Source organism: Rosa chinensis, chromosome 7 (assembly GCF_002994745.2).
Source record: "Rosa chinensis cultivar Old Blush chromosome 7, RchiOBHm-V2, whole genome shotgun sequence".
Lineage (NCBI taxonomy): Eukaryota > Viridiplantae > Streptophyta > Magnoliopsida > Rosales > Rosaceae > Rosa > Rosa chinensis.
In genome coordinates, this window is record NC_037094.1 from 50,176,566 (window position 1) to 50,298,461 (window position 121,896).

The 121,896-nt window shown below is 37.8% G+C and overlaps 7 protein-coding genes and 3 long non-coding RNA genes across 25 annotated transcripts; 4 read left to right on the top strand and 6 right to left on the bottom strand.

Annotated features, from left to right (window-relative positions):
- Window positions 1-16,779: 16,779 nt before the first annotated feature.
- Window positions 16,780-20,146, bottom strand: LOC112180670. 11 transcript variants are annotated; one of them, XR_005803631.1, is made up of 6 exons: window positions 19,246-20,146; window positions 19,032-19,140; window positions 18,850-18,900; window positions 18,711-18,770; window positions 17,162-17,203; window positions 16,780-17,059 (listed from the first exon to the last, which is right to left on the bottom strand). XR_005803631.1 is itself a non-coding variant. In XM_040511622.1 (5 exons), the coding sequence occupies exons 1-4, from the start codon at window positions 19,901-19,903 to the stop codon at window positions 17,194-17,196; spliced, it is 837 nt and encodes a 278-aa protein (XP_040367556.1). In that variant the 5' UTR covers window positions 19,904-20,146; the 3' UTR covers window positions 16,780-17,059; window positions 17,162-17,193. The 11 variants fall into 11 exon arrangements, 6 of the variants coding, with proteins under 6 accessions (XP_040367556.1, XP_040367560.1, XP_040367555.1 ...); XM_040511622.1 differs by lacking the exon at window positions 18,850-18,900; XR_005803628.1 differs by having other exon boundaries at window positions 16,783-17,059; window positions 18,711-18,900.
- A 9,842-nt stretch (window positions 20,147-29,988) lies between these two features.
- On the bottom strand, window positions 29,989-35,283 carry LOC112177123 (receptor protein-tyrosine kinase CEPR2). The gene is made up of 3 exons (XM_024315336.2): window positions 34,776-35,283; window positions 31,315-34,001; window positions 29,989-30,579 (listed from the first exon to the last, which is right to left on the bottom strand). Exons 2-3 carry the CDS (start codon window positions 33,875-33,877, stop codon window positions 30,191-30,193), a joined length of 2,952 nt encoding a protein of 983 aa, XP_024171104.1. The 5' UTR covers window positions 33,878-34,001; window positions 34,776-35,283; the 3' UTR covers window positions 29,989-30,190.
- Window positions 35,284-44,451: 9,168 nt separating this feature from the next.
- LOC112176442 (ethylene receptor) lies at window positions 44,452-52,353 on the bottom strand. 6 transcript variants are annotated; one of them, XM_040510655.1, is made up of 9 exons: window positions 52,167-52,351; window positions 51,825-51,939; window positions 51,541-51,600; window positions 49,510-50,447; window positions 47,296-47,664; window positions 46,931-47,197; window positions 46,720-46,847; window positions 46,187-46,384; window positions 44,452-45,159 (listed from the first exon to the last, which is right to left on the bottom strand). In XM_040510655.1, exons 4-9 carry the CDS (start codon window positions 50,413-50,415, stop codon window positions 44,802-44,804), a joined length of 2,226 nt encoding a protein of 741 aa, XP_040366589.1. In that variant the 5' UTR covers window positions 50,416-50,447; window positions 51,541-51,600; window positions 51,825-51,939; window positions 52,167-52,351; the 3' UTR covers window positions 44,452-44,801. The 6 variants fall into 6 exon arrangements, with proteins under 6 accessions (XP_040366589.1, XP_040366590.1, XP_024170133.1 ...); XM_040510656.1 differs by having other exon boundaries at window positions 51,536-51,600; XM_024314365.2 differs by lacking the exon at window positions 51,825-51,939 and having other exon boundaries at window positions 51,536-51,600.
- A 13,106-nt stretch (window positions 52,354-65,459) lies between these two features.
- LOC121050345 lies at window positions 65,460-65,947 on the bottom strand. Its single transcript, XR_005802717.1, has 3 exons — window positions 65,827-65,947; window positions 65,626-65,726; window positions 65,460-65,503 (listed from the first exon to the last, which is right to left on the bottom strand). It is a non-coding gene; the product is annotated as an uncharacterized LOC121050345 (long non-coding RNA).
- Window positions 65,948-69,540: 3,593 nt separating this feature from the next.
- LOC112179846 lies at window positions 69,541-70,696 on the top strand. Its single transcript, XR_005802670.1, has 3 exons — window positions 69,541-69,629; window positions 69,824-69,877; window positions 70,685-70,696. It is a non-coding gene; the product is annotated as an uncharacterized LOC112179846 (long non-coding RNA).
- Window positions 70,697-75,293: 4,597 nt separating this feature from the next.
- LOC121050343 lies at window positions 75,294-76,263 on the top strand. The gene is made up of 2 exons (XR_005802712.1): window positions 75,294-75,324; window positions 76,019-76,263. It is a non-coding gene; the product is annotated as an uncharacterized LOC121050343 (long non-coding RNA).
- Window positions 76,264-78,139: 1,876 nt separating this feature from the next.
- Window positions 78,140-86,983, top strand: LOC112178092 (cation/H(+) antiporter 15). The gene is made up of 4 exons (XM_024316301.2): window positions 78,140-78,510; window positions 78,638-79,666; window positions 80,354-81,562; window positions 86,690-86,983. The coding sequence occupies exons 1-4, from the start codon at window positions 78,250-78,252 to the stop codon at window positions 86,981-86,983; spliced, it is 2,793 nt and encodes a 930-aa protein (XP_024172069.2). The 5' UTR covers window positions 78,140-78,249.
- Window positions 86,984-101,093: 14,110 nt separating this feature from the next.
- LOC112180867 (allene oxide cyclase 4, chloroplastic) lies at window positions 101,094-103,268 on the top strand. The gene is made up of 3 exons (XM_024319433.2): window positions 101,094-101,398; window positions 101,493-101,614; window positions 102,650-103,268. The coding sequence occupies exons 1-3, from the start codon at window positions 101,176-101,178 to the stop codon at window positions 103,052-103,054; spliced, it is 750 nt and encodes a 249-aa protein (XP_024175201.1). The 5' UTR covers window positions 101,094-101,175; the 3' UTR covers window positions 103,055-103,268.
- Window positions 103,269-106,655: 3,387 nt separating this feature from the next.
- LOC112178093 (protein STABILIZED1) lies at window positions 106,656-110,140 on the bottom strand. The gene is made up of 2 exons (XM_024316302.2): window positions 106,929-110,140; window positions 106,656-106,767 (listed from the first exon to the last, which is right to left on the bottom strand). The coding sequence occupies exon 1, from the start codon at window positions 109,904-109,906 to the stop codon at window positions 106,952-106,954; it is 2,955 nt and encodes a 984-aa protein (XP_024172070.1). The 5' UTR covers window positions 109,907-110,140; the 3' UTR covers window positions 106,656-106,767; window positions 106,929-106,951.
- Window positions 110,141-111,157: 1,017 nt separating this feature from the next.
- LOC112178094 (DNA mismatch repair protein MLH1-like) lies at window positions 111,158-121,646 on the bottom strand. The gene is given in 17 exon segments (XM_040510274.1): window positions 111,158-111,432; window positions 111,880-112,046; window positions 113,118-113,286; window positions 113,792-113,953; window positions 114,377-114,542; window positions 115,410-115,518; window positions 115,642-115,736; window positions 116,836-116,971; window positions 117,109-117,178; window positions 117,877-117,975; window positions 118,658-118,806; window positions 120,160-120,370; window positions 120,514-120,648; window positions 120,854-120,926; window positions 121,074-121,246; window positions 121,335-121,468; window positions 121,471-121,646. Coding segments are annotated over 17 exon segments (2,190 nt in total). The 5' UTR covers window positions 121,568-121,646; the 3' UTR covers window positions 111,158-111,387.
- Between the last annotated feature and the right edge of the window lie 250 nt (window positions 121,647-121,896).

Here is a 121,896-nt window from a genome sequence, read left to right on the forward strand (position 1 = left end):
TTTATTGACCTGGCACGAGCACGGCCTAGCACGATATGGGCTCGGGCAATGGGCCGAACCGGGCTTAATGTTTAATTAAATGGGCCGGCACGAGCCTGGCACGATAATAAATGGGCCGGCCCAAGCACGACTAGGCCTGCTTAAAATGGGCCGGGTCGGCCTGTTTGCCACCTCTAGTCACTAATCATATAACTGTCAAAGTCACTGATGATCTATAAGAAGAAATCTCGTAAGTATACAACACTTAAAAATGTTTCTTTATTGTTGTACTGTTTAAATTCATTGACTTGAATCTTTTTATGGCTAACAGATTGGATTGTGAAATTTTATAGATGTTTTTTTTGAAAGGGGGGTGGATTCCAAAGAAACTCAGCAAGAAGGATATTTTGCAATATAGAGCTCATATAATCAAGACATTTGCGGAACATAAGCATAGTTGGATCTCTACTAATTCAAAGTTTTAGAAAATCTTTTAGGGCTTAGATTGGCCAATTGTAAACTCTAGCGTACTAAATCAATTAGCTTTTTGTATCTTTTTATGATGTCACTGTTATGTACGTATAGCTTTCCTTAATAAAACATTATATTTATAGATCTTTTACAGCACATTCAAATTTTAGGCATCTTTCGAATTCACCAAATCAATATCACTGACCATGTCCAATATTAATCACAAGTCAGTAGATAAGTCACTGTTAACCTCAAATCACTGATCATGTTACTGTTATACACATTTCATTGACCATGTTACTGGCCAAATCACTGTTAACCTCAAATCACTGACCATATCATTATTTTACACATTTCATTGACCAAGTTACTGGCCAAGTCACATTGAATGTCACTGATCAAGTCACTAGCCAGCCCAGGCTTCTAGTTAGTGAGGTCACTGACCATTTTACTGATCATGTAACAGTGAATGTCACTGATAGACAAGTCACTGTTAAACTCAAGTCACTTGCCAAGTCACTGTTAACCTCAAGATACTGGCCATATCACTGTTAACCTCAAGTCACTAGCCATGTCACTGTTAACCTCAAGTCACTGGCCATGTCACTGTTAAGTCACTAGCCATGTTACAGTCTTGAGGTTACTGCCCAAGTCATTGTTAACCTGAAGTCACTGGCCATGTCACAGTTACGAACATGTCACTGTTAATCATTGGTCAAATCACTGTTAACCTGAAGTCACTGGCCCTGTCACTGGCCAGTGAAGTCATTGGTCAAGCCAAGTCCCTAGTTAATGAGGTCACTAGCCAAGCCATTGTTAATCTCAAGTCATTGGCCATGTCACTGTCCGTTGAAGTCGTTGACTATGTTACTGGCCAAGTTGCAGTCACTTACTATGTCGCTATAAATCCTTGGCCAAGTCACTAACCATGTCATTGCAAATACCTGACAAAGTCACTGTTAACCTCCGACAAATTCACTGACCATGTTACTAGCCAAGTTGCATGTCACTTACCATATCATTGTTATACATGTCATCAATCATGTCACTATCAATCCCTGACCAAGTCACTATCAATTCTTGACCAAGTTATTGGCCATGCCACGAGCTATATCACTGGCAAGTTATTGCATGTTAACCCCATGTCACCAATAAAGTCACTAACCATGCCACTAGCCAAGTTGTATGTCACTTACCATGTCATTGTTATACACATTACTGATTATGTCACCATCAATCTCTGACCAAGTTACTGGTCATGTCACAAGCTATATCGCTGGAGAAGTTATTGTTTCTCTCAAGTCATCGACAATGTGGATCATGTCACTAGCCAAGTTGCATGTCACTTACCATGTCATTGTCATACACGTCCTAACCATGATACTGTCAATTCCTGGCCAAGTCGCTGTCAATTTGAAATTATAAATCGAATATGATATAATTATTTCTACATTTGATTATAAAACAAAACAATTCAATTCCAATTTTTAATTTGACTGAAGATTTAAAGCTTTTTTGAGTGGAGGTGATACATGACTGTCTTTAAAATTTAGTTTGATACTGTAACATGGCCAGTGACATAGCCTACTTATGTAACTGACCATGTAACTGACCGTGTAACTGATCATGTAACTGGCCATGTAACTGATCATGTAACTGACCATGTAACTGAACATATAACATGTAACTGACTATGTAACTGATCATGTCACTGACAATCCATTTTATGTAACTGACCATGTCACTAGTCAAGTTGTATGTCAGTTACCATGTCATTGTTATACATGTCCATGACTATGTCACTGCCAATTCCTGGCTAAGTCACTGTCAATCCCTGACCAAGTTACTGGTCATATCATAGGCTCTGTCACTGGCGAAGTTATTGTTTAACCTTGCCACTGGCTATGTCCAATATTAATCAAGTCACTGACCATGTTACTAGCCATGTCATATTGCATGTCATTGGATAAGTCATTGGCCATGTTGACAAATCTCTCGCCATGTCACTGAAATTGGCAAGTTACTTGCAAAGTCACTGACCATGTCATATTGCATGTCACTGACTAAGTCACTGAAAAAAAACAAAATCCATCCTGATCAGTTTTTGGTTCACAAAAACAAAAATCATATATCTTAAACTTGATGTTAATGCATCAAATCAAAAGGCTGCTTTATCTGCCAAAGACAAGATTTTTATATTCGTTTTTCTATTGAGACCTCCATATTTGCTCATCTCTTTACACCTCCTATGTACTTTTGAAAAAGTAAAATTTGCTAAGTAAACCTCTTTCAAATACCTAACTTAACCTTACTCATTAAAGAAAATTTTTGGGAGCATTAAAGATGAGTTAGTACTCCCATAATTATTTATTTACCACAAAATAAACTTGACATTGTTCAAAAAAAAAATCTGAGATAATTATTGAAAGAGATAGTATAACTAATTAACATAAATTTATCAGGGGTTTTCAAGCCTACTATTTCATGCTTAATTATGGATTTTCATAGCTTAATTTTTATGGTTTATGGTTGCATGCTGGAATTTAGATAGGTTGCAATATAAAATTTGTTCATGCTCTTCTTTTATTATTTATTTTTGTCTTATATGCCGTTTCACAAACTTATTTGGTTAGTTTACATGAGGGCTCTCTATCCCCCGTTTCATGATCCTCAAGAGAAAGACCTTTGTATCATACTTTTATTTTTATATAATTTTCCAAGTAATTTTGAATGCATTTGCTCTTGATTTTTTCTTTTTTTAAAAGCTTTTATAAACAAAGAAAATGAGAAATATGAAATGAAAACTAAAATGGAAATGAATAATTAAAATACAGTATTTAAATGTGTTTCCATTATTATAAATCTTTGCAGAGAAAAAAAAAATTTCCTTATTAGTTTGCTGTCTTAAACAGTCATTTTGTATAATGATACATAAGTCATTGAATAATAAAAAATTGAGAGAGGTCTAGTGAGTAGATTAAGAGGTCCCAATAGAAACTCTCTGCCTCTTTTTATATTATATTTTATTTTTTATAACGTTATTGTGTATAATAAATATATGCAACACCACCTCAAAATAATCTTCAATCCGTGGGATATATGTATGAACACAATAATTAAGAGGTTTGTAATACACAAGCACCTAAATATGAAGATCTATAGATCTTTATAACGTCAATACTAAGGACAAATATGGGGGAAAACACTTTTGAATACCCTGTATTTGGAAACTTCAACCTCATTCTGAAACAAAATCAATAGGTTGTCCCCCATGCAAGATGCATGAGCCTTACAGAACTTTGGTATCAAAATGTGATGATGTTATTCGTGAACCAGGCAAGTAGGTCGGATTAAGAAGAGTCTTGATATAAAAGCTCATGAACCTCTTGGAAAAAGCTGTTAATCCCTTCATCATTACGGGAGTCATAAAGCAGCATAAGTCGTGTATGTCTCACCTGTTCCAAATAGACCATAAATGATAAATATGCTTATTTCCAACTTCATTCCAACTAGACTACACCAATCTTAATCTCAGCACCTAGAAATGCTCAAAACTGAATGGGAAGTAAAGAATGATACAAAAATCCATAGAAGAAGGCTTTTACATTTCAATTTACAAGATCGTTTCCAAGAGGCATCATTTTTAGTTCTAAATGTACAAGCATATGCAAGAGGGGAAACTGATTGAGCTTGTTGTCAATCAATTAAATTCTGCATAGGCCTTTTTATTCTTTTTTTTTCCAACCAAAACTGTGGTTTCTTCTAGCTTTGTCTTTTTTTTGTAAACAAGCCTTCAACCAACTCCTTCAACAATCATGATGGTGTAATAACTATTCAAAGAACAAAAAATGAATACATTAAACAACTGGAAGCATGTTCAGCTCTGACAACCACCATCTAATTAACTCTATTGAATAACATAAGCCCAAAAAGTGATAGGTAGATATTCAAGAGGACTGCAGCAGTTAAAAGCTAAAAGACAAGTGATACTAGGCAATACATAAAACTGTATGTGGGTTAAAGGCAAAGATCATTCCTTTAACCCACCAGAATCTAGTATAATAATAATTCTGTCACGATCTGATAAAATTTTAGAATAATTTGAGCACAAAATTACAGACAGGGCCAAAACTGAGAGAGAATGGCGTACCTTCATAGGCATGTGAGCCTAGAGTTTTCGTTCGAGTAATCAAAATGGTTTACTCACATGTAAGTTTTCAAATTTGTTGATGAAATCATCATAATAGCTTGAGAATTCTTCCTGTACATGCACAATAGGTAAAATTAGAAGACGCAGAAGAATCAGCTCTAGCATAATACAGCCCCTAGAACCGTTTTGTTTTAACATCAAACAAAAGCTTTACTCATAACAACTCAGATAATTTTGAATAACACAATTCTAACAAGTTCAAGAAGTTCAACTTGCTTTAAAATGGAAGGAAATATATGCAATGCCCACCTTATTCATCCCATCTTGTTTCTCTATCCCTATCACATCAAAATTGAGTTGCCCGAGCAATATTGCTTTAACCTAAGCAATCAGGAATTATATACTAAACAGTAAAATTGACAACTCAACCACACATGTTCTTCCACTTCAATTTACTTCGAGTACTAAAATATCGTATCCGAGGTGCAATCATCTTTCAATTTTCAGTGAGTAGAATACACTAAACATCAATTTCTCAAACAATTTTATGAAATGCACAATTACGAAGAAGCATGATAATCGAATTGATTCAAACAGCAGAGGCCAACCTTCTTTACACCCAATCTCTTCAACTTGGGAACCTCTTTAAGCAATCGAGCCTTGGTCCGGCGAATCTTGGCATTCAAAGCAACTATAGATGCCGTGCTTTTCTCTTTTGAAGCAAGCCCTACTTTCTGCAGATCAAAATTACTTAAAATTCAGTCTCAATTTGAAAAATATGACCAAATCATAACTAAAATTCGAGTCAATTTCAAAGAGATTCGAAATTCTGAACGCTTAAAGAGATTTCATCACTCCGAAACACACAGTTTGAATCTGAAACACACAGTTTGAATTTGAAGGCATCGTCGCCGGAGACATTAGAGTCCTTCCATTCTCCGGATGGCGACATGTTTCGGAGGATCACGGCCAAAGAAACCGATCAAAATTGTTTGAGATCTCGAGAGTGAGAGAGAAAAGGACCGTGAATTTTTTTCTCGAAGGAACTTTATCTCCGACCTCTGGTTCATCCTGAGGAAAGTCAAAAGTAAAGTAGATAATGCAGTGAGATTAATAGAGAGGAAAGAGGGGGAAGGATGAGGAGGAATTAGATACGAAGATTCTCTCTCCAAACATGTATTTGAGGGCAGAATTGAAATAATAAAAAATTAAAAACTGACATTTTTTAACATCGCTTCATTATTCATAAGGACTAAATTAATATTTCTAACAATTCATTATGGATCTTTTTATCAAGTGGGAAACTATGTAACATTTTTATTATTTCACACTCTACTATGACCTTTTCCATCATTACCCTAAACAATAATTTACTTATCTGCAGATAACTTCCCACTTACCCACTATGTGCATTTCATCTAAGACAAAACTTCCCGCTATCCGTATTAACTCCCCACTTATTTTGAAAAAAGATTTTCCATAACTATTTAATCTATACAATTATTAAGAGAAGAAAGCTTGCTCTTCATAACTGATTTTTTTTACCAATTTACCTTTCATATATTAAAAAACATTGAATCAAAAATAATCAATATGGATAATAAAGTCAATTTATAAAATTAAAATAAAAACAAAATTAAAATAAAAGTAGTAGAAACTCCCCACTACTTTTAACTACCTCCCCACACACTCTTGAAAAAAAAAAAAAAAAAACCTCCCCATGCTAGTTAATAATTATTCACACCCATATCGGGTGTGTTTTGTTCTAATATTAATTATGAAACCACTCAAGAAATTAGATAAAGTTTACTTCCTTTTCCACGTGGATATTATTTCTTTTTAAGAAAATAATTATTCACCATTCTAAAAATAAAAAAGGAAAATTATAATAATTATTTTCAAAAATGTGGCCGTTGCAATTAAGCATAGGAAGTGCAGGAAAACGCGGTTAGGCTGAGCGTGTGAATCCGCCGAGGATTAGGATAAATAATCCAAATTGCCTACAATTAGAAACTCTATTCCATCTTCTTCTACCCCTTTCAATTTGCAAACCCTAACCCCAAAACCAATTTGTCTCAATAGTTGTTGGTGAATACCCAATTCTGATTTTTCTTCAATCTTCGATACCCACTTGTAATCTTGACTAAAGATTCAATCTTTGGGGATCAATTTTTTCCCTGAGAAAAGAAGACGAATAAAGGAATTAGGGTTTAGGAGTTAGAGGAGGAGGAAGACGGTGATCAAGATTAAAGATTTGAGGAAAAATGAGACCAGGCTTTGTGGGTCTTTCTCGAAAATGGTTGATGATGTGAAAGCCATGGCCACCGACCCATCTGAGCAACAAGTGCTTCTGACCCAGATGGTTTTGAAGGAGTTGATGATGAATAGGAACAAACCAGAAGCAGCATTCTCACTTGGTTTTCCCAAAAATAAAAGATCTGGATCTAGAGGGATGCAAAAGCAGAATCAGAACCAGAGGATCATCATCAAATTCAAACGCTGCGTCTCTGCCGCAACAGGTACTGCTTCTTATTCTTGCTTTGTTTCCCCTGATTCTGGTATTGTTGTAAACCCAGACCCACTTCATGATGATCAGAAACAGGATTTGAAATTGAAATTGAAATTTTGAAGAGCAAGAAGAGGTGCTACTCTGAAATCAAACAAGCAGGCGATGAAGGTTTCAAAGAAATAAACTCGAAAAGGATGAGAAAGGGAAAGAATGATAAGGGGGTATTACCACGTGTGCAATCGATGACTGCGGATTTGCAGAAGGAGCATTCCGACAAATAGTAATCCCTGGCAGTAGTCCCAAACGTTGCTTGTGTTGCAATAAAGCAGAAAAACCTTCTGCTCCAATCAAGAAGAGGTAGGGTGAAAGGGGGTCTCCCTGCCTCAATCCTCTGGAAGGAATCACCAATCCTCTAGGTTTACCTCTGACTAGAAAAGAGTATCTGACAGAACTCACACACTGCATGACAATTTCAATCCAATTCTGATCAAATCCAAATCTCAGCATTACCTTACATAATCACCTTCATGAATTCTATTGAAAAGTCAATCCAATCTAATTTGAGAAACATCCTTATTTTACTCACCGAGACACCATGTTCTTTTAGAAACATGAACATACCAAATTACAGCAAATTATATTAATCAGTACTACTTAGCAATGAGTATTTGTCAAATCTCAATTGTGCTATGGTATAAATTAAACCCACATTCCTTCTTTCCTCTGATCGAAAGACACAACCAAGCATTGTTATCCAAAATGTAGCATTTTCAATGCAACCAGATGAGTATTGTAAACAATTAGTAGAACAGCATGCCAGCTAGACAAAAATAACGAATACTTGGACTACAAAACTAGAGGTTGAGTAGCAAAATCATAATAAAAGTTGAAAACAAGCCATCAACACCTGAGTATATTAACTGGTCTATATGTGTTGGCGGCATACAGAGGAAGAAAAATGAAAAGTAAAGCATTTAAAAGATCAGATAAGCCTAGTATAGAACTAGAACGAGCACATGTAAGCTAAGCTAACATGTAAACAAAAGGAGTAGGATGCAGCACAAACTGCATATATATGATTTTTTGCAAATACTATTTTGGGGATACGATATTTGAGAGAGAATTGCAGTGTGTTCTCATTGATAATAGGGGCCTCTTTATATAGAGGATTACAATGCATAGAATCTGAATTGTACAAGGAAAGGTAATCATACAATGAATTGATATCTCTAAGATATTCTCCGAGATTCTCTCTAATTATAACCCTGTTACCACTAGGTCAAGTAACTTAGAGTTTGGGCCAGACACTCAAATAGGGATTTACTTGAACACTCCCCCTTGTGTCGCCCAAACGCGGTGCTTCTCTCATTGCCTCGCTAAAAACCTTGCCGAGTAACAAAAACCCAGTGGGACAGAAATAACCTTGGTCGAAGGGGAAAAAGCACACAACACACCCTTCACATTTCGAGACCATACATATAGACACCTCCCCCTAATGTCTGCATCTCCCCCTGATGACTACGGTCATTAGAGTTCGGATAACTTCTGCAAACGATGCTACCAACATATTTCTCGAAAGTGGAATTTAGGCAATGACTTAGTGAGCAAGTCTGCCATACTGTCCTCAGATTGAACCTAGTTCACTTTGATCTTGAGGAGAGTCTGTTGTTGCTGATTATGCTTGGTGTTGTCGCTTTTGATGTAGGCTTACTTCATTTGTTCAAAACGAAAAAACATTATCCTAAAATGCACGGAGGCTCATCTGTGGTAGACTTCAAACCATAATTGTTCGAATATGCGTAATTATGGATCCAATCCATAAACATTCACGAACCATTTCGTGAAGAGTAATAATATCTACATTGTTCGAAGACACAGTGACTAGGGTCTGTTCTGTAGACCTCCAAGATATCATGGTCTTTACCCATGGTGAACACTTAACCAGTTTGGAAATGACCTTTGTATGGGTTAGAGAGATACCCAATATCAGCAAAACCTTCCAAAACACATGTCGTTTTGGGATGGGGATAGTGGATGCAGGCCAGTGTTTGCGGTGTTCTTGTTGTGTGATGGGTCCAAATCCATAATCTCTATATAGGGATAGATCATGCCCATATCATTCGTACATCTCTAGTATCGAAAGATATCTTTTACACCAATCCAATGGGGTCACGTTGGCACAGAGCTATACCTTAGCTAACAAGTCCATTACAAATGAGATGTCCGGTCTTGTGCATTGAGCTAAGTACAATAATGCGCCTATTGTACTCAAGTAAGACACTCCTGCCTCTAGCACATCTTCGTCATCATCCTTTGGATGAAGAGGATCCTTTTCAGGATCAAGACTACAAACGATCATGGGGGTGCTTGAAGGCTTGACCTAGTTAAAATGCCTAAGAATCTATCAACACGATGCTCAAGTTTCAAACCGAGACATAATCGTGTTCTCCCAAAATCCTTCATCTCAAACTCGGATTTCAAGTGTTCAGTGGTTTCCCTTAACCCTTTAAGGGCTTCTAATGAAGATCATGTCCAACATGAACCGCGATAGAATCCGAAATTTGTTATGGAAACGTGCGGGCATATCCCTTCCCAATCAAGTAGTCACTTTAGTGAGCGTTTCAACCTTATTGCAAACGTGCTCCATGGTCTAGAGCCACTTGACTTGGGTAAATGAAGTTCACCATGAACCTTCATATATATTATGTATCCCATAGAGATACGTAGTGACCACATTCGTAAGTTGCATGTTCAGTTATTCAAAAACTACCAAACTGACAGGGTAGTGGAGTGCAATGACATCCATTACGAGAGAATGTGTCTCATCGTAGTCGATTCCAAGGCGTTTTGTGAGAAGCCTTGTGCCATAAGGCGAGATTGCCATATCTTTTTCTCATCACGCTTTCTAACGAAGACCCATTAGTCAATAGGTTTTATGTTAGGAGGTGTTGGCATCACTGGCTCAAAAACCTTCCTCTTGGTTAGAGAATCCGACTTAACCTGGATCGCATCATTCCATTTAGGCCAAATTTCTCTACGTTGGCATTCATTCATCAACGGAGCGTGGTTCGATATCATCAGACTCAACAACTCATGCGCAACGACATCATCAATTATGATGGAGTTTCTATCCCACGTCTCATGTACACAAGTGTAATTTTAGTAGAGCTCTATATTCTCAAGAATAGGTTCTGACGTTGAGACGTCCCCCAATGATAACCCTAACCTGGAAGATTCTCATGAGAAGGATTTTGAGTGTCGATGCTCAAAGGATTGGGTTGTACCAAAGCATCCTACGAACCCACGGGTCTCCCACGCATCCTAGCTGGGGCCATGGCCTGTAAAGCCATAATGCTACTCTCTTTGGTGTTGGCGCCATGCCTACCTTCGTGTAGGGTGGCGCTACGTCCTCTCGTAGGGACGTACTTCCTTGTAGGCATGTTTGCAGTATATTTGTGTGATCTCGTCACTTTAACAGGGATCGAGATGAGACATAGTGGGGACAGACCACAACAATTCTTGTCGTTCTTGCTGAACATCCGTGTTCTTATCTCCCCCTAACGACGAGAAGACTGTCATCCAAGTGACAACCCATAAATCTAGCGGTAATGAGATCGCCTTGCAAGGGCATTAAGTGGCAGACGATTGTTGGAGTCTTAAATCCAACGTGGTTACCCATTCGTCTATAAGGACCCATTATAGAGCATTGTGGCAGCGCAATTGGCACATAAAGGATCACTCAAATTTGCGTAAGTACGATACTTGTACCCAGTCACTAGTTGTAACGCAGAGGTACATTGAGTGGCACTGGGTCGTAGACAAATCAGCATAGTTGCATGCGATATTGCATCACCCCAAGTGGATATAAGGAAATTAGTGTGCATTACCAATGTCCAGACTACCATCGTAGTTGTTTCCGCGAGACCAATTGGGTTGGTTCATGAGAATATAATGTCCAACATTAGTCCCAATGCAATAACCATCGAAAGTCTTCGATGTAAACTCTCTGGCATTGTCAAGTCCAATTGACGGAAGAGGATGATTTGGGGAGTGAGCCTGTTGTCATATGATACGTGTTAGGAGTGTAGCATAAGCAACATTACAAGTGGACAATGGCACAACACGTGGACAGCGTGTTTGCGTGTCAACCAACATCATGAGATATTCAAACGTCCGCAAGTTGGTTAAATCAGTCCATAGAATCCCCATGGGTTTTATGTAAGAACAGAATGAGTATTTTCATATCCTTTGCATAGGACGGTCTCAGTCCTAACTTCTCTAAGGAACGGGCTTTGTAAAGCGAGTGAGAGGCCTTAGAATCAACCAATGAGGATTTTGGTTGGGACTAAGAGTCTGAAACGCTATTTGAAGCAAAGTTGGTGATTGCAACATCACCTGGGGCATCATCGCTATGATGGACGCCATCCATGGCATCATGGATAGGGACTGTGCCAGCCCTAAGCTGCTGGTGGACGGCGGCGGTGGTCACACTTAGTCCAAGAATCAACCTTTGACTCATGCTTCATTTCGCTCGAGAGAATGGATGTCCGTGTGAAGTCTTTTGTAGATGGATCATCATATCATGACTAGGATGATCTATCCTGTCGTGACAAAGCCAATATGTGTCAAAATCCAAGAGATCTTCTCTCATAACTTTATTGGATTTAATAGCTTGAATAATGACATAGAGTCCACTAGAGAGACACATAAACTTCTCTAAGATGCGCCTTTATTCGCAATCGTTAGAGGCATTGCAAAAGAACTCATTTTCGTTCTCTACATGCATTTTCGCATGTAATTTGTTGGCTATTCATAGGTGTGATTCGCCCTAGAAGCGTAGAGAGTTTCTGTGACAGTAATCAAGGTGCCATTTGGCAAGTGGAACTTGGGCTATTCCATGTCCTTGAATTAATACTGATGACCCAGCCATCGTAGTCACAAAGTAATATGCTCAGAATCAAAATTGAGTCATAATGAAAAGAACTCGAAATTTTATTCATAAGCCAATGGAGTCACATCATTGTCTCTTTGACTAAAGAAAATCTAATCCAAAATGCTAGCTAATGCAAAACAATGGTAGTCGTCTAACTTCTTTTGGTAATTCCAAAATGAATGTGACCAGGTGAGTAAAGAGATGTCGGTGGAGCAAGGCTCGCTTAAGTACCACTAATCTCATAACCTTCCTAGACATCACACTTACTTTGGGGTGAGCCTATTTTGAAGAAAGATTAAACCATTGCCATCTACTACAAAAATATAGCAATTGCCTATGACATCTCTTGGAAAATAAAAAGACTTAAACAAAATTGGCAATCTATTGATCCCAGCCAGATTTGTAGTCTTCAACCCTTTACTCTAGATCATCTTCTTGATCTTCTTGTTTCACATAGTGAGCTTCTCTTGCTTCACAATACGCTTTGTAGGCGGTGACAATTTCTTCACGAGCTCTACAAATGTGTGCCCAATGATCAGACACTCCACATTGAGAACATACATCTCTTTGCTCAAACTCCATTGACTGAGGCGCTTTAACAGCTTCATTTAGATGGCTCTTAGTGTTGGTGGCGCCACCAACATGGCTAGAGGCGTTGCCTCCCTCTCTCTTTCCACGTTGACCTCTTCGATTCCGTGTTCGCCTATTTTGGCGATTACCTTCCCAAATAGAGCGATTACATGGACCAAAATGTCCAAAAGTATCCCTAAGATTAGGTTTCTCTCTTGGCGCCCTCTCTTAGGGGCGCGACTATAATTGGATCCCGGAATATTCTCTATTTCCATGGATCTCGAATTATAGTTCTTCACAAGGATGTTGTCATGCTTTTCAGCGACATTCATAGCTCCAATGAGCTCATGAAACCTTGTGATCCGTCCTGCAGTAACATCAATTCGATAGTTCTTAGCAACCATCAATGCAGAGACGGGGAAGGTAGAGAGAGTCTTCTCAATCAACATCGCATTTGTGATCTCTTTACCACAAAATTCCATTCAGGATTTAATGAGAAGTGCTTTCGAGCTGTAGCCAAGAACTTACTTGAAATCACAGAAGTGGAGGCTATGCCATCTCACTTCTAGGTCAGGAAGCAGGGAGTCACGGACGTTGCCAAATCATTCATCGAGTGAGACCCACAGCCTTCTGGGGTCTTCTTCATTCATACACTCGTACTGGAGCGGATCATCCATATCACGAGTCATTAGGATGATGGCTTTTGCCTTATTTGCCTTTAAGGCTGCTCTATTGGCTTCCAAAGCTTAAGCTTGCTCAACAGTTAGCACGTCCTGGCTAGGCTCGAGAATGGTATCTAGGATTCCATCAGCCTGGAGATGCTGGCGGACATCACGAACCCACCTATGATATCCAGAGCCAGTTCTTCCCAATGGAGCAAAGTCCAATTTATTCAGGTTACTCATCCTGAAAGAGAACAAGAAATTAAGGTTAGTTTCGGAGCCTAAAAGGCTACCACGAAAACATATAAAATTTCTGAGCGTAATTGCTCCCAAGAAATTGGGAATTTCTGAGCGTAATTGCTTCCAAGAAATTCAATTCCAAGAGGTATTGGATTAGATCGAAACAATGACGTAGGTGGTCCATCATAAATTCTCTACAAACTCTAAGTTTGGAGATCTCAACAAGCTCCAAGCTTGGAGTGAGCACGAACCCCCACAGTTCGGCTTAATTAGGTTTCCCCTATGATGAAGAAAGGGGGGTAGAAGAAGAGAGTTTGCAAGTCCCCGAGAAAAAGAAGAGAAATTGAATTAAAAAAACTCTATAAAAAAAACTGGAACGTTTAGTAAAAAAAATACCTCGAAATAGCTCGCCGGGAAATTTGACCTGAAAAAGTGGTCGGAAAAAGTCGCCAAAAAATGGCAGGAAAGTGGTTAGAAAGTTACCGGAAAAGTCGTTGACCGGAAGTTGACCGACTTTGACCAGAGGGTGACGTGGCACTGATGCTGACGTGACAATGGGTCCTGCTACTGACATGGCCGCGGGTCCTAGGGCTGATGTCAGCGGGCTTCTCGGCTTGGGTCAGTGGGCTTCTGGGCCTGTTCCTTTCTTCTTCTTTTCTTCTATTCTTCTTTTTTCTTTTTTGCGGGTTCAAGGTGCAGCCAGAACTTTTGGCTGGTTCGGGGACAAGGTGGCCGGTTCAGGGAAAATTGTTTCTGGTTCCCGGATGTTGGGATCGAGACGCTACTTCTATAAAAATTGGGTAGCAATTGGAAGTCTGTAAGGTGGTGAACCGGTGAGATATTTGCTGAGGGTGGTTTGGAGATTCCGGTGGCCGTTTCAGTAGGTTTCCGGCCGGTTCTTGAAGTGGTGCCACCGGTTCTGGATTCCTGGGAAGGAGGGCTTCAAGATGTGTGTCGGGGGCCGAAAGGGTTTCAAGGTTTTGTATTCGGATTCAAGGTTTTTAGCTTCTTGAATCAGGGTATGGCTATTTGTTTCAAGGTTAGGGCTTCATGCTGATAACGTATTTTAGGGAAACGATATTTGAGAGAGAATTGATGTGTGTTCTCATTGATAACAGGGGCCTCTTTATATAGAGGATTACAATGCATAGAATCTAAATTGTACAAGGAAAGGTAATCATACAATGAATGGATATCTCTAAGATATTCTCCAAGATTCTCTCGAATTATAACCCTATTACCACTAGGTCAAGTAACATAGAGTTTGGGCCAGACACACAAATAAGGATTTACTTGAACAAATACAAAAATATTCAATATTAAACGAAACCATATTGGAAAAGTGAATGTTGGTTCATCGAATTACTATCTAACAGAACGTACAAGATGAAGACAATGGAGTAGACAAACTCTTATGTACATATCATCATTGATAATGCTGAAGCTAGCAAAAAAGACGGACATAATAGACTTGACTTAATTGTAAATCAAAGACTCAATACCAGCTTAACAAGGGAAAGCAAAGTTATTCATAATGATCTTGATCTTGATAGTTCCAGAACAGTTAACACTGGAAAACTAGACTTTTGTATCATCTTCTGTGTACATGAGCTATTGGTTCTATTAAGAAACCAGAATCTTGCCAAGGTGCTGTATACAAAATGAAACTACCACTTTATCATTCATGCATATTTTCCAAAAACTTCAATATGATTTATAGAGCTACTTCCATACTCATATAGGGTCTTAAAGGGTCTTGTTAGATATCTATAAATTGGGGCATAGGTTGTAGAAGTAGATCAAGTCTTTGAAGCATTAAACAGAGAGAGCAAGTGAGGTCTTAAGAGTTGGTGAGAACTTCTTGTGAGAGATTCTTGTATTCTTGTTCGTGTATTCTTCTTCTTCTATAGTGAAACCCAAGCCGCCAGGGGACGTAGGCAAAGTTCTTTGCTGAACCTCGTTAACAAGTTCGTGTTTGTTTTCTCGCTCATTTATCTATATTGTTTTGCACTTGTCTGCTTCCGCAAGAGGAATTTTAGGTCAAATTCCTAACAGTAACTAGAAAAAAGTCTTAATTATGGTAAATAAGATCCTCGCTAGAGTAAAGTAGGTTTTCATTCGAGTAATTAAGTCTTAAAAGTGATAATTGCAATAGGTTCTCATTTGAGTAATTAAGTCTAAAAATTGGTAATTGTATGTATTGTCATATGTTAACATATTGTAAAATTTTCAAAGTATACTAGCTTGACTTGAACTCAAATTAGTCTATTTCTATATCGAATTAATTTACTTTGATGTATCGGTACATTAATTTACCGTAGACGACCCTAAGACAAATATTAAAAAATAAAAAATAAAAAAAAAACTACATTTATATAAATAAGAGGGAAGGTTGTGGTTAGGTTTTTTTTTTTTTTTCCTGTCGTGGTGGAGGGGAGGGGACCAGACTAATTTCATGCATAAGTAGACTACCCTGACTTGATCTTAAATTAGTTTACTTAATGTATCGGTACATTAATTTCTCGGTAGACAAACCCTAAGATAAAAATCAAAGAAACAACACACACACACACAACTATATATATATATATATATATATATATATATATATATATATATATATATATATAAGGCCCTTCCACAAAGGATCTTTTTTTGACCATTTTTAGGGATCACTTATTAGACCCACATTTTGGCATATCTACTGTTCAATTTTTAGGTCCTAATGCATAGATCACCTCTGCAAATTTTCAGTCAAATTGATGATTATTAAGGTATTAAACTATATTAAATCAATAGACGAACCGAATCTGTCCAACCTAAACCGTTCATATTTATAATTGTAAATCACAGTTATTTGGCTGAAAATTTGCAGAGGTGATCTATTCATATAGACCTAGAAACTGAACGGTTAATATGTAGATATGTAATCGAAAAGTGAGTCTAATAAGCGATCCCTTAAAATGACAAAAAAAAAAAAAAATCCCTCACTAGACGGGCCTATATATATATATAACCAAGACCAAGTCCAAGTCCTCAAAAACTCACTTCCGAGGTCAACTCTTATAATGTTAATTAGGAGTAAGATCGTTAAGACATGTTCTGAGTACAATTGCGGTTACATGGAGACTTTAGCCTGTGTGTGATGATGTAATTTTATTCCATATGTCGTTGTTGCATACATGTACCTATTGCTTTGTAGTAGCTAGAAATTATATAACCGATCAATTTCAGGATTTCAGGTGATCTATAAATCGTAGGTCATCAAGCAATTTAATATAACAACAATATCGCCAGAAATTAGATTTACAAATGTTTACTAGTACAAAGTATAAACCCCCAGCGAAAAATAGTCAAGTTTACTCATTTATATATGGCCGGGATAAAACAAGATATGCAATAAAAAACTCAAGAAGATGGACTGTTGGAGAAGTACAAGTACTTTATTCAGATATTACTCGAGTTGAAAGTTACAAAGAGGATAGTTTCACTTTTTCAAACAGATCATCCAAGCCTCACTAAAGCACGAGCATAAGTTCAGAAACCTGCAGCAAGAACCAAAACAATAACCAAAAGGTAAGGGACCAAGTGTGTATATATATAGGCCTTTTGCTCTCCTGCCATATGGTAGATCTTTAAGTACTCACCACCAGGGAACCAATGTCAAACTTTTATACAGTTAACATGACCTGGAAATTTGCAGAAGAAGCAAAAACATTAATAGCACATGATATGTATGTGCATTAGAACATCTAACACATAATTGAAAGATAGACTGGTGGAAAGCATGCGTTTGCATGTCCTAGAAACGGAAAAACAAATTCCAGCTCATTTTTGGAAAGTAAGCAGATGACCTATAAAAATTCATTTTGTCATACTTGGTGAGAGTTGGGAAAAAGGTAAATTTGATAATAAACCCACATTCCTTCCTCTCTTCAGCTCATCCAATTTAATTTGATCCCTAACTATCAGAATATTCAACAGACTGACCATCAACTAAGCCAACATATTCCTTATTAACAGGCCAATATGTGTTGTCGGCATACAGAGGAAGAAAAACGAAAAGTAAAGCATTTAAAAGATCAGATAAGCCTAGTATAGAACTAGAACGAGCACATGTAAGCTAACATATTGGTAAACAAAGGAGTAGGATGCAGCACAAACTGCATATATATGATTTTTTGCAAATACAAAAATATTCAATATTAAACGAAACCATATTGGAAAAGTGAATGTCGGTTCATCGAATTACTATCTAACAGAACGTACAAGATGAAGACAATGGAGTAGACAACTCTTATGTACATATCATCATTGATAATGCTGAAGCTAGCTAACAAGACGGACATAATAGACTTGACTTAATTGTAAATCAAAGACTCAATACCAGCTTAACAAGGGAAAGCAAAGTTATTCATAATGATCTTGATCTTGATAGTTCCAGGACAGTTAACACTGGAAAACTAGACTTTTGTATCATCTTCTGTGTACATGAGCTATTGGTTCTATTAAGAAACCAGAATCTTGCCAAGGTGCTGCATACAAAATGAAACTACCACTTTATCATTCATGCATATTTTCCAAAAACTTCAATATCATTTATAGAGCTACTTCCATACGCACAATTCGACAGGGAGGAGAATAGCTGATATCGTCATCTGTTCGGTGAGGAATTTTGCATCCCTACTTCTAGGAAGTTTTATGCAGTAAAGAAGATTTGGAACCCAAATGTGAGAGTACTCATCTTCATGAAAATAAATGGAAATAATTCATAAACCAACCTGATTTGAAAAACATAGCTCAAATTGCATACTAAGACATCAAATCATTTCAAAACAAGGACAGATGCAGCTCAAACTAAAGCACATTCCATTAATCAGCACCAAAATTAATGAGCCATATCTCAAATTGCTGCGGTGAATTAAACCAACATTCCTTCAGTTCTCCGGACAAAAGAAACAAAGATGTTGAAACTAGACATCCTTCATCCTAAACATAGCCTAGTGCAAGTAATTCAACCTATAGTACACAAGCAGACTGCCATGCCAGTTGGGTAAAAATCAGAAGCATCTTTACTCATAAGCTAATTCTTATATATGAGTTGCCACCATTAAGAAGAGACTGAACAAAGATAAATGATTAAAAGCATTAATAAGCCCAGTCTAAAACTAAAAGAGCACATGTAAGCTAACATACCAGGTAAACATAAGAAGAAATTGGATGCATCCCCCAAACTCAAAGAGCATACTGAATGATCTGAGAGAAAGAGAATGAAGATATGCGATATCTGAGCTTTGGGGAAATAGAGAAAGTATTAAAATTACAAAAACCATACCGGAAAAATGAAAGTTGTTCACTGAATTACTGTTGAACATAAACTGCAAGACTGAGAAAATGGAGTAGAGTAGAGAGTTAATGAACAAGAAATTTTAAGACTTGATAACTATGTACATATATATTGATCAAAGACTACACAAGTTGATTCAAGTGTAAATCAAAAACTCAAAGAACACTCACAGAAAGCAGATTAACAAGGACAAAGCAAAGCTGGTCATACTGATCTTGATCTCATTCCTCTTCCCTGCTATTGCTATTGCTCTTGCACTTGGCTTTGGGTGTTCTGATCCTGAATGACAAGAGATGCATTAAATCTTAAGGCTGGAATTAAATCCTTCACCAAAACATTATTCCATTATTCTATCAACATTGTTCCAATTTGAACCACCCATACCACGAATACGATCCTGCAACTCTTCCTTTGGAAAATACTCAGTCATCGATTGCGCACTTGGTAACACCCTCTTATCATTCTTTCCCTTTCTCAGCCTCTTCGAGTTTATGTCTTCGAAACCTGCATCGCCTGCTTGTTCGATTTCAGAGTAGCACCTCTTCTTGCTCTTCAATTTCAATTTCAATTTCAAATCCTGTTTCTGATCATCATGAAGTGGGTCTGGGTTTACAACAATACCAGAATCAGGGGAAACAGAGCAAGAATAAGAAGCAATACCTGTAGTGGCAGAGACGCAGCGTTTGAATTTGATGATGATCCTCTGCTTCTGATTCTGATTCTGCTTTTGCATCCCCCTAGATCCAGATCTCTTCTTTTTGGGAAAACCAAGTGAGAATGCTTCTGGTTTGTTCCTATTCATCATCAACTCCTTCAAAACCATCCCTCTAGATTCAGATCTCTTCTTTTTGGGAAAACCAAGTGAGAATGCTGCTTCTGGTTTGTTCCTATTCATCATCAACTCCTTCAAAACCATCTGGGTCAGAAGCACTTGTTGCTCAGATGGGTCGGTGGCCATGGCTTTCACATCATCAACCATTTTCAAGAAAGACCCACAAAGCCAGGTCTCATTTTTCCTCAAATCTTCAATTGTGATCACCATCTTCCTCCTCCTCTAACTCCTAAACCCTAATTCCTTTATTCGTCTTCTTTTCTCAGAGAAAAAATTGATCCCCAAAGATCGAATCTTTAGTCAAGATTACAAGTGGGTATCGGAGATTGAACAAAAATCGGAATTGGGTATTCGCCAACAACTATAAGGACAAATTGATTTTGGGGTTAGGGTTTGCAAATTGCAAGGGGTAGAAGGAGATGGAGTAGAGTTTCTAATTGTAGGAAATTTGGATTATTTATCCTAATCCTCGGCGGATTCACACGCTTAGCCTAACCGCGTTTTCCTTCACTTCCTAGGCTTAATTGCAACGGCTACATTTTTTAAAATAATTATTATTATTTTCCTTTCTTTTTTTCTTTTAGAATGGTGAATAATTATTTTCTTAAAAATAAATAATATCCACATGACAACAGGGCCTTGTGCCTTCTAAATTGATTCGTCCCTTCGACCAAAAAATAATAATAATAATATCCACATGGAAAAGGAAGTAAACTTTTTCTAATTTCTTGAGTGGTTTCATAATTAACATTAGAACAAAACACACCCGATATGGGTGTGGATAATTATTAACTAGCATGGGGAGGTTTTTTTTTTTTTTTTCAAGAGTGTGTGAGGAGGTAGTTAAAAGTAGTGGGGAGTTTCTACTACTTTTATTTTAATTTTGTTTTTATTTTAATTTTATAAATTGACTTTATTATCTTTATTGATTATTTCTGATTCAAAGTTTTTTAATATATGAAAGGTAAATTGGTAAAAAAAAAATCAGTTATGAAGAGCAAGTTTTCTTCTCTTAATAATTGTATAGATTAAATAGTTATGGAAAAACTTTTTTCAAAATAAGTGGGGAGTTAATACAAATAGCGGGAAGTTTTGTCTTAGATGAAATGCGTATAATGGGTAAGTGGGAAGTTATCTGCAGATAAGCAAATTATTGTTTAGGGTAATGATGGAAAAGGTCATATTAGATTGTGAAATAATAAAAAGGTCACCTAGTTTCCCACTTGATAAAAAGATCTATAATGAATTGTTAGTAATATTAATTTAGTCCTTATGAATAATAAAGTGATGTTAAAAAATGTCAGTTTTTAATTTTTTTTTTTTTTATTTCGATTCTGCCCTCAAATACATTTTTGGAGAGAGAATCTTCATATCTAATTCCTCCTCATCCTTCCCCTCTTTCCTCTCTGTTTATCTCACTGCATTATCTACTTCACTTTTGACTTTCCTCAGGTTGAACCAGAGGTCGGGGATAAAATTCATCCGAGAAAAAAATTCACGGTCTTTTTCTCTCTCACTCTCGAGATCTGAAACAATTTTGATCGGTTTCTTTGGCCGTGATCCGCCGAAACATGTCGCCGTCGGCCAGAATGGAAGGACTCTAACTTCTCTAGAGACGATGCCTTCGCTGAGATCTGCAACAAGTACGACCGATACTATGTCGACAAGTAGGACTCTAACATTTCAGGCGACGATGCCTTCACTCGTCTCTAATTTGCCGTCGAGTCTGACATTGAAGCTACTCTTTAAGTTCAGTCTCTTTCTCAGTTTCTTTCATATTCAAACTGTGTGTTTCGGAGCGATGAAATCTCTTTAAGAGTTTAGAATTTCGAATCTCTTTGAAATTGACTAGAAGTTTAGTTATGATTTGGTCATATTTTTCAAATTGAGACTGAATTTTGGGTAATTTGGGTCTGCAGAAAGTAGGGCTTGCTTCAAAAGAGAAAAGCACGGCATCTGCAGTTGCTTTGAATGCCAAGATTCGCCGAACCAAGGCTCGATTGCTTAAAGAGGTTCCCAAGTTGAAGAGATTGGGTGTAAAGAAGGTTGGCCTCTGCTGTTTGAATCAATTCGATTATCGTACTTCTTCATAATTGTGCATTTCATAAAATTGTTTGAGAAATTGATGTTTAGTGTATTCTACTCACTGAAAATTGAAAGATGATTGGGCCTCGGATACGGTATTTTAGTACTCGAAGTAAATTGAAGTGGAAGAACATGTGTAGTTGAGTTGTCAATTTTACTATTTAGTATAGAATTCCTGATTGCTTAAGTTAAAGCAATATTGCTCGGGCAAATCTATTTTGATGTGATAGGGATAGAGAAACAAGATGGGATGAATAAGGTGGGCATTGCATATATTTCCTTCCATTTTAAAGCAAGTTGAACTTCTTGAACTTGTTAGAATTGTGTTATTCAAAATTATCTGAGTTGTTATGAGTAAAGCTTTTGTTTGATGTTAAAACAAAACAGTTCTAGGGGCTGTATTATGCTAGAGCTGATTCTTCTACCTCTTCTAATTTTACCTATTGTGTGCAGGAAGAATTCTCAAGCTATTAAGATGATTTCATCGACAAATTTGAAAACTTACATGTGAGTAAACCATTTTGATTACTCGAACGAAAACTCTAGGCTCACATGCCTATGAAGGTACGCCATTCTCTCTCAGTTTTGGCCCTGTCTGTAATTTTGTGCTCAAATTATTCTAAAATTTTATCAGATCGTGACAGAATTATTATACTAGATTCTGGGTGGGTTAAAGACATGATCTTTGACTTTAACCCACATACAGTTTTATGTATTGCCTAGTATCACTTGTCTTTTAACTTTTAACTGCTGCAATCCTCTTGAATATCTACCTATTACTTTCTGGGCTTATGTTATTCAATAGAGTTAATTAGATGGTGGTTGTCAGAGCTGAACATGCTTCCAGTTGTTTAGTGTATTCATTTTTTGTTCTTTGAATAGTTATTACACCATCATGATTGTCAAATGAGTTGGTTGAAGGCTTGTTTACAAAAAAAAGACAAAGCTAGAAGAAACCACAGTTTTGGTTGGAAAAAAAAAAAAAGGCCTATGTAGAATTGAATTGATTGACAACAAGCTCAATCAGTTTCCCCTCTTGCATATGCTTTTACATTTAGAACTAAAAATGATGCCTCTTGGAAACGATCTTGTAAATTGAAATGTAAAAGCCTTCTTCTATGGATTTTTGTATCATTCTTTACTTCCCACTCAGTTTTGAGCATTTCTAGGTGCTGAGATTAAGATTGGTGTAGTCTAGTTGGAATGAAGTTGGAAGCAAGCATATTTATCATTTATGGTTTATTTGGAACAGGTGAGACGTACACGACTTATGCTGCTTTATGACTCCCGTAATGATGAAGGGATTAACAGCTTTTTGCAAGAGGTTCATGAACTTTTATATCAAGACTCTTCTTAATCCTACCTACTTGCCTGGTTCACGAATAACATCATCACATTTTGATACCAAAGTTTTGTAAGGCTCATGCATCTTGTATGGGGGACAACCTGTTGATTTTGTTTCAAAATGAGGTTGAAGTTTCCAAATACAGGGTATTCAAAAGTGTTTTCCCCCATATTTGTCCTTAGTATTTTTCCTTAGTATTGACGTTATAAAGATCTATAGATCTCCATATTTAGGTGCTTGTGTATTACAAACTTCTTAATTATTGTGTTCATGCATATATCCCACAGATTGAAGATTATTTTGAGGTGGTGCTGCATATATTTGTTAAACACAATAATGTTATAAAAAATAAAATAAAATATAAAAATCTTGTCTTTGGCAGATAAAGCAGCCTTTTGATTTGATGCATTAACATCAAGTTTAAGATATATGATTTTTGTTTTTGTGAACCAAAAACTGATCAGGATGGATTTTGTTTTTGTCAGTGACATGCAATATGACATGGTCAGTGACTTTGCAAGTAACTTGCCAATTTCAATGACATGGCCAGTGATTTGTCTACATGGCCATTGACTTATCCAATGACATGCAATATGACATGGCTAGTGACATGCCAATTTTAGTGACATGGTCAGTGACTTGATCAATATTAGACATAGCCAGTGGCAAGGTTAAACAATAACTTCGCCAGTGACAGAGCCTATGATATGACCAGTAACTTGGTCAGGGATTGACAGTGACTTAGCCAGGAATTGATAGTGACATAGTCATGGACGTGTATAACAATGACATTGTAAGTGATATACAACTTGGCTAGTAACATGGTCAGTTACATAAAAAAGATTGTCAGTGACATGGTCAGTTACATGTTATAAGTTCAGTTACAGGGTCAGTTACATGATCAGTTACACGGCCAGTTACATGATCAGTTACATAAGTAGGCTATGTCACTGGTCATGTTACAGTATCAAACTAAATTTTAAAGACAGTCATGTATCATCTCCACTAAAAAAAGCTTTAAATCTTCAGTCAAATTAAAAATTGGAATCGAATTGTTTTGTTTTATAATCAAATGCAGAAATAATTATATCATATTCAACTTATAAGTTCAAATTGACAGCGACTTGGCCAGGAATTGACAGTATCATAGTCAAGACGTGTATAACAATGACATGGTAAGTGACATGCAACTTGGCTAGTGACATGATCCACTTTGTCAATGACTTGAGAGTAACAATAACTTCTCCAGTGACATAGCTTGTGACATGACCAGTGACTTAGTCAGGATTTGACAATGACAAAGTCATAGACATGTATAACAATGACATGGTAACTAACATATAACTTGGCTAGTGACATGGTTAGTTACATCGTCAGTTACATGTTATATGTTCAGTTACATGGTCAGTTACATGATCAATTACAGGGTCAGTTACATGATCAGTTACACGGCCAGTTACATGATCAGTTACAGAAGTAGGCTATGTCACTGGCCATGTTACAGTATCAAACTAAATTTTAAAGACAGTCATGTATCATCTCCACTAAAAAAAGCTTTAAATCTTCAGTCAAATTAAAAATTGGAATCGAATTGTTTTGTTTTATAATCAAATGTAGAAATAATTATATCATATTCAACTTATAATTTCAAATTGACAGCGACTTGGCCAGGAATTGACAGTATCATAGTCAGGACGTGTATAACAATGACATGGTAAGTGACATGCAACTTGGCTAGTGACATGATCCACTTTGTCAATGACTTGAGAGTAACAATAACTTCTCCAGTGACATAGCTTGTGACATGACCAGTGACTTAGTCAGGAATTGACAGTGACAAAGTCATGGACGTGTATAACAATGACATGGTAACTGACATATAACTTGGCTAGTGACATGGTCAGTTACATCGTCAGTTACATGTTATATGTTCAGTTACATGGTCAGTTACATGATCAGTTATATGGCCAGTTACATGATCAGTTACACGGTCAGTTACATAAGTAGGCTATGTCACTGGCCATGTTACAGTATCAAACTAAATTTTAAAGACAGTCATGTATCATCTCCACTCAAAAAAGCTTTAAATCTTCAGTCAAATTAAAAATTGGAATCGAATTGTTTTGTTTTATAATCAAATGCAGAAATAATTACATCATATTCGACTTATAATTGACAGCGACTTGGCCAGGAATTGATAGGATCATGGTCAGGACGTGTATAACAATGACATGGTAAGTGACATGATCCACTTTGTCGACGACTTGAGAGTAACAATAACTTCTCTAGTGACATAGCTTGTGACATGACCAGTAACTTGGTCAGAGATTGATAGTGACATAATCAGTGACGTGTATAACAATGACATGGTAAGTGACATACAACTTGGCTAGTGGCATGGTCAGTGACTTTATCAGTGACTTGAAGTTAACATGCAATAACTTGGCCAGTGACATAGCTAGTGGCATGGCTAGTAACTTGGTCAAGAATTGACAGTGACTTGGTCAGGGATTGATAGTGACATGATCGGTGACATGTATAACAATGACATGGTAAGTGACATGCAACTTGCCTAGTAACATGGTCAGTGACTTTGTCGGAGTTTAACAGTGACTTTGTCAGGTATTTGCCGTGACTTGGCCAAGGATTGATAGCGACATAGCAAGTGACTGCAACTTGGCCAGTAACATGGTCAGTGACATGGCCAATGACTTGAGATTAACAATGACTTGGCATGTGACCTCATTAACTAGGGACTTGGCTCGACCAATGACTTCACTGGTCAGTGACATGGCCAGTGACTTCAGGTTAATAGTGATTTGACCAATGATTAACAGTGACATGTTCGTGACTGTGACATGGCCAGTGACTTGAGGTTAACAGTGACATGGCCAGTATCTTGAGGTTAACAGTAACTTGTCTATCAGTGACATTGACTGTTACATGATCAGTGACCTCACTAACTAGAAGCCTGGGCTGGCTAGTGACTTGATCAGTGACATTCAATGTGACTTGGCCAGTAACTTGGTCAATGAAATGTGTATAATAGTGACATGGTCAGTGATTTGAGGTTAACAGTGATTTGGCCAGTAACATGGTCAATGAAATGTGTATAACAGTAACATGATCAGTGATTTGAGGTTAACAGTGACTTATCTACTGACTTGTGATTAATATTGGACATGGTCAGTGATATTGATTTGGTGAATTCGAAAGATGCCTAAAATTTGAATGTGCTGTAAAAGATCTATAAATATAATGTTTTATTAAGGAAAGCTATACGTACATAACAGTGACATCATAAAAAGATACAAAAAGCTAATTGATTTAGTACGCTAGAGTTTACAATTGGCCAATCTAAGCCCTAAATAATTTTCTAAAACTTTGAATTAGTAGAGATCCAACTATGCTTATGTTCCGCAAATGTCTTGATTATATGAGCTCTATATTGCAAAATATCCTTCTTGCTGAGTTTCTTTGGAATCCGCCCCCCTTTCAAAAAAAACATCTATAAAATTTCACAATCCAATCTATTAGCCATAAAAAAATTCAAGTCAATGAATTTAAACAGTACAACAATAAAGTGACAGTTTAAAGTGTTGTATACTTACGAGATTTCTTCTTGTAGATCATCAGTGAGTTTGACAGTTATATGATCAGCAACATGGCCAGTGAGATTTCTTCTTGTAATAGTTACTTGGCCAGTGACTTGGATATAATAGTGATTTGAAAATTTCAAAATATGTCAGTGACATACAATGTGATTTAGCCAGTGACTTGTGTATCACAGTGACATGGTCAGTAATATGCAATGTGACAAAGCCAATGACATAGATATAACAGTGACTTGGCAGGTGACATGTGATTGACAGTGACTTTGTTACTGACTTGTAATTAACATTGGATATGATCAGTAACTGGCCAGTGACTTGACCAATGACAATAAATTTGACACTTAGTTCTACGATTAGCATGTGCCACAAATAAGAACAACAAATTTTAGAGAGGGTTCTATTAGACAATCACACAGTAACCCACGAGACTCATTATCAACTTAGATATTACAACCTGATCATGGTTGAGTTCAACTTAAAACCGCTGCAGTTCACAGAAAATGTAGGTCTATAATTTCCACACCCAAGAATTTACCTCTAAATGCATTTAGAAACCACTGAAGAAAATAAAGAAAAACTTACCATGATGACCGAAAGCTAGATGCAACTGTACCTTTAAAATGAAACATTCAGCATAAAATCTATTCAGAGCTACCTGGAGTTTGAAAAGCTCGTGCAGCGTCAAATTCCTTATGTAGATGCTCGTAAATTGTCATTGTGAGAATCCCTGTTAAATCAATACAGTCCACTGGATGCATAATTGTATATGTATATATAGACGTTGGTAATACAAGATAATTTATTAAAGCCATTGACTTCTTCCACTACTGCACAACATTTTTCTCCCATTTCAATGAATGCATCCTCTTGAAAATGATGCACATAACTTCTTAATAACCTTGAGGTCAAGAAGTACAACTTCTGATTTCCGAGGTCTTCAATTTGAATTCTTTTTGCAACCAGCATTAGTGTACTGCCAAGTAATGACAGCTCAAAAAAAAATGACATTGATTGACTAATTGTAAATCATGCTAGAGTTACGGTACAAACTCATATTTCTTCCTTCACTTATGTTACAATATTCAACAAAGTTTCCAACTGATGCCCATGAAAAGAAATCAAGCCTCAAAGCAATAAAGTGATATCATAATAACAAACCTAATTGATCATAATAACAGCATTTTCACACTGCATATCTCTACAAATCAAAGGACTAGTGCTCATCAATTACATACAGCCAAACTGTCCTAGATTCCTATAAAATTTGCGGCGGTGTGTATATATATATTGAAATCACTAATCATGCTATGCATATGAACTATTATCAAGAAATTTATTCAACAATTCATCGAGAACCGAATGTCCTAAAATCTAAGAAAATCAATCCTAATCAATTTTTCATGATCAAACAACAAAATTCTTATAAAATTACATGAGACCCTAAGCGAATTAAAGAGTATATATCAACGGCAGCGATAAACGAGAAACTAGCAGTAATAGGATTAAAGTAGTAATACGGACTAGGATGATATCAAAACGGGTGGCCTGGTCAACCTTGACGAAGTCAGCATCCTAGTTGTTGAGGTCGTCATTGCGGGAGGAGGAGGAGAGGTCAACTAGAAGAGGAAAGTGGAACCAGAAGCAAGTCTTGCTTGGTAATTTCTGCCTCCTTCAGTTTTTGAGCCACAACCTGTAATCAAAATTAAATCAGATATAGAAAATCAAAGATACAATCAAAATGAGAGTATCATATCCTCAAAGTAGCATTACTACAAATGAGACATAATGCACTGCACCTCCAAAATTGAAAAAAAAATTGTAAATACAGGTGAAATGAGGAAGCTAAAAGATCAAATGTAAACCAAAAATGTTCACCACAGCTTTCACATGCACAAAAATATTATAGAGTATGAAGTTCCAAAAACTTCTTGGTTGCAAATAAACACTTACTCAAGAGCTTTCCCTGTCCGTGTACCATTGTGGAAACTACTCCATTGTTAACTTTTAGGACAACTGTTGTCAAGTCAATATTCGCATGGCAAGAAGATCCATGGCACATTTATTAAACATTGAATAAGTAGTTGCAGGATAGCATATGCTTTGAGTATGGGGCATGGAAAAGAACTGCATATCACCACATTACTCAGATAATGCACTTCCTATCTGATCATTGATAAACTAAGTAGTTCCACATGCACAAATGATGCTAAAGATTCTTATAATCACCACAATGAATAACAAATTAACGGAACATCAAAACTATCCAAGTATCCATCTTATCATTTCCATTAAGAAGAAAATTAGTGATCAGAAATTCACACAGACCGAAAATCGATTTTTGCATCACAACTAAATTGTAAAAGAATCCTGACAAACTAACACCAAAGTAAATAAAAAGAAAAAGGCAACTTCATCCTTTCAAAACGAAAAAACTAACTCTTTCGAAACCTCGAAATGATCCATACGATCATCTCTATTAGCACGAAGATTAGTTATGCAAGTTTGCTATTGAAAACGGCAAAGTGCAACTTCAAAACTAAAGAATCGGAATGCCCAAAAACTAACACGATTAAACCAGTTTCCGGCAACAATTACAGTTCAAATTTTACTTCAACAATAAAACCTAGGCTTACCTTGATGGTGAGGTCGAGAGGGAGAGCCCAGGAGATGGAGTTGTTCTTGGAGGCTCTTCGTCTCGCCTAGCTCTTATCGGCCTCGAGGAGCACCAATCCCAACTGCAGGGCGCAATCGATGAGCATGATCTGATCGGCGTCGGAGTCACGGGAGTCGAGGATCCACTCTAAGGAGAGATCGATGGTGAAGAGCGGCGAGTCGGAGAAGTCGAGAAAGGTCTCAAGGAGTCGCGGTCAAGGAGGTTGGGATGGTAAGGGTTTGTGGAGAGAGAGAGAGAGAGAGAGAGAGAGAGAGAGATTTTGGTAAAGGGTTGAATCTGAACGGAAGGGAGGGAGCGAGAACCAACAGCGGCAGTTTTTGTAATTAAGTTTAACTCTAGTGGTAGGTTGTTAATAAGTGACCTTAATTATTAGGAAGACATTTGTGGTATCTGGATTATCATAAAGTACTTTAAAATGACCACTTTTATCATTGTCCCTTATTGTTTTCTTTTTTTTTTTCAATTTTGATTTTGTTATTTACATCCTTATCCCTTAGTTATTAAGTATAATTTCAAATTAATATATGATGTAAGGATCTATATGTAATTTCATATGTATTTTGGCTAACAAAGCCTCTTTTCTTAATAATTGTATAGATTTAGACCTCCTAAAATTTTTGCTATAAGACAATATTTGGCAAATAAGGGGCAAGAGTGGCAGTTTAAGTGCCAAATATTTAAACAGTTGCGGTTGATGGCACACTTAATGAGCTTCGATTATCTACTTCATCAAACATTCATAAAGATTATAGCATTTGTATAATCCTTGAAATCAGCTACTACTGGGAGAGAAGCAGACTGGAGGAATCCTTGCCTTCTTTGTCAGAATTGTTGCTTGGAGACGTGAAAGTACTAGGATCAGCATCAATAAGCATCTTGATCACCTCTCGCATTGTAGGCCGCAGGGATGGAAGCTTGGTAGTACAAAGAATAGCTACCTTCAAAACCTTGATCATGTCATCCTGGATATTTTCATCTGCCACTTTATCATCAAGAACCTTCAGAACGTTTTCACGGTCGTTCAGATTGGCGGAAACCCAGTATACAATGTCTTTTCCTTCCCCGTAGTCATCTTCAATTGGTCTTCTACCAGTAACTAGCTCAAGTAGAACCACACCGAAACTATATACATCGCACTTTTCAGTGACTTTAGCAGTATATGCTAGCTCTGCAAAGGAAAATAGCCCACCCATTAAGAATTATTGAACACATGTCTGAAACTGATGTTTCAAGTCCAGGCTATAGAGTACAAGTAGATTTTCAAACACATGAAGACTCTGCGGAACATTACATATATTAGAATAAAGCCAGCCTAGCTCTAAACAACAATGACACAAATTGAAGGCTCACGCCTGATTAAAGACCGTTACAAACCCACTAAGAAGATCATGAAATTGCATAGCTGTCCTACTGTTTCTGGCAGCGAGCCCAATTAATGTTGAGCTAACAATATATATGATAAAGTTAATCCGATACCTAGTTAATCCAAATTTGAACTCTACAGAAAAGTACACAAAGTTCATATTACTGTGTGATAAAGCTTCACTTGATAAAAGAATTCTCCAGGCAATACTAAATTGTGCAAGACATGGAATATACTAATCCAGCAAAGAGGCTGAAAGTGAATTGGTTCATAAGTTTTATTTCAAAGCACAAAAGTGACGTAACCTCAAGAGAATGGTATGTTAAAATGATATATACTGATATTGTTAGCAGATCAAAAATCTAGAGATGCAAAAGAATGTCAAAAGCAATTGCTTTGAACATATATGGTTGAAATAAGAAACAGTGTTAACTGACATCACAAATTGCTGACTGTGGTCTGCTAGATAGTTTCAAGCAAAAAGTAATATATAGTAGTGACAATAATAAAATGAATATGCTTTATAGTTTTGAAACTCACCAGGAGCAATATACCCATGTGTCCCAGCAAAGGAGCTGCACTCTGAACCCTTGGGAGTGTTTTGTACAATTTTTGCAACCCCAAAATCAGCAACTTTTGCCTCGTAATCATCATCAAGCAGAATGTTGGTTGCTTTTATATCTCTATGAATTATAGGTGGGGAACAATCATGGTGTAGATAAGAAATCCCCCTAGCTGCTCCCAAAGCAATCCTATACCTCTGGTACCAATCCAATTCCGGCTGCCCACCTTTAAGCTGTCTGTGAAGCGCTTGAAACAAATTTCCATTTTCCATGTACTCAAACACCAGAAGATTAGATCCTCCCTTCACTAAACAAGCATAAAGCTTCAATATATTTCTATGCCTGATCTTTCCCAAAATATCCATCTCTGCAGTCAAAAGCTTCAAGCCATCGCCTTTCCATAGTTGTTTTACAGCTACTGTACCACCATTCTTCTTCAGATCAAGGCGGTAAACTTTCCCAGTGCTGCCACTACCAACCAAATTTTCTTCTTCTAAATCACAGATTTCATCTTCATCTATTTCCAGTTGGTGAAAAGATGCAAGTTTCCATTTCGGATCTATTTCCTTCCCCTCTTCCAAACTGTTTTCTCTGTCAACCTCAGAAAGCTTGAAGTTCTTATAACTGACAAGCACCAATCCAGCTAAAACAACAACCAAGGCAGATGCTATGATAGAGAACAAAACCAATTTATTCTGAAGCACCCTTTTCTGACCATGCTTTTCAGAACATGTATTCATACCAGAATTTGAATGTGTTTTTGAATATTGATCGATGCAGAGTTCTTTGTTTCCACGAAAGGCTTTGTCTCCACCAGTGGTCAGAAGATCAGATGGTACTCTTCCAGATAATAGATTTTCAGACAAATCTATGAAACTTAGCTTCAATTTCTCTAAATTTTCTGGAACCTCACCTGAGAGTTTATTCCGAGAGAGATTTAGAGAGTTCAAAGAGCTCATGAGTGAAAGCGTAGGTGGGATACTTCCAGTTAAGGAATTCCCAGCAAGACTCATGTCCGCCAACCTAACACAGTTTCCCAGTTCTGAAGGTATTGAGCCTGACAAAGAATTTTCTTCAACATGGAAAGATGATAACTGCTTCAAGGCACCAATTTCGGAAGGTATTTCACCTGAGAAGTTATTATGATTCAAATAGAGCCTGTCCAACTTTGTTAGCTTCCCAATTTCTGGTGGAAGATAACCTGAGAAATTGTTGTTCTGCAACATCAACAGATTCAAGCTGATAGAAAACCCAATGCTGGGGGAAATCACTCCACGAAAGTTATTGTCACTAAAATCAATGATTATCGCTTTAGGAAGTGACCAAAACTCAGCTGGAATCTCCCCATACAAATGGTTCTTATTTACTCTAAACCTCTCTAGAGATTTACAGTCAGCATAAGAACCTGGAAACTCCCCATAAAAATTGTTATCCAAAGCGAGCAAGAATTGCAGCTTCCTCTTTTCACAAAGAAACCTTGGGAAAGCACCAGAAAACTGATTCTCAGATATGTCAATGCTCTCCAAAAGTGAGAATTTCCCTAGATTTGCTGGAAACTCCCCAGAAAATCTGTTTCCATATATTGACAAAGCAGTAAGATGCTGCATATCTCCAAACCCAGCAGGGAATTCCCCCGAAAAATTGTTTTCATACAACTGAAAAACCACTAAATTCTTGAGATTTCCAAACTCAGAAGGCAACTTCCCATCAAATCTGTTTGTTGAAATATCAAATTCCCTCAGAAGGGTGAGATTAGCAACCTCGGGTGGGATTTCTCCTCCCAAACCGTTTGCAAACAGCTCAATCTTAAATAGGTTTTGTAGCTTGGAAATCGACTTAGAGAGTTTCCCAGAAAGCTTGTTTCTTGACATATCAAATGTTCCCAATGCCTTCATTTCGTAAATAGATTCCGGAATCTCTCCCATCAAGCTGCAATTTGTCAGATACAGCCATGTCAAGTTCTTCAAGTTTCCAAGACTCCCAGGAACTTCGCTTGCATCAAACAGATTCTGCCCAAGGCCCAGATATTGTAAACCTGTGAGATTTCCCACCCAAGACGGGAACTCTGAAGATAACCTGTTGGCAGAAAGATCAAGTCTCTCCAAGTTTCTAAGGGTGGAAAGGTCCGGGATTTTCCCAACCAATTGATTCTCAGACAGATTCAATGTTTTAAGATTGGCACAATGAGTCAGTTGGGCAGGAACCTCTCCTGTAATGAGGTTGGCAGACAGTACAAGCGTGGTGAGGCTCTCAAGGACGCCAATGGAGGGCGAAATCTCACCTGAGAGTGACTTGTTGTGAAGAGATATTTCAGTGACTTTCCCCGAATCGCAAGTAATCCCGGAGAACTCACAGGGGGATGAAGACTCCGACTCTTTCCACGAATCAAGAAAACTCAAAGGGTCCTTGAGCTGCCTTTTGAACTCAAGGAGGGCTTCAGTTTCGTCCGTTAGAGGCATACATGGCGGGAAAAGCAAAGAAATGAACAATGTGGTAAAGACCGGTAGCAAGTGCAAGGAGGGAACTGGTATTTTGGCCATTGTCGGAAAAGCACAGGGCAAAAAGGTCAGTGGAAGAAACAGAGAATCTTTGAGGATATCTAGCTTAGCAGATCAATAACAACCACCCCATTATTGCTCATTTGGACTTGAAGACCATTCCATCCTGGAAACAGCTCAGAAGAAAACGCCCATAAATCATTTTCCATGACTCTCTATATATCTTTACATTCATAGCACAAATACTATAATATGTACAATAAGATTTTCTAATAATGTCATATGAATAAACTAGTATAAGGTTTTCAGTTGGAATAATTGATAATACTAGTTAATATGTGGGTGAGAGACTGAGAGAGATGGAGACACAGAGAAGAAGCAATACTAAGATGACGTTAAAACGTCAATTTTGTCTGTAGCTGTGGCTTATTAACAATTTGTAATCCCTGTTAATTTTTTTATCAAGGTTGACGTACATGGAAGAGAAGAAAATTATACTTTCAAGTCACTCATTGAGTCATTATGATGTTTTGCATTTGGGGCTTATATTTTATATTGCAATCTAAGCAAAGAAAATTCTGGAAGCGCAACTAATCAAATGACAAATGACCAGAACGAAAGTTTCAATTTTACAGTTAATGATACTGATGAAGTTGCAATTAGTAACAACTTTAGCACCAGATCATGACCAGAAAGACCATATCTGACTAAGAAAACGGAATTTATAATAAATAAAAAATTAAAAAAAATAAAAACAGAGTAACTTAATCTGGTATGCCAAATATAAAGTATCAAATTCCAACCATGATATGAGATTTCTAGTTTTTCTTTCATTCCAATTGTTATAATATCAAGCATGAAGCAAGTGAAGAACTAAAGAACAGAGTTGAGAATGAAGAAAATCAACAGAAATAGTAGAGCTTGATAAGTAATGGAGTACCTGAGAACAGAGAGATGTTGCATCAAACCATGAAGAGCCCAAAATCAACTTTTTACTTTCAAATTTGAGCAGAAGTGAACTGCTATCTAAAGAAGAAGAAGAAGAAGAAGACGAGCTTGGAATTGGACTGACTGGTGTGAACTGTCAAGAATATTAAAGTCTTTGGAGTCTGAACAGAGAAGATTCAGGGGGAAGAAATGGGGAATGTCGGAAAGTAATTAAAAACTTTCCCTTGAAAAACACACAATAAATGGATTTCCCAACACCAACTTTCCTTGTTTAGGCTATTCAACAGTCCCTGACACTCTCTCTCCCCAAAGACACATGTTTTTTGAGGTGCCCAGCTAAAACAGTAAGAGCTTCAGACTAGCAAAGACATAAAGAACACCCAAAATGAGAAAAGAGAAGGGAAAGAGAGGTAATAAAAATGAGAGAGAGAAGGAGCAGAGAGCAGGAGAGATTCTTTATTACTGTGTTTATGTGTGGAAGCTGGGAGGCAGAGACAAAAAAATGCTTATGAGTAAGGACTCGGACTATAGTGGGGCACCTCGAAAACTGAGAAATTATTGTTATATGATGATGGGGTGGGTGACGAAACATGATGCGTACTATGTGGTCAAGCCTCAAGAAAGGGAAAGATATTTAGTGGAAATATGGCTGGAGTCTTGAGTCTTAATATAATTCCTGCTTTGATTTTACTCTTAATTTCTGGTGATTTTGAAATCGAGACAAAAGTTTAGTGGAAGAAACAAATGCAGTACGGTTGTGAAAGGATGGGGTTGCTATCAAACACAGCAAAAAAGCAAACTTCTCAATTAAACGGACGCAACGTGATTAGGATAGGAAACCACTACGAGCACTCGAGACAAGTGCGCGATCAACATATTTGTCTAACCGCCCAATTATGATTAATATATATCATGAATACAGTCACAACCATAATCATTAAAATGAGAAACTTTTAATTAATAGCTGTGAGATCTACATTTCTATTATAATTCGGTAAATCAACCGTTACATGTTTAGATATTCGTGAGTATATCATTTTTATAAATTTTCAATCAAATAAAAAATCATTAAGACATTCACAATCGTTATTTATTATTTATGAAAATGAAACGTTCAGGTTTGACAGATTTGGTTCGTCTATTAATTTGATCTAATTTAATACCTTAAAAATTAGTAATTTGGAAGAAAATTTTCAAAAGTGATCAACGCATGCTTATCTAAATTCGCTGAAATATAATCGAAAAATGTATTTCACAACTGTTGATTAAGTAGTCCTCATTTTATATGTTCGCATTAAAGCTTCTCTCATCATATCATATAAATTTAAAAGATAAAAGTCTTATTATTTTTTGCGAATAAGTGTTGATATGAATTTTTATGGTCTAAACTATGACTCGTCAAATGTATGCCCCTACTCGTTCCAAGACTTTCTTCCCAATCAAACTCTCTAGTTTTTATAGTTCTCTATATAACAATACATAAAAGTTACTTATTATATTGCTACTTGGTAAATAAAATAACACGAAAAATATGATCCCATAACCGAAACTATCATTTTTGCTTCTTCTTTTAAACCAAAAACGACAATGTTATTGATATCCAAATTATATGATACATTTGTTTAAGGAAAAGAGAATTGTAGACATGAAGGATTGTTGGTGCACTTTCGATCCTAGAGCAGGATTACAATCGAGCTTCAATCCTAGATGTGTGCAGGTGCTGCGCCGGTAGGCAAATGTAGATGGCGCAAGGGCGCTGTGCTCGGCGGAGGTAGGTGTGCAACGAACGGGGATTTTGGCTTTTTAAAGCTAGGGTTAGGGCTTGTGCTAATAACGTATGTGTTTAAAGAAAAGTGAATTGTAGAGACAATTGGGAGAATAGTTGTTTCTTTCATTGATAATAGGAGCCCCTATATATAGGGAGTAAAATACATAATCTTTGAGTACAATCCTATTCTGATTAGAACTAGGAATCTAGAACAATCTCCTCCTATTACAACAACATAAAGTAATTCTAGTTTGGTAAGGCACACACAATCCTGATATCCTTCAACAACATTATTATTATTATTATTTTGTGAGAAGGGTTTGGAACCCAGCCTAATTGGAAGACTCACGCCGATTCCATTTAGTATATTAAAATTTTGCATCGGGGGGGGGGGGGGGGAGTGGGGGTCATAAGAATTGAACCACAAGGTACAGAAGAACAATGATAATAATCCTCATAAATAACATCCTAAATAATAGCAGGAGCCTCATCTAATTAAATATCATTAATGAAAAACAAACTAGCAAGGTGTGCAAGTCTATTTGCAACACCATTTGCTTCACGGTGGATGTCAAATTCTAACTAATTGGAAAGCATTTAAATAATCTCTACAATCATCTAAAACCTGAGTAACCACTGAGAAATTATTCTCCCCACTTTGGAGCGCCGCAATCAATTGGGTAAGGTCACTTTCAATATCAATTTCAGACCAACCTTAGTGAATACAAAGAAGAATATCAACTCTACACACCTCCACTTCCATATTTAGAGCCGAGTATGTGTGTGCAAAGGTATGATACATTATAATGAAACTAAAATTGCATCAATAAGTATCCATTTTGACAAGATAAAAAAGGTAATTAAAACAATACATCTCATGACCACTAAGAAAAAATCTCAACAAGCAATTAACCAACCTAGCACAATTCAATTAGCAACTTAACTCGCAATTGAGCGTTTAAAACCATATAGAAAAGCTTGTTAGAGTCTTTATAGGCATTATCACCTTACCAATTAAGTCCAAAAAAATTGTCAAATAGGGAAACCTCCCTTTCTTACTTTGTCTATGTTAACACAATACACCATATAGTTAGGGCTTGATAAGAGCATGGTGACTAGTTTTGGTGCTTTATCATCAAACACCGTAATATGTTTTGTTTGTCATGGCAAATTTGAGTGACATCTCGCGTTGCTCTTTTCTTTTGTGGTTGTTGGTATGATTCCTACACACAAAAATAATTGGTCAATTTGGATTATTGGTGATCATATCGAAGACTAGGATGACTGGTTCGAACAACAAAGATTGCTTGACACCTAGTCTGTTAGGGCTTGGGAGGTATACTTTCAAATTCCAAAGCGAGATTTAGGAGCTATTGTGGTTGGATAGATTTCTCAGTGGGATTTGACAAGGTTCAGCTCATCATAATTTCAACCGATTCCATAGTCCAAGAGGTCATTTCTTTTTGTTTTCTAGATGGTGGCAAGATGTATTTGACTATGTGATCGAACGGCAAAACCCTTGTTCTCCTTGTTTGGCGTGGGGTTTCGCTTCTTAATGCATAGAAAGACATCTTGATCATTTGTTGATGTCGTTCGGAGGCATATGAGGGCTTGAATAGGTTGTGTCCATTATTATGCTAACTAGAAGGGACATGGAGTTGGTTTTGCACTACTCTAAATGATGTTTGCAAAGAAGATTGAGGTATTGTTTAGTTGCGGGCGACAAAATGTTGATGTTTGCAGTTTCATGGTTTGCGGTTAACCTTGTTTTCGAATGAACTATGATCAACATTAAATGATAGACAAGATGGTGGGGCCAATGCATGGATTAAATTGAATACTATTGGTCATGCTACCTTGGTCTTGTTTTGATGAATTTAATTCTCAATTGATCGCATGTAAGTCGTTATCGAGCTGTTTTTAGGATTCAAAGGTTTTTTGAGCTTGTTGCTAATTACAGTCAAAGCTACATATATCGTGATACTCTATATAGAAGTAACCTATTATATATAGTTTCCAACTTAGGCCAATTAAATTATAATTTTTTTAGGTTGCCTTTTGTAAAAAAAGTAATAATTGTCGATAAGACCAACAATATATAATTTCACAATTAAACTTAAGATGAAATAAAACATTTCTCAAAAATTGTCTGGGGGTAATGATTTATTCTTCATGTTTGTAGCCACGTCTTTGAGCTTGTAAGTACGTAATTACTCATCAATATGGATACATTGTTGTTCAAATCAAAACCTTATCCTTGCGTGTTTATTGCTTCTTGGAAAGAAAATTGGTATTTTATACTATTAATGTGGTACATACTATCCAAACCACTTTTGTCAAGTATATTTAGACATTTTTTTAACTACACCTTTGGTAAAAAATAACCTCCTTACTGTAATAGAATTTGACCTCACCAAACCTTGAACTTCATTTTCTCCGCATTATTGTTCCATTAAAACATGTAGCTAGAAACCCTGGCGTCATGGCCTGTGTACAATTATCGAATCATCATGTGAGTATGTTTGTAGCTTTGAGCTTCTCCATGTTGCTAGGAGCTCAAAGCCGCCAACATAATCACATGATGACTCAATAACTATATATAAATCATGGCATTAGGGCTTTTTAGATACCTATTCTCATGGAAGGATAATATGAAGAAAATGATGTTCAAAATTGCAATAGTCAATGAAAACAGTTTTAGGGACAACAATTGTTGCTACCCTACAATACTCTTGAACATTTACAACTTTCAAAAAATTGTCTAAAATGTAGGCAATAATGCAATATATATAAGTGCTATTTTGAGGTGACTCGCTTAGCTTTGTAATATGAAAAATGGTTGTTTGGACTCATAATAACAACCGTATCACATACTCTATGCCGCTCATATTATGTGGTGGACCCAAAGGGATAATATTATCAAACAAAAGTAATAATTCATTCTACAACAATGTTGTATGCAAAAATTGAATTATGTAGCAAACAAGAAAACAATATGCAATTTATATAGAGGAAAACAACAATCAATTAAGAGAAATTTTATTAACACGTGTCTATTTACTTAATACACACACCCAAATTTTTTTTGTCTAACATTTTCCTTAAACTTCCTTTTATACCCTTTATCTTTTATAAAATCAATAATATAAAAATAAACAACCAACTTCAATTCTCTCATCAAGGCCTAGGACTTTGTCCCAGCCATACCTTGCAGTTCATCAAATTCTCTCCATAACTTTTTTTTTTTTTCAAATTTATATTATGGCTATGTCATTATAACCCTGAGGACTCTACCTGGTTTCCCAAGTGAGTTCAAATTCTTTAGGCTAGGACACTCATTTCCATATGTTGATCTTTCATGCATACTAATGCAAGTAACCATTTTTGGACTTCTTGCTATGTTTTGCAAAATTTCTTAAATTTCTATTCGCAAATTCGATTTATTCATCGGTAAATCTTCTTCAATTAACATATATAGCATTAAATTCTTGGATTTCTCAATCTCGTGTTGGCAAATGGGTTAGAAGCAACATCTTGGAGACAAAGTGCCTAACTATTGGTTTCATGGCAGTATTTACTTCAGCAAGAAGAATTAACTTGTTACTAATGAATTGATGAGATTGATGTTGAAGAAGAGTAATGTTTGACTTCTCAATTTGCTTCTCGTCTTGTCTCTACAATTTGTTTTCGTTAAGATTCTTGATATTATTGTTGTGATTTGTGAGGGTATAAAAAAATTGAAAAAAATGTTCAAAAACAAGGAGTGTGTATTAAGTGAAGAGGAATGTGTGAATATAATTATTATAATAAACAAATACATCTGAAACTAAACTTGAGAACTTGATATAATACAAGATTGCTTCATAAAATACATTACGCATATTTGTGGAGTGGAAAATTTAACTGGTGGGCTATTGGATGTTACACAATTCTAATTTAACAATTGACTAATGGAATCAAATCTCAGTTGAAATTGAGAACTCCTCCTACAGTCCTACCTAATGGAGATCAAGGCCAACTAAGATTGTCAAAACATGGATCATATTAGCAAATTTCTCTCAAGCAAGAAATATAAACCCGAGTCATAGATTCAAAATCAAGCAAGACTTGTGACAAATATCCATTTATGGAGCGAACCAACAAACTAGATTTAGACTCAAACCTAGAACTATACTAGATCCGATCCAGATCTAGATCATAGATGAGAATCTAGGGAACAAATCCCAGTGAGATCTAGGAGTCCCAAATCTCATGCATGGGTTGAGAAGCAAGAGTAGCGACCTGCCTCTCCTCTGGTGACACACACAAAACCACACCGATCACAATCTCCAACACACAAAACCTAAGGATTGTTTCCCACAACCAACCAGAAAAATTAATCTCTAATAACTAAGAAAATGATAAAACGACTAATAAGTACAGTAATTATTTAAACAAAATACAGAAATTTTTTTTTTTGAATGATAATTCACACGATCAAAAAAAAAAAAACTAATATCGTGGAGGTCATGAGTTATAATTTTATTGGCATATGAAAATCGGTAGGGTAAGAATGCAAATACTAATAATAATAATAATAATAATAATAATAATAATAATAATAATAATAATAATAACAACAATATTGTACATGTGGTATGAGCAAATAGAAGGGTTTTATAAGTGAGCGAACCCTAGCACTCGAGACCTAGCGACGGTGGCAGACTTGGGCGGCGGCAGTCTCCCCCTTCCTCGGGTAGAGTAGGCCCATTTGGTCTTTGGGTGTTCACGGCCGGTGTTGCTGAAAACTTGGATTGGATCCGAGGGTTTTTTCCTGGGGGTGTTGGCGGCGGGATTTAGAGGCTCTTCAATCTCCATTATCTGTATTTGCCAGCCAGTTCGATAGCTGATCGGTGTAGGGAGCAGAGTCAATCTGCAACTAGGTGATACAAATTGAGGTTGTGTGTGCCCGGAGGATTTGTTGCTGGCTTGGAAGGGCGGCAGCGGCACTTGACTCGCGCCAAAGTAGCAAGCATAGTTTTCGGAGGTCTTTGCTTGAGATGGTGATGCAAGGTGGAAAAGCCGGCCGCCGGAGCTATTCAGACGGTGCACTGCTAGAGGACAGGACATCGATGGCTGCAAAGGAGCAGCGAGCAATGATGCTCGTCCTCTGTTGGCTTGGGTTTAGGCATGGGCTCAACCTTGGGCTGATGGGGAAGGGGACTCTTTCTGCTAGGCAAGTATTGATTTGGGTTTGGGCTCAGGTCAGGCAATCTAGGCCCTAATGTATTAAGGTATGAGTCTGAGGTTGGATTAACTTCTATGAGTCTTCTATAACATTTCTAGTGTCTTGCTTATACCACAATAGAGTGATTGGCAAATAGGGGCTAGTTGAATAATTTCTTTTCAGTAAGAGGCGAGATTTTTTTATTCTTGTATATGCTTGCTTAAATGTGAGCATCCCAGTGATCTCTAATGGTTTGCTTTAGCTTAGGTAGGTTGCTCCAGCTTTTGCAGGCCGGATTTCTTATGTAAGTTTGTTTTTTTTTTTTTTTTTTTTTGAAAGGGGTTCGTGCGGCTGCCCTCAAGCCTTGATTAATGAAATTGCAGAATACAAGGGGGGGACATAAAGCTTGAACCCCAGATTACAATAAGCATAAAGAGAGTATCCTGAAATAATACCGGGATTCTCCTCAAAATCTATGTATTCTAACAAGCACCAATTAGCAAACAGTGCACGAACGGCTACTCCATTTGCATTAACATAGCGGTGACATATCGGAAAGATAATTCTATAACGAAGAAGCATCATGACAAATAGCACAGCTTTCCCACTATGTTGCCGCACTGAAATAAATCCGGCGACACTCAATTTCATCCTGCCACTAGGGGATTGCGTCCATTTGACTAAGCAAAAAGTCCGCTGCCTCGCTAGGCCAGACAAGACACACTGAGTGTGCATACTGGGACAAAGCCTACTTCACCCTACCAAAAAGTGGTAGGGAATTATTACTGGCATAGTGCCAATTTTAAGTAAATATAGATAAAAATAAAAACAAATAGAAAGGATAAACGGGTCAAGGGTCAAAGCCCCAACCCAAAGTCCATCATGCCCAAATCAATGAAGCCGAGTGCAGAAATCAGAGCGCTACCATCCGATCAGCGCCTCCCATGGTGTCCCACCACCGCTACCTACCGCGAACCATCTGGCCTCGCCGCCCCTCCTCAGATCGGAGACATACCGGGTGATACCGCCCAAACCAAATAGGGTCTAATTGATCCGACCTGAACCCAGTGGTTCTCAAAGATGCAATCATCCAGCCACCTCCAAAAGGCGATCTCCGAACACATGACAATACCTTGAAGCATCCACCAGGATGACGACGCTCCTCCCTAAGGCAAGGCGACTCTAGCCCCGCCTTCTAGTCATGAACTCGTCGCAGTCCTTCGCCGTCATGTCCTCCAAGAGCCAGGGACAGCAACACCCTCATCCTACACCCTACACTCTGACTGGGCCTATTACCATCAGACACAAGGTCCCTTCTTGCCTGTCTGACGCCGCCGCTGCGAGGGCGTGCCGTCGGACCAGGCATGTAATCGTGCCGGATGACCAGATGCAGCTCTTGATTTTTGAGAGAAGAGTTTTAGGGTTTTTTATGGACTTGATGTTTTTAACGACCTCTAATTTCGGTAGACTACAGTCTTTTTACTGTTGATCTAATGAATTCAACCTCTATTTAAAAAAAAAAAAAATAGAAGGGTTTAATATTATAAACCCAATTATATGTTCCTTCTAAAGCAAAATTGTGCAGCAAAAAAAACAAAAGAATATATAATTATGCTTTTGAAATAAATTAATGTTCAGGCACGTAGAAGGTCTATAAATTGCTTAGATATCTTCAAGATAATCAATCCAAAATCACATTGTGCTTTCAATTCTATAAACATGTAATCATTCTACAAAATAAGAAGCCCTCATTTCGCTTTCACAAGACCCGACGACTTTGTCATATACCTCAACATAGAATCCCTACCTCCTACACCTCAGAAAGAATTGCAATCTGTTTTCCTTTTTCCCAGAATGAGGATGAGATTTTTTTGCGGAAAGAAAATTCGAATATAATCCTAATCATGCACTTATTCTTGAAGAGAATTAGTCAATGAGAAGTCACATAAATATTTATTGTGGACAAGGACCAACGTTGATGCGATATTGCTCGATAGCAAAACCATATACACACATACCTTCAAGTTTTGGGTCGCAACTTAATTCAGTCGGGGCAGCTTTTAGTTCAAAAGACAGTGCCGACACATGTTTGGAAAATCAGATGTGACATTGTGAGTTGGTTCCATATGGTAATGTTCCAAACCAAGACTATATATTAACAACTCGTCAAAATCCCTGAACTTTCATACTAGATCTCGTGATCAAATTAGTGACCCCATGAAAGCTACTCCCATTATGTAGTATTAAATAAGATCTGTACCTGTATCAGGCTCCAAAATTGATTTGAGAGAGGATAAGATGCTTGGCAAAAACAAAGATTTATCATATATAGTTGAGTTCTATTCGGCTACTCAGCAACAACAGTGTAGTTTAATTATCGAAACCATTCATCATTTAGGTTAATCTTCAAGCATTTCTGCCAGAAACGTTTGTTTATCTAAGCAGACAAATACAAGTTTTCAGATATAAGTGGAATAAATGGTGATGGTACAATTCAAGGGGTGAGTATTCCTTCAAGGATGACTTGAAAAGTAGCCAATTTATATTCATTATTTGTGGATGTCAGGTCATGAACGTTTCAGATAATACGAAAGCAACAGGGGGGAGGTGTGGTGATAATTGGAACATGGAAGAGGGTATAGATGACCATGAAAAGGAGAAGATAAAGCAATCAGCAATGAGAGAGATTGAACATAGTTGAAGAAATGGTTGTGCATCAACAGGAAGAGTGCACTATTCAGGGAACTTAAATATACACTATTGCTCTGTAAGACACAACTCGGGTGAGATAGAATCATCCATATAAAGGAAAAACAGCTTTGCACTTGATGATGACCAATATTATTCATTTTGCTTCTATTTTATAACAATTGAACAATAATAATACATGGAAACAGGAGACTGCTCCTCAACATACCAATTTCATCTTGTAACATTGCTCCAACTTTTTATTGTATACCAATAAATGCCGCATCCTCTGTACATGGTACAAGTTGCTCGTGGAAGCCTTCATTTCAAACTTCTTCCAACCCTTCATTTGTATCTTACATGGCTTCAAATAGAACTCGATGCTCTAATAGTTCTGACAAAACGCTCCTCATCTTATCTACTGAAACAGGTTTTAGTATAACTCCATCCATACCAACCCTCATGCAGTTCTCCTTTGTCATCCTGTCCATGTTTCCAGTGAGTGCGACTAACATTGGCCGTTCATGACGTTTAGTAAATTTTTCATGAATCTGGACAGCTAATTCAAAACCATCTATGCTAGGCATGCATACATCCATGAACACAACCTTGTGCTCCTGAGATATAACACGCAAGAACTCCTCACTTGAGCTTACAGATGTTAAATCACATCCCAGGTGCACAAGGAGTCCCTCTGTCGCTGACCTGCTGACCCTGAAACAGGGAAACGATAATGCAGCAGTCACTATCTTGAATATATATATATATATGATATTAAAGGTGTGTTCATCATGAGCCAATACATATTACAAACTAAAATTAGCAAGTTTTCACACCATGCTAATACTATTATAATATTATCTCACTTCAAAAAATTTCAGTATTGAAACCATAATAAAAGATATATATAGATCAGTCTCACTCGAACTCATGTTAAAGAAAGAGGGTATTAATTTAAACAGAACTTAACAGACATGTCATTGAAATGGTTGAAACATAGATCAGATAGGACTCATATTAACCCGGGCAAAAAGAATAAAACACCAAGCATCAAAGTGGGTATCTGAAATCATATTAAAACTGATATGAAGTTGAATCCTAAATATCTGGCCAACAAATATTGAGCTTGTGACTCCCGCATACGCCTGTACAGTTGCAAACACGGCTACGATGTAAGCCCTATGATAATTTATAAGGAAGTTAGTCAAGTTACAATAAAGAAGAAAAACCAGGCATTACAACTCGACTTCCATAACGATCACAACTAGGCCTCTACAACTCGACTTCCAAAACGATCACAACTAGGCCTCTACAACTACATCCACACCCAAGATGTAAGCCTTTCTTCTTCTTCTTTCCTGAATATAAAAGATGCAAGTCCTGTTGACTTACAAGTGTCACATCTATAGGTATGTAAACACCTCCTTTCCTATAAATGATCCAACTTAAAAATAAATAGCACATGTTGCTCCCAGTAATTCCAGGCCTCTCATTTCAAGCTCATCCTGTTATCTTCTTGACGAGAAAAAAATTTATTAAACAAAAGACAAAATACAAACACAGAGAACAAGATGTCCACACAAAGCACATCCTGTTATCAACTCCTAAACTGATCAAACAGAATAAATCATGCACGCCCAATTCAACTGGCATATAAGCTTATACCTATTCAAAAAAAAAAATAACGGAGAGTAAAGCATCTGAAAATCAACACAGTAGGAAAGGTGGCTATGTTACTGACCCGTTATCATCCATGACAAGAACTTTTAACCCAGGAAAGTCTGAATGTACATGATTTGCTTGCGTTTTAGGAGCAAAAGGCAGTTTAGATTCATTCGACTGTTCTGAATATCCGAGTTTCACAATGACAGTGGCAGTACATCCTTTGCCCAGACCATCACTTTCAATCCAAATGTGCCCCTCCATAAGATTTACAAATCTGATCGCTTCATGCAACAGGAAAGTGTGGATAAATTTCTCAACATACTAATCCATTTTTCAAAAGCATTTAAACGCTAAATGCTAGGTGAAATTATATCTATGCTAAAGCAAAGTGAAGAAGGTTACTGTGCTTATGAACGGTAATCTGACCCTTTTTGCCTTTTCATCCTCTCCTGTCTTACCTGCTTACCCCCAACAAGTGTTTGCTAGTTTTCTTTTTCTTCCTTTTTTCTTCCCAACCACCAAACACCCCCCCCCCCCCTTCTCTCTCTCAACAATTGGATTGTGTATTAAAAATTCCAAACTACAATCAAGCTGAATATGGTTAAGTACCTCTTACAAATTGCAAGGCCAAGTCCACTACCACCAGAATTTCTAGTAGCTAATGACTGAGTTTGTGCGAATTTGGTGAAAAGCTTTGGAATATCCTGGGGATTAATTCCAGATCCTGAATCTTTTACCTGCACAAGAAAAGACAGTAAGAGAGAGAGAAAGAGAGAATCTTCCAGAAACAGAAGGATTTCAATCATTTCAGGAAACACACCTGTACCCGCAGATAAAAGTGATTATCACTCTGCACTGGAAAAAAATCAGGAGCCCGGAAATCTCTTAAGGATTCTGATTTGGCAACAAAAACTGCGATCGAGATGTTCCCTTCTTTTGTGAACTTCACAGCATTCCCGACAACATTTAGAATAGTTTGCATAAGGCGCTTTTCATCACCTACCGCATATACTGGCAAATCTGCTGCTAAATTTAATGTAACCGACAACTTTTTGACAGAGGCAACAGGCTTAACTAAACTGTGCACCTGCAATTAGAAACACAGATCTCAAGCAAAGCTGCTAAAGAATTCAATGGCCATGCTTGTCCAAAATTAAGTCATGTGGCAGGGATGCTTAATCGAACCTCTCTGAATAAAGAATGGAGGTTAAAAGTTGTTATATCGAGTTGAAGGCTGCCATCTTCAAGCCTTGAAAGATCTAATACATCATTAATGAGGGTAGCCAAAAGGTTACTGCTCTTTAGTATTGTTTCAACCATCTGGCGCTGCTCAGGTGTCAGTTCAGTTTCTTGCAGCAAGGAAGAAAGGGCAATAATTGCATGCATGGGAGTTCTCATCTCATGGTTCATAACAGCCAAGAAATCATTGCGAGCACAAATTGCAATTTCAGCATCCCTCCTGGCCAAATCAAGTGCAATATTCTGCTCCATAAGAAGATCCCTGGCCTTCCTTGACTCTTCTAATATTGCAGCATGTGAAAGAGCAACTGCCACCTGCATCAACAATAGGATAGAAAATCTTCTTATTTTATTGCTTATGAGATGGTTTTCTATTTTTATTAAATTTATTTACACCAAGTAGTACAAGACATTTCTCAAGAATGCAATTCAGATCCAAGGTTCAGCATTTAACCAAACAACCAATAAATTAAGTTTCCTGAAAGTTGGTTAAACATAATCAGGATAAGAATAAGATGAAAGATGGTCCAATCACGAGTTAGTAAGGTAAACATCGCAGCCTACTCAAAAGTTCTTGCAAAAACCAGAAGCTTCTGCTAAAACAATATTACTACTGTCCAAACACCTTAGTTTTGGCCACACATCAAGCATCAACTCTAAACTAATTTCAAAATACCTAACAATATGGTTAAAATTTCGACCTTTTTTTTTATACATTTGATTCAAAATATCCATAACTTATACTCTATTTCTCTCAGCATCAATATCTTCTAGATAGTTACATCAACATTCCATATTTGTCGATATTTAACATCTAGTTAGGTATGCTACACCTTGTGTTCTATAATATCAAAGTGCTCATGAAGTTGCATTGTTAAATAAATCAAAGTGCTCCTTAAAAATGGTCAGATCTTGGACATAAGTGAAAACCAATCAGACTAAAACACCACACTGGCAATGAAACAATTGAATCAATAAGATCTTATCCTGAGCACCCATGGATAACCATAGTGACCTAGGACAGCAAGGGATGTCTGATGAAATTGAAAGACACAGGGGTTGTAGAATCTAGCGATTTTATGGCTTTGAAATGGGTAAGATATATGGTTTTGTTTGGGCTTTTATGGGGAAATAATTGATTTGGGTGGTTCTGGGCAAGTTCCCTACTTTGAAGGGGTTTAGTGCTCAAGCGTAATCAAATTAGAGCTCCAAAGTTAGCAATTTGGGGTTTTCACCAGGATTGATGATTACCATTAGTGCAATATGCAGAACATAAAATAGGAATGTAACAGAGAAGCTAAGTGCATCAAAACTTAGGGTTCCTTAGGCATCAGACCTCTAAGAATCCTTTATGGGTCCTAAAGTTTCACAAACATGTCCTCCATTTGATGTGAAAAAAAAAATCACCATAAATACAAATTCTTATCGACTATAAACCCTATAGGACTTGGACTCTGAAATTCAAATCTATTTAGACTCAATTAAAACACTAATATAACATTAGTCCCAATACAGCACAACAATACCCCGAATGATACATGGACAGAAATCAAGTAAAACTAAATCAAAGGCCCATATAAAGAAGGAACAGAAAATTTCAAAGTTTTCCCTGAGTCAGCTACAATGTAAAAACTGAAACTAAAAGCAACTAATTTGTCCATGGCAGAGGAAGATTGCTACCAGGACAAATTGAAATTGGCCATACTGAAATGATATTTTCCAAGTGATAAAAACATATTTGTCTAAACTTTAGCATTCTTATTGCTCAGTGATCAAAATAAAATATCAGTTAAAAGTATTTCTTGTTGCCTGTATGACATTGTAGTTGGGAAAACAGAGTATCTGGAACATAAAACATACATATTCTGGAGATTACCATGTATTCTTGATGAAGAAATGAAAATAAGAATTGTATAACAGAAATCCACCATATTTGCAAATCAACTAGCCGACATGTCACACAACAATAAAGCACCTTGTGAATATGCTATAGGACATGGTTATATGTACATAGATGCATAAACCACACACACACACCCCCCAAAAAAAAAAATTACTCTTAGTGAATATAATCGTAAGTACATAAAGCATCATAAGAAAGAGATAAGGATAACTGAAGAAAAATCATATTTGAACCAGATAAACCACTGTGGTTTTTACCTGATCAGCAACTACCTCCACCAGCTCTAACTCATGGACATGCCATTGCCTAGCACTATCAGAGGGAAGCATCAACACCATCAAAGCATAGCGTTTTGTTGAGAGCTCTGGCCAGTCATTAATTTGGAAGTTAGAGAGATGTAGGAGTGGAACACGAACTGCAACAACCTCCCCAGGAATGTGTTTTCCAGCAATAGGCCTTAGTCTGGCCACTGGAGAATTCGGTGATATTTTTACTGTACCGTTGTTGTTAAATACTTGATTGATCACAGGAAGATGGATGGGTACAGTGTATCCTACTGGATTCTGCTGATGAAGAGTATAGGATAGTTGAAGCTCCAACCCAGTGCGTGTTGGCATCCACAAGGCACACTCTTCCAATGTCAAAATTCTACCTAATTCAACAAGTGTGGTTTTCAGTATAGTATGTCGATCAAGAGTGCTTCTGATCTCATGAGTCAGCATCCTGACATGTCTACCTGTTTCTTCCTGTGTACGAATCAAACCCATTTCTCTGTCGAGCTCTGCAGCCTTGTTCTTCAGGAATAACTCTCTAGTTTTAACACTCAGTAAATCAGGAATAATATGAACAAGCATGAGGGCAGTAGCACATGACACCGCAGCAGTGAAAACCTTGGCAGTAGCCATTACTATGGCCACAGTTCTTGAATGCACGCTAAAAGTCCATAAGTTAATAAGATGTGTTGCTCCACACAATACAATAAAAGCACCAAACTGAACAAGAACCCATTTGTATGGAAACACGGCAGATTTCTTGACAAAGTAGATTAACTCCAGAGGGATGGAGAAATAAGCAAGTGCAATAAAGAAATCTGAAATGTACTGATACTTCATCAACAATTCATCAGCCGGCCATTGTGGCTCAATGCAGCACCCCTCCATCATGATTGAGCCACTTGAATGAATATTACTTGTTTCTACATGCCCACAACATTGAAATCAAAATAATTAAATAAGCCAAAAAAAAATAAAAATAGTAAATTGACAACCAAACCCAACATCAAGAACAAATAAATCCAGGCATTCCGTATTATTGATTACTAGATCAATTAAATGAGAATGGAGATATATATTTGATAATTTGATAGAAAAACAGCCATCATTGGAAAAACAAAGCCTATAAAAGTTTACAAGGTATTGGGTTCTCTAAAATACCGAACGGCCATTGGATTTGGCCAATTTGTTTTGGGACAGATGCCAAAATATTATCATGGTACCTGAGCATGCTACCGATGTGGTAGGCCAAATAGCAACACATCCTCCACGTCACCGAGGTTAAGTTTTGTACACATGTTTGGCTGCAGTCTCGCCACATGTGAGGGCGAGTATTATTCCACATCAGAAAAATAAAGCCTTCTATAAGAACTTAAAGCCTTGGCCTTTTCATCCAACACCAATACAGAAACTCGACAGTTCCCAACTTTTGCTTATAAGCTCTTAAGCAAGGTCTTACATTTTCACTGTGGAATGGTATTCCCAACACACCCTCTCACCAAAATTGACATCCAACCGAAAACCAATTGACTATTGGATGCAGAGGTTCAAGAACATATAAGCCCTTAAGGAAGGCTTTGTTTTCCAATGTGAGATGACAACATTGATGCAAACCAAGTCGTATCAATAACTGATTGAGATCTACTGATGGGCGCCTTACGTTGGAGAAAGATATGATTGGTTGTGGCCACACCATATGGTAGGATCCAAGACATAGTGGGCCACTGCCCTTGCTTGGATTCTAGATCTTGCAGGTTTTAGTAATGCCTACCTTCTGTTTGTTCTATGTCTTATGTAATATGGTAGATGACGGTATAAAACTTTTTGTTGATGCAAATATAGAGTAAAGTCTGAATGCATTTTACATATTACTTAGGTGGCTTTGATCATCACACGTTTTACTTGAGAGCCATAATCTAGATTTTGATTAGTAAATGAAAGTATTCAAAGGTAAAGGAATTTCTTTAAACGAAATAAATAAGAGAGAGAGTGTGTTTGTGACTGTGTGTACCCTACATCTTCAATGATGCTTGCGCAACACAGCTTGGACACAGCTTCTTGGATGCATAATTCTTTCTGCATTCAAAAAAGGTAAGTTATACCGGCATCTAAGATTACATTTCAATTGACACTAGTAACCAAAGATCAAGTGAATAAAGCAAAATATATAAACAGGGTTAGATGAACTATAAGACGACATCAAGCTTCATGAACATGACTATCGTGGGAATATTTATAGAATATAGCAAAAGGAAAAGTCATATACGTCATCTAAAATGCAACCATTCTATCCAAAATATCTGATTACAAGACCGGCTACTATTCCAATCCTTGTGAAAAGTTCATTTATCCCATACAACTCAAGCTCTATCACAAATTTTACAAACCTAGGAGTTCATGAACTGCACCTACAAGCTGAAGCACCAAAAGCATACATCACTCAATCACTAGATGTCTATACAGTACAAAATTCAAGCAGCAATAAAAGTATTGCTCTAAAGCCAAAAAAAAAAAAAAAAAATCTGGGTCTAAATCAATCAAATAATTGCTACTGCAAACAGTTGCTCACAAAATCAAAGTGGGTTCTGATATATATTGCAAAGCAGACAACTTTATTGGCGCTGAAAAGATCAAAACCAAACCTTGATGAGGTCTGAACTTCCTTCCGTAATTTCTGCACGGCAAAACAGCAGGTTTCTGAAAGCACTTGCGTTAATTGAGTGTGGTTTTCATTTTGGGTTGGACTGGGGAAGGAGAGGTTTTGGACTCGGGAGGTGTAAATCCTCCAGATAGGAGGGCAAATATGTAATATTCGAAGATTTTTGTTTTTTGGTTGTTTTTTTTTGTTTTGGGTCAGAACTGATATTCATTATTTTAGTCAGGGCTTTGCCCTTTTTCTTCGACTCGGTCAAGAAAGGCCAGATATTGGCTGGTTAAAGAAGGCCCGGTGGAAGCAAGTTTTGGTGTTTGGCTGGTCACCACCTGCCCAAATCTAGCTGGTGATCGGTCAAAAACAAACCGGTGGACTTGCTCTTAAAAGCCCAAAAGGGCAAAAGAGGGGCAACACATGGGTAGCCCAACCCACAAAGCAAAATTGAGTTTTCATGAAAGTGCAAGGTCGGCCCTGAGATTTTCGGGGCTCTAGGCTAATAAAAAAAAGTAGGGCTCATAAGGTTGTGATCTATCTTTTACTTCTTTTCTCTTCTACCCCATAATCATACTCTATAATAAGAGTCCGTCAGTATAGCAACCAAAAAAGATACATTGTAGTGAAATCAAAATTGAAATTTTGATAAAGGTAGAGCTAGAATTCAACAAAATGATAAATACTTTCATCTTCTAAGAACTATATATTAACCATAACAATAATCAAATAATCAATTTGTGATATATAAAACAATCTATTCCCAAAAAATAACTAACATGTCATTTGAATGAAATTCCATATATGTGTTGCGTTGTACACCACTCAGAGCAAAACTTTGGTGTTGTTCATCAATTCATAATATCAGGTGAATCGAAAAAGAAATCCATATTAATCTAAATCATCAAAGAAAAACCAAAACTTGAAATTTACCCAATGAATATCTATTTCTCTTAGATAGTAACTGATCGAATTCAATGGTTCCTTCTTGCCAATTGCGAAGGTTTCTATAAATTTAGAATAGATGAATAATAGATCATGAACAGATCAAACGAAGTATTGGTGCTGACAAAAAAAAATTAATTTCTTCAACAAGCTTCGAAGAGAATGAAAAATTGATAGTAAGTCCTCCAATCTTCATATGCTTTTCAATTCCATAATTGAAAACAATCTGTGGAAGTCAGATTACTTGCAAGCAAAGGCGAGCTCTTGTTTTTTTTTTTTTCCTTTAATTTTCTGCATAAACATAAAAAAGGATAAAAAAAAATTTGAGACCCATGATCATCGGGGCCATAGGCACAGGCCTATTTGGCCTATAGCTAGGGCCAGCACTGGAATTGGTCTCCTAATCATACTTGTGCTTCACTTTGATGTACTCTAGTTCTGCCTCCTTCTGTATCTAGTCAATAGAAGGTAACATTCATTCATTTTCTCTTTATCATCTTCGATTTGAGATGGAACACATGAAACTTGAAACTGGGAGTATATATTCTTGCACTTAGGAGTAGCTTGACAATATTCAAAAATAGGTGTTAGGATTATGACATTAGAAATGGCTTTAACTGTCATATTTAATGACATACATGTAAGTTTTTGATGAATTTTATTAACAGGTTTTGCAGTCATGTATGAACTTTGTCAAAAACATTCTCTTTTCTCAGCCATACAATTAAGTCTATAATGACCATTAGCTAGGATTATATGGACTCTCTAAATGAAAGCTAGGGTCTTTATAGTGACTTCGATTAAAGATGAGACAATGACTATTAGCTAGTAGCTACAATTGAGTTATTGTTTCTTCCCATGCGAAAGATTTATAATTCACGCCCATGCAGTCATGTTTAGAATGTGTAACAGTAACGGCACGTTTGCACAAAAATAAAAAGCGGACAGCAAGTTTTAGTTGTTACAACAATAGTCATAACCATCTAGTTAAATTTATTTTTCCTAAAATCAAAACCCTCTCTACCATTTCAACTAAGGGGGGGTGTATTGTATTTGGATTTGTGTGGAGTTTTTTTAAATGATAGACTTTTTCAAAAGTCCATGGATTCTATAAAAAGTTCATAGACTTTTATTGATTTTTTAAAAACCATTGACTTTTACTGATTTTTAGCACAGATTTTTACTGATTTGTAAAAATCTACAGACTTTATATGAATGACTTATGTAGATTTCACAATACTTATAAAAAAGAAAAACCAAGCTAGTTTATTAGTCAGAGAATAAAATACGATGCCATAGCTATGTTAACTAATGACCATTAGCGTAGGAATCAGAGAAGCTCAAATAATGTCATGAAACAAACATATAAGAAAATAAAGGAAAAGCCTCCAAATATAATCAACCAAACCAAAAGATATCCAAAAAAGAGAAGGAAAAAAAAAACACATTGATGAAGTTTCATGACAAATAAGCAGACGTCTTTGAAATAATGATATGATTTATTCTTCTCCCTCATTTTCACTTTCTTGATTGTCATTGTTTTCATTGTTGGCATTTGGTTGGGCATCTGTCCACATATGAGTAGCAATACTCATTCTCCATTCATTAGCATTCTCTCTTTGCTGATCTTGGGTTTGAAAATCATCCCATTCAAAATTATCTTCGTGATTGTCTATCGGATCTTCTTCTGGTTCAGGAGGAAATTCATCTGAACGACATTCCTGTCGAAGAAAATTGTGCAGTCCTGCACAAGCCAAAACTAGTTCTGCTTGTGTCTTATATAAAAATGGTGGTGCTGATTTGAAGATTGTGAAACGCGACTTAAATTGCACAAATCATAAATTGCACAAATCAGACTCTCATAACCCCAAAACTTGATCACGATCTGTTTCCATGGGAATTTGAAGGAGAAAATAAAAAGAATCTGAATCCTAAAGAAATTGAGGTCCATAAAGATGACAAAACTGAATCAAGGTACCAGACAACTGTCATCATGGCAATTTGCCCAACCAACATGAATCAAAACTCCAGAACAATATTCCTATCTCTCAGCTGACTACAAACTTAGCTGAATTAACTCTTTGAAGATTCAGTGATCCTATTTACTCAACCTACTACTCTGTAATCCCAAAGTAAAATTTCTAACATTAAAGCTCTGCTCAACATACACATAATATTCTCAAAGCATAAAAAAGAACACTAAATCGCACCTCTGACATTACTATCATTTTAAGAAAGTTGACATGAGATTGTCAACATAAGTCCCATCTCAATGCAGGGTAAAATCACACACACTATTAGGTATAGAAAAGAAGTTCTGGCATGAAGGAAAAAAAAAAAAAAACCACCCACCGTTTGGCTAATCTACCCGAACTTAAGAGCCACAAGGGCAAAGCAGTAGCAAAAAAAAAGAGAACCATGCCATATAGGACAGCAACAAATACAAAAGAAACAGAAAACCTAGCGAGAAAAACAAAGAAGAAGAAACATACGCAGCAAACAAGCGACGACAATAGCAATAACCGCAATAGTATGCAGGACTATGATCGAACCGTAAAAGCATTAGGCATATACATTATTTGGCTTTGTTTTAGGAGTTGATGATAATATTAGGGTTCCAAGCATCACAATTGAAAAAAAAAAAAATCAAATTCAACAACAACAATGAACATGTTAGGTATTAGAGGTTGATATCACAAAATAATAGAGAAAAGAAAAAAGAAATCATGAAAGAGAGATGATGGAGGACCAACCTTGAACGCGCAGAGAGAAGAACTTTGACAGACTTTTCCACGCTCAAAATCTTTGCTCTGGTGGCTGGAAAAATATTGGAATTTGGTATTTATACTTAACACTACAAAGTCCATGATTTTCCATGATTTTCTAATTCCGTATGTATGAATGATATTTTGAATACCCCTAAACTTCTATTCATTTTTAAAAGTCCTAATTGAATACCCCTAGACTTTGGTGGAATTCATAAAGATTTTTTAAAATCCTAATTGAATACACCCAGACTTTTATGGATTGTTAAAAGTCTCTATTGAATACACCCAGACTTTTAAATTCCATGGATTTCTTTAAAAGTGCCAGTAATTCCATATACAATACACCCCCCTAAGATAGATGGACGAAGCTAGAGTTTGGTCCCAGCCTGCAAATCCACCATCGAGCAGGACAGTGAAGTTAGGAATTGCTCCCAGCTTGCAAATCCACAGTCGTGCAAGGAGGTTAGTATCATTTGAGATAAGTTTCTCTAGATTCTGAGGGCAATAGCTTTAGTTTCTGAGATTTGTTTGTTCCAAAGAAAATTGATTGAGTTATGTAATTATGAATAATAAAAAACGAATTTATGAGTTTATTGAGATTCGACAGCACTTAAATGCTGCAATATATGCAATCTAGGGTTATATGGACTCTCTAAATATCAATAACTTTAGTTTTTTAGAGTCAATAGCTTTAGTTTCTAAGACTTGTTTGTTACGATGGAAATTGATGAATTCTGTGATTAAGAATAGTAAAATAAATAAATTTTATGAGCTTATTACCAGCATTAAAATACTGTGATATGTGTAATTTACGATTATATGGACCCTCGAAAGATCTGTAGGCCTGTAACTTTAGTTTCTAAGGGTCAGTAGCTTTACAGCTTCCTGATTTTATTATTTATGTGTAACCATATGTGCATTGCAAGCTCATATTTATGTTTATTTCTAAGGGTCAATAGCTTTAGCTTCATGATTGCATAAGGTATTCAACTCAAATTGATTTTTGTTAAAGGAAAAACATATTATGTGCCTTCGTCAAAGCGACTGATGGAGAGGGGATCAAGGAATCAGTAATTACTATCAATCAGCATTTAATGTCATCATTGTAATTGATATTTCCGTTGTAATTCTCTCCCTATATAAAGGAGCTATGAAATAAAATGAGTAGACCAATTCCAATTGTCAAAAAAAAAAAGTGCCCCGGCCCAGAAAAAAAAAAAAGCAAAGAAAAAAAAGAAGAAACAAGGCATGCCCAAAAAAGAAAAAAAAAAAAAAGCAGGCCAAGGAAAAAGAAAGGAAAAAAAGGCCATGTGGCTCACTGCTGAAAAGAGAGAGGAAGCGGCCCAGTTTTTCTCAAACCCAAAAACATCGCTACTCACGCCTGCATCAACACGCGCGTGCACTAGGGTTGTTTTATTTTTTCGAAATCAAGTATATTCTCTTTAATTTATTTAATTCCATACTATGATATATTTAATTATTTATTTTCTTGAGCATGCTTTATATTTTATTGTTTATGTTTTTATCATGAACTTTTTGAGCATGTTTAGTTAGATAATATTGATCCTCTTAAAGCATGCCATGTAGTTTATTTTTATATATGCTATGTTTAAATGTGCTATGCAACATATACAATCCGCTTTGGCATGATAATGAAAATTCATGTGCATTATACACACACACTTACTGTGATAAAGTATTTTCACATAGCATCGAAAAAAAATGTGACCATTACGAATCTTGGTCTTGAAATCTAATTCATATGTTTGGAAAATAATTCATGTGGATGTGTTTATGACTGCGTAATTTATATCTTCCCTCTTGTTTATGTAGATGGTTAATCCAACTCAACCTGAATTTGACATCTTGGACTCAGAAGGACTTGAGTACCATCGTTGGGTTTCCGATGTAGAAACTGCCTTTGTGGCAAAAGACTACACTGCCACCACTACCGACCCCAAAGATGATGAACTAACTAATAAGGTGAAAGCAAATGCCTTAATGTTTTTGAGGCGACATATTGATCCTAGCCTACGCTGGGAGTACCTTCAGTTGAAGACACCCAAAGAACTGTGGGATGCCCTTAAGGGACGTTTTGGGAACATTCATGACACTTTGCTCCCAGAACTGGTTGTTCAGTGGAATGGAATCTGCTTGCTTGACTATAAAAGGGTCAATGACTTCAACAAGGACATGTTGCGCTTAAAGGCACGTCTAAATTTATGTGGAAAGGAACTCACAGAAGATGATATGATCCAAAAGACTCTTTCTACTTTTCCTACTTCAGCAATTATACTAGCGAACCAGTATAGGCTGGAGTATGACAACAAAAGAATCACAACATTCAATAAGCTGATCAACCTACTGCAAGTGGCTGAGAGGCATAATGAGGTTCTTTTGAACAACAATGTCAGGCCTGTTGGGACAAAGAAAATTCCCGAGGCTAATTATGGCAAAGTGAAAGGTGGAAAGAACCCCAATGCAAAGGGGGTTGGACGTGCTGATCCCTACCCACGTGGCAACAATGCACCACGTGGCAAGGGACGTGGGGGTCGTGATATGGGCCGTGGAGACCCTCCCAATGTATGGCGTAGAGATGGTGGTGCTGGCCCTAGTGGTCATGGAAACAAGGTGCAAAAGGCACCTAAGAACCCTTCAATCAAATAGGATAGAGTTAGCGATGAACCATGCGATAGGTGTGGAGTCATTGGGCATTGGTACAAGAACTGTCAAGCAAGAGCAGCCACTTATAAGAGACATAGGGAGTCTAAAGAACAAGAAACTCACTATATGGAAGAAGGAGGCCATGACCCAAATGTCAACCTCACAATTGCATACCTCAATGGCAACAAGGAACTTGCTCAGTCAATGGATGCACTAGATTTTGACTGACCTGCTTTATCTATTTATTTTCCAAAGACAGTTGTGAAGACATAATTAATGCCTCATTTTTAATTAGACTATTACCTGGTCTTAAAGTTTATTTTAATAATGGTTTGATGAATTAGATTTATGAACAAAGAACTTGATTTGATTATCGTTGGCTTATTAATAAATTTTGAATTTTATTCTGAAGCACTGAATTTATTCAAATTTATTTACTACACATATTTACATGGTTCGAAATTGTATTATAAAGATGTAAAGCAATACATCTAGAAAAAGAAAAAAATTATTTGGATGAAAAGATTATCATTCTACATAAATACAAATACTCTAAAGAATATGAGATATGCTCTGTATGCACCAAGAGCTAATCGAACCTTGTTAAGTATCAAATATATTCGTGCCAACGGTTATCATGTAAAAACACACTGTGAGAATGAAACTGAATACTTTTATATTACCTCTAATGAATGTGGAAGGAAACGCATTTTAGAGAAACTTATGAGTCAATCTAATGGACTGTACCTCACTACGATTCAGATCATTGAATCCTAGATTGTCACTCATAATGAAATGTGGGACACTGACTCATACAGGCTTTGGCATGACCACGTAGGGCACCCCGGTCGTGACATGATGATCCGTATTTTAAAGAACTCATATGGACATCCCTTCTTTTCGAGTGAAAAATAAAGTGGGAGAAAAATCCGTCACACTGCAAGGTGTCGGTCCTAGTACTGCTCAAATGCAGTCATTGCTTTCTGAAGTATTAGAAGCACTACCTCCCATTATGCCTCATTGACTATTTCAAAGGCACATCACTCGTTTTGCAAAGCCTGCTCTTTAGCACAAATAGGATTAAGACCTTCATATGCTAAAGATACAAACAAAACATTCCATTCTTACAAAGGATACAAAGAGATATATGTGGACCTATCCATCCAGAATGCGGACCATTCAAGTACTTTATGGTTCTGGTGGATGCTTCGACACACTGGTCACATGTCTTTTTATTGTCCACAAGAAATGCTGCAAAACTCCTAGCACAGATTATACGTTTAAGGGCTCACCACACTGATCACCCTATCAAGTCTATAAGGCTTGCTAACACTGGAGAGTTTACATCAAAAGCATTTGATGATTATTGCATGTCTATCGGGATCGATGTAGAGCATCCTGTACCCCATGTGCATACAAAAAATGGTCTCGCAGAAGCCACCATCAAAAGGCTACAGATGGTGGCTAGGGCATTGGTTATGTGCACCAACCTGCCTATATCTGCATGGGGTTATGCAATGTTGCATGCAGCTTTACTTATTCGTTTCAGACCCACTACTAGCTAACCATTTTTTGTGTACCAGTTGGTAACTGGATATGAGCCTGACATTTCACACTTACGCATATTTGGTTGCGCAGTATATGTGCCTATTGCGCCCCCACAGAGCACCAAAATGGGTCCTCAGAGACAATTAAGTATTCATGTTGGATACAAATTTCCAACAATTATCCGCTATTTGGAACCGTTGATAGGCGATCACTTTACCGCTAGATTTGCGGATTGTCACTTTGATGAGACAGTCTTCCCGTCGTTAGGGGGAGATAAGAAAAAGGATTTTCCAAGGGAACGACAGGAATTGTCGTGGTTTGTTCCCACTCTGTCTCATTTTGATCCCCGCACCCACAAAGTGAAAGTGAAGTGAAAAGAATAATCGATCTTTAGAACGTAGCAGATTCGATGCCTGATGCGTTTACTGATATCGCAAAGTGACGAGATCACATATACCAACTGCAAATGTGCCTGCAAGGTTAGAAGTCCCCAACAAGGGGCAAGGTGCCGCAGATAGAGGCACTGCAACCGCACTTAGTGGAGGTGTGGTTGAGGCCGTGGCTCCCCAAGGAAGAAGGGGAGGCCACTTGGTTCGATTGACACTCACCCAAGGAAGAAGAGGGTGAGTAAGGCACAAACCAATCATCAATGTATAGAATCCCTCTCATGAGATTGTCTCTGATTATAGTTATGTCCATGAATCAATACTAGAGGACGCTCCGATGTTAAAAATGATTCCAGAGAACAAAGAAATCTCAGAGAATTATGAGAGTGCGTATGAGTTGATAGAAAGATCTTCCATACACATTGATGATATATACTGTTGCTCAAGGAATCATAGAGCATAATGATATCGAACCACGCTCTGTTGCAAAATGTCAACAAAGAGCAGATTGGCCTAAATGGAATGAAACAATCCAGGCAGAATTAGATTCTCTGACAAAGAGACAGGTATTTGGTCCAGTAGTGCTAACCCCACCAAGTGTAAAGCCTGTAGGATATAAATGGGCCTTTGTCAGAAAGCATAATGAGAAGAATGAAGTCCTAAGGTGCAAGGCTCGCCTTGTGGCGCAAGGTTTCTCACAACGCTCTGGAATTGACTACGAGAAGACATACTCTCCCATAATGGATGTTATAACGTTCCACTACTTAGTTAGCTTGGTAATTTCCAAAGGACTGGAAATGAAGCTCATGGATATGGTTACTGCATATCTCTATGGGGATCTAGATTCAGAGATATATATGAAAGTGTCTGATGGCCTTACATTATCCAAGTCAAGTGACTCTAAACCACGGAGTGCATTTGCAATTAGGTTGAAACGCTCACTTTACGGATTGAAACAATCCGGGCGGATGTGGTATACCCGTCTAAGTGACTACTTGATTGGGAAGGGATATAAGAATGATGAATTATGCCCCTGCATATTCATAAAGAAAACAAGTTCCGGATTTGCAATTGTAGCAGTATATGTCGATGATATGAACATAATAGGTACTCTTGATGAAATAAGAGAAACCGCAAGCTACTTGAAATCCGAATTTGAGATGAAGGATCTTGGGAAAACTCGATTCTGTCTAGGCCTTGAACTAGAACACCGAGTTTGTGGAATACTAATCTACCAGTCTGCATATGTCCAAAAGTCAGGCAATTTAACATGGACAAAGCGCATCCTGCTAGTACTCCCATGATCGGTCGAAGTTTGGATGTAAGGAAAGATCCATTTCATCCAAAGGAAGATGATGAAGAGGTGTTGGGAGCTGAAATTCTCTATCTAAGTGCAATAGGCGCATTATTGTACTTAGCCCAATGTACTCGACCAGACATTGCATTCTCAGTGAACTTGTTAGCTAGATTTAGCTCAGCGCCAACGCAACGTCACTGGAATGGTATCAAGAACATTTTTCGATACCTAAAAGGAACCATTGACTTGGGACTGTTCTTTCCCTACAGAGAGACAAGAGGGACCACAGATGGAACTGCAATCCCTAAAGGAAATGTTGATGGCGAAAGCGCCACTCACTACACCGAAACTCCAAATGACATTTTGGTTGGTTTTGCTGATGTTGGGTACCTCTCTGACCCACATAAAGGTCATTCCCAAACTGGTTATAGATTTACCATTGGGAACACGACAATATCTTGGAGATCAACCAAGCAAACCCTTGTGGCTACCTCCTCGAACCACTCAGAGATCATTACTCTACATGAGGTGGTTTGTGAGTGTATATGGTTAAGAGCTATCATTACACATATTCGAGAGACTAGTGGTTTGAGTTCTACCACTGAAGAGCCTACTTGCATTTATGAAGATAATGCAGCTTGCATCGAACAGATGAAGCTAGAATATGTCAAGGGTGATAATACAAAACACATATCGCCAATGTTTTCCTACAATCAGCAACAACAGACCCTCCTCAAGATTCAAGTGAATCAAGTAAGGTCTGAGGAGAATGTGGCAGATTTGTTCACCAAATCACTGCCTATGGCCACATTTGAGAAACATGTGAAAAGCATAGGAATGCGAAGACTTTCCAAGCTCCCTTGATTAATGTAAAGATCAGGGGGAGGTGTAGACGTTAGGGGGAGTCTAACACACACATGTCATCCTCAAATGTAAAAGGTGCGTTGTTCTATTTTCCTTCGACCAAGATGTATTTTTTTTCCCACAGGGTTTTTATTGTTACTTGGCAAGGTTTTTAGTGAGGCAACAACTCATGCACCATATCGTCTTTGACTTGGCAGAAGGGGGAGTATTAAAGGAAAAACATATTATGTGCCTTCGTCAAAGCGACTGACGGAGAGGGGATCAAGGAATCAGTAATTACCATCAATCAGCATTTAATGTCATCATTGTAATTGATATTTCCGTTGTAATTCTCTCCCTATATAAAGGAGCTATGAAATGAAATGAGTAGACCAATTCCAATTGTCATTTTACTTTAACAATTTTTTATTTTTTATCATTTTTATGCGATTTTTCTTAGCAAGAGTTTTATATGTTTGTTAAAATTATCTCACTTTTCTTTTTTACTAGCTTATTAAGGGTCAGTAGCTTTATACTTTGAGATGTGCTTCTTTGTTCTGATGGAGATTTTTTATTAAGCTTATTAAGGGTCAACAGTTTTATCCTTTATATCAGTTGGTAAAATACAAGACACATATAATATGTGAAAAATATATACGTGTATTATTCGGAAATTTCATCAAATCATTTGTTAAAAAATATTTTTAATTTTAAAATTTTAATTTTTTTCAACAATATGTGTAAAATATGAAAAACATAATTAAAAACCGTGTATAATACTTTTAGCTTCAAATTTACGAGCAAATTAATGAGTCCCTTTCAAAAATGGGTCTGGATCAACGGACATATTATTTGACACAATATTTTACACTCCTTTAGAGCCCTTAGATATAAAAACATTCAATGATTCTGATTATTTGCCTTTAATGACATGGCAGTAAATTTCTTCTCAACAATAAATTAAAGTTTAATTTAAAAAGAACTAAAATAGAAGATGAGATTAGAACAAATCAACAAATATTACACAATCATCTAACAAGAACAGAAGAATAAGAACACCGGCTACTCTTCCATTCGTTTTTTTATTTTTTATTTAAAAGAAAGAAGAGAGAGAGAGAGATCATTAACCCCAATTTCAAAACCTAAACCATAAAATGAAATACAACTCAAATTCGATGGATATATCAACCCCTCTTACGGATTCATAATTGGTCTGTGATCTAAAAGTAAGAACAAAAATTTTGGTGACCAAATAGTTTTGCTTTCTCCATCTCTACATTATTTTGGTGTTATTGGCTTTAAATTCAATGTCAAACTTCCTCCATGGAGGATTGAATTATTTCTTCTTTTTGATATAATACATCATAATCATCCATACATACCATTACTAATATAATACGATCAAATATGTCTCTGAAAATGGCTCTCCGACTCTCACTATAGCTGCGAGAATCTCGTTTTCTTCTAAACCCTAGCCGCCATGGCTTGGGCCTCCATCACTGGCACCCACCGCCGACACTAAGCAGACAATCCTTCTCCGCCTCTTACTGCCTACTTGCTGTAGTCCAAAACTATGCTGCACAGCGGATATCCTCGGTTGTCCCTCACCAAAAAGAACTTGAGGTGGCTAATGGTTTTGCAACCGCTGGCCTCTCAGGGTGGCAATCGAAGAACGGATCAGGTTGTGTGCGACCACGGAAGAGCGCGTGATGGCTCCTGGCAACGGGCAGATGGTGGAATACGTGCGTATCCGTTTCGTGTTTGATACTGGATGGAAATAGGTGACGTGAGTCTGCCTCTACGCATGGCTACGACACGACTCAGGTGCCCAAAACTGGGCGACTTGGTTTCGAGTTGCAGGAGAGGCAGAGGTGCTGAATACGAGCTTGGATGTTGCCAATGCTGGCGAGGGGCGTTTGCTCGGATCCACAGAGGCAGAGGCAAGCATTCTTGCTCTCCAGTCTCAAGGGACGGTGGTAAATGGCATAGCGCGCCGCGCGGTGATGGTTGCCGATGAGACGTTCGCCGGGGAGAAGATGCAAGGCTCTGGCAATGGGGTGTCCATATCTCGAATGAAGAAGAAACAAGAGGAAACTGACAAAAATACTGGGCTATAGATAAAAGAGTACGTTGTAAAATACTATTTTACCAAAATTATTTGACCAAAAAACCGAAAATAACCCCTATAGGCCCTGGTTCCTTGCATAGTTTGATTGTATGACCTAGGGATGGATTCGGCCCAAAACCGACCACAATTGGGCCAAACCACTACCGAACTGAAGTGGGTCGGTAAGCCCAAACTGTAACCGAAATCAGGCCGAGCAAGGCCCAAACCGAAGTTTCGGTATGCCGATTATTCGGTTGGCTTGATTCGGTAATGGGCTTCCACCGAACTATTGGGCCATCTAAATTTTTTGGGTTTGAGAAGGCCCATTTCAATTTTCCAGCTCTTTACTTTTAGCAGCCTAATTTTTTCATACTTATTGACTAATCAGTTTTCCAGTTTTTGGGCTTTTACAGCACAGTTTTAGCCTATTTATGGTTTCCATATTTACTACTGCTGCAGCCCACTACATCATATCATCCACACATTAAATCATTGAGCTACAACTACAAGTTATAGAACCTAAAGGTGTAAAAGTACATCATACGGCACATTGCCACATTGCACAAGTCCACAACAAAGTACAAAGCTACAACTCATCCAAAAGTCCAAAAAAAAAAAAAAAGAATAACACAACACTTATAAAGAAATTACATGACCAACTATTAACTGAAAAATACGCAGCCCCATTATACATAAAACTAAAGAAAAAAACACAAGTTAGGTTGGTTTAATGTTCCGATCAGCCATCACCTCATTTTCTCCAGTATGGGGATGCCGCTGCACAGTTTCAGTTTGTCAATATTAGACTAAAACAGAATGCAGCAGCCCAGAATTGATGAATTTAAAGAAAACATGATGAAAATAAATTGAAGAGGTAAGTGACAAGACTGATTGCATACCAAAACCTTTGCACCGGCAGAAAACTGAAATGGGCATCTTCTTTATGTTGCAGCAGTGGTCGTAGAAGAGCTTGGTTCATCCAATTTAAGTCCAGCAGTTTCTACAAATTAAAACAGAAAATTGATAGTGAATAAAAGTTCAAGAAAATTGCAGAAATCGCAGAAACGAGTAAATTCAATCAAATATTTGCAGAATTATACCTCTCTCCATTGCTTCTAGCTCGCGATACTGCTCCAGCTCAGCCACAGTTGGTTCCTTGTAGAAGTTAGGTGTTGTAACCCTCAACCAATCACTTGAACAGACCAAACACTCCACCATTTTAGGTGATAGGGACCTCCTATATGGATCTACCACCCTTTTCCCCAAACTGAAGGCATTTTCACTTGCGACAGTGCTGCAAGGGATGGCAAATACATCCTTTGCAAGCTTTGAAAGTATCGGATATGCATTTGCATTAACTTTCCACCAAACTGTCACATCGAAACCCGGTGTTAGTGGATTAACATATCGATCAGCCAAGTATTTGTCAACCTCATTCGATATCATCTCATTTTGCTCATCCATTCTTTCTTGCATTAAATCAGCCAAAATTTCAGCTTGTCCACCATCAACACCGTCAAACTCAACCCCCTCCATTGGCTGACTTCCTTCAAGGGGTGTGGTTTGGGAAGAGGCAGCATCACAGCGCCTATATTCTTTGTACATCATCATTAAAATCCCCTTTAACTCGCTGATTATCACTCCCATCAGTCAGTTTCGGCCTAGTGAAACACTCCCAGGTTTTGCTTCTTCCTAACGCTGGCTTTGCATTTTTACCCCCTGTCCTCACCCTAGTTGCTTTCTTTCTTTTTCCACCTGCCCTAAATGTAAATGTATTATCATGCCCTTCGTGCGTAGGAATGGTTGGGACTGACTGTGACTCTACTTGAGGGATGATATTTAGGTTAGGGTCAGGGTTTGGGTTGGGGTTTGAAGGCTGAACTGTAGATGAAGTAGAGGTGTGATTAAGGTTACTGCATATTGAGGGGGTACTCAAGCTACTAGAAGAAGATGCCATCTACACAAACATGCAAAAAAAAAAAAAAAACAACCAAGTTTCATTACCAAAACATTAGCAGTTCATTACTTATAATCAGATATTAGCATTTATCATTGATCAGCAACACTATCATTTTATTCATTTATCAGCAACACAACAGCAAAGCAGGTTCAATGCATTAACATATCCAATTCATTATCATTAAGCAGTTCTAATTCATTACCAAAACATTACCATTAATCATTACCATTCACAATTAATCATTAGCATTTAAGAAACAAAAATCTGCATTCCAGTTCATTACCATTCGCAGACATTCCTAGTACTCATTAATCATTCCAGCATACATCAAGCAGTTCATAGTATTCATCATTCACATAGCATTCATCTACCCATAGCACTCATCATGCACATGCAGCTCAAGTACTATTAGTCTATTACCTTTTAAATAAAAGCTCCAACGTATGCTCCAACGTATGCTCCTAAACGTAAGCTCCTACCAGTTTTGTCCTTGCCTAGCAAAGAAATTAAGTAATGTTAGAAACCACAATTTCCACATCAAAAGTTTGTTAATGAACAAAAATATAAAGGGGGTAAAAAAAAAGTCAATAACCTTTCTGTTAATTGGCGAAGAACAACATCATCGAGTTGTTCCTTCTCTATTCCTGGCCCTCTCTGAAGTTTCTGCAATTGGAAATCACAATTCTTGGTAAGAGTTGAATTAGCCACCAAAAAAAATAGACAAAAGCCTCAGTCTTTGGGGGTTCACAAGCTATCAAATACATACAAGTTTGTCTCAAACTATATAGTCCTCAACGCCACCACAAATCATATACGAGTTTATTCGAGTTATAGCTAACCTAAAGCTAAACAAGAAACAAAATATTAACTCAATTGAAGGAGAATAAGTGATTCTCACCTGCAATAGTACTTTTTAGCTCCAAAACTACCTTCTCAGATAAAGAAAACCAAATTAAAAATCAAGAAGAAGGCCAAAATCTGGGATCGTTGGAGTTTCTTTTGATCAAAATCAAGTAATCGACAATAAAAATTGAATAACAACATAGAATAGGGGTAGAGATTACCTTTCGGTGAAGGAAACAACACTTTTCCAGAATTAGGATTTCGATGGTTTGGGGATTTTCAAACAACAAAGGTTAATCTGTCAAAATTGTGGAGAAATAAGGCTGGGGATTTGGGATATGACGTACTGCAAGAGATTTGTCCATGGTTTTGATGATTTTAGGGGCCGGAATCTGGGATCGATGATTTTGGGGAGGGAGGCGGGTTTAGGTCGAGCAAAACGAAGAACTGAAGAAGTGAGAAATGAGGCTGGGGTCGAGCGAGTAAGTGATAGGGTATTAGGGTTTGTTGGTTGTGACTTTTGACAATAAGAACTAAGTGAGAAATAAATATAACATTTGTAGTATCATATATCGAGAGCAGCTTGTGCTCTAGTGGTTGGAAGCTGAGTCTTTTTGGAAGAGGATGTGGGTTCGAACCCTGCCTCTTACACAATTTTATACATATATGTATATTTTGCGGTATGTATACATTATATTTGGCTGGTATGGTATACCGTCGGTATACAGTATGGCATACCGTAGCCGAGCCGAATGGAGCCAAACGGTACCGCTCAGCCGTGCTGAAAGTCGGCAGGCCGAATTTTTGACCCAAATCGGTTCGGGTCGATTCGAATTTCGGCCCATTCGGTTGCTTCGGCCCAAATTGCCAGCCCTAGTATGACCCCGCATAGATCTCACAAGAACACGAGCTACGCACGGGCCATGCTTTTAAAACTGTGTATCTATTGGTAATTCTACATATACTAAATGTGGTCGCCCTGTTCATCCCTGTTCATCACTGTTCATAGGACAGTGGAGTGAAGGTTTTACCCTCCATTTTTCACTCAAGAGCAGGTATATATAAGCCTCAACCCAGCATCTGTCGCATTCAAGAAGTCTCCATCGCTATCTAGAGTTCATGTTAACGGGCAACAGGCTTCCAATTCAAATCAAGATCAGGAAAAGCTCGGTAAGCATCGTATTTCGTATCATCATTCTATCGTCGTATTTCAGTAGCAAGGTCAATTGTATTGCTCATCTATTCAGTCTGCTTTCAAGGTATCATCCTTTATGTGCGATCTTGCATCTTGATTAATTGTGAATTATGTGATGTACTATTACAGTTCTGATTCCTTAGCAATGATCTACACGTATTCCTGGTTTAGATTTTGCTGTCTTTAAATAAATTAGTTTCTGTTTTGAAATTTTGTCACGAGTGTTGAGCTTTTGATTGAAATTCTGATTTCTTCCTTTATTTTTCTGCCATTTTTTTCATATTGGTTATGAATGTCAAGAAACAAACTTGATCCAACTGAATTCATTCTAATACAACATGTACAATGAGATGCGCTTGAATATAGATACCAAAATCACAATAGAAGGGTGACTATATTTTACCTCAGGTCATTCACAGCTACTTTTGTATGCAAAGTGATAGGAATGTAATGACCATATGTACATATTAAAAAAAAAATTGAAAAAATCAGACACTATATCAAGTGACTAATATTGGAGAATGACAAGCTTTGATGACAGTCAGAAATAAAAGTATTAGTGAACTGAGCATCCTGAATGGTTAATGTGATGGAGGCCAGCTACATACCCCTCATTTCTATACCCCTTATACCTGTAATTATATTTTGGTCTTTACATTTTCTATCACTTAGTTATACATTTATTGTCAATTTCTTCATTCTGATACACAAAGCAGCTCTCTGTTTACAAATTTATACATTATAAAACCAAGAAGCTAAACAATTTTTTCAGTCATTTTATATGTCTGTTCCAACTTTTTATAGTATGAAACAAATTATTGCAAGATACAACAAGTGTGACGAGTCTTCAGAGACGGCTTTGGTAGAATCAATGGCAGAGGGACTGTTCTGATTCTTTTTTTGAGGTATCTACATAGTGATCTGAGGTTTGGTGTGTCTATTTGAAAATAGAAGAAAAAAGTACATATATAAATAAACCTGGGATAAACTTTCATCTGTAAAATTTGACTTCTCCCTGATACTTTAAAAAATATATATACTACAGCTTGCCCTATGTGCAGAAAAAATGCAAGAGATTTGACAAAAGCATCATTATCAGGTGCAGGATTGTGTACAGTAGCAGCTCTTGCCATGATGTTTTTAACTTGGAATGGTAAGTAGTTCATATCTCTTTAATTGGTTATTTATCGCTTCATATTACTCAAATTCAACTGAATGGGCATTTAGTGGGCCCTTCTTTTCCTTTAATTTGATGTTTAGTCTAATGTTCTGTAGAATAGTTTTTTTGTTAATTTCCTTTGCTTTTCTCTTTTGACAGTTTTTTCTCTTTCCTTATTTCGACTGTTCTACATTCCTTTAGTTCATATGCATTATCAAATTATATTTCCAATCTTTTGTGGCTAATCTGATGATGATCATTAGTTGGGAGCTTCTCATGTGTTTCTGTTTATTAACAAAGGGAAACAAGAACTTATAAGATCCGAACATAAGTAATAGCTACATAAGACCAAACAAAAAGAACACAGGGATATTAACTAAGCTGTAGATGCAAGCGTTTTGGTTTGCTATTGCATTAACCAGCAAATCACACAAAGCTACATTAATTTTCAACGAAATTTTGGCCGCTTATATCATAATCCCTTTAATGCAATGTCCTGTTTTTCTCTCCTCATCATAATATTTTGTTTAGTTGCATGTACCTTTGATTCTATCTAGGCTCTTTTATTAACAATATGATAGAGCTTCATCTTTTACTACAAATTCATATGTTTGTCAACAAACATGAATTTTATCTTTTTCATTGTTTAGTAAATGCTTAAGTTCATGGTTTTTAATGGAAAACTCTGAAACCATAAGTTTTTACTTTGATTTTATTCACATTTAATATTTAGTACTGTTGGATTTGGTCTCCGAATTTATTAGGATTTTATACTCACTGACAGTGTTAATGTTGTTTCAGATAGGGAAAGCTCTTTTGAAGCGGCAACAAACTAATGAAGCGGCAACAAACTAATGAAGCACAGGCTTCATTGCATAAAGTTTCACATTTTGTTGAAAGAAGTTATTGTGTGTTCGTACTATTGTTGTGGTTTTTTGGTTAATTTCAATTGTCATGCTGATATATATTTTTGATATTAGTATATGTTCTCGATTTACTTTACAAATTGGTTTCTAGGTAAAGTATAGCTGATTTCTTTTTATTCATCAAATGCACACTATAGTATCATGCTTTGTTTCTACCTGTATTTCCTAGCTAATTTAGTTGATGGTTTCTTAGGCTAAATAGTTTCAGTTTCAGTGTCATTCAATTGGTTTTAATCTTTTATTCCTTATTCAGGGTCTTTGGTCTAGCTACTTTGTAGCTATTTTTTAACTTTTGATTCTAGATTATTGTTCTGAAATTAAACTGATTAAGTGGTCCGTGTTTTGATTAATGATACACTTAATTATCATTTGTATATAATTATGATTGAATTTGTTTGATCTTATTTATAGTGTATTCCGCTTCACCCTGGAGTTCTTTTTTTCTTTTCCTTTTTTCCTCCCCTCTCATTTGCTTTGCCCTATAAGAATATTGTGTAGAGATTAGCTTTCATCCATATATAACTAATTAGATGATTTTGTTGCAGTTTTCTTCACCTTTTAAAAACTTTATGCAAAGTAGCCTGTGCTTCATTAGTTTGCTGCCTTTCCTTGGTTTTGCTACTTTATATTTTTATTTGTTGTTTAAAATATATTCTTGAATCCATGTCTTTTGACTTTAGACCTTACTGGAACATGTTGTGCAATTCAATTTATTAACTATGAACAGATGCATGACCTTCATAAGAAGTTATTCTATGAGAAACGGAGGCTTGATATATCAGTGTAATACAAATACTATATTTGAAACAAATGCTCCTTTAATATATAGACGTCGTCATGATGATATGAAATTTGTAATAAAAAATTCAATTTATTAACTATGAACAGATGCATGACCTTCATAAGAAGTTATTCTATGAGAAAAGGAGGCTTGATATATCAGTGTAATACAAATACTATATTTGAAACAAATGCTCCTTTAATATATAGACGTCGTCATGATGATATGAAATTTGTAATAAAAAATTCAATTTATTAACTATGAACAGATGCATGACCTTCATAAGAAGTTATTCTATGAGAAAAGGAGGCTTGATATATCAGTGTAATACAAATACTATATTTGAAACAAATGCTCCTTTAATATATAGACGTCGTCATGATGATACGAAATTTGTAATAAAAAATAATGTACAAATTGGAAATAATTTTGTTGTACCTTATAATCCTAATTTATTGTAAAGATATAATGCTCATATTAACGCTTTGTACATGCTTCAATTAGATTCATACAATGTAAACTAAATTCTGAAAAATTCATTTAGCGCATATTTTTTATTTCATTTAAATACATCTTGGTTGTTTTTCTGAACCGAAAACTTAAAACCGAACATAAAAAAATTAAAATAGAAAGAAAACTATCCCGCGGCATCGCGCGGGTTCTCTTGCTAGTTTTCTAATTAAAAGAATGAAGTACACACTTAAGTTCGAGTTGTTGTACTTGTTCACATAATTGTCTATTATGAGCCTAAAAATATGTTGGATTTTTTTTTTCCTTTATCTTTTAATCAAGGGAGAAGGAAGGATTCAAACTTCAAAGCTTAACCAACATTTTGTTGGAGATATTTATTTTATCCACCAGACTAAATTGTAGTTGAATTTTAGCCGAATTGAATAGCTTTTACTTTCATATTTAAGATTAAAGATGCAATATGTGAATTCTTTCAATCAAAACTACAGTTACTCCACATATATCCAAATAACCCCCGCCAACACAATACCTCATTATCCCAACAATATGATCCCTATGCCACAATTCTGGCACAACCCAAACCAAGCTGCATCCTTAGAGTAAGTTCACCGGTAGTCAAGAAATGTCAAAGTCGAAAAGTCAAGGCGTCAACCAGTCAAGTAACTGTTCACTGGACATGGGTTTCCACCCGTTCTATTTCTTGACCAGTCAGTACTGTTCATTTTTCCACTGTTCATCATTTTTAACTGTTCATTGATATGAGCCTCGGAAAAATGTATTGAGCTTATTGGAGTTCGTACGAGAAATTATTTAACGATCTCAACAAATGTCAAAGTACTAGAGAATATTTTCAAAAATTTTCACAAGGTGAGATCCTCAATGTAAGAGTTGGATAATAAATTACACGTCACGACGAGTTCGTAAAAATTTTCGGAGAATATATTATTCGGATCACCGGCTATTTTTCGCGGTTGTCCTAACTTTTGGAATTTTGGGAAACTAATTTAAGAAAGAGAAACAGCTGGCGCGATCCTAGCCATCCACCTTTTCCCACCGATTGATCCTAGCCGTCATTCATTAATGGGACACATCTATTTAAAGTGGTGAGATGTGGGAAGAGACAGGAAAATTCGAGAAAGAGAGCTCGGTGCTCTCTAACCCTAGACGCAGCGTGACCCGGCAGAAAACCCGACCGGAAATCGCTCCTCCGGCCACTCCACGGTGGTGCGCGGACACCATTGTCTTCGTCTCGCCGTCGCCAGCAACCCCTTGCCCTTGGATCATCTATGCACTGAACGGAAATGAAGAATCGACGGTGAGAAGCAACGATTGCTTCGGCAGTTTTGTGGTGTTTTCCGGCAACTCCAGTCACCGATTTGCTTGCATGTGGTATGGAATTGAAATTCATCCCCTCGTCATGCTCTACATTGTAGACCCCCGTACTTTTTATTTTTTTATTTTAATTTGTCGTTTAACGTATGAAATTACGTATTCGTAAGGTACACAAGTATTCGCGCTTAGGTTAAGACTTTGAGGTCATTTTACAGGATTAAGAATTCAGAGAAAATCCAATTTGGGTCTAGAAAAGTATTTTTAAAGTATCGAGGCTTAGGACAAGCCCGAAAAATTTTCCCAAAAGGATTCGGTGAAGTATCGGAGAAATAAGGATGTTTGAAGAGGTAATTTTCGGAGTGGGCTTAAGGAAAATTAAGAGGAAAGTGAAATAGGAGCAGCCCAAGCCCATTGGCCCAAAAGATGGGGCAGATTCGACTTTTCACAATTAAATTTGGGAGAGGTATTTAAGCATCACACTCTCTCCAAACCCTAGCCACTTCCTCATTTTCTCCCTTTCCTCTCTCTCTCTCTCTACCTCTCGCCGGAAATCGCCCCACCACAGGATGCCACCGCACCGCCGCTGGCCGCCGCCGTCGCCGGAATCCCAATCCTCACCAAAATTTCCAGATTTTCTTCTATTCCTTCCCCCTTTCCATTTCTCCAACCAAAATCAAGAAATTTGGCCATTTAATCCTCCAAAAACCCTAGAACCCGAAGCTAATTTGGGGGGTTTTGTGATTTCTTCTTTCCAAGCTTAAATCAAGGTATTATCCATCCTAATCTAGCCTCTATTCCTTCGATCTATACATCTTTCTTATCAAATTCGACTTTTTGATTTCCATTTTGATTTTTGGTGCATGAACCCGATTTCTTCTTAAACCATGAAGCTAGGCTATGGGTTTGGCAAGGATTTGTGGTAAGGATCTATCCATGCAACCTTGTTTTCGAGTTTTTTGGTTGAGATGATGATGTTGATTGGATTTGTAGGTGAAGAAGGCCAAGGAGAAGGAATAGGCCGTGATTTTTGAAGAAGAAAGTGTAAGGAATGGGTTTTGGACAAACCCTAGAATTTTTGGAGTTTATTTGGTTGATTTTGATTATGTTGAGCTATTGTTGTTGTTGGAAAAATTGTGAAAAATAGAGATTTGAGGATGGTTTAATTAGTAGGATTTTATTATCATAATTTTCAAAGTGTTGGAATTTTGTTGTTGAAGATTTGGTGATTGTTGTTGTGTAGTTTTGGCCAAAAGAAAAAGAAAAGGAAGAAGAAAAGAAATGGATTTGTTTTTGGAAGAAAAGGAAAATAAAGAAAATGGTAAAAGTTGGATTAAATGAGGTTTTACTGTGGTAAAGTGGTAAAAAGTGAAGAAGGTGAAAGTAAAGATAAATTCGGTAAAAATGAGGTAAAAGTCATGGTAAAAGTGAAAAGGTGAAAAAGGAGAAGTAAATGTGTAAAAGTAAAAGTAAAACTTTATTTATAATTATTTACTTATTTGTTTTTAATAAATAAGAATTATTTACTTATTTATTTTTAATAAATAATAAATAATGGTAAATAAAGGAATACTTGGTCAAAAGTCAGAAGTCAAAGTCAAAAGTCAACTCCGAGAGTTGACCAGGGTTGACCGACCTCTAAAAACATGAGGATCGACTCGACTTTGGTCGCTTAGATTGGCGAATGTTTTGCGGAGCGATAAGAACGTTTTCCTTTTTAAGAAAGAAGTAGTTTCCCAAATTGGTAAAAGTTAAAAGAAATAATTAATGGACTCATTGGAATAAAAAGAATTTAGTGTGCGCGATTACTTAGAGTTGATCATGTTATTTACCTGGATAATTACTTACAAACTAAGTAATGGTTCAGGAAACACGGTCGTTAAGGAAGCTTAAGCGGGAAGTACCAGAGTGTGGAATACGCCGGCATTTTCTAGGTAGGGTGAGCTGTCCCTTCCTTATTAGAGGTTTTTCGATATATGTGGAATGCTCTAGTATAATATTATGTTGCCTGCAACTATGTTTTTGGTTGTTCATTAGTCGATGCCTCGTGATACCTATGTTTTCATAACTGATGACTGTTGATTGCGAAAACTGAGGCTAGACTTGCATGTTGAGATACTGTACCCTTTTGTATGTTTGTGTTTGTGACCTGAAAGTGAATGGGACCTAGACGCGTAGATTCCTAGGGATCCCAAGGTGTCGATAACCGTGAACCTCCAGAGGGAGCTGTGCTCTTATGTTTGTCGAGGAAAGGTGAGTACAGACAGTGAACCAGTCATAGGAGACTCAGAGCCAGGAAATGGACACTTTCGCTACTTGTAGACATAAGGACTATAGAGTAGTTGGCCGGTTCTCAAATGATGACGAACCAGGTCGGTCACCGATTTAGTTTAGTTTAGCCGGCAGGTAAGTATCTCGGAGCTCCAAGTTGTGTGAAGCATGTTGCATATGATTTCCTGAAACGAAACAACTATGATTGTTTTTGCTTGCATTTGTTTACTTGATTTTACAAATGCACGCAACCTATATTTTAGTAGCTATGTTTTACTTATAGTTTTCAAACCTAACTAAGGTTGGGTCTGCCCCTATTGGGCTAGCGAGGACGAAATGCTCACCCCTACATTTCAGGTTACAACGAGGTCATTCCGGACGATTTGGATTAGAAGTGGGTCGTTGGCCGAGTTCGTGTGTTGCTGTTCCTGTTGCTTGAAGTTCTTCCCTTTTGGTATTCCATCGATTTACTCATTTTTCATTCCATGTTGAACCCTGTGAGGTCCGCTTACCTGGGAGCGCGCCTCACCCCCTTGTTTTATTGTTATCGTTGAACTCCTTTCATTTTAGTTATGATGTAAGCCCTAAGGCGCCACAGTGCACTTGCCCACTTTATTTTTAAGCATTTCCAGACTTGTTAATTTGAGTATTGGGTTGTTGATTTAAAGTCTTTTCTTAAAAGTTTTTCTTGGTCTCCTATTTTCTAAAAATTGCATTTTCAAAAGGCCTTGTAATATTAAGTTGGTAGGTCTACGGTACGTCTATTACGTATCGAGCTCCTATTGGCTTAATATTACGGCGCTGTGGTATTCCCAGTCAGGTCGCCACATACATGTCTATATAATTAGTTTTTCAATTCGATCGAGTTTTGACGAATGTGTTTATGGGTTCTTTCTGTCTCCGTTACGGTTCCTCGCTGCCGGCGACTTCTCCGGCTTTCTGGGCTTCGCTTCTTACTCGATTGCAGCTCTAGACGAGAAATTGTGAAGCTCTCTGGTGCTGACATCACCCACGTTCAGGGCTGGGTCGAGCTGGCAGATGGGTTGGCTGGGTAAGAAAAATGTCAAGTCTTTGGCATTTTTCTTGGCTTCAGTCAAGAAAGTCAGGATTTTGCCCAGTCAAGAAGCTATACCGGTGGAGCTGAGGTTTTCTCCTCCATGGTCACCACCTCAGCTTTTCCTAGCTGGTGACCGGTCAAGAAGCAACCGGTGGACTTGCTCTTATCATCCAAATCGAGATCTGATCCCTCATCCTTTGCAAAAAAACCAGTTTATACCTACCACCATTAATCTCATTTTCGACCTAATCCGACACCATTCCATCTTCGATCTACTCAGAGACTAGTCCATTTCAATTTCTAACCAATGCCCAATACACCACCACCACCTTTTGTTAATCGTAGACTTCGCAATGATGATTTCTTCCACAGTCCAATCAATGGGCCAACCAAGTCACCCAACCCATCTAGCCACAACTACCACACACCAATGAGATTGAAACCTACCATCTGTATAGGAGCTCTACCATGATAGAGAGCGCCAATGACAAGAAAAAGAGCAAACGTTAGGGAGGCACATTCCTTCAGTGTTTTTTTTGTCTCTAACTTTTAAGTATAGTTAGTAAACTATGGAAACGTGCACATACAATACAAGAAAAATACATACGTCTATTATTTAGTCAAGTTCATGCAATAGTTAATTTACTGAAAAATTAAACAAAGCATTTTAATTAATTTTAAAATTTTAAAATATGAATTTGTATCCCTTCAATAATATGCTTTCGGTAAAAAAAAAGTATATAAAAAAATATGTATATACAGTATGTATATAATACTTTTGAATTTAAAAGTATTAGATCAAAATTAAACAAGGCTCATTTAAAAGTACGAAGTATAGAAATATTTTTAGAAACTACGTTAGTATGTGTATTGCTCAAATCTGGGAACCAAACGAGGCCTAAGGGTACGTTGAAACTTGACTTGAGTACACGTTGTTGATAAGTTTATGATCACCTTGATCAAGAATTTGATTCTCTGAAGAGCCTCCATGCATTCTCCCATTGATGCTATATTGAGAATCTCCTTCAATATGAAGATTTTGATAGCTTTTTTTAATTGCTTGATTAAGAAGAGAAAATAGTTAGGTACATGGTTAGCAGAAGTTTTTTATTTTTATGATTTTATTTATTTGCTAGATTAGTTTTTTCATTTAAGTCAAGATACTAATGAACAGTCCTATATATAACTTTCATGGAGAATTTGGGTAATTTTTCTAATAAAAAAATGGGCAGTTTGGATTAAAACTGAATGAACGGAATGCCAACTCAAGATAGCACATTACAACTGCATTACAACTAACCTACCTTTTAGATCCCTCTCGCTTCCTGCATATCCTTGATTTCTTTTTCCTTTGCTAGATTCAATTTTTTTACAGTCATTATTTTTAATCTCTTTATTGCCTTGGAAAGAGGATTTTGTACTTCATGGGATTTAAACCGCGAGGAAAGAAGAAGATTGAGAAGAAAGAAGACGCGATTCGAAGGTGCCTTAACAATAAATTCATCTAGAAGCGATCGAAGAAAGAAGCAATATGACTTCAATGAATTCTTCGATGTCAGAATCAGAAATGAAAAAGAAAGGATATACTCTGCAGATGGACACAAACGATAATGTGACTGTATGTTACTTTAAAAATAGAATCGATACAGATGGGTTGTGGAAAGCTGAAAACCCTTTGCTAGATTCTCTTCATGTACTTGTCATTCATCTGTTTCTCATCTTGTTCATTAATCACGTTCTCGTGTTCTTCCTGAGACCCTTGCGCCAACCACGCATTGTAGCTGATATTCTTGTGAGTGCTGTTAATTACATAATTTCTACTTATATTTAATTACATAACAATTGAGAATATATAACAAATAAATTTGTGATTGATTTATGGAGCATGCATGCATGCATTGGTTAATTTTTGTATGTAGGCTGGCGTTCTACTGGGTCCAACTGCTATCGGGGGTCATCCTATTATAAGTAAATTCGCACTTTCTTTCAACAACTTGTTGACCTTAGAGACTGTAGCAAACTTGGGCTTGGTTTACTACATGTTCCTGCTTGGCATAGAGCTTGATTTCAGACCAGTAATACGCACCGGGAAGAAGGCTCTTAGCATTGCTGTTGCTGGCATTGTTGTTTCTGTACCCGTCGGCTGGTCCTTGCATTACTATGTACTGCGGAATCAAAAAAGTAAAGTTTTGAAGGAGGACGAGCAGGAACGTTTATGGATACAAGGACCTTTGTTTTGGGGCATTACCCTTGCCACCACCAATTTCGCCGATCTCGCTCGAATTCTTGCAAACCTCAAGCTCCTCCACTCTGATATTGGACGACTTGCCTTGTCTGCAGCCGTTATCTCCGACTTGTTCTCAGGGTTTCTTTTTATGCTGGCAATGGCTTTTGTTAGTATTAATTGGTGGTCGGTGGGGTTGACCTCGGCTTTCATAGCAATCTTTGTATTTCTAGTTCGCCCAGCTCTCTCCTGGATATTCCAGTGCACAACAAAAAAGGACAGCTACAATGAGCTCCATGTCTGCTTCATTCTAACCTGGATTGTGATATGTGGATTCATAACCGATGCATGTGGTGCGCATTCTATAGTGGGAGCTTTTGTATTGGGAGCTATTATGCCTAGGGAACTAGAGATCAAAAGCTTTCTTGTAGAGAGGATTGGCAACTTTGTGTCCAGCATAATGATGCCTCTCTTCTACTTGGTGGTTGGGCTAAGGTTCAATGTTGATCGGATATTATATGCAGAGAAAGGAAAACCAAATGGAACTACCGAGTTCGATGTCATGGTGGCTGTCGCTCTGGCTTTTACAGCTAAAATTGTTGGCACTTCTATCGCAGCCTTAATCAACAAAATTACACTTCGAGATAGTATGGTTCTTGGAGTCCTCATGAACACCAAAGGCTTATTGGCACTCATTATACTTAGCTCTGCTCGAGATCTAAAGGTATGTACAAAAACTAGCTAGCTAGCTTGTCAGCCAAGTACCATTAACTTGTTTAGTTGTAGCTAGCCGAGTACCATTAACTTGAGTATAAACTAATTAATTAGCATTTTCATGATATAATTAACTAACTTTCCTGGCCGCATTATGCGGATGCAAATATTGTTTTGGAAGAAGAGTTGCTCATACACGTAAATGTCATTCGTATTGATGCAAACATATATTGTGACATTTTTTCTATTACTGGATTTTCATCGGCTTGCTTTTTAGATATACAATTAATGTTATAAGATAACAAAAAGGTAATATGTTGGCACAAGTTTTTAATCACATAGATAGACTTGCTATATTCTACAAAGTGATTGACAAACCTATGTGTACTCCCAACAACAAAAATAAGAGAAGAAATAACTAAGAAAAAGAAAGATAAGAAAAGTGGGTAAGTGGGACTGTGGGAGTGGTGTACATAATTTTAATTATTTATTGATTTTGTTATTTACCATTTTGCCTTTTATATATAATTTTTTTTTTTTGAGTGATACATGTTCAAAAATAATAATGATAAAAAAAAAAACAACGTTGAAGTTTTGAATGTTTACCAAAATTCACGTTTTGGCTTTATATTTAGACTATATATATAGAAATCAAGCCATATATGAATGCTTTTTGAAATTCTTTATGTGTATGCAGGTCTTGGATCAGCAAATGTTTGCGATAATGCTAGTAGTGGTTTGGGGGATCACAGTTCCCGTTGGACCCTTCCTAGCCTTCTCTTACAAGTCCAGCAAGCGTTCCCGCCTATACAAACTCAAAAACATACAGAGTGTTGGAACCGACAAAGATTTTCGGATCCTTGCATGCACTCACACTTTAAACAACACATCTGGCATGATTGAGCTTATTGAGGCTTCTAATCCATTAGAACAATCCCCAATCCATGTATTTGCCGTCCAACTAGTGGAACTTACCGGCCATGCCTCGGCCATGCTCATTGTGCATGACGCTTGCAAGTCCAGCAAACATCGCCACGAGGAGGAACAATCTAACTCTGCCTCCAATCCGTTTGAAACCTATGCGTTGCAGAGAGAAAATGTCTCTGTACAAACACTCACAGTAGTGTCTGCCTACAACACCATGCATGAGGACATATGCACCCTAGCTGAGGATAAGAATGTTAACCTTGTAATCATCCCATTCCACAAGAAATCTAACATTGATGATGGGACGTTAGAGGATTCCAATCCTTCTTTCTTGGGCATCAATAAGAATGTGATTGAAAACTCGCCGTGCTCTGTATGTGTCTTTGTGGATCGTGGGCTTGCTGCATGTAGAATATTTAGTAACTATAACAATGATTTTGATGGCTCTGCGAGCGCAGTTAGAAGACATAAGATTGTCATGTTATTCCTTGGAGGGACAGATGATCGAGAGGCCTTAACATATGCATGGAGGATGGCTGGCCATTCTGGGATTCACTTGACGGTTATTCGGCTTACCTTGCCTAAAACGTCGACAGTAGACCCGACGAGACTAGATGACAAAGATAATTTTTTGGAGGAAATGGCAAGCACTCAAAGGCAGAACCAATTTGATGACTTATGCATTGATGAGTTCAGGCTTAAGACTATGAACAATTCCGCTATCCGACTATTTGAAGAGCAAGTAAGTAGTTGGGAAGAAATTCACAATATATTAAGGAGCATGGAAGGGGCGTATGCTCTGTGCATAGTGGGAAAAGGCCATGGAATGACATTATCCTTCAAAGAAACATCAATGGATTACGACGACGACGATTATGATGAGCTTGGAGCACTAGGAGAAGCATTGGTATCTTCGAGATTTATGACGAATACATCAATTTTGATAATAAAGCAGGGTGCTCCTTTGGATGAAAGAAAGGTAGAGAATAAAATGGGGCATGTAGAAGAACAGTTCGGTCATTCAATTTGGCAACCTGCCCCAAAAAAAACTACTGACAGTGTAATTCAAACCGATAATTTGTAAACTATATATTAAGAGCATCTTTAGTAATGCTAATCATTTTTTAGTTAAATTTTAGCCAAAGTAGTTAAAAAGTTATTTTGGCTAGCCAATTTAGAAATACATTTGTATCAATTCTCTCTATTTTAGCTAATTTTAAATTTATATTATTTATTAAATGAATAAAAAATAATTTAAATTTATTTATAAATTATACAAAATAACTTGTAAGGAATATTTTAAATTTACAAAAATAATAGAGAGCCTCATTTTTAGCTAAATCTTGATTGAAATTTAACTTTAGCTATAACTTCAAGAATAGCTAAAACAAAAGTTATATTTTTCTCTCATCTTTTGTCCACGTGTCACTTTACAATTCGATAAAATATAGTATATTACTTATAAATAGCTATTATTGTTAGAGCAATATTGTTAAATCAATAGCTATATTTCTTAACTTTAGCTAAATTTAACTAAAAAATAACTTCTACTGTTGGGGATGCTCACATGCTCTCTAAAATAACTAAGGATCCAAGATAGAGAGTCTGCTAAAGATGCTCTTAAAGATACCCTAAGAACATCTTTAGCAGACTCTATTTTGACTCCTTAGCTATTTTGGAGACCATGTTTAGCTTTTTATCTATTTTAGCAGCTGCACCAGACTCCTAAGTGGCTCTCTATTATAACTTTTAGATATCTCGCTCCTAAATATAGAGAGCGGGATGAGCCTCTCTATAATTTAAAACATTCATTTTAAGTTATTTTATGTAATTTATAAATACATTTAAACTATTTAATCTTCATTTAAAAAATAATATAAATTTAAAACTAGCTAAAATAGAGAGCATTGATGCAGATGTAATTCTAAAGTGGCTAGCTAAAATAATTTTTTAGCTACTTTAGCTAAAATTTGACTCAAAAATAGCTAGCATTGCTAAAGATACTCTAACTAGTTAAGTTTAGCTCATTTGTGTTAAAAAAACAAAAAAGACCTAGTTTTTTTTTTTTGAAAGGAAAAAAATAAAAAGACCTAGTTAATTACAAAGAATCACACTAATTTTTTTGTCCTCTTATTCTGCTACTCAAATTAATTAAAATAAAGATCTTCAGAGATGAAACTATGGTCTTCGTGGTGTGGTTTATTAGTTTCTAGCTTCTATGCTAATTAAAGTAAATTTCTTAGAAAATTCCTTGGGATCTCAATATATACAAATGCAGTGACTGGCTCTGGTAATCTTGTGATATATATGTCGATGTTGTAAGGTCCAAATTATGAGCCTTATTGCACTAGCTACTAGACTCACAGAGGTTTTAAGACGTATAAGACCTGCTGATATCAAAAGACATCATCCATTTTTCCGTCATCAGCTACGTACTATCATGAATTCGTTATGACGTTGACATTTTGTGGTATTCCCTCGATATCTCTTCATAAAGAAATAGGATTCGATCACTTTCCTCTGTTCAACGTATATAATATGCTTGGTTGATCTCCCAACTGTATAATACCAGGCATTAATATGGTAAGTGCATTTCCTTTCCCCTAGGCTATGTGTATCACATGCATGTAACTCTCTTGGTGGAGGCTGCTGCCTAGTTTCATCCCCCCAGCTTTCTCTGTCGACCGCAAGTGTTGAAGACCAGAGCAACGTTTTTTAAAGACCTAAAAAGCGTCTCCATAAACCATGCGCTGCATGCTAGAGCTGCAACTCTCAAGACCATATTGGAGCTGCGTCTCCAATAAAAAACTACAGTTCTAAATAAAGAAAGAACCCGATGTTGTCATCACCAAAACCCAAGACACAAATTAAACCTCCGCAAAAGGCTTCCGGCCATGCCACCACTAGTATTTCTACAAGCTAATCACAAATGCACGAAGTCTGATGCAAAGACATAACAAAAAAAATGCGATCAAGTGGTGGGTGCAAACTTCAAAGGAGAAACCAAAAATATCCATTAATTTTAAGTAAATGACAAAAAGCAATTAATGGAAACATCAAATATTCATTAATTTTAGAATTTCAATACCAACATATAGGATTCAAATTTACTCACCACAATTAATTTTGTGGTGATATCACCATCTAATTAAAATGTAACACATCACAATTACTTTTCTCTTTCTTGATTATTAAATTCACCATGGTTAACCATAGTTATAGTGTATTACACATGGCAACACTCTATTGAGTGGTGGTATCACCACCCAAATGTTGTGCTGATTTATCCATTTTGTTTTGTGGCATAAATCTCTCGTTTGTAAGTGAGATGTCGTGAATTCGACTCATGGAAAATTAGTTGTAATTCTAATTTATTGGCAGTACCACAAAAAAAAAAGGCTAATTTATTGCGCCTCCAACTCAACACCTGAAGCAAGCCTACTTTAAGTTTTCAGGTTCAAACTTACAGGCGCGCACTCGAATAGTTATATATTGTCAAGCAAGATATTTTTAGACAAAGCTCAATTGACCGGTCTTTCGCAATAAGTCCCTCCCATTATTTGGTAGGGCGACGTGGGCTTAGTCTCAGTATGCACACTCAGTGTGCCTTGTCTAGCCTAGCGAGGCGGTGAACTATTTGCTTGATCAAGTGGATGCAAGCTCCTAGTGGCAGGATGAAATTGAGTGCCGCCGGATTTATTTCGGTGAGGCACCATAGTGGGAAAGCTGTGCTATTTGTAATGATGCTTATCCGTTATAGAGTTATCTTTCCGGTATGTCCAAGCAAATGAAGTAGTCATTTGTACATTCTTTGCTAATTGGTGCTTATTAGAATACATAGATTTTGTGGAGAGTCCTAGTATTATTTCAGGATGTTCTCTTTATACTTATTGTAATCTAGGGTTCAGGCTCTATGTCCCCCCCTGTATTCTGCAATTTCATTATATTTGAACCCAAAATGAGCATTTTTGGCCTGACAAGGCGTGTCTTGGAGAAATTGAGCCATGTCAGTGGCTCAAGCTATATATTGTCGACAAGTTCGAAATATATTATTTAGAGACTAAATAAAGCCTACCTGCAGAATTATGGAAGAATATGCAAGCTGCAAGAAAATGCACGCCCATAAGAATATTTATACTCCATTCAATTAAGGAATTTGGCATAAACGTGGGGAAGTATTCAACTACATTTCATGGTGGCCAACATTGGAAAACCTACCATAATTCCATTAAACCTATCATGATTCCATTAGTGCTCTATGATTTCATTAGTGCTCCATAATTCCATTAAACCTACCATGATTCCATAAGTGCTTAACCCATCATGATTTGTTTAAGGCCAACCACTATGGCTTGGTAGCCTATATATAGAGGCTACGACGAAGTAACACACACACAATTCATGAATTAATCTCTACGATTATCCAAGCCTCTCTAGAGCAACCCATTTTCTTCTCTTACCGGTGACCACACTCCAGTCCCAGAATCCTCAAGAGCCTACTGTCAGTACCACCAAACCCTCTGTCAAAACGCTTCGGTCCTAGTCTCCTCGAGAGCCGACTATAGTACCGCGACCACAACGGTTACGGAACCAACCAAGCAAGGGTAATGCCCTCGCAAACCAGCCAAGCTAAAGTCACGCTTTAGCAAGTTCTCCCACTTCCCAGTGATTTTCGCTCTGCTCGATCTACGATGTCGAGTATCGATTGTGTGATCTTAAAGAAGCTTAGCAAAAGTCCTCACCACGAGGCACAAAGAATCCCGCGACGAGGTTGGTGCTCTCCTCGTTCACAATAGCTTGAAAGAAGTCAGGTCAAGAGACACTCCCAACGGCTGCACCCAAACCGTGGTGGCACGCCCGGGCAGAAAAGAGACGGTTGACCAGCTGCAAAAAAACTGGAGCCAAACATTTTGGCATGCCCGGTAGGACTACACCAAAGTCTTTTTGTATTCACCATCATTGGGATGCCAGGTGAAAATCTTTACCAAAGGAAATTCCTATAGTGAAAAGATGGTCAATAGCACCATTGAGGCTGACAAGCTTGCTCCGCTTCCCATCCTAGATTATGCAAGTTTTGAAGAAAAGGTCATAATACTGGGGGGACAATAACGAAAGATATGGAAAAGAGATAGAAAGGGAGCTTGCAAGTATTGACCGCCAAATTCAGTGGAACGCTCAGCAGAGCAAGGCGTTATATGATCAATTCTTTGTGATTGTCATTGGCGAGGACAAACAAGTCACTTCTCACAAAATAACCGTAGTGAGTTTCTCGATCTTTAGCAAGTTTAAGAGTAAAAAGTCTGTTTCCGAGATTGAATTGCCTATAAGAGGCGATCAATCTAAAGGCGAAAACCTTCGTCTAGATCAGTCTGTTGTAGAAGAAGAAATCAGCTTGCCCACTGGTAAATCACAGCCTTGCACAGAGGCTGCATATGGAGAAGAGGATCAACAAGATTGTTCTTCTGACAAGAAAATTGTCTCTGAACAAATAGCTAATTTCTCCACTGATCAAGCCAAATACGTGGCTACTGGTCAGATGCATGGGGGGCAAGATATGGCCCATGATTATCCCTTTGATCAAAAGAAGCAAGTTCATGATCAATTCAATTGTGACTCTAGTACTGGACGTCATCATGACCATGCAAAGGGTCAAGAGCATGGTCAGTTTGACCCACTCAATTATCAATCAAGATAGAATATGGTGGCTGGATGTCATCATGATCATGCAAAGGGTCAAGGGCAGGGCCCACCTTACAATTGTCAATTTAGCCTTGGCCAAGCTAGATGTCATGGTGGAGTTAATCAATTAAGCCATGACCAACTTAATTATCAATTAAGTTGTGGTCTACAGAAGCCAATCTGTGGCTTTATTAATCAATTCAACTTGAAGTTCTTCATATATTCTTCAAGGTCAAGCAGTGGCTTTGACATATGGGGGAGACACATTTGCAACCCACATTGCAGGAATGGCCAAAGTAATTATTCTAGTGGCCAATTTGTCCTTCGCGAATGTAAATTCGAGTATCATCAATACAAGTTAATTCTTGTATACAATTATCCAACTCTAAATTTCTTGCAAAAGAAATTTGTTTATGATACTAAACAGTCCATAGAGGAGTCTCAATATGATGCCTGGAAGGAAAATAAAGGCAAACAAATATTTGATATGCCTATTTTTGAAGAAGATATCGATTCACCACTCTTTGGTGACTCTGAATATGATCTCGATGCGGAACCAATATATGATGAGTATGATGATAATTATAATTTGATTATTGGTTCCAAAAATCATATGCAAAAGTACAAGTCCTTTGAAGCTCTTGATACGGAGAATTTAGACCAGCAAGTGGTCGTCTATAATGGCCAATCTGTGGCTGATTCTACAAATACCATGGTCTGACATAGTCATTGGCGACAAAGCCGATCTTGGTACACCATCATCTCCAAAATTGCAATTGAAAATCATGCTTCGCCAACCAACAAGGATACTTGGGGGGCAAGATTAACCCTCTCACTAGCCAAATTCCTCCAAATTCTTTAACGCGAAGTATCTTTGTTCTTTTCCTACAAGCTCTCACAGGAGGGATTTTTACCCTACAAATTTTGATACATCGGAGTTTGGAGTGAAGCATAGATGGCCTCCCCCGTGATCTTGTAGAGTCTAGTATCCTTGGAAAGTTTACATATCAGTCACCCACTTGCAACAACCCATATCGATCCCATCACTTAATTTTTGTTTCTCCTTGTTCTTTTCTTTCCTGAGGAGGCGAATGGTGGAAACACTTATTTATTTCTGGCACCGTTACCGGGGATTGAAAAATCTCCATGTAAATCACACCACTATTAAGAAGTTGAGGTTGGTAAGGGGTTGTGAATCATAACGGAATAGGTGAAGTCTCTTTTGTTAATATTGGCCTAAACTCCTTATTGGTGCCTAGTTCAGGTCCTTTAAGATTAAGGGCAGCTTTTATTAATACTTGTTGAACTGTCTTCACACTTATGACCTTTCTCATCTTAGTAAGTATAGCCTATGTGAAATAGTGTCTAGAAAGGGGACAACGTTCATGATAGGTTCTTGAATCCAGAAGTGCGTGCAAATAGGCCTAAACCACTATGTAGGAGTAACTCATGCCAAAATGGATTCTGCCTCTCTTGTTCGCCCTTCCCCACCTAGCCATTTCAGTAAGGTTGGCCAAAGGATTTGAAAGAAAATTTGTGTCTAGGCCACTATACTTGGGCCGCATGTCTAAACCTTGATTCACAATGTTTTATTGAATTCAGCTACTTATTCAATTCATCATTTAAACCCACCATGATTCCATTAGTGTGATCCAAAAATTACTGAGGAGTCGAAATACTGAGGTGGAGTAGATCCAAAAAGCCAGCGAAGTCTTCGCGAGGAATATTTTCACCAAGCTCAAAGAGATTCCTCCTCACTCGGATCTGCCTTGAGAAGATTTCTCTTCACTGGGATCTGCCTTGAGAAGATTTCTCTTCACTCGGATCTGCCTTGAAAAGATTTCTCCTCACTCGGATCTATCTTGAGAAGATTTCTCCTTACTCTGATATATCTTGAGAAGATTTCTCCTCAAAGAATTTCTGGATAAGCTATCATTTTGGAGGCCTCTCCTGTTTGTTCGCGAAGCATCCCAAAGTCCCACAGGCGTCACAGAAATAGTTAAGCGAAACACTTTGGAGCACAGCGAATTCCGCCTCCTAAGCTTCGCAAAAGATCCACCACAAAAAGTAGTTGCATGAAGTCTGCAAATGGAGTACAGACAAGAGGTCAATTCCGAGCGAAATGAGCCTGTGAAAAGTATTAAGAACTTACTATATCTTGATTTGTGGCTGAGATATTTTTAGACATTAATTTATTAGTCGGTTTCTTTGCATAAGACATGGGGCTCGGAGGAGTCATACACAGTTTCTTCACATAAGACATGGGGGGAAATTCTAGTGTTCCTACACTCGCGAAGCCCATTCATGAAGTCCTATTTTTGAGGCCCATAATCATTTCTTCACTATGGGGGGGGGGGGGGGGGGGGGGACACTACACTATACTAAGCCAAGTCAGCGGCTCCGGAAATTTTTTTGAGCTTTGTCTCTTCTCTTTCAGAGAAAACACCTTCGAGGGAAAATAGGGTCGAGGTGTGGATTTTCTCAAAACCTTCGCCACGAGGCTCTTTTTGACGCGGAGCATATTTTAAAGTTCATATTATTTTCAAAGCTCCTGAATATACAACTATGGGGGCCTTGCAAGACACAATTATTGGCTCCTCACAGATATTTGAATATTAGGATAAGAAAATATTATTGTATTCATAAAGTGGCTTTGCGGCCAAAAGCAGTACATTCATTACAAAACCAAAAGTGGCTAAAATACAAAATAGGGATCTTCGGATATCTTCTGAATCTTTCTTCAAATGGAAGCAGTTGAGGAACTAAACATCGGTTTGAGCCACGCTATTATCCCAAGGAGGGGCAGACTTCAGGGAAGAAAAAATAAGAGGAACGGAGCCCCCGCGCCCCCTTCAAATAGAAGCGGCAAAGGAATCCAACATAGGCTTGGCCAATGCCATTATCCATGAGAAGGGGAGACTCTAGTGAAAAAAAATGGAGCCTCCAAGCTCCCTCAATTGGAAGCAGCTTTGGAATCCAAAGTTGGGTTGAGTCGTGCCATTATCTCCGAGAGGGCCAGAAAGTGAAGGAACCGAATATCGGCTTGAGTCTATGCACCTCCTTTAACCTTGGTAACCACCATTAGTTGGACGTGAAGTATGAGAGTAGTCATTCTGTAGCTTGAACCCAGTCCTTCAAAGAGTCCATCCCTTCTCATCCCTCCAAGATTCTGTTAAGAAGAGAGAGGGGGAGAAGGAGGTGATAACCAAAGCCCCTTCCATCTGGAGGGCACAACATGGGCTAGGTCCAGAAGGAAGGAAATAGAGGAGGAAAGACGAACCACAAAGTGGCCGAAACAAGGGGTTGTCTGAGATTATGCCATAAGGCCTAACCCAGGCTTGACATTAAGCCATAAAGCCTAAAATTAAGAGGCTAAGGGCCATTTCCTGAGGGGAAGATTTGTGAAGAAGGAGAAATAAAAGCAAAGATTGGAAGGCCATTGTTGAGGATCTGAAACTCAGAGGAAGGTTTTTGGCGTGAACGTTCCCATCCCCAAAATGCACCTATTTATAGGAACAGGGCATGCAAATCTCCACCCTTGGATGGATAGTCGAAGAGAAGAGTCAAACTAAGTGTCAGTAAATCTTGATTAAGTTGCTTTAAATCTTGGAAAAGCATCTCCACCCTTGGATGGACAGTCGAAGAGAATAGTCAAACTAAGTGTCAGTAAATCTTGATTAAGTTGCTCTAAATCTCAGAAAAGCTTCTCCACCCTTGGATGGACAGTCGAAGAGTCAAACTAAGTGTCAGTAAATCTTGATTAAAGTTGCCCTAAATCTCGGAAAAGAAGGGATTATTGGCGCGTGGGAGAACCGAACTGTTTTCGAGGAGGTAACTGTTCCATTTTCAATATTTTCTTCTCACAACTACTTTCAACAGTTAGTTAATGCGAAGTTAAAGACTCATTAAGAAGATAAAACCAAGAGTTTTGAGTTGGGGCCAGCAAGTGGATCCAAAAGATAAATATTAGTTAAGAAATAAAGATGTCGTCGGTACTACAAGAAGAATATATATATATATATATATATATATAGGGCTAAATTACTATTTAGTACCCTGTGGTTTGAGCCCAACATTGATTCAGTCCCTTGACTTTCAACATCGACGACTCCATCACGCCGTTGGAGAATCGATGGCCGCGAGGCCCTCCCTCCCTACAACAACCCCTCCTCCCTTCGCCCCAGCAACCCCAACCCACCGCTAAACCTTTACTTCCAAAAGCAACAGCACTACACAATGAGTTGAAAAACTGAGATTTACCTCAATTGCATGAATTATGGTGATTGAGTTTGGGTTGTTACGAACACAATCTCCGAGCAGATGTCCCCTAACCCGAAATCAAAATTCGGCTACTCTTCGATAACGCCTACCTTTGCACATCACTTCCCAAATTCTGAAATCTGGTGTACCCGAGTACCAACATAACATCTAGAGCAAGAATCGACTTCGAAATCGAACCCAGAACCTTAAGAACAGCGATCGTGAATAGTGAACTCCGATGGAGGCCAAGAACACCCAAAAACAGGAACTCGATCAAAACTCAATTAATATCAAAACCAAGTACACCAACACGTAGAGTATGACGAGGGGATCAATTTCCTTACCTCATGCAGATCATTCCATTGCCGGAATTCATTGAAGAACAACCGGAAAACACGAAGCTTCAAGGCTTCGATTCCGGCTCCAGGGTCGACGAACGACCAAATCGATACTAGAGGGATGTCGCCTCCTCCTCGAAAGCCCCAGCCTTTCTCCCATACCGGACCCGACCCCAGATTTCAGCTCCATGGACGAGAGCGGGAACCCACTTTCGGTGATCCTGGCCATGATTATGGTTTTGTTTCTGGAGATAGTGTCGTTTATGCTAGTGGAGTCGTCGGAACTGTTGAAGTCGGGGGTGGGGGGAGATGGCACTGAGGTTGGCGATAGGCCAAATATGGGGCAGAATGTTAGTCCCAATGGGATGCCGAATAAGAGCATGAAGAGTGAAGAGGAAGAGATGAAGGAACTTACACATAATTTCAAGCAAAATTATGCATAAACAAAGGGAAGATGTCAAGATGCAGAGTTTTGAGCCAAAGCCGAGTTCTTCTAGAGCTGAGAGAGAGGCAGGGGCAATTTTGGAATTTCGCCTGATAGGTGGGGCCCACATTGTCTAACATGGCATGCCTCATCAGCTAGTTAACGGCTCTAATTGACGGATTATTGACAGAATGACCTACTAGATGAGATTTGATAATGCAGGGGTGTTTTTGCTGAAATTGAAAGTCGAGGGACTGAATCGATATTGGACTCAAACCACAGGATACTAAACAGTAATGAGCGGAGGTCCACTTTGAAATTAATGTGTGAAGTTCGAGTTTTGGATCACTTTTCGGTCGCATATCCACATCTCGACCGTTCAGTTTTTAGGTACTAATGTATAGATCATCTCTGCAAATTTATCCAGAGCGGAGCTCCACTTTGAAATTAATGTGTGAAGTTTGAGTTTTGGATCACTTTTTGGTCGCATATCCACATCTCAACCGTTCAGTTTTTAGGTACTAGTGTATAGATCATCTTTGCAAATTTTCAGCCAAATTGATGATCGTTAAGGTATCTAACTCGCTTAAACCAATGGACGGACTGAATCTGTCAACCTCAACCGTACTAGCTTTAAGGTAATTATCAATGCCTTAACAATCATTATTTTGACTGAAAATTTGCAGAGACGATCTATACACTAGTACCTAAAAACTAAACGGTCGAGATGTGGATATGCGACCGAAAGTGACCAAAAACTCGAACTTCACACGTTAATTTTCAAAGCGGAGCTCCACTCTGGATAAAATCTGTATATATATATATATATTGTACTACAATTGGGCGTAAGGAAATCACTACTATAAATCATAAGAGGCCTAAAGTGGTCAGCCCACAAAATCAAGCTTCACACAAAGCACCTCAACCTGGAGACCTGCAGCAAGGGCCCCATTTTCAATCAACAAGGCTCGTTCTTCAGCTTGAGCCAAGTGGCGAGTCAATTCTTTGGAGGCAGTCAGGGGAGCGTCCATTTGGGCTTCCTCCGCACTGAGCTCGTTGTTCACATGGGCCAAACGAGCTTGGAGATGTCGGATATGGGCTTCTAAGTCTAACTTCTGGAGCCTTATCTCCCCCATGCGAGTGGCCCGATCATTCAAGGTGCTGCAAAGAGTCTCCATCTAATTAGCGAGGTTATTTCGTACCACGTGGGCCGCACGAGCTTGAGCCTCCACCGCAGATTGGCGAGCGCGGGCCACGTCAAGGTCTTTCAACAGCTTCTCTATAGTGTCGAGCTAAGTTGGATTGACCGCATGCTCTCGACAAGGAACACAATGGCTTCCCAGATCCTGGGGAGTTCTTCAGGCCCCAACCGCCGCTGTCCCAAAAGGTTTCGAAGCTCTGTCCCCCCTAGTTCAGCTGCGGTAGGAGGAGTTTCCTTAAGGATTCGAGCTCGTGTTAGCCAAATAGCCACCCTCAATAGCCACCCTCAAGTATAAGGGGTACAAGTAATAGTATAGGGATTTAAGAAAGGTTGTCGAACCCACGAGGATTGGATTCCTTTCACTAGCTAGGGTGTTAACCTAAGGAGAGCTAGAATATGCAAATGTACAATCACAAACCTAAATTCACAAGGAAATCTAGGCTCATGGTGAGTATGTGCCTTGTGGTGATAGTGAAATTGTTTGTTGGATAGAGTAGTGAACCAAATTAAATTAAATACTCAAATGTAAACTAAATTACTCTAAACTAAACTAGTAATATAATGGATGAAGTTAGGGGTTGGATTGTCTACCACTAACCTCCCTTGCAAGTATTGAAGTTCAAATACAAGTGATGCTATTCTAATTTCCCAATTACCCTCTTTGCATCCGGATAAGACTACAAAGGCTTAAACTATTTTTATTTTATTAATTTCCACCGGATAAGTGCGAAACTAACTACCCAAGAACAAGTTATATTACCGGATAAATATCAATTCTTTGCTCCTAGATGCATAAAGATTTGAGTTTAGATAATCAAGCAAGCAAACCAATCCTAGATCTAGGTGATTTTAACTCACTACCCTCACATGCACATAGAGGATGCTATCATGCTATTAATGTTCAAGGTTAACTACTCCCTAAACATTTTTTCATGAGATGGCAAACACAACACATTCAAAATAGTTAAGTTTGAATGAATGCATTCACTTCTTGAATTAGCATATGAAGATGAAAATCACAAATAACAACAAATGTCAATTAAAACATCAATTCATACAAGTTTGGCTACGGCTTTCAACCCTAGCCCCAACAAAGTAACTACTCACTCATAATCATACAAATTGGCATCAAATCTATAAAGTAAATCAAGGTAAATTAAAGAGTTAAGGGAAGAAAGAACTAGTTGAAGCTTGACAAATCAATGGGTAGCTTCTCCTTCATTTTTCTCCTTCAATGCTCCTTGAATCCTCCTTGATGGTGAAATGGATGGATAATGAACTTCTTGATGGTGATGATGAATGAAATGGTGATGAAGATATGATGCTCCTTTGGCTAACTTTGAGTGGTGGTGATGAAGTTTATGGTGGTGGAAGATGGTAGTTGTGGTGGTGATGATGGAGTAGATTGGGTATTGTGGGTTTGGATTTTGGGAGGTGGAGATAGAGGTTTCTGTGAAGGAGATGAAGAGAGAAATCAGATGTAATGGGATGAAAATTGGTGATTGAGAGTGAGAGGAGAATGTGTTTAAATAGGGAAGAAAAAGAAGAGTGAAATGATGAGAGAAAGAAAAATAATGAAAGTGGAGTATGGGAGTGGTTTGTAAAATAAGTAAAAGATGGGGTAATGATGAAATGAAAGCAAAGCATGAAGGTGCAGAAACATGGAAGTGATGATGGTCTATTAAAGAGAATGGAGTACAAAAATATATCCAAGGAAAAAGAGAAAAACATCTAGCTTTCTTCATGTGGGTAGGAAACATGAACATGTGAATATTGAGCTGGTTTTAGGTCAGTTTCTGTCCCTTTATTCCTTCAATTATTTCTCCACCAAAGGTTCAGATTTTTCTCGTGACTTCTTCATAACAAATGTTCCTTTATGAGTGTAGATCATCCTTCTAGAATTTCAGAGATATTGGAATAGTGGTTGGGTCGGAAATGCTACTGGACTCCTTACGGGTCCAGTTTTCCAGTTTTGCTTCTGCAGAAAATTGGACTGATTGTTTGAAGGTCTTCCACTTCTATCTGGCTCTTTCACTCTTCATAAGAAATGTTTCTTAGGATGTCTAGAATTTATCTGCAGAGTTTCAGCTTATTTGGAGTTCATTTGTTCAGGCGGCCGCTCCTTCTTCCTTGTCTAGCTCACTTTCTCCTAGCCGAAGTAAGAAAATGTTCTAAGGTTGACTTTTTAGTGCATTTCCATTCTTCTCCATCATTTCCTAGCATGATAAGGAAAACAAAATAAATATATATAAATAAACACAAAGTTTAACCAAAAGTATAAGATTAGGGAAATAATGAAATTGGATTAGTCAACATTAAATTTGGACTTTAGAACAAGTAATTTCCATGTTTTAGGGGACAAATATGTATATGAATTATGATCCAATAGCTAGCTTTTCAAGCCTAGTGGGAGGAGGCAGAGGATTCACAGCACGATCATAAGTCACCAATGCTAGAAGGTCGATTGGTTCCTCAATTATATCATCTTCAGCGTAATTTCCCTCAACAACCCCCTAAGCTTGGTCCGATATCTCAGCCGCGGGAGACTCTGGAAATTCAATGAGAGGTTCATCAGTAGAGTGTTGGAAATGAGCAGCTCCGACAGCAGAACCTTCGGCCTCAACGCTCGCCTCGTCTATTTCAAAAATCAAGAGACCACCACTGCTCGCCTCATCCCCCAAACCTAGGATGTACGTCCCGCTGGCCAGATCTTCGGCTTCAAGGACCACCTCCTCGGTACAAACAGAATCCTGGTCAGGTTCAGAAATGTCAGAGAGCAGGTTTGGATCTAAAGGGAAATGGAAAGCATTGGCCTACAGTGGCTTACTTCTCGAGTTGTCGGGTCGATATCTAGTACATGGTCACCAAGAGGAAGAGGCCCCGCTTCATTTGCCTCTTGGACCTCTAGTGCCGCAGGAATCTCTGTCATCATTAGTTCCTCATAAGCAGCAAAAGCCTTAGAATGGCTTTCCACGCTTTCATGCTCCGGGGAGTCGTCATCGGAGATCGTTATTAGAATGGAAGGACCTTGCGGATGCTCTGTAGATGTGGGAGAGGGAAGAGGCGCCACTGGGCTAGTTGATGCTTGAACTAGCGAGAGAGTTGTCTCTTCTGCAGTGGCTGAGGATCCAACCTCACTCAGGTAAGAGGGATCAGTAATCCTCTAACGGACCTGTCAAAAGATACATAGTGAAGATCCTGCCCAGATTCTAAAATTTAAATAGGATAAGACGGGGCCGGAGTTTACCAATCGCATTCCCAAAGGTTCGTTATCTTCCAAACTCTCTTCGACGAATTGAGCTCGATCACGTTTGCAAGCGAAGACAGCAGTGGCCTGTACGAGAAAAGAATCACAACTCAAAAAGGGGGGAAGCAGCAAATATACAAGTTTGGGATCGTTCTTAACCAAATTACCTCAACGGGATCTTCATCATGAGAAGACTCTCCCTCAGGAGTCTCCTCTGCTATTGCCTTTTGTTTCCCGGCCTGAACAGAGGTTGTCCTGCTCCGGGTAGTTCGCTACAAAACACACTCAGGAATAAGAGCGGGAAAATCAAGACAAGGAAAAGGAATGGTGAAGAAAGACAAAAACTTACTGTTGCTCCAGGCTCGTGGATTTTTATCCCTGGACACAATGAGCGAGAAGGTAGAATAGGTCGCGGGGGTTGTGTTGTAGGGTTAGAGAAGCGTTCAAGAATCTAGCGGTCCTCCGGACCAGGACTACTCATGCCACGAAAGATCAGGGCGAAGAGTTCGTCATATGGCAGATCCCAACAGTTCACGGATACTTTTTTCCACCAATCAGCATAATCATCGTCAACATCGTTGAGGGGGTACAGCACTCTGACCCTAGGGGGAATCACTATCAAAGTAAACTAACTTTGAAAGGGAGAAGACCCAGGAGGGGCTAATCTCCGCCAAGAGGTGTAGTAATTGGCAGAATCAACTAGAGGCCAGGGTACCAACTGGGCCAACCCAAATTGGCAAGCGAAGTGGTTGGGGGCATAGAGCTCGTAGCTTACGCGGTCGGTGGCAAGACGAATATCCAAGCAAGAGATGGCGCGACGAAAGGTCAGGAGGGCTCTTTCGCTATGATCCCGTCCACTGGGCAGAAAGCCATCATCAAGGGGAGGAGGGAATCACCTAGAAAGGACTATTTTTGGGTCCGGCATCTCTTCTAGCAAGTACAAGTAACTAAAACACTCGGAGTAGGGTGGAGCTCGATACCTTACGTTGCGGCAAAGCCAATTCCCCAAAAGGGAATCGACTGGAGGATCCTTTGGAATATCACTGCGACGGAAGCGAGGGAAATAAATCTACAGCCAAAAGGCAAGGATCCAGAAAGGGCCACTAATGTCGGTATAGAAGGGGTGCATTACAGCTTTATAAAGGGAGCAATATAACTCACCCAATACAGGTTTCTAAGGCCAACGCAAATACCATTGTAGAGAGCAATGGTCAGAGAATTCCAGGGCCCAGTAGGTTTGTTGGAAGAAGTGCAAAAGATAAATTTGCAAATCCAAAAATTCTAGGAATGCGATACCTCCTGTGTGGTCATGCTGGGTGTAGTAATAGTCGCACCAGAATGGGTAGGATTTACTGTGATGCCCCCGACCAGCCGTATCCATTCTCAAAGGAAATTGAATGCCATCAAACTGACCATGCACATAGGGGTCAAAGTCAATGGGCAACCTCGTGATGGTAAGAACATCCAACAGAGTTATGCTTATCTGCCCAAACCAGAAATCGAATGTATTACTGGAGGTCTTCTAGAAGTAAAGAGCGGCGGCTAGCGATGCAGGGTTGGTATTATGGGGAAGACAGAAGCATAGATCGATGGTTTTGGTGATACCCACGTCATCCCAACGGACCAAATCTCTCGCTCGGACCTCCTGATACCAAACATTTTCCTCGGGAGCGATGGTAGGCCAGAAACCCACTTTCCTCCTTGGCCCCCAATTGCTAAAATCACCAGGCACCTGCCGAAGAGCAGTTATGGGACGGTGGATGGGAAGCCCATAATAGGCCATAGCATCATCTGGCAAACAATCGCGAGGTGTGGGACCCAGACTCGCTTGATTATCACCTCTACCAAAGCCCATCAGTCGACTTCTCTCCTCTCCGATCTAACTTCTGCATCGAACACCCATGTTAGTCCGCCAAGTGAATGCAGCTTTCTCAGTGATTTCATCTGCCTGATAGATAACGAATGGTTTCTTGGGTGCCATTTCTGGGTTTCTTCGGAAATGGAAGACGACTGATGATTAATTTATTACATGGGCCAGTTAGTGGCTCTAGTTGATAATTAATTAATCATTATTCCATCTTGAGAATTACATCTAAGGTGGCTGTGAAGAGATGGCATTGCACCTTTCCCTACAACTACAGGGCCAGTGTAATGGCCTGATGTTTTTAATTAAACATGATTAAAACCCATACAGTTTTAGATGTTAAAGTTGCAGCAAGTATGGTGGGTTCACTTGGTCACATGTCATGATGTCGATAACCATGATTCAATCATCCTCTTCAGCATAAGATTTGCGAAGGATTAAATGATAGCAAACAGTTTGCTATTCTGCATCTTATTTCGCCAAGTACTGTAGGCCTTGATCAAACTTGATCTAGCCAGCGAAGCGGCTCCAATGCCTACATTTGAGAAAATCAACAGAGAGTCAGCGAACAAGGCAGATACTTACTGCTATACACATGACGAAGCTATCACCAAGGAAGAGAAGGATCCTCATTCGCGATCAAAAGCAGTCTCCTTCGCATGGGGGGCACGCTAAAGTTCTGATCTCCTACAACCTGCCCAAGTTTCTCCAATTCATTGCATACCAGACATCAGATACATGGGGGGCAATAAAGTTGGCAAAGAAAGCCTTAGTTCATGACAAAGGCAATTCAGATTGTGGCATTCAAGCTTTATGGCCTATTTAGAGGCCTATATGGAATCAGTCAAGTAATTTCAGTCAAGCCAATACAAATGGCTTTGGAGCAACGACATTATAAGAGTAGTGCTTATTCAAGACCTCTTCAGTCAAGATGAAGACCTTTGTATTCGAGGTCTGGGGGGCAATGTTTGAACCCAAAATGAGCATTTTTGGCCTGACAAGGCGTGTCTTGGAGAAATTGAGCCAATGTCAGTGGCTCAAGTTATATATTGTCGGCAAGTTCGAAATATATTATTTAGAGGCTAAATAAAGCCTACCTGCAGAATTATGGAAGAATATGCAAGTTACAAGAAAAGGCATGCCCATGCGAATATTCATACTCCATTCAATTAAGGACTATGGCATAAAGATGGGGAAACATTCAACTACATTTCATGGTGGCCAACATTGGAAAACCTACCATGATTCCATTAGTGCTCTATGATTTCATTAGTGCTCCATAATTCCATTAAACCTACCATGATTCCATAAGTGCTTAACCCATCATGATTTGTTTAAGGCCAACCACTATGGCTTGGTAGCCTATATATAGAGGCTACGACGAAGTAACGCGCACACAATTCTTCAATTAATCTCTACGATTATCCAAGCCTCTCTAGAGCAACCCCTTTCCTTCTCTTACCGGTGACCACACTCCAGTCCCAGAATCCTCAGGAGCTGATTGTCAGTGCCACCAAACCCTCTGTCTACGTGCTTTGGTCCTAGTCTCCTCTGGAGCTGACTGTAGTACCGCGACCACAACGGTTACGGAACCAGCCAAGCAAGGGTAACGCCCTCGCAAACCAAGCAGCTAAAGTCACACTTTAGCAAGTTCTCCCCACTTCCTAGTGATTTTCGCTCTGCTCGATCTACGACGTCGAGTATCGATTGTGTGATCTTAAAGAAGCTTAGCAAAAATCCTCACCACGAGGCACAAAGAATCCCACGATGAGGTTGGTGCTCTCCTCGTCCACAATAGCTTGAAAGAAGTCAGGTCAAGGGACACCCCCGACGACCACACCCGAACGGTGCTGGCACGCCTTCACAGAAAAGAGACTGTTGACTAGCTGCAACAAAACTGGAGCCAAACACATTAATCAACGCTTGAGTGCAGCCGCACCAGCCCCATATCAAAAAAAAAAAAAAAATCCAGAAAGACAAAACCCAAAATTAATTTAATGAACTATGGCAGTTTGATCTCATAAAGTGTATATAGGAAATTTAGCAATCCACTAGATTCAACTAGAACTCCAAATTGAATCCCGAACTCCACTAGTTAAATTCAGTAAATCCAAAATCGTATCTCCAACTCCACCAATAAAATTTACCCAAATAAAACAAAACCAAATTAATCCAAAACTACCACAAATTAAAATTCAAGGCTCTAAATCCTTGTAAGTTGTCCAAACACATATCAAAGATAGAATGGCTACTCATCTAAGAGAGAGTTTATTAAGAAAATGATAGATAAGTGAATCTGACGGCAAAAAACAAATGCACAGTTTTAAATTATTATAATTTCAGCTTTAAGTGGTTGTGATGCATTTGTCCCTCACAGTCTATTAAAATATCTCTTAGGTGAGCAAGACTGTCCAGGATAGATAGAGACATCTGTATATTTAATTTTCAAAGTCCTAAAACTATATGTGGTTTGATCTCGCTAGGGTGTGTTGGCAATCTAGAAGGGCCTTACTGTTTGAAAACTTTACCCTCACATTAGATTCCACTAAAATATCTCTAATTTTATTGGCCAAACTATCACATGACGCTACCACGTAGTATTTCAAAACTATAGGATAGTTACTGTGACTCTCCTATAAGTAGTGCATAGGGCCGCCACTTGGTTTGGTAATTACCAAACTGACCGAATATCAATTGATGTTTTAGAATTGACAAACCGATTTTTTGGTAACTGAGACCGTTAAAACCGAAATCGAAAATTACTGAAAAAGTTGGTTTAGTTTTAGTAAATACCAAATCTACCGATTATCTAAATATTAGCTTTGTATACTATGGTTTTCAATACACATACATGTATATCAATAAATAAATATAAAAAATTTCGTAATAGTATGAACATTATTACACATATACTTTGTACATGTATTTTAAATAACCTAGTTAAAGATGATTAAATAACCTAGTTTTATTGAAAATTGCTAAAATTTGATGTCATACATGCAAAAGAAAGCTATAATTAGTAGATGAATACAAAGTTTACGACTATAAAATTAAAAAACATAATTTTATTTATTTTAATTTAAATTACTAAGAATTAGTTGTTCTAAAATTGGTAATACCGAAAACCGAAATACCGAATTTGGTAGATATTATTAAAAACTGAAAATTTTGGTTGGTAATTGGTAGCTCAATTTTGAAACCGAAAGCTTTGGTTTTGAAGTTGGTAATACCTATAACTGATTCGAACCGACCAAGTGACAGCCATATAGTAATACATATGACCACACTCTGTCTTAATTATCTTTTTTTTTTTTTTCTTTTCCAAAATTCAACAGGAAGTTTCTAACCTTCTATTCTGAACAAACCTTCATACCAAACGAAATAAATAAAGGAAAAAGACTTTTCCCATTTCCTCCTTTTTTTTTCCAGGGTTACTATTCCTATTCAAATGACTCAACGATCCACATTCCACAATCTCCACGCTGTTATTCTATATAATAAACACAGCACTACAAAGTACCCACTCTCTCTCACCAGCCTGTAAACCCATTAACAAAAAGTAGACACAGTTGCTCAATTATGGCTTCCTCTAGCTCTGCTTTTAGAACCATATCTTCCTCCTCCATGAAACTAGCCAACCCAAAATCACTGACTCACTCCCTAACAAACTCACTTCTACCCTTCAAGCTCCGAAACCCACCACCATCATCATCTCTGAAGCTGAACTCAAGCTTTTCACTGCCCCAAAGATCATTCACTTGCAAAAGCCAGGTCACCCCATCATCGGAGTCTGAAAGATCCAGTAAGTACACTTTACCAATTGTCTGACCACCGGTTTGAGTTTCGCTTTGAGCTTTTGGTGACCCTTTTGGTTATTCGGCTTGATAATTTTGCAGCCAAAGTTCAGGAACTTAATGTGTATGAGATGAATGAGAGGGATCGTGGAAGCCCTGCTGTTCTGAAATTGAGTCAAAAAACTGTCAACTCCCTCGGCGATCTCGTCCCTTTCAGTAACAAGGCAAGTTCTTATACCTTTTCTTTTTTTAACTGTAGAAAATTTATTGTTATTGGTTATCTTTGGTGGGAAATTCTAGTGTAGTGGTGGGTATCTGATACCCACATTTACAAAAGTGAGAACAAATTTTATTGTCAAAGTTGTAATTTGAGTCCTACCTTGTGTAATCTTAGTTCTAATAATGGTAATTACACCTCTTACAACATTTTTACAAGCTTTTGGATAAATTTGTTGTCAATGTTGTAATTTTTGTTTAACTATATGTAAATAGTGTAAATGAATATGGTAACTTTTGTTCTCAATATTGTAATTTGGTTCAAATACTTGTAAATTTTTGTTCAAATAGTTGTAAATGAGGGTATCTCATACCCACCAATACACTAGCTTGTCTCATCTTTGGTGATGTAGAGAAAAGTTTACTCATAGTTAGCTATATTTTGGGGTTAAATATGAACTTTTATCTTCCGGTTACTAATTTAGTGAACTTGGTCAATGTATATTTAAACGGTCACAATCCTCGTCACATTTTGTTAAATTTTATCAAAATTATATTTAAAACACCCACAAGCAACCTCTCAAGTCCAATCAAAGTCTGAAATCTCTGTTCTTCAAGCTGTATAATGGGGTTAGATGAAGTACTTTTATGAACATGTTGTTTTAGTAACTTGTTTAGTCTTACTCAAATTTTTCATATAATTCTTGTCAATATTTTTGATCGAATATTTGTCTATGTTTCTCTATATTCAGATATAGCAGCTAGCTGCAATATATAGTACCATCTATCTTAAAATCCAATAGCATTTTGTTGTGTTTACAGTGTTTATTGATCGAGATATCCTAGTTCTAAAGTTTGTATGATAATTAGTATAACATTGCTGCAAAGATGCTTTTCTAGATTCTAAAGGGTCACTTGGTGTTAAATGTCCTGCACATGTGGTATTGGAATGTGATATTTACATTCTCACAAAAAAAATGTGAAACTTTCTCCTCAATCCTCACATTTATGTACTGACTTTTGGTCTGTGTCTCGATTATTAGTTGTACACTGGGGACCTGCAAAAACGACTTGGAATAACTGCTGGAATATGCATTCTGATTGAAAACAAACCAGAAAAGAAAGGTGATCGCTATGAGGCCATCTACAGCTTCTACTTCGGAGACTATGGTCACATTGCAGTACAGGGACCCTATTTAACCTACGAGGACACGTATCTTGCCGTGACTGGGGGATCTGGAATCTTCGAGGGTGCTTACGGTCAGGTGAAGCTGCAGCAGCTTATTTTCCCCATCAAGCTTTTCTATACATTTTACCTCAAGGGCATTAAGGAGGACCTTCCCAATGAGCTTCTTGGAAAACCAGTGGAGCCCAACCCAGGTGTTGAGCCTAGCGCAGCTGCCAAGGCCTGTGAGCCTGATGCCACCATTGCCAATTTCACTAACTGAGTCACTGAGATGGTGATGAATTTTCAGACCAAATAAAAAGATGGTGATGAATTAATAATGACTGGTGATCGTATTTTTTCTTGGTGTTGTTTTTTATTTTGAGGCATCTCTTTTGTTGTTGTAGTGGGTTTTGATTGGTGACTTTTCTGTAAAAGGATGAGCATGTGAAGCATATGGACCTAATTGATAATGATATGATGGTGACTCTACAATATGATATTGTCATTTTCTTCTTGTAGGACTACTATAAATACTAGTGTGATGGTTTTTTTCCCTTCTTTTCAAAACTTTCATAACTATACCGATTATTAAAAAAAAACTCAAAAGGGTTTACAAAAAGGCTGGAATCCCGCTTTCCTTTCTTTGCAAATGGTGAGCTATTTCGAGATTGGCCATTCATTTTGTATTGCATCATCAAAAGTCAAATCGAAAACCATGATCGCCTGGCGATTATATCTTTCATCTCATGGTAGAGGTTGTGGCAAGAAATACCGATTATGAAACTAGTTTCACGCTCGCTTATTATCTATAATGAGCTTACAACACTTGAAAAACTCAGTCATCTCTTTAAATGCTTGGTTTTGTCTCCCATTTTTCACTTTGACCTGATAGCAGGAAAGGCATTTCTCTCTTCGGCTAGTTAATTATTTCAAGTTTGAAACCCAAACTTGGAATGTGTCGTAGACATCAGTTAAGCTTGTAACAAGTTTCTCCATGCATATCTGAATTTCTTAATCTCCAGACGTGCCAAGGTCGGTGGAAGATCATATTTCAAGACTCGGTTGTGGGAGACGGGAGAGACCTATACAATGCTCTTTAGCCCATCCAGCGCCTTTTAGCCGTCTCTGTAACTTTCACTTATGATAAAAGTCTTGTCATTGCCTTTCGTCTATTCCGGTCCTCCTTGTGTACCTTAGTATATACATATGCTACATGACTGCAATGAAGTTTTTAATCTACTGATCATGTGATCTTCAGTCTTGGTAGTTTGAAGCTAGAGAGTGTTGATATGTGCTAATGTAGCATGAGGCTTGTGATTGCACATGGACATGCAGAGAAGGGGGAGGCTTGTATAGTTGAAAGAGGAGAGAACAGACCAAGAGGGATTAGTGAGAATGGAAAGGTCATGGGTGCAAAGTATTCTTGATCATTGCTGCTGATCGATGTTGTCAAGGAACAGAGTTGTAGGGGATTCGTAAATGAAACCAGATGCGTCATTCAAAATATTGGAAATTAACTTTTGTAGTATTATACTTCAAATCTTTTAGTTCTATAAGCATTTTATTGTTTATTTGATAGAGTTTGCCACCCACATGTTAGGAGTGAAATCTAACACTTTTGAAGCTCCCATGTAGCACTTGGCAAAAATATTCTCAATGGTGAGAAGGCTTTTTGAAAACCATCAAGAATAGCAAACACTAGATCTATGTCACGTACGAAATGGCAGTTGCTCCCATAATGCTACAGTATAAATGACCTTCTCCATCGAATCCATCCTATGCCGTCCGAAAAGCCCATTTTCTTACCATTGAGAAGTTTTGCTGAATATGTATATATAGCATTGATTAGTAAATTAGTGCATATATATAAACTTCAGCCATCACTATCATTACCTTGTTTATATATAATTGAGTCTCAGTGTACATTTTCACTGTTCTTTAACAGTTTGTTTTCTAGGGATTAGGGTTTAGGGCAATAAGCGTACCTGAAGAATCCCGAGCCAAAGCTGCTGTGCCACATTGAAGGGAAGAGTTGCTCCAAGCTGCATCAATACTAATCTATTCCACATTACCTTCTTAATCAACATGTTCCTCGATTGTAAATGAAATTCATTTCTTCTACCGTCTTCTTCCATAGAGCAAACGTGATTTTTCTCGATGAACATTATGCGGAACTATTATATAGGAGTAGTGATGCCTTTTGAAAACAATATCAGACCTCTTAACTTTGGGTTAACCGTTAAGAGATATACATTTTCCAACGGTACTTTGAATTGAATTCAAAATTAATGAAACTATACCATCAGAGAACCAGTGAGAAGAGCACCAAGGCAATGTATCTTAGAGGTTTTGTGATTCCACATGGCCAACAAGCCCAGAGAAGTAAAGAACTTCAATAAGAAGCTCATACCTTCCAAATAGCCATACTGAAGAATAATTGATGATTGGTTAAAAGTTTAATGAGCTAGATGGTTCTAGGCCAGGGGAGAGAAAAGAATAAGCATCATGTGTCCGTAAAATGTTTTCTTTTTCTATTCATACCAGTATCACATTACGACCTAATATACTAGATGTTTCACCAAAACTCATGTAAATGTAAACAAAACTCCTTCATATTGGCATAAATATCACATAGCTTATTTACAATGAATCACTAAACCCATCCAAAAGCCAAAATGGCCGTCCTATATATTCAGTCAATTGTTCAATAGAACTATATGTATATAAAAGGAGGCTGAGATCCGTAAGTAGTTTTTGCTTTTATTTCTATTTACAAAACTAAATGACCATTCTCAGTAAGTAGTTTACTTAGACATAGCAAAAACATGATATATCATAATAGTTGCTAGCATCGGAACACTGAAATCAATCAGTGCAAAATCAAAACTTAATTATTTATAGATTCAAAAAAAAAGTTCAAATCCGAAGTTCTAGAGAATTAGAGTAATATTGACAAAAACCCGTAAATTCTGTATACTGAATTAAACAAATATAACAAAACTGGGATCAAAACTAACCTTTGGATGCTACCCACTTCAGCCGATGATCTTGCACAATTAAGCTGTTCTCCCAATCCATTCCATCCTTGTGATTTCCATCTCTCCACCACATCGCTATTATTTTAGTTGTTCCCTATAAGGTAAAAACAGTAATATGGTGGAGAAACGGGGATTCACAAGTAGGGAGGGAGGGAAAAAGAGAAGCATTAATGCAAGATTTAAAGAGATCTCATCAATCGTATTCTATACCACTTAAACCTCAAAAAAGTGCAAGATTAGTTTGTTACTCCAGTGAAGCTAAAGAAGCCCAGACGCCTAAAGCTTCGTACTTCACTTGTGATGCACTCTAGGTAGGCCTGTGGCTTTGTCTAAATTTTACTAAACTAACCATTACTAAGACAATTAAATCCTAAGTTCTTGTCATGATATTGGCGGTACTTACTAATATAATTCGAATGTGCAAACTTTAAGGGTCCTATTTTAGTTGTTCACCTAGGGCCTTCATCTGAGGACCTTACTGTGTTCCCTAAAATTGAAAGCAGAAGAAAAATCAATTAAGGTATAACAACAAACTCAAAGGACAGAGCAAAACCAATCAATTAGAAGTCTAGAACTGGAGCTAGTTTGGGCAATTTGTGGGTGATTATGTACCTAGGTAGATTGATCCAACTTCCCAAGGCAACAGCATATATAACGTCAAACATGCATATGCTGGATATAATGTCAAACATCCAGTATTTTGGGAATTCTGCCAAGACAAAGGTAAGGATAATTTTTTAAACATACATATTTCCATGATATACTGTTTCAAGCACAATAAAAATGACCGACTAAAATGAAGATGAAGATTTAAAAATAGAATACCTTGACCACAAAACCAACTACACTTGATAAAATGTGGAATATGTTGGTAGATTTTAGAGTACACAGATAATCAACCTGTAGTTTGTCCATCAATCACTTCAGAATAACAAAGCTCAGAATATCTCCATCTCTACAAAATGCATTATTTCACATAATCAATCAATTAAACCATGCTATCATTCTGATTTAAAATAGAAAAAAAAAAAAAAAAAAAAAACAGGAAAAAGAAACCTCAACAAATGATAAGTGAACATAGATTTTCTGTATTGCGACCATCTTGTACAATATTACCTGAAAATGCAACCCAGCAGGAACTACTGTTGATTTTGAGCTCTGGCTGCATCTTTCTTCACAGCTTTCTTCAAGATAGCTTCAGTTGGTTGGTGCCAGTTCTCCACGGTCTTTGAAATAGTTTGCCATTTTTCACCATGCTTTGGTTGTGCAGCAACACACCTTTCCAGTACGTCCTTCCGGGTCTCCTCAGTTCCATTCTGAAGTTCAAACTTGTAGTATAAAGTCCAGAAATCTCCAATATCTGGGGCATGTGTAACTGCCAGGTTGAGCTTAGCCCTAGCTCTGTCTATCTTTCTTTCATGCCAAAATAACTTGGCCACAGCAGCATTAACATGGGGATCTTCCTTACCACAATATTTGTAGGCATCTAGACTTTTGGTCTTCCTTTGAGGACCTGGTACCATCCCAATAGATGCTGCCCACAGGATACCACTATTGGGACACTCCTGCTCCTGCAAAGCCTTTGCCATCAAGGTATCAGCTTCCCTCTTATTACCATGCCTTAGTTCAGCTCGAACAGCAGCAATCCACAGTTCAGGATTACGAGAGTTCTTCTTCCTGGCTGTTGTCAGAACTGCACGAGCTTTACTCAGACCATTTCTATTCTCTTCAAGATTTGCTAGAGAAAGCCAGAGCGGTATACAATTGGAGCAGTGCTTGAGACCCGATTCATACGCTGCCTTGGCTTTTTGAAAATGATTGAGGCGTTCCTCTAGCTGTCCAAGCATCAACCACAATTTAAAGAATGAGGGGAAGCGCTTCAACCCTTCCTCAAGAAACTTCTTCTCCTCATCAGAGTTCCCTAATTCTCTCTGAAGAATTGCTGATTTCATCCATACTCTTCCACTATCTACCCTTGCTCGGGTTTTGTCAAGAATCATTCTAGCTCTCTCTTGCTCATGATTTTCAAACTCTAACTTAAATGCAGCAAGCATAATTTCTTCAGAATTGGGAAGGGATTTAGAAGCTTCTTCAAGGATCATTCGTGCAGCATTCACATCCCCGGCAAGCCAGTTTTCCTTAGCAGCCATAAGCCAAAAGAATTCAACCTGTGGTAGGTACTTCACTGCTCTACGAAGCAAAGCATCAAGAGATTCCTTGGTCCCATGGCTCTTTTCAAGCATTGCTGCCTTGCGCCATACACTCTTCTTGGTTAAGAAAACAGTAAGTGCATGTGCATAAATTGCTCTGGCAGTTTCGATGGAACCACTCTTCATGTACTCCTCTGCATCAGCAAGCCAAGTCCTCTTCCTATCCTCTTCCTCAACACCAACCCCAACACTGTTTTGAATGATTGCTTGGCAAACTGCCACATGCCCAGCACGCTCAACCTTTTCAGCTTCCTTCATCCATGTTTCTCTGAAATTCACCAACCCTTGTTCCTGCAAAAGCTCTATACCCCTTTCAATAATCTTCCCAACCTTAGACACATTCCCCCTAACTTCTTCCAACTTGGCTGCTTCAACCCAAATGGCGCGCTCTTTCGGAAGATGCACTCTAGCATTATTAAGAATCATCTTGGCAGCCTCATAACTTTCCGACCTCGCAAGAGCAACCCAAAATTGAACCTCCAACGGACAAACCTCCACGGCCCTATGAAGCAAAATTTTCATATCCTTGTCATCTTCGTGACAGAGATCCATCACTGCCTTCCACAGCCTAACACAACGAAGATTTTCATTACTTTGATCCAGCGCTTTCCGCAACACTTTCTTCTTATTCGACTTATCATGCTCCAAATCCACAGCCCTCATCCACAAGTCCACCGAATTCGGTATCTGCTTCACTCCCATAGCAACAACAACCTTGGCTTCGCTGGGGCTGACAAGCCTGCATGCCTCTAGCCACACATCCTCATTCTTTGGACACATATGACAGCCTTTCTTAATGATCTCCCTGGCTTCCTTCAACTTCCCCACCATCTCCTCCAACCTCGCAGCCGCAATCCAACCACACGGGTCCTTAGGCTTCGACTCTCTTACACTCCTATACAACTGTCTAGTCTTCTTTATATCCGAAACATCAGAACTAGTACTAACATTCATATTCATACTCAAAAGACCACTAAGATACCCCTTTGGATCCACACTGGTGAGACCCGAAACCGAATCCGAAAGCCTATCCAATTTCAGCTTCATCACTGTCCCCTTTCCCTCGCCCAATGCAGTCAAATCTGTACTCATTGGGTCTACAGACGCAACATGCTGCCTCTCCAGCCTGGCCTTCTCGAAAAGGGTATCCGGCACCGGAACAAAGCTCTCGAACTTCCTCCTCTTCCTGTTCTTCCACGAATAATCCCCCATTTCTGGTAAGCTCTCCCATTCCTTGACGGACACGGAACGCAGCTTCCTCTTCAACTCCTCCGGGGTCTTCTTTGGATTCTTAGCGTTCGACTTTTCCTCCATCTCCTTCTTCTTAGCTTCTCTCATCTCCTTCCTCCTCGAGTCCATCCTCTCATCAACCGCTGCGTAAACGGCATCAGCCGCGTCGTCGTCCTCGTCGTACTCCGCGTCGGCGAAAAGCCCCATGTCATTTCCTTCAAACTCGTCGAACTTCTGGTTCTCGTCGTAACCCTTGTCCTCGTCGTCCGGATTTTCCCGAACAATTGGAGCGGGAGTGGGGCGGGCGGGGCCGATGTCGGAGCGGGTGGTGAAGCCGGTGGCGCCGCGGCCGAGGCCGGCGACGTAGTTGGGCGGGGGCTTGGCTGTGAGGAAGGAGTAGCGGTGGGGCTGAGTGCCGCCGAGGAAGGGGGTGTGGAGGGTTAGGGTGGAGAGGGGTCCGATGCCGAGGTCGGAGAGGAGTGCGGCGTCGTTTTGGGTGGATAAGTGGAGGCTTTGGGAGAGGAATAGGCGCTGGTGAGAGATGGGCATAAGGGAGGTTTGTTGGATTTGGTGCTTTAAGGTGAGGAGGGTGGTGGTCTTGGGGTTTAGATTTAGGGTTAGGGTTTTGTGGTTTGGGGTTGCGATGAAAACCATTGTGTTTTTTTCTGGTGGATGATTGGAGTCTGAGTAACAGAGAAAAAAACTGGATTGATAGACTTGCACGTACTTGTATATAGTTATCGCGGGTGGCGCTGCTGGAGCTTATAATTTCCCAATCCAATATGGAATAGGTTTCCTTCATAATAATAAGCAAGCAATTTTTCTTTCAGCGAGGAATCCTAATCCACTAAGGACAATAATAGTTCGGAGCATCACTTTTCAATACGTGTCCTCTGTTTCTCTGCTTAAGCCTAGCATGCTAAATTTTCGAGTTCTTATTCTTTCATCATTGCTCTGGATCTCTAGGTGCCTTATTAGGTATTTAGGAAAATATCGTATTGGAATTGGAGGATGATGGTTGTTTGTTTGCGTAGTGAAGAACCTATTTCGTTGGTGGAGTCTTTTAATAGAAGAAAAGGTCCTCTCTTTTCACTTCTTACACTTATAGTTAATTATACATACAGGTGCAAATGTTTCAAGGAAAGCATATTTAGAATCACTCTTACGCTTCCTACATTTTAAAGTTGGGGCAATGGATCATGTAACTTGATATCTGTAGTAAAACATCTAATGCAATTTTATTTCTCAAATAATAATAATGATGATGATGATGATAAATATAGTGGAATTTGGCGCAAAAAAAAAAATTTCAAAAATATGAACGAATTTTGACGCCAAGCTCCGTAGGTTTCCACATTTTTTTTTGTTAAGAACGAGAATTTTTGTATCACTAATGTCTAAGTTAAGAAGTTCAGGTGGTCAGTTGGAGCCTTGGAGCACTAAAATAGTTTAACAATCATACATAGGATAATGTCAAGGATGAACCATATATCACCACATGCAAGGTTTTCAAAGAAAGTAGACTAAGATGGTGATTTTGGCACTCTGGTTTGCTACATATTTTACCAATTGTAAAGATGGGGTGCACGTGGTAAAGTTAATTATCAAAATCAGTTCTTTTATTCTACAGTAATTGCCGCATGAAGTGCTGCATCATGTGGATTAAAAGTGATTCACCTGAAATGATCCTAAATACATACTTGAGCACTGTTCGTAAAACACACACTTAGCAAATTCTTTGCATTTTCCTAAGTTGTGGCTTCTGTTGGTTTCTTTTGTAGTTAAATACGTCTATACGAAGATTTAATAGTTTCAAATGTGAGACTCTGAAGTGTCTGCTAGGTCAACCTAAAGGTGCAAAAAAAAAAGTAGTATGAAAAAATATACACATATGACCTCAAGCTAAATTAACAGAGATCACAAAAAGGAACATGAGGGGAAAAAAAAAACCAATATTTGATGTTCATCTTGATCAACCACTCCACTGGCTGTCAGTGCCCCTGCTGACTGGTGACTGGCATATTGAAATGCCATGCCACCTTTTGCCTTTTACAAAGCGGTCACAGTGACCATAAGAACAATGTAATGACTTGAAGGTAAACCGAATGCCTCCGGTCATTAAATGGTTGAATGCATCAGCATCTTTCAAAAATCCTGTACAGCTTCTCAAATGAAGCAACCTACAAAAAGCAAGGATATCATCGTATCATTCTCAGAAGTCAAAACTAAGATTACTTCTATAAACCCAGATCATTTTCATAGTTAAATACGCAAATGTAGTAATATAAGCACCAGAAATCCCACCCAACTTGGAAGAAGAAGAAAAAAAGGTACTGTAGGGTCATGTTCCTATATGAGGCAGCCAGCCAGTAGCATGTGGCTACACGGTGACATTGATGTATTAACAAAAGAGTCCTTGATAATTAAACAGTATGAGACATCTGATTTTCTGACTTGTTTCCAAAACCTCGGTAGCAGCTTAAAACATGAAAGACCAAGTCCCAAAACTTCATGGACTTTAGTTAACACGCATGTCAATCACCAAGCTAGCTCATCATACATGAGTTTACTGACATCTTGTGTTAACTCAAGAATCAAGTAAACGTATCCCAAAAAAAGTAACTTACTCGAATAAATGTTCCATTTGTAGCCATAGAATTTGGTGGCTTAAAAAAGAGCCTCATTGATGGTAACAATACATGCTGGATCGACCATTCGCGCTGTGCCCATGCAGTCTCTGCCTCTGCAACTAGTTCATGCTCAATTTCATCCTCCATCATCATATCATCCGCAGCTGCAAACAGCAAAAACCACTTCAATGTACTCGAGGAATACTGCTGATGGGTACAAGGGGGAAGATGCAGAAGAAATGACATCCTTTTCGACCAGTATAATGTTCATCACATGATGCTTTCAGATGTATGCCAAAGCAAACTGATTCAATTAGTTTTAGAAACAAGTGATTCCCATGAGAGGAAAGGAAACAACATCCTTTCCTTACTGTCATAAAACAGTAAGGATATAACTTATTGTTCCTGTTCGCTTTGTTCATTGGATTTTCTTATCTTGTGCTTTTGACAAAATTTTCAAAAACCAATAACCAAAAATGAAAGAAGAAACCCAAATTCAATCACATAATCAACATGAGGTGCCTGGAAGACTGCACGATTTGCTTGAACCCAGGTTTTTCGAAATGACAATGGGCAATGATTGTGCCTCCATTGTTAGTATATCTCTTTCAGAAACTTGGTTGGAGGTCTTATGTATATCCTGAAAAATCTGTCATATTTATTGATAGGGCAAGCATCAAAAATAGATTTGAATTGAAGACACAAAAATCCAAGTCAACATTTAGGAGATAACTCTTCAATTCTATTCCTCTATTATCGCTTTGATTCGATCTTGAACTACGTGGCAATCTCACACCCCCTATTATATCTGGACTCTTGATTTCACATTCAGATGTTGTAAACTGGCTATAAATTCAGATTTTATGTACCTAAATATACATATCTAATGGGTAGTTATGCTTGGCCCTTGTTTCTAAAGTTTGTATTTGTTATAGACTGCACTTAGGACTCTTTTTTTTCTCATAAACCTATCAGATTTAAACAACACCACCATGATTAATATAAGTTCCAAGAAATCATATCTTCTACCAAGAAATTTACCGAGAAAGCAGAAGCCCTCTTAACTGTCAGAGAGATGAAAATTTCCTTAAAGGAGAGAAAAGATTAATATATATATATATATATATATATATATATTTAAAGCTTACCTTACTCATAAGAAAACTAACATATCAGTATTACACTATTCTTCAAAAAGCAATGCTGAAAAAGGAGCAGGCTGTAAACAGGCATACCAGTATTGCAAGAGAGACTTCCTTCATTATTCCTGACCAACTTCCTTTTTTGGTAAAATTGCAAACCATCACCAGATGGGTTGGGTAACATAGGAGGATGCATGGCGTAAAAGTTCCCAAGTGCAGCTGAAATTACTTGGAAGCATTTTTTCTCTTCTTCCCAATCAACCTATAATATAAACATATATCAAGGTTTGCTCAACAAAAAGTACATTTCTACAGAGAGAAGAAAATATAAAACTATTATCAAGACACCTCTAAAGTTCCACACACTTTATTTGCTCCCTCAGACAAGAACACTCTTATAAACCCGATACGCTGTAGTCACATAAAGGCATAGAACTCTTTATTGCATACAGTCATATTATGATGTCCAGAGTCCAAATCAGTCGCATGAAACAATGATCAACATTTTGATAAACCAATACAAACCTGGACTCTGGATCAAATGAGAACTCATTGTATTATTAACTCTCTGATCAATAGCAAACCATTCGAATTGATATAACAAAAAAGAAAAAGAAAACCTCTTAAATTCAGGGAAGCAATGCATGTACATAGATATCTATATCCCAATATACAAAATCGTGAGCCTCTTTAACCAATACCAACTTCACTCGAGCGAATGAAAATATTTCATTGAGAACATGATAAGATGATGCAAAGGAACTTACATCGTTGCCCAAACAAAGCACAAATTCTGGGACACGATCCATGTCAGGTGTGTATTGGTCAAGTATGACCGGAAGCCTGGACAAATTTCCATCTTTATCTATGTGAATGGAAAAGTACTCCTCTACTAGAACAGCCTTTTGCTTAAGTAGTTCGGTATTCATCTGCAAAAATACATTTCTTTTAGTGCAATATCAGCAAAGGTAGTAAAAAAAAAAAAAAATATATATATATATATATAACAAAATATCATATCCACATTATATAAGCAAATTTTGAATACAAATATATTCAAACTAACCAACACTACAAACAAGAACATTTTAAAGTTCTCTCCATTATCTAAGAAAAAGGAATCTTGAATGGCATACTCTATGGGTTCTTAAAATATTTTCAAAATGTTGACACATCTATATACCTCTATCATGAAAGGCTTCAAAATACAAGGTTAAGAACACCACGAAAAGAAAAAAAACAAATCCATTGAGAAAAGAGATCTAAAAAACAAATCATAAACATATTTAGAAAACATAAATATGACAGACAGAAAGCTGAGGGAATCAAACTCAAGAAAGTGAGTACATTACTTCTGCAATCTTCTCATTTAGTTCATCATTCTCAGTGGATTCTGGATCTGTATCCCCCTCTTTCAGTGCCAACACAATCAACTCCTTCAGTGGGGCTGGGTTACTTAATTGTATAGCATTAAAATGAGCAAATCGACGTAGAACTTGCTGATACATGAGCTCTTTGCTGTAATTTCATTTGAAATTCATATATAAGGGGACATGTCAGAGAAAAGCAGTTTGTAATAGAAGAGGAAAATTTTAGAAATAGGGAAGCAAAGTAGAAAGTACAACAGGAAATGAACAAATCCATAAAATAAAACCTAAACACTCTTAGACCAAATCAAACACAAGAAAGCAAGTGATTGGTCAGGGAAAATCCTTTTTCATAGGAGAGAAAAAATCTACAGCATGAGAAAAGTAGAAAGTACAACAGGGGATGAATAAAATTCCATTAAAACAAACACGGCACACTTAGGAAAAAAAATAGAAAATAAAAAACCAATACAAGAAGCCAGACTTGGTACAAAACCTGAGATCAGTTAAGATGCATGACATTATCAAGTGTTTAAGCAAATTAAAGTATCCGACCAAAAACCATTTGATTAATGGGTGGAAAGGACCAAATAATATATTATTATACAAAGCATATGAATCCTGATGTGGGATTCTATACTCACCAACTATCTCTCTCAAACACCCTACTTTTTCTAAACGAAGGTCCATCTGTAATAATTTCTACTCCAACTACATTAGATATGCATAGTATTGGTAATATATATTATGCAAGGCTGAGATTTGCCAATGTGGGTGCTCTTAACAGAATCTAATTCTGAGCCCAAAGTTAATCCACCCCTTCTTCCTTCTTTGTTCTAAAAGTACTTTTATTTCTCTCGCAAAAAGGACAAGCAGTACTGTTGAGAACTTGAGATGCAGAAACTATTACATTATTAACAAAGGGGATATGATAAAAAATTCAGGTACTTAATGCTATGAAGTATGGGAACTAATAAACTTATTCGTCTTATTACAACATATTTAAAGCAGCGTGTACCTCAAGCTTACTACATTTGCAAGATAGAGGTGTGTGTCATGCTGAAGCAATGCAAAGACGTCATCTGCCATTCCAATGTATGTGCAGTTTCTCACAATGTCTAGCATACCTACAAAACCAAAACCCTAAGCATTAATCATCCACTAGCTACAGAATGAAAGCTTCACCATATAACAGACCAACAAATATTGTAAAAGGAAAAAAACTAGGAAAATAAATAAAATAAGAGTACCAGAATGACAATTGCTATCAATTTCAGCAATAAGCTCCTGAATGCTACTCAGATCAGCCGTTTCCTTTGGGTTCCTTCTTTGTCTAACAGACGATCTGAGGAAGTATATAAAGGTAAGTAATTATACAGATGTTATACAAAGTTACTTAATAAATAGAATAGCTTCTCTGGATAGGAGATGACAAACTTGTGAGAGAAAAAAAATAAGAATATAAAAACAGGAGTGACAAAAGTCAATCAACAAAATAAGAAACCTAACAACCCCCCCCCCCCCCCCCCCCCCCCAGATTTAGAACAAATCAAGTTAAGCATAGGAGATCAAAATCACAAAACAAACTAAAATAATAAAAAAATAACGCGGCAAGATAGAACAAACTGAGATTAACCTTCCATTAATAAACATTGACGTATCACAACAACAGAAACACACGCTTTAGAAATGATCAACTTACAATCCCCTTGTATTTCGGAAGTAAAACCAGTTTGATAAACACAACAAAGAAAATCTACAATTACATACTAAAATGGTGCCCGAAAAAAGAACAAAGATAAGGATAATGTTCATTTGACCATAGGCCCTCTATAAACCAGATGCTTCTTTTGTGAACGATAATTGCAATTGACAGGGATGTTTCAGACGCAAGTGCACCATGGTAACACGGCTTAACTCAACAAATACAGTGGTATTTGCACGAGTATTTTCTCAACATCCACAGTTGAACACACCAAGGATTTTGTTAAGCCATGCTCACAACCATACAAAGCAGCATGGTTAGATGGTAGTCCCATTCCAATAACTCGGTGTTTTCTTATTTTTCTCTTGCAGTGTTTACCATGATTCAGTTTTGTCTGATGTGATTCCTAATGAGGTAATATATACCCTTCTTGGTCAACTTTGCCTAGAGACCAAAGTTTTATCTTCGTTTAAAAATGAAAACATATTACTTGGATGTTCAGCAACAAAAAAGCATGCTGAAGCAGAAATGGAAAAATAAACTAATAAAGCCTGAGAGTGAAGTTGACAGGAGACCAGAGTAAAGTTGTCAGTGAAAATATTAGAGGATTAGCAATTTCATATACTAAACTTAAGTCTTGCAATGTAATTGTCAGTTGAAAGAAGACTAATAAATGCAGCTCTTAGAGGAGGTCCAGTACAAGATATTAAACTGACTGTTCAAGTATTAAGAATCATACCTAACAGCAGTCAAGCTAGTATTCTTTTCAAGATGGCCACGAGGCTCTGCGTGCAAGTAAATATGCAACCTTCCAGCAGGATCCGATGAATCTGTTCTGACCATTTTATTCACTGGAACCTTTTGTGATTTTGATCCTGCTTAAAATGCATTTAAAATTCAACATTGGTAACACTAACAGAAAGAGCATAATCTACATACAGTGCAATGAATATTCCAAGATTGAGAGAAGCAAACAGAAGATAAACAATCTAAATGAAAAAATTTGACTCACCAGATGCCAAAGGATTTCGATTTGAATCCTTGCTAGAAATGATTTGGCTGGATGAAGGTGGTTCAACTGTCTGCAACAAGTATGAGACAGAAGGTACCACAAAAGTGCACAATTTAGATGGTAATATTTATTTGAAGACAGAATTGCAGAAATGGAGCATAACTAAAAGCATTACTTGCCTAGTTTAAAGCAGGAAAAGAAGAGTTAAAAATATAAATCCAGATATGGTCTACTACTGCACTACCAAAACAAAAAAAAAACAAAAAAAATTAAAAGGAAGCTTTTTTACTGTAAACCTAGTAAGGGAAGCAATTTTTTTTACTTTTATGAGAAAACACATTTACCTACCAAAGAAAAGAACAATACAAAGGGGAAAAAGGAGCCCACCACTAACTGTAAACATCAGGCATATGTAGATGGTAGAAAAGAGATGCATCATTTAACTCATTAACTTTGCTAAACCTAGCCGCCACCCTCCCAAATATTCACACAAAGTCAAACAGGTTCAAAATATAGGCCATGACATTCTGTTGCTTAACTTGTGTAAGGTAAATAATAACTCCTCCTCCCATTCATTCAATATGGGATAGAAGAAGCCAATATTGGTTATTCAACCCTCCTTCCAATTTTCGTACCATACAAGGACAAAAAACTTCTTTTTCCTCTCCCATATCCAACCATCAGACCTCCATTATTTCCAGTCTTCAAACCAAAGTTCAATTGATGAATTTTAAAAATTACAATAATTTTGAGTATCTTCTACTATACCTGCTCCTGAAATATCTGTGTCTCATTGGAGCTTCTCAATCTTGATTCAACCACTGACTGTATCTTCTCAACGATGACTTCCTGATTCAGAAGACTCACCTGCGTATTAACAGACAATTTCGTAAGTACTCAGATATATTTGGTGGTTCAAGAATTTAGGAAAAACTTTGAACACCAACTGTTGCAATACAAAATTGAAGATTACATATAGAAGGAAGAAATCAATAATGACCAAGAAAAGCTGAGGATCTTTTGGTATCTCAAGTATTTGTTAAATAAGAATAAGGTGTTCAGCAGAAAGAAAATTCCTTAAAAGTAATTGTGGATAGCCAGGATGCCTGTTTCAAACAATGACAGACAACACTACTTGTATACAGAAAATGAGTTTGTAGTTATAGGACAGCTTAAATAAAATGGTCCATGACTGCATTCCATCTCCAATTCATCATTTCTTTTCTAAACACATCGCAATTATAAAAAATCTAGTAAAGATATTTATTTATACGAGGTCAATGATACGATGTGAGATTAAATATTACATATCAATTTCCTAACTTTTATAACAAAAAATGCCAGGTAAAGGTAAACCATAGTGTCATTTCATTGAACCATATTGCATTTCATAAGCCTTTCCTACATTTAAAGTTGCTAGTGTTCAAAATGGCTGGTAAATGTCACTCCATATAGCCAGAAGAAAAACTTAGTACATCACTACTTTCCAGGCTACTTTCTAGGCATTCAGACAAGGGAAGAAAAAAACATGAGAACTAACAACATATACCTCCCTCTTTGTCGGGTGAACATTCACATCAACATGTTCAGGTGGTAATACAATTGACATGTATATGAAGGGTTTTGATGCTTTCGGCAATGTAGCAGCATAAACAATTTCCAGAGCTCTCTTCAATGCAGTGCAATCCACCAATCTATCTATGTTTCAAAGATGTCAAATGAAGAAAAAAAAATGAGAAAGAAACATAATCATTGAGTGACCTTTACTACTAAATAAAATATCTTCAGCTAAAAGATCCAATCCAAACCCTAACCATTCAATCCCATCACTCCAATAAAAAATGAGTTGATTTCTTTTTCAATCAACTCTTTTTCTAGAATAGTCCCCTCCCCTCCCCTTCTTCCAATCTCTCAATGAAGTTGCTCCTTCTTCTGTCATTCACCACCTTATGAGTTGAAGATAATAGAAATAAAGCTTATTGCAACCACAGCACAATGATGAGGAGTGACAGAAAGCAGTTAGACAAGAGATACAGTGTCATAGCAGAATGTTTCTCAAAGATTTTATAGCGACACTATGATGAGGAGGAACGGAGAACAGTTTCATAAGGTAATCAAAATGAATCTCTTTGGAGTACTTGGAAGAGAGGACGATAAAGAGCACAAAAAGTCTACCAATAAAAACCTAATGAAAGAAGTACAAAGCAATCTTGTAGCCCTGGCATTCCATAAAATGTGGACTTAATTTGCTGCCCACCCATAGTTAGGTGGGCGTATTACTACCAGATTACACATGTCCTATACATGTACACAGTTATAATATTTCTATTTCCTCATTATGATAGTTGGTTACACTAATTATAACTTATTTAACCATGGTAATTATACATACACATATAAATTTATAGATATTTTGTAAGCATGTATGACTGGTGGAGATTCATTACTCAGGTGGTAATATGCCCACCTAAACTACGGTGTGCACCATATTCAAATCCATAAAATGAAACTGAACACCATATTAAGGATACCTAGTTTTTTTTATTTATATCCACAAAGATATTTAATCATTATGTCATATAAACACCATGTTCTTTGACTTAATTAGAAATTAGCAATCTTATGTCCATCCTTTTTGGGAAAAAAAAGAAAGTGCTTTAAACTTTTAACCATCAAGGAAACCCAAAAGAAACTGTACAGAGTCAATGATATAGAAAAGCTAGTGGCACGAAAATGGAAAAGTGCCACCCAAACTTCACCATGATATCAAACTTCAACTTACAGATTGTACAATGAGTAAGAAATAAGGAGTTGGGTCAGGATAACCCATAAACAAATGATTGATGAAAGAATACTAGAGATGGAAGATAGGTTAGTTCCAGTTGGCTACATTTAAACGGAATTGCATCTTTATGGTCAGAAAAGCCAGCATACCCAATCTGACCCACTTAATTTGTAGACGGTAGTTTATTAAAACTTACGTTTGGTTTGTACTCTTAGTAACTCTATAATTGAAAGTCTTCTGTTGATATGGCATAAAATAGTTCATACCGTTTATAAAAAGCACCATAGTTATCTTCTTCGCAACATATTCAGAATTGGAGATAAAGCCATCCATCTGGAAAACTGAGCTCGACAGATCATTGTCCAAAGCTTCTACTTTAATCAGACTGCGGGCAACTGACAGCCCATAAACTGAACGAATCACATCAATTCTTGATAATGTGGCAACAGAACTAACATCTGCTCTACCGGCTCCATGCTGATAAATGTAGAATGATTTAGCATATCAAAAAGCTGTGACAATGATTTTTAAACATGTTTCTTGCCATGCCAAAGTTTTAATGAAAAGGCGTAAGACATTGCAAGTATAATAATTATTGAAACACTTTAACGTCAACCTACCTTTCTGCAGGAGAAGCTAACACTTGTGTGATGAATGGAGAACCGGCTTAACAAATCTACAATCTTTGAATAATCATCAGCAGAGTTTTGCAGATTCTTTCTCCGGGCAGACATGTCATAGAATAAGTTCTCAATCTGAAAGCACATAACAACTTAATCAAAAACTTAAGCCAATTCCATCACATTGCACAAGTGAAGAAACAAAAATAACAAGCTAATTTCATCCTATGTAATCCACATTCACCCTGCTTTAGTCGTTTCAAACTGTTTATAAATTGTTCAAACAGCTCCAATTGCTTATATCTAGACTAAACCAACCAAACCAAACTGAGTTTCATACCATTATCTGACTTCCTTTTACGGCAGCGCACGCCTTCGGCTCATGCTCCATCACTCCATCTTTATAAGAGACCCTGAACTCATAAGAATTACAATTTCAAGACTACATTGTAACACAAACAAAACCAATACAAAATTCAAAAGCCTATCCACTTCCAATTCTCCATTTCTTTGTATAAACAAAAACAAAATTGCCTCAAAAGCAAAAAGAAAACACACACCTATAACCATGCAACTGCCCCTTGGTGATCGTCGTCACCGTCACATGAGCCACATACGTCATGCTCGCAAGAGCTTCTCCTCGAAACCCCATCGACTTTATGGACTGCAGGTCTTCAAACGACGACAATTTCGACGTCGTATGCCGCTCGCACAGTATCGGCAAGTCCTCATACTACAGTAGACTGCGAATAATTTCACAATCAATCGTGATATTTAACATTCCGGCAAGCAATTAAATGCGAGAGAAAGTAATGACTGACTAAAATTCCGTGGCCGTCGTCGGAGACTTGGATGAGCTTGAGGCCGCCGTCCTTGACGACGACGTTAATGGAGGAGGAGTGGGCGTCGAGGCTGTTCTCGACGAGCTCCTTGACGGCAGAGACGGGGCGTTGGATTCACCGGCGGCGATTCGGTTCACGACGGACTCGTCTAGGCGGTGAATTTTGGGAGGCTTCGTCGCCACTTGCTCTTCTTCTTCTTCTTCCATTTCCATTTCCCTTTCTTTTTTCGTTTCAGTCTGGGCAAAGGTGTCAGTCTATAGTCTATACCCGCCTTTCTCTTTAAATTTTGGGACTTGCGACGACGCCTTTCTCTTTACATATTTTATTTTAGAGCTAAATTCATTACTTAAATTTATAATCAAATCTTGTAACCCAAAAAAAAATATATATATAATCAAATCTAATCTAGGCCATCAATTGCCTCATGAAATGGCGTGCGAGTCTGTTTATTTCTTGCGTTGTTCGAGTTAACAACATCATTCGAATTTAATGGAGATCTTGCAATGATATCAACACGCATGATACTACTTAAGCTTACCTC

What these genes read in the sequence shown, in the direction of transcription:
- LOC112177123 (XM_024315336.2), bottom strand. Translation starts at nt 33,877, where the DNA reads ATGGCCAAAATACCAGTTCCCTCCTTGCACTTGCTACCGGTCTTTACC. An exon ending in ACATGGGTATATTGCTCCTG is followed by an intron (nt 30,580 to 31,314) that starts GTGAGTTTCAAA and finishes TTTCCTTTGCAG; the next exon opens with AGCTAGCATATACTGCTAAA.
- LOC112178093 (XM_024316302.2), bottom strand. Translation starts at nt 109,906, where the DNA reads ATGGTTTTCATCGCAACCCCAAACCACAAAACCCTAACCCTAAATCTA.
- LOC112180867 (XM_024319433.2), top strand. Translation starts at nt 101,176, where the DNA reads ATGGCTTCCTCTAGCTCTGCTTTTAGAACCATATCTTCCTCCTCCATG. An exon ending in ATCGGAGTCTGAAAGATCCA is followed by an intron (nt 101,399 to 101,492) that starts GTAAGTACACTT and finishes ATAATTTTGCAG; the next exon opens with CCAAAGTTCAGGAACTTAAT. An exon ending in TCGTCCCTTTCAGTAACAAG is followed by an intron (nt 101,615 to 102,649) that starts GCAAGTTCTTAT and finishes CTCGATTATTAG; the next exon opens with TTGTACACTGGGGACCTGCA.
- LOC112176442 (XM_024314365.2), bottom strand. Translation starts at nt 50,415, where the DNA reads ATGATGGAGGGGTGCTGCATTGAGCCACAATGGCCGGCTGATGAATTG. An exon ending in TCCATTCTTTATTCAGAGAG is followed by an intron (nt 47,198 to 47,295) that starts GTTCGATTAAGC and finishes TTCTAATTGCAG; the next exon opens with GTGCACAGTTTAGTTAAGCC. An exon ending in GGCCTTGCAATTTGTAAGAG is followed by an intron (nt 46,385 to 46,719) that starts GTACTTAACCAT and finishes TGAAGCGATCAG; the next exon opens with ATTTGTAAATCTTATGGAGG.
- LOC112180670 (XM_040511620.1), bottom strand. Translation starts at nt 19,903, where the DNA reads ATGGTGATCACAATTGAAGATTTGAGGAAAAATGAGACCTGGCTTTGT. An exon ending in GTTGCAGGATCGTATTCGTG is followed by an intron (nt 19,141 to 19,245) that starts GTATGGGTGGTT and finishes CTTGTCATTCAG; the next exon opens with GATCAGAACACCCAAAGCCA. An exon ending in TCCTTGTTAATCTGCTTTCT is followed by an intron (nt 18,771 to 19,031) that starts GTGAGTGTTCTT and finishes TCTTTCTCTCAG; the next exon opens with ATCATTCAGTATGCTCTTTG.
- LOC112178092 (XM_024316301.2), top strand. Translation starts at nt 78,250, where the DNA reads ATGACTTCAATGAATTCTTCGATGTCAGAATCAGAAATGAAAAAGAAA. An exon ending in GCATTGTAGCTGATATTCTT is followed by an intron (nt 78,511 to 78,637) that starts GTGAGTGCTGTT and finishes TTTTGTATGTAG; the next exon opens with GCTGGCGTTCTACTGGGTCC. An exon ending in CTCCTTTGGATGAAAGAAAG is followed by an intron (nt 81,563 to 86,689) that starts GTAGAGAATAAA and finishes GATACTAAACAG; the next exon opens with TCCATAGAGGAGTCTCAATA.